Source organism: Somniosus microcephalus, chromosome 1, assembly GCF_052327205.1.
Source record: "Somniosus microcephalus isolate GS21.2 chromosome 1, FLI_Smic_1.0, whole genome shotgun sequence".
Lineage (NCBI taxonomy): Eukaryota > Metazoa > Chordata > Chondrichthyes > Squaliformes > Somniosidae > Somniosus > Somniosus microcephalus.
In genome coordinates this window covers 410,028,475-410,172,653 of record NC_140987.1, presented here as the reverse complement: position 1 = coordinate 410,172,653, position 144,179 = coordinate 410,028,475, and the positions used below count along the sequence as shown (strand labels likewise).

At 43.9% G+C, this 144,179-nt stretch overlaps 1 protein-coding gene across 2 annotated transcripts; it reads left to right on the top strand.

Moving 5' to 3' along the window:
- Positions 1–52,498: 52,498 nt before the first annotated feature.
- msna (moesin a) lies at positions 52,499–141,809 on the top strand. Of its 2 annotated transcripts, none has more exons than XM_085998892.1 (13): positions 52,499–52,826; positions 93,287–93,370; positions 110,799–110,894; positions 113,348–113,622; positions 118,383–118,466; positions 121,525–121,671; positions 123,138–123,234; positions 124,059–124,222; positions 124,979–125,109; positions 127,783–127,943; positions 130,485–130,577; positions 133,878–134,135; positions 139,749–141,809. In XM_085998892.1, exons 1-13 carry the CDS (start codon positions 52,815–52,817, stop codon positions 139,911–139,913), a joined length of 1,767 nt encoding a protein of 588 aa, XP_085855018.1. In that variant the 5' UTR covers positions 52,499–52,814; the 3' UTR covers positions 139,914–141,809. The 2 variants fall into 2 exon arrangements, with proteins under 2 accessions (XP_085855018.1, XP_085855026.1); XM_085998900.1 differs by lacking the exon at positions 52,499–52,826 and adding an exon at positions 53,228–53,331.
- Positions 141,810–144,179: the final 2,370 nt, after the last annotated feature.

Here is a 144,179-nt window from a genome sequence, read left to right as displayed (position 1 = left end):
AAATTGTGGACCGTTGTCACTTATGAGTTGTTCTGGTGAGCCATAACGGCTGAACATCTCACCAAATTTCTCAATTGTTTTCTCTGCCGTGGTAGACCTCATCACAGCGACCTCCGGCCACTTGCTACGAGCGTCCACAACCACCATAAACATCTTCTCTTTGAAAGGACCGGCGAAGTCCACATGTATTCGCTGCCACACTTCTTCAGGCCAATCCCAGGGGTGTAGGGTTGCCAGCTGTGGAACATTCCAGACCCTTTGACATGGGGAACATGTTTTGGCTTTCTCCTCAATATTTCCATCGAGACCTGGCCACCAGAAGTAGCTTCTTGCCATTTCCTTCATCCGAACCATCCCACTGTGGCCTGTATGAAATTGTTGCAGTATAGGTTCCCTCAGCGGTGGCGGAATGATGACACGGCGTCCCCAAAGAAGACAACCTGCCTGGACGGAGAGCTCATTTCTTTTCGAAACGTAAGGTTTCAAACTAGGAGAATCTCCAATAGCTCTCTCTCGAATGACATCGTCCATTACCTCAGACAGGACTGGATCGTTGCGGGTATACCTTCGCACCTGAACTGCAGTGACAGGTGCTCCCTCCACTTGTCTAAAGTAGATGATGTCTATCTGACGAGGCTCTGGGGGAGTAACAGGCAAGGGCAGCCTCGAGAGACCGTCTGCGTTGCCGTGCAAGTCTGATTTGCGATATTTGATGTCGTATGTGTGTTCTGACAACAGTAAAGCCCACCTTTGCATCCTGCTTGCAGCAAGAGACGGAATTCCGGTGTGGGGCCCGAAGATTGAAGTCAATGGATGGTGGCTGTCAGGAGTGTGAACCTTCTCCCAAACAGGTACTGATAAAATTTTCGAATTCCAAAAACGATTCCCAAGGCCTCGCGCTCAATCTGCGCATAGTTACTCTCGGCCTTGTTCAAGGTGCATGATGCGAAGGCGATAGGTTTCTCTTCCCCAGAAGGCATGATGTGGGATATGACTGCACCCACACCATATGGTGATGCATCACATGCTAGCTGCACGGGTAGCTTTGGGTCGAAGTGTGTCAGGACCTCCGACTTCAGCAATACTTTCTTTGCTTGGGTGAAAGCTTCGTTGCACAGTTCAGTCCATTTCCATGTTTTGCCTTGACATAGCAACTGATGTAACGGCTTCAGCAATGTTGCTAAGTCTGGAATAAACTTCCCATAGTAGTTAAGTAGCCCCAGAAATGAACGTAACTGGCTCACATTCTGGGGTGCTGGGGCCTCCACGATTGCCTTGACCTTTGACGGCACCTTATGCAGGCCAGTAGCGTCAATCACATGCCCCAGGTACTCAACTGAAGACTGAAAGAATTCACATTTGTCCTTACGAACTCTGAGTCCGTACTCTTTCAGTCGCTGTAGTGTCGCATCCAAGTTCAGAAGATGATCCTCCTCATTTGTCCCAGTGACAAGGATGTCGTCCAGGTAGCACTGGACTCCTGGCAGTCCACTCAAAATCTGATCCATTGCCCTTTGGAATAGAGCAGGGGCCGACGTAATTCCAAATGGAAGGCGGCAGTACCTGTATAGCCCTTTGTGTGTCACAATTGTCAGCAGCTCCTTTGATTTGTCATTGACATGCATTTGTAGATAAGCCTGGCATAAGTCTATTTTGCTGAACTTTTGCCCTCCGCCCAGGCCCGTAAAAAGATCACCAATGAGGGGAAGAGGGTACTGTTCCGCAGACAGCACCGGGTTAATAGTCACTTTAAAATCCCCGCAGATTCGAACAGATCCATCCTTTTTCAGGACAGGAACAATGGGTGTGGCCCATTTGCTCACGCTCACAGCCTCCAGGACTCCATTCTCGACTAAGGCCTCCAAGTTAGCCTCAACTTTTGGCCTAATTGCATAGGGTACAGGTCGGGCTTTGTGAAACTTCAGCTTGCTGTCAGGTTTAAAGTCCAGTCTCACGCTGATCTTTTTCATGCTCCCAAGTTCACCATTGAAGAGTTCTGCATGTTTATTTAAAACTGCAGTCAGACTTGACTCCCCTTTTGAGATCATGCGGACTGCAGGCCAGTCCAGCGTGATTTTCTCTAGCCACGCACGTCCCAGTAGAGATGGGTAATTTCCCTTTACCACATATAGTGGCAGTTTCGCAGTCTGTCCATTCAATTTAACTGTAACCTCAATGGCGCCTCTCATGGCTACAGGTTCGCCGGTATACGTCTTTAGCACAATGTTTGTTGGCTGAAGGGTAAGATGCTTTAGCATTTTGTTGTAGACAGTGTCTGAAACAAGGGACACAGCCACGCCTGTGTCCACCTCCATTCGCACTGATTGTCCCTCCACCAGTGGCGACACCCAGTAGCCATTTGGACCACCTGCAACCGTCAGTATGTGCACCTCTTCCTCCTCAGAGGTGTCGCTCCCCTCTGTTTTGCTTGTTCCATCATACTGCACTGAATGAACACTCTTTTTCTTCTCTTGTCCAAATACAGACATTTTGCTTTCATGCTTCCCAGCTCTGTCTGTTCTTTTTTTACCTCTACAGGCACGTTCAATGTGACCATTTTTGCCACAATTTTGGCATTCCAGCTCCGTACACCAGCAGTCATTAACGTGATGGCCCGTTTTCCCACAACGGTAACATGTGCCATTCCGCGCACCTTTAGGCTCAGATGATACCTTGTGAACACTCCCTGTTGAACTCAACTGGTGGGCCTCCTTTTCCGCCATCTCCATGGAGACACTAACTTCAATGGCCTTTTCAAGAGTAAGGTTGTCCTCAGTAAGAAGGCGCTTCTGTGTGGCTGCACTTTGCAGACCACACACAAGTCTGTCTCTAATGGTGTCATTCAGCACCTCCTTGAACTCGCAGTGTTCTGACAACCTTTTTAAAGCAGCAATAAACATCGCCACTGATTCCCCCTCCTCTTGATTCCATTTGTGAAATCTAAATCTCTCAGCAATAACCAGAGGTTTTGGTGAAAAATGTGCTCCAAGAATTTCCACTAGTTGTTTATATGTTTTAGTTCCTGGCTTATCTGGCTGTACAAGGCTGCGAAGTAAGTTGAATGTCTTTGCTCCCAGTATACTCAAAAAGGTAGGCACAACCTTATCGTTTGCCACCACATTCGCCAAAACAAAATAGTCAAAACGTTCCATATAAGCGCTCCATTGCTCAACAGTTTCATCAAAATCACCGATGTTTCCGAATATAGTAGCCATCTCACGTTTCAAATTTTAATTTCTGTTACTCACTGCACCCGTAACGTTAATGTAATGTTGCAATCTCTGTTCCGAGTGTTTTGTAGTCAAAAACAAGAAAGTTCCCACAACGCAGATTCATCCGATCCTCGTCGCCACTTTGTTGTGTCTGTACCTTTCTACCTAGACACAATTTAGAACTCAGAACTCAGAGATTCAAACATGAAGTGCTTTATTCAAAAAGAAGGTTCTGGAGAGAACCGAACAAAGAGAGCTATAACTTAACGAAGAGAACAACCCCAACCATTTATCTGCTGTGACAGCGCCACCGCAGGTGGGAGGAGAACACACAATACTTAACAGGGGGAGGCCGATTTTAATATGATAAGTTGGGATCTGGCCAAAGTGGACTGGGATCAGCTACTTGTAGGAAAATCCACATCAGAGCAGTGGGACTCTTTCAGAAAGGAAATAGAGAGAGTACAATGCCAACATGTTCCCGTAAAGGTCAAGGGTGGGACCAACAAGCTCAGGGAACCCTGGATGTCAAGGGATATACAACAATGGATTAGGAAAAAAAGGGAGACTTTTGGCAGATACAAAGGACTAAAAACAGCAGCTCTAGAGGAGTATAGAAAGTTCAGGGGGGTACTTAAAAAATAAATTAGGAGAGCGAAGAGGGGGCATGAAAAAACACTGGCGGGCAAAATAAAGGAAACTCCCAAGGTGTTTTATAAGTATATTAAGGGCAAGAGGATAACCAGAGAAAGAGTTGGGCCCATTAGGGACCAAAGTGGCAATCTTTGTGTAGAGCCGGATAGGTGAGGTTTTAAATAAATATTTTGCATCTGTGTTCACTATGGAGAAGGACGATGTAGGCATAGAAATCAGGCAGGGGGATTGTGATATACTTGAACAAATTAGTATTGAGAGGGAGGAGGTACTAGTGGTTTTAGCGGGCTTAAAAGTGAATAAATCCCCAAGCCCAGATGAGATGTATCCCAGGCTGCTGTGTGAGGCAAGGGAGGAGATTGCAGGGGGCTCTGACACAAATTTTCAGAACCTCTCTGGCTACAGGGGAGGTGCCAGAAGACTGGAGAACAGCTAACGTAGTACCATTGTTCAAGAAGGGTAGTAGGGATAAACCAGGAAATTACAGGCCAGTGAGCCTAACATCAGTGGTAGGGAAATTATTGGAAAAAATTCTGAGGGACAGAATTAGTCTCCACTTGGAGAGGCAAGGATTAATCAAGGATACTGTAGTTAGCATGATTTTGTCAGGGGGAGATCATGTCTAACCAATTTGATTGAATTTTTCGAGGGGGTGACAAGGTGCGTGGATGAGGGTAGTGCAGTTGATGTAGTCTACATGGACTTCAGTAAGGCTTTTGACAAAGACCTGCATGGGAGACTGGTCACGAAGGTAAGAGCCCATGGGATCCAGGGCAATTTGGCACATTGGATCCAAAATTGGCTCAGTTGCAGGAGGCAGAGGGTGATGGTCGAATGTTGTTTTTGTGACTGGAAGCCTGTGTCCAGTGGTGTACCGCAGGGATCGGTGCTGGGTCCTTTGCTGTTTGTAGTGTACATTAATGATTTAGATATGAATGTAGGAGGTATGATCAGTAAGCTCGCAGATGACACGAAAATTGGTGGAGTGGTAAATAGCGAGGAGGGAAGCCTCAGGCTACAGGATGATATAGACGAGTTGGTTAGATGGGCAGAACAGTGGCAAATGGAATTTAACCCTGAAAAGTGTGAGGTGATGCATTTTGGGAGGACTAACAAGGCAAGGGAATACACAATGAATGGTAGGACCCTAGGAAGGACAGAGGATCAGAGGGACCTTGGTGTGCATGTACATAGATCCCTGAAGGCAGCAGGACAGGTAGATAAGGTGGTTAAAAAGGCATATGGGATACTTGCCTTCATTAGCCGAGGCATAGAATATAAGAGCAGGGAGGTTATGATGGAGCTGTACAAAACGCTAATAAGGCCACAGCTGGAATACTGTGTGCAGTTCTGGCCGCCACACTATAGGAAGGATGTGATTGCATTGGAGAGGGTGCAGAGGAGATTCACAAGGATGTTACCTGGGCTGGAGCGCTTCAGCTATGAAGAGAGACTGGACAGGCTGGGGTTGTTTTTCTTGGAGCAGAGAAGGCTGAGGGGGGACCTGATTGAGGTGTACAAAATTATGAGGGGCGTGGATAGGGTAGATAGAAAGGAACTTTTCTCCTTAGTAGAGGGGTCAATAACCAGGGGGCATAGTTTCAAGGTAAGGGACAGGAGGTTTAGAGGGGATTTGAGGAAAAACTTTTTCACCCAGAGGGTGGTTGGAATCTGGAACTCACTGCCTGAAAGGGTGGTAGAGGCAGGAACCCTCACAACATTCAAGAAGTATTTAGACGGGCACTTGAAACACCATAGCATACAACGCTATGGAGCAAGTGCTGGAAAATGGGATTAGAATAGACAGGGCTTGATGGCTGGCGCAGACACGATGGGCCGAAAGGCCTCTTTCTGTGCTGTATAACTCTATGGGGTCAATTTTCATTGAACCGTGGAGTCGGGATTGGAGGCGTGCGGGGGGTTAAAGTCCCGAATTCGGGGGTCCCGACACCATCCCGCCCCCAACCCGCCTCCATGTAAGTTTCAAAGGAGGCGGGTACCCGCCCGGCACTGGGACCCGCCTACCCGAGTCGGGAAGGGATTAGTGCCAATTAACTGCCTGTTAACAGGTAGTTAACAGGCAGTTTTTAGCCTAATCACTATTTTTAAGCTTGAACTGTGGGATTCCCGACGGCTCCAAACCACGCCAAGTTAGAGGAGTCAGGCCGTCGGGTTGAAGGACTTGGAGGGGTCGAGATGTCGGTGTTCAGGTGAGTGATGGGTGCATGAGTGCAAAGGTAAATGTGTTTGGTGTGTCTAAAGTGTGTAAAGAAGTTTAAATTACCTGTACTTACCTTTACAGCCTTCCTTCCTTTAGGTTTCGGGAGTCCATCATCTAACCGGCACAGAAAGCAGAATGGCTGCGATCTGTCAAAAGTGACGGCCTGCAGCTTTCTGTGCCGGTGAGATTTCTAACTGAGTCTGTGTAGAAGAACTCAGATTAGAAGTAGGACTGTCAGTGTTTGACAGCTTCAAACAGCTGTGAAACGCTGATATTTCATCTGTCAAAACGTCTTAACAGATGAAATTTCAGTTTGTGATGTCACCTGTTGCCGGGCGGCCCTTAATTGGCCTGCTGAGCCCGCTGGGCGGGCTCAACAAGGTCAATCAAGTTAAAATCGTGTGGATTGGCCGCATCTCGATGGAGGCAGGACTACAACCCTGAAAGTTGTAGTCCTGCCTCCTTCCCGACTTCTGAATGAAAATCACCCCCTATGACTCTAATTAGGTGTTCATTCCAGATTTGTCATGCTTTTGAAAATGGAGCAAAAATTCAAGTTCCTCCACAACCACTTCAACATTCCAATAGATTTTTTTTGCTTATTGGATATTGGTTCCAATCCTCACTGCAATCTTCAGTGACATAACTTGACTGACAGGCAGATGGGTGAACAGCCTGAAAAAAAGTGATTGCTTTAAATTCAGTTCTACAAATACCTCAAAACTGAATGCATTTAAATCATTTTTTTTGACAGAGCTCAGCCCTCAGATATGGGATTTATTTCCAGTGGAGATCAATTTATCTATTTTGGAGTGGATCAGTAGCATGACACCAGGCTAACCCAGTGCCACTGGAGATCAATTTATTCCACATTAGTTAGATACTGTTCTATCTTTTCACCCATTTTCAGTGACAGATATTATTTTTGTGGGAGAAAGCTATTTGGGTATACAAAACATACAGGGCGCAAAATTTGGTAGCGCCCCGTTTGCGCTAACTGTTAACTTTTTGAAAAGTTGGCACCCGGCGAAATCCATTGAAAAATGTTGCAAAATTGGGCATTTTTGCCCCAGGAGTGAAACAGGCGGTAAATGAGGCGCTAATGGTCTCAGTGGAGCGCTGCAGGGACGCTATTGCCAGAGCGCTACCCAATTTCAGCGGACTTGCGTTCAGCAATCAGTCTTCAAGCCTTGACTCTCACTTATTCCAGCTTTTAAAGGGGAGGTCATTTTAAGCTGCAGCTGCTCATTATCAGCTGCACTTGAGTGTGACCTCTCAGCTACTGAGACAGCTTTGTGCCATGGCTGCTGCAAGGGAGAGGGAGAGGGCTACTCGATTCAGCGATGTGGAATTGGAGACATTGGTGAGGGCAGTGGAGAGAAGGAGGGAATCGCTGTTCCCTTCATCGCCACAGATATTCAGGGCCATCTGGCGAGAAGTGGCCAAGGAGGTGTCGGCCAGCACTGTCATACACCGAACCCTTACACAGTGCCGGAAGAAATTCAACAACCTCAGTCGGGTGGTGGAGGTGTAAACAGCCTTGTAGACCTCCTACATACCAGCCTCTGAACCTCTGTCTGTGCACACTGTGCAAACCACCACTTCCCCACCACTCAACCACCGAGCATCTGCATCTACTCAAACTCACATCCTCATCTCACACCTTGCCTACATTCAAAGCTATTCAACCACAGCAGGCATATCTTCCACAGACATAGCTGGCCTGTCACTCACACAAGTTCCTTTCTTTTGCAGGCCAAGATGGCACATAATACGAGGGAGCAACAGTGGACTGGAGGGGCGAACCTCAACTGCGAGATCTCTCTGACTTTGAGGAGCAGGTGCTGAGGCTCTTTGGCCTGCAGGTGGTGGGCGCTGTGGCCGGTGGAGATGTCGACCCAGCTGGGGACAACAACGGTACCTTTATACCATCTCCTTTTCTCATCCCACTTCCCCGTCAAAGTAGAAGCATTTATCACTTTCCACCTCCTGGTACTATCTGCCTTCCTTGCTCCATACCTGCCCCCCTGCCCTCACCTTAACGCTAGTCTTGTACCATTTATGCTTTCTGATAATCTCCCAGGAGATGTGGAGCCTGTACCTGAGCCCCCGCAACACACTCAGGAGCGAAAGGAAGAGGAGGAGGAGGAGGAGGAGGTGGAGGAGGAGCCAAGCACTGCGTCACTGCATTTCTCAGTCGCAGGCACCAGCTCAGAGACTGGCACTACGCGTTCCTTATAGGTTAGCTTAGCACAGGGGGCTGCACTGGGTGATGCACCGGGGCTGAGTGGGCTGCAGCAAGGTCAAGGGGAAAGGGAACCCCGGGAGCCATCTCCCCGGAGGGAGAGTTTGCGCAAGTTCTGCTGCACAGAACTCAGGTGAGGACCTCGATGCGGTGGCTTTTAGAAGAATGGTGATGGACATGCACTCTGAGATGATAGGTGCAATGACAGTGCCCGAGAGCCTCTCGGCAGTGGTAAGGAGCGTGGAGGCGTCCACTTCCAATATTGCACAGAGCTCTGTGCACACTATGAAGCCCATCATTGCCAGTCTGCAGACGATGGTGGACTCCCAGAGAGACCATGCGGATCTAGACCTCACGATACGTGTCATGGGCAATGTGGCAGCTTCCATTGCAGCACTGGCGGAAGCGACACAACGTCTTAGTGCTGTGATGCAGACATTGGTTGGTGACATCGAAGCTCAGACTGCTCTCATCCAGTCTCGGCTGCATGCCACACAACGTCTTGGTGTTGTCATGCAGTCTCAGCTGGATGCCACGCGTGCTCTGACTGTTTCGATTGCCGCTGGGTCCACCACAGTCCACCGGGGATCTCACGGTGTCCCAGCAGCCCACCAATCTGTGCTGCAGTAGATTGGTAGGGATGCTGAGGTGCCGCCCCGGGGCAGTGTCAGTAGGTCAGTGGAGCAGGAACCTGCTGTCCTCTCTCAGGATAACAACATTCCTGACCCCACCACTGCCACTCCACCATTGCACTTGTCGCTGCCTGTCACCCAGCCAGCCCAGACTGCCGCCGCCCAGCCTGAGGTGGTGCAGTCTACAGCCGGGCCTTCCAGACTCAGAGCTGGTCGAGGGTGCCCTGCAAGGCCATCTGAAGTCTCTAGCCCTTCTCCAGCTGTGCTGCAGCCACAGGGGACACACAGCGGAGGAGCACTAGAACAGTTAAGCCAAAGAGGGGACATAAGGAAATACACAAGGGTGATTCTTAAATACATTTTTTGTTTATTACACAATCAAATGTTATAACATAAATTTAAATTGGAAAGCTAAATGTTTACTGTTGTGTTTCATGTAAATTATGGGGCTTGGTTATGGAAGGCCTTATTGATGTAGTCTTGGGGAAGTCCAGAGGAACTTGGTAGTGGGATGGCATTCAGTTGAACCGAGCCGCTATGAGACGGTCGCGGACTGCCCTTGCAGAATCCCTATTGACTGGATGCCTCCTCCGTCGCTGCTGTTGCTGCTGCTGCTGCTCCTTGTCCTACTCCACGTTCTCCTCCTGTTCTTGCTCTTCCTCCTCCTCCTCTTCCTCCACATCTTCCTCCTCCTACTGAGGTGGTGCGTCTATGCCTGGTGGCAATGGCTGTGCCCTCATAATAGCGAGGCTGTGCAGCATGCAGCAGACGACAACAAATAGGGAGACCCGATGAGGAGAATACTGGAGGATTCCTCCTGAGCGGTCAAGGCATCGGGACCGTTGTTTCAGCACTCCTATCGCCTGCTCAATCACGCTCCTGGTGGTGGCATGTAGGAGTGCTGGGCAGGAGCATTTGGGTTGCATAGGGGAGTCATCAGCCAGGTGGAGAGCGGATAGCCCTTGTCATCGAGCAGCCACCCACGAGCTTGATGAGGTGGCTGGAAAAGATCTGGCACATCTGACTGGCGTAGGATAAAAGCATCGTGGCTACTGTAATGTAAATACCTTTAAGGGAGGAACTACTTTTTACAGCTCATGTATACTGTAGTACCGGCAGTGACCACACCTGTATATAGCACTGAGTAGTAATCTGTACAGGCAGTTCCACTGTGAGCCACGTTGAGTAAACACCTGTTGTATCGTTTCTCCTGCAGTCTGTGTCTTATTATACACAGACACTACATTGGCGACGAGGCAAGTTCGAACCTACCTGCAACTCTGCATCACCTCCCGGGGATTCGTTCCTGGAGATCAGTGGATTGGAGGTCAAGGCCAGAGACTCGGGCGTCGACCACGGGCAACCGCCCAGTCATCCAGCAGAGACTCGAGAATTGCGGGGGAGGCTGTCGAGAGCCAGGCTTGGCTTTCCAGTCGAGGTGGTCCAGTGAAACGGGCTGGCAACGGGTAGTACGCAGACCCTTCCCGGACAGCGGCGGGCTAGAGCCCGACCGAGCGGCACAGCAAAGGGCCGAGCAGCGTCGACGGGGGAGAGAGAGAGAGGGCAGAGCGCACAGCGCGCAGCCGGTGTTCAGGGGCCGAGCAGTGTCGAAGAGAGGGAGAGAGAGACGCGCAGAAACCCGCGAGGCACCGCCATTGCCACGAGGACCGCCGAGAGTGGCGTTGGCAGCAGCGGGGGAGGAAGGAAAGCGCGGGAGATGCCATTTTAAGCCATTGGGAGACGCCATTTTAAATCACACCCAAAATGCCGAAGAGTGGCAGTATCACCGCATTTGACAATGAAGTCAAAGATTGGACTACATATGTCGAACGACTAGAGGTGTACTGCAAGGCAAATGAGGTGTCAGATGACAAGAAAGCATCGGTATTGTTAAATTTCATGGGTGCAAAGACGTATGGTTTATTACGAAATCTAGTAACCCCAACAAAGCCAATGGAAAAAAGTTTTGAAGGCATAGTAACGATACTACAGGAACATTTAAACCCCACACCGCTGCTGATAGCAGAAAGATTCAAGTTTCACAAATGGAACCAGCATAAGGATGAAAGCAATGCTGATTATTTAACAGAACTGCGCAAACTATCGAAACATTGCCAGTTTGGAGCGGGACTGGCAGATACCTTAAGGGACAAGTTTGTGTGTGGGCTTCAAAGTGAAGGAACCCAGAAACGGCTTTTATCTGAAAAGGACCTTACGTTGGAAAAGGCTTTCAGCATTGCGGTATCACATGAAGCAGCAGCATGGGGCGCTGCAGAGATACAACAGAGACTGCAAGAATATGGCACAAACGAAATGTCATGTGGAACAGAGAGGTGCTATCGCTGCGGCAGAACAACACACGACCAGAATGATTGCTGTTTCAAAGACAAAGGCCTAGAAATTCAGCTGTTTGCGCCAGCCGTTAGCGCCAGATTTCCGGCGCTAGCAACTTAGCGCCCGGGCACCGCCGGATCTGCGCCTACGTCGAAATTCAGCTGGGATTTAGCGCCGGCGCAAAGTGTTAGCGCCCGCTCAGCTGCGCGCGCATCTTATGACGTCATTTCGTCGTGCAACGCCGTTTGTGCGCCCCAAACCGGAAATTCAGTGGCGCCCGGCCGATGTGGGCATGGCGCTGCTAAGAACTGTGAAATGGAACTCAACAGAGGCCCTGTGGGATTCGGGGAGCGCTAATTAAAGGGCACATCCACTCACCCATAAAAGCCAGCCATTTCGCTGCAATGACTTTACTGCTTTGGATTTCTGCACAGAGAGCAAGGCACAGAGATTACTGATTTCGGACACCATAGGAGAGGTATTTTTGGCTTCTAGCCAGTGCTTTGACATTTGCATCCTTGTGATTTTGCTGTTTGGAACTTTGTAATGGGGGCTGCATGGGGGGCCAACCCTCAGTTGCTACATTTTGTGCGAAGGGCTCGCAGACGCTTTGAGAGAGGGCCAGGCATGCCTAGACGCAGAGGGGCCATTAGGCGTCGCCAACGTAGGCCTTACCCAGTCAGGCAACACCGGGAGCAGGTCTCATATCTCACCATGACTGCGGCGCATTGTGTTAAGAGGCTGCGCTTCAGAAGGGAGGTGGTTGGAGAGATCTGCCAGCTGCTTCACGCAGATTTGCAGCCACAGCTCATGTCCAGAACGTCTCTCTCGGTGGAAGTGAAGGTCACGGTGGCTCTCAGCTTTTATGCAAGCGGCTCCTTCCAAGCCGCTGCTGGGGACATTGCGAACATCTCCCAGTTCGCCGCACATCGCTGCATCTGACAGGTCACCGAAGCACTTTTCGCGAGGAGGCACCAATTCATCTCCTTCCCCATGACCCAACACAAGCAGGAGCAGCGTGCAGTCGGATTTGCCAGGATCGCGGCCTTCCCCATGGTGCAGGGCGCCATTGACTGCACGCATGTGGCTATGCGGGCACCTATCCACAATGCCGAGCAATACCGCAACCGGAAGGGCTACCATTCCCTAAATGTGCAGCTGGTGTGTGACCACAGGCAGCGCATCCTAGCTGTCAATGCCCGCTTCCCAGGAAGCAGCCACGATGCCTTTATCCTGCACCAGACTACTGTGGCTGACATGTTCCAGGCACAGCCTCCACCAAGGGGATGGCTTATCGGGGACAAGGGCTACCCTTTGTGCACATGGCTCATGACCCCGCTCCGCGCGCCCAGGACCCCAGCGGAGCTGGCATACAACGAAAGCCATCAAGCCACAAGGAACCTAATAGAGCAAACGATAGGCGTCCTCAAGCAACGGTTCCGTTGCCTGGATCGTTCGGGCGGGTCTCTTCAGTATTCGCCGGATGGAGTCTCCCAGTTCGTCGTGGTGTGCTGCATGCTCCACAACCTGGCTATCCGCAGGACTCAGGCACTGCCACCTGACATTGCCCCACCACCTCAGGAGGACGAGCAGGAGGACCCTGAGGAGGAGGAGCACCAGGCCAGGAGGGAGCGACAAGGTCCAAGGGCCGTCCGCCGGGGGCTTATTGCTCGACACTTCTAGGCCCCCTGTCAGGGAATGGCCTGGGCCACTGAACGCAGCTGAAGGCAGCCACTCCGCAAGCCCTCAGCCGGTTAACCCAACAACCACTTGAAACATGACACCTGCACATGGTGAATAAATAAACATCTTTATTTCAAAAACTCAGGGCCCTTCCCACATGGAAGAGCAAAACAGAGAAGACCCCCAAAAAACAGTCACAAACTTCTGTCACTCCCAAAACCTGGGGAGGACTAACAAAACATCAACATCCAAATGGCCTTCCTCACTGGCCTAACAAAAACAAGCCCCCCCCACAACACAAACACCCCCATAAAACCAAACAACATAATGCCCCCCAGAACAGAAGCCCCCGCATCACCCAAACCCTCGCTCACCACACTCTATTCGGTGTGGCGAGAGGGCGAGTCCGTCGACAGCCGTCTTTTGCCCCGGCCCATCCTGCTGCTGCGCCTCAAGCTGGGCCGTGAGGCTGTGGCGAGGCTGGGGGAAGGATCTTCAGGGCGACAAGGCGTCTCGCCAGATGCCCTTGGGGGTCGGCCTACACGAGGGCGGGCCCGGGAGGGGCCGGCTGGTGGCTGCTGCAGCTGTGGGTGGCCCTCTTCACTGCCTGCAGCAGCTCCTTGCACCCTGGCTGGGGGAGTGGCAGGCTCGCCTGCACCAATGGGGACAAGGTGGGTGATGCCAGGCGCGCGCTGCTCGCCAGACACACGTGCACTTGGGCGGCCTGGCCGGGGAGCAAGCGCGCCAAACTGTTGGTCGCCAGACCGGTGTGTGGCAGCAGGGCGGCGGCTGGCCTGGCGACGCCTCCGCGCCAGTGCGAGGGTGGCAGAAGTCAGTGCCCCAACTGCGCCGGCATGTGCCCGCATCTGCAGTGCCATTGTCTGCCCAGCACCTCTCAGCTGGCGACTGGCGTGCTGCGCTGCCTCGAGTTGTTGCACCCCCCTCTCATGCGCTGCCACAAGGAGCTCCACCCCCCTGGCGTGCGCTGCTGCGATTTGCTCCAGCCCCCTGGCCTGGGATTGGCCGAAAGCCACCACACTTTGTGCGAGGCTTTCGATGGCGTGAGGCATCTGTGCCACCACCTCCATGAATTCGACGTGCCGCCGCTCCGACGCCGCCGACATCTCGTCCAGGAGGCGCACCTCCTGGGCGACGTCCGAGTCCGGACTGGAGGGCGCCTCCCCCCTCTGGGCAGAAGGCTGGCGTGCCGCTGGAGCCTTGCCGCTTGCGTCCATGCCACTGGGACCAGGTTCGGGGCTCCCCTCCCCCGCCTCCCCCTGGCTCTCCGGCACGCCAGACGTCTCCCCTTCATTGCCATCTCCTGGAGCGGAGGAGGGTTCCCCCAAGGTGGCGCCTTCCTGCTGCTCCTCGACGTCCTCCTTCTCCGAGGGCCTGGCTGTGTGGGCTTCAGGGAGCACCTCCTCCTCACCAGCTGAAAGCAGGAAGGCACAAGTGTAGCTTTAGAGTGAGGACAGGCCGACAGCGAGGGAGGCCGCACTGGTGCATTATGCGCATTTTTCGGCCAGTGGGGAAGGATGTAGATCTGAGGCGCGAGGGCAAGGAGAGAGGTGCACCCGGTCCTGTCCTTACCAGTGGGTTCCAGTATAGGGTCTGCGTCGCCGAGCGCCACAGGCCCAGTCACCGGGTGACGCAGGAGTCGGGCCACCCTCTCTTCCAGAACCGTTAGCTCCTGGTAATCACGAGGGCCTCCACCAGTGACACGCAGGCTCCTGGCGTTCCTCGCCAGCTTGGCCTGCAAGAGAAAGGAGGGCGTCTAAGTACAGTGTGGTGCCCCGTTGGTGTGTGTGAGTCCTCCCATGGTAGAATAGCTTGGACAGTGCGGTGCCCTGTTGCTGTGTGTGAGTCCTTCCATGGTGGAATAGCTTGGACAGTGCGGTGCCCTGTTGCTGTGTGTGAGGCCTCCCATGGTGGAATAGCTTGGACAGTGTGGTGCCCTGTTGCTGTGTGTGAGGCCTCCCATGGTGGAATAGCTTGGACAGTGTGGTGCCCTGTTGCTGTGTGTGAGGCCTCCCATGGTGGAATAGCTTGGACAGTGTGATAAGTGCAGAAAGAGCTATTGATTAACATGCAAGTGCCATTGCAGCGGGAGGAGGGCTGGGCATTAGACCTTTGATGTCCATTTGGCCCTAATGGGAGGTGCACATGCAAGGATGAGGGGGACACTGGAAAGGGTACTCACCTTGACCAGCCGACATAGGTCATTGTATTTCTTGCGGCACTGGTCCGCACTCCTGGGAACATCGGAGTTGGAGGAGACCCTCCGGGCAATTTTGGTCCAGGCCTCCCTGAACTTGCTCCTGGGAGCCTTCCTGCCACTAGCCGGGCACACGACCCGTCTTCTCTTGCGTACCCCATGAAGGAGCACACCCAGCGCATGGTCAGAGAACCGCTGGGCTCTTTCATGGGCCCTCTCCATTACCTCCAGGCGTTGATTTGGAACACAACCAGTCCTGAGGCCTAGTTGCAGGGCTACAGCATGCAGGGTGTGGCTGCAGTCAAAGTTAACCCTTCCCCCTTTAAGAGCTGGCCGGCGTCAGGGCGTCTGCTGACACTCACCACATGATCGCACCTGCGCTGCGCCCGGAATCGGCGTTATCAGGCCGCATCGCCGGATTAGCGCCTGAACACAGGGTTCCAATGCCTATTGCAGCGCTCGGCCAAAAAGTTGGCCAAATCTACTGAATTTCGGCGAGGTCGCCTGCACTTTCCGGCGGCCGCTAAATTTGCCGAGCGCCCGACTTTAGCGCCGCAATAGCGTCCGAACTGAATTTCTAGGCCAAAGTGTGCAGACAGTGTGGAAAAGTAGGACACATAGCACGAGTCTGCAGGTCGGGAAAGAAAACCAGCAATAAGAAACCTACCAAAGAAAAGTACAAGAAGGTACATAAGATGACAGAGAATAGTTCAGACGAACAAAAGAGTGATAACGACTCCGAAAGCAGGGAACTGAGTTGTCTGAAACTACACAATGTGATCACAACGGAGGATCACCGAACCATTTGGGTCACTCTCAAGATAGCAGGAGTCCAGGTAAAGATGGAATTGGACACAGGATCAGCCCTAACAGTCATAAACCGACGGGACTACGAGCAGCTATTCTCACACATACCCTTGAGAGACACAAAAATTATTTTGAAGACGAACACGGGGCAAAAAGTCTACCCCAAAGGAAAAATAAGGGTGACCATTATATATAACGGTAAGGAAACACCAAAACTAGACCTGTATGTATTGCAAGATGGAGGACCACCATTACTGGGACGTGAATGGATCCGGAAAATACAACTGGATTGGCATTCCATACAGGCACTGACTGTGGCTGACAAAAAGGATGATGACGTCACACCTGGGCGACTGTCAAAGATCCTAACTGACGCGAAAGAAGTGTTCCAACAAGGACTCGAACACTAAAAGGCATGACAGCGACTATTAAAATTGAAGAAAACGCAAGCCCAAAAAGTTTTACGGCCAGACCGGTACCTTATGCGATCCGCCCAGCCGTCGAAGCAGAGCTGGAGAGTCTGGAACGTTCAGGTGTACTGTCCAAGGTAGACTGGAGCGAGTGGGCTACACCCATCGTCCCTGTGATGAAAAAGTCGTTGAGCAGCACGCCTGGGGAACCAAGGAAGGTTCGCATCTGTGGGGACTTTAAGGTAACAGTGAACCCAGTCCTTCACACCGTACAATATCCACTTCCGTGGATTGAAGATATTTTTGCCTCGCTATCTGGAGGGAAACTCTTCACTAAGATTGATCTGGCCCAGGCGTATCTGCAAATGGAGGTAGAAGAAGCATCAAAAAAATACCTCACAATCAACACCCATAAAGGTCTCTACCAATACAACCGGCTGGTATTCGGGGTAGCATCAGCTCCGACTATTTGGCAGAGGGCAATGGAACAAGTCCTGCAAGGGATCCCAGGGACCCAGTGTTATTTGGACGACATCCTGGTCTCGGGCGAAAATGACAGTGATCACCTTGCCAACCTGGAGCAGGTGCTCACTAGATTGCAGGAATATGGGCTCCGAGCTAACCACCCCAAATGCGAGTTTTTTGGAAAACAGATCTCGTATTGTGGCCACGTTATCGATAAAGTGGGGTTACATAAGTCCCCAGAGAAGATTGAGGCAGTAGTCAAGGCTCCAGCACCGGAAAATGTTTCACAACTGAGGTCGTTCCTCGGGCTGGTAAACTACTGCCATAAGTTCTTGCCAAATTTGTCTACAATACTACACCCACTGAACACCCTACTGCAAACTGGGGTGCCATGGAAGTGGAGTGACGAATGTAGACGAGCTTTCCAGAAGAGCAAAACACTAATCACATCGAAAGAGGTATTGGCCCATTACAACCCGGCATTACCAATTCGGTTGGCATGTGATGCGTCACCCTACGGCATTGGAGCGGTGCTGTTGCACAAATTCTCGGACGGCTCAGAGAGGCCAATAGCCTTTGCGTCACGATCACTAACCTCAGCCGAGCGTAACTACGCCCAGATTGACAGGGAGACCCTCAGCCTAGTGTGGGGAGTGAAAAAGTTCAATCACTATCTGCACGGGCAGAAATTCACCTTGCTGACTGATCACCAGCCTCTTGTCTCCATTTTTAATCCGAAGAAGGGCGTTCCGGTGATGACTGCGCAATGACTACAAAGATGGTCACTTTTTCTAGGGGCGCACCACTATGAGATTGAATATAAGGGCACGAAACAGCATGGAAATGCTGATGGGCTATCACGCCTGCCACTGCCTACTGCGGAGGAAGCACCAGCAGTGGATCCTGTCAAAATATTCCATTCGACTGTAGTTGAATACCTACCGGTAACTAATGCTTGTATTGAAAAGGAAACCCGAAATGACCCGACACTGTCTCGGGTATATGATTTGACGGTGAAGGGATGGCCAGCACATGGCGACTCACTGTTGCCAGCATTCTCGACAAGGAGAGAACAGCTGTCAGTGTGCCGGGGGACCTTGATGTGTGGATCCCGAGTGGTAATTCCACCCATGTTAAGGGATAGAGTGCTCAATGAGCTTCATGAGGGTCATCTGGGAGGGGTAAAAATGAAAAGCCTAGCCAGGGCTTATGTGTGGTGGCCCGGAATCAATAAACAAATTGAGGACCTGACCAAGAGCTGCTCAGGATGCCAGAGAGTCCAAAATGCACCACCACAGGCCCCTCTACACCCATGGGAGTGGCCCTCATCTCCATGGCAACGGGTGCATATTGGCCCAGTAATTCCTGTCACAACGCGTGAGTACGGACAGGGTACTCACGCCTGTGCCAGGAGGAATTGCCGGTTTTCAGCATGCACAGCGCATGCGCTGAAAACTGGCATTTCCTGTCCTCTCACCCAAGGGGTTAAGAGGCTGAACGCATGCGCGGTATTGGGCAGCGCGTGCGACTTGGATTTCCTGTATTTTTACAGATTTGCGCATGTGTAAAGGGCTCCGGTTTTTACGCATTGAAAAACCACACGTAAGTACTTAGTTTTACAGGTAAGTGGTCTTTTAGTACAATTTAGAATTTTTTTTTCCACAGGTTTATTATTTTTAAAGAATCTACAGTAAGGTAAGTTTAGTTTTAGACCCTATTTTTTACAGCTCATGTATACTGTAGTACCGGCAGTGACCACACCTGTATATAGCACTGAGTAGTAATCTGTACAGGCAGTTCCACTGTGAGCCACGTTGAGTAAACACCTGTTGTATCGTTTCTCCTGCAGTCTGTGTCTTATTATACACAGACACCACAGCTACTTCCAGGATGTCGGGCATTGACAGTTAGGAATCTGCGTGTGTGGTCGACACCAATTGAACATTCAGCGAGTGGTAGCCTTTTCGGTTGCGGAATATCTCCGGATTGTTCTGAGGTACCCGCAAGGCGACATGGGTGCAGTCAATGCCGCCCTGCACCATTGGGAAGCTTGCTATCCTGACAAATCTGCATGCATGCTCGTACTGCTTCTCTCTGGTCATAGGGAAGGAAATGTACTCCCTTCTCCTTCGATACAGTGCATCCATGACAACTCGGATAGAGCAATGCATGGCATCCTGGGAGACATTGGAGATGTCTCCTGTTGCACATTGGAATGAACCGTTGGCATAGAAGTTGAGCGCGATGGTCACCTTCGCTGCCCCTGAGAGAGCCGTCCTCACCCTGGTCTGAGGCGCGAGGTCTGGCTGGAGGAGGTGGCAGGGCTCTGTTACCACCTCCTTGCTGAAGCACAGCCTTCATAGCGATTAGGCCAATTTGTAACTTATCACTAATCTTCCAAATAGTCAGGATCAACTGCAAACCAATATGGTGGGTATATTGTGTTTAATCAGAGTTTAAGACAGAATATAACATGCTAGTTATACAGCAAAAACGTACAACCGTGACAAACAGCTGGTACCGGACCCGATCGGACAGACGACTGGCGTGGATGAACAGTTCTCTGGCTTGCGGCCTCTCTTCCTCTCGTCTAGAACCTCCAAGTTGGTGAGCAAAAGATCACTCTTGAAAGAGCGTTCGACCAGCCCAACGTCTGCTTGGCTCTTCCCTCCACTGTCTGCGTGGGCAAGCCCTCAGGGTGTTACTTTTATTCTCTTTTTAGGGGTGGGCCTGAGGCCAAATTATTGACAAGATCATTTAACCTATAGAGGCTCCCCATAAACCTCAGTACCCAATGGGGCGTTGAGTTCTTTGTCTCAATTTTTGGATGAAAGCCCTCCCCTAAAGGGGTCTCATGATCTCAGCCAATTTGTCTTATTGTTTAACCTTTCTGAAGGTTCTTCCTTTGGAATTTGTGTCTTATCTCCCTGGTCTCTATCCTCCCTGGTACAGTTGGTACTAGGCCTGGCCTTGTCCCCTTTTAATTATGAGACCCAAGCCACAGCTGTCCCACTTCAGCCAGTCGCCATCTCACTTTCATATATCAAACTGCTCCATCCTGAGATAGATACCTTAACTCCCCATAATTCCTTTTATTCTATGTCTTTCTATACTAATTAACTTTTAATTATCTTCACAAGCAGTTTTGTTAAGCTAACTCCAATTCCTACCTTAGCACTATATCATGGTTATTAGCAATAATAGAAGAAACATAGGTATTGAGCCTTAGTTGATCCAATTAGAGATACATAAACAAACTTGAAAGTAGCAAATGTAAAAAGTCACACAACACCAGGTTATAGTCCAACAGCTTTATTTGAAATCACAAGCTTTCGGAGCGCTGCTCCTTCTTCAGGTGAAGTGGAGAAATGCATAAAGACACAGCTTATATAGTCAGAGAATCATGTCAGATGTTTACAGGTAACCTTTCCAACTGCCATTAATCACACCTCGGCAGAGAGATAATCACAGCAGTCAAAGGTGTGAATGGTGTCCAAACAGGTCAGTCAGGGAAACATTACATCAAAGAACAATGAGGTGGGGTCACAAGGGGTCAAATATTGCAGATGCTGGGATCTGTATGAAAAACAAAAAAACAGACAAAAAACATTTTTTTTTTTTTTTTTTTTTTTTTTTTGGCTGGAAATCACAGCAGGCCCGGCCGCATCCGTGTAGAGAGAACATGTCACGCTACATGTAACCCCACCTGATGCAGGGTCATCCAGACTCGAGTCGACATTGGCTTGTTCTCTCTACACGGATGCGGCCGGACCTGCTGTGATTTCCAGCCAAAAAAAAAAAAAAAAAAAATGTTTTTTGTCTGTTTTTTTGTTTTTCATACAGATCCCAGCATCTGCAATATTTGACCCCTTGTGACCCCACCTCATTGTTCTTTGATGTAATGTTTCCCTGACTGACCTGTTTGGACACCATTCACACCTTTGACTGCTGTGATTATCTCTCTGCCGAGGTGTGATTAATGGCAGTTGGAAAGGTTACCTGTAAACATCTGACATGATTCTCTGACTATATAAGCTGTGTCTTTATGCATTTCTCCACTTCACCTGAAGAAGGAGCAGCGCTCCGAAAGCTTGTGATTTCAAATAAAGCTGTTGGACTATAACCTGGTGTTGTGTGACTTTTTACATTTGTCCACCCCAGTCCAACTCCGGCATCTCCACACCTTGAAAGTAGCAGATAGCTTGGAAATAAAATTATATATGACTGTCACACTGCAGAATGCTATAACATCCGCAGGGAACCAAAACACAAGCAGATTCTAAACATCTATCCAGTTATTCTAATATTCGTCTGACGAGACTTTTTGTCTCCAGTTCTAATACCATCATGTAAACACAGCACTACTTGTATCACAATTTTGTTCGCATAACCATATACATTTTGTACACCCCTGATTTCTAACACTGCTTCTCAGTGAAATGGAGGTACAAGAACTGCTGCCGCAATACCCTCGGAGGGTAAGGTCTCCTGTTGCCAGCTCTGTTGCGCCTTCTCCCTCTGGCCACATGTTGCTGTTTTTCTCCATGCCTCTTGTGATGAAATAACTCTGTGTTCTGGCATTTGTATTGTCTGTTGTTGTTGTACTTGCTAATGTCTGGAATGTTCTACAGATGTAACCACTAATGCTCCTCCCTAGCCCCGCCCCTCTGGATCCTCCGGATTGGTGTGAGTCTTACTCATAAGGGCTGGGTCGGTGATGAATGATGGCTGCCTTGTGTTAACTCGATGCCATGTTCTTACTTAATAAAAGCCTTTAGTTTTAAGCTTTAACCTCTTGGATGCAGGCAGTTATTTGGCACATCACCTCTCTCCCTGCATATCTCCAGGCCTTTGTCCCTGCATATCTCCAGGTCTTTGTTGTGCATATCTCCAGGCCTTTGTCCCTATATATCTCCAGGTCTTTGTCCCTGCATATCTCCAGGTCTTTGTTGTGCATATCTCCAGGCCTTTTTCGCTGCATATCTCCAGGCCTTTGTCCCTGCATATCTCCAGGTCTTTGTTGTGCATATCTCCAGGCCTTTGTCCCTATATATCTCCAGGTCTTTGTCCCTGCATATCTCCAGGTCTTTGTCACTGCATATCTCCAGGCCTTTTTCCCTGCATACCTCCAGGTCTTTATTGTGCTTATCTCCAGGCCTTTGTCCCTGCATATCTCCAGGTCTTTGTTGTGCATATCTCCAGGCCTTTGTCCCTGCATATCTCCAGGCCTTTGTCCCTGCATATCTCCAGGTCTTTGTCCCTGCATATCTCCAGGTCTTTGTCCCTGCAGTGCTCTCCTCCTAAGAAGCCGCCGACGTTCACGATGGAGCAGGTAGTCGACTGCCAACAGAGCCCCCATTAAAGTGTATAAATTGTTTTCATAAATATTCACTGAGTTAACTACAACAATTGTTAACACTCACGACAACCCTTGGAGCTAAAATCGCAACGATATGTTCAGCAGCTTGTCTGACAATGTCTCAGCAGAGTTATGGCCGAGATGCACGCGCGGAGCTGAATCCCGACTGCAACTCGACAGCCGATGTTGTTAGCGCCAGGCTGTTAGCAGTGAGGGGGCGCGGCTGAATCTTGCATCTGGGGCACTAATGGGGCGCTGCCCATGGCAATGACGTGATCATCGCCGGGCATGGCCGAGCGGGGCGGTACCTACAGAAGCGGGGCTAGCGCCACCGCAAAAACCCGGCCCAATTTGGCGCGGGGTGCTAATATCGCCGTGCCCAGGCGAAATCCCATTTGCGCCCCGTTAGAGCCCCATGGAGGTGCTAACGGCAGGTGCAAAGCAGTTGAATTTCATGCCCATAATGAGTAGTAAAGGCTTGATAATGACACGCCCAGTCTATTTTGGATCATCGGTTCATCCAGTAATTGCCATTTCCATTTACACTACCATGTTTATATGGTGGAAATAGGTGTAAAGCTCAGCTGTTAATTAATGTGTTCAGTTCCACTTTTCCCATGTAACCTTTTTTGTCTTCTAGGATGGATATTTCTCTGATGGTTCAATTGTTAATCACAATGCTCAGTGTAGTACTAAGCTGTACAAACCAGGAAAGTTCCATGTTCGAGAGACAGTCTGTGCTGAGTTAAGGCTCAGCACCCCTGGACTAACATAAGAAAATATCAGCAAGGGCTCCCATTCCTGATCGCTAACCAGTGCTTTTTGCTGGCAACATGTGTGGACATTGGGTGAGGACAGGATCGGACCGGGCTTGGCTGTTATGCCCTCAATGGTCAAACTGCCTACTGACACTTAGGCCTGGATTTTCCTTATAAAAAAAAGCCACCTGTTGTACAGGCTATCTGACAAGTAAAATAGGATGAAGGGACTGTTAGCCGAAACACCGCCCCTATTAATAGCCGCTATGATTTCCCTCCCATGACCCCGTTGTAACCCTTATCCAGCTTCTGAAATCAGGCCCTGCCACATTTCGGCCAACTTATTGTTTCTGAAAATCACGGCCATCGTAAAGGTGGCCGTACTGAGCTGTGTGGTGGCCCATGGACGAGAAGCGAGCAGGAAGATGAAAGGTACACAAGGAGTTGCTGGGAGTCATTTCCACTATTTTGAAGCTATAGGTTCTGAGCATTTAAATGTATTTTGTGAAACTTGCTGAGAATTTAAAGGGACCTCTGCATGGTGAAAAAATGGATTTCTCTCTGGACATTCCACTGTTACTGTGCTTTAAGGAGGAGGTTGATGAGGACATGGAGAAGAGCGCAACATCACGCATGTAGGCAACACCTGAATCACAAGCATCCACACCACTGAGTCTACAGGCCATGAAGGACCTATCTTATAGGCAGTGTCCAAAGACTCTGCATTCATCCCCAACACCATCACAGACATATATCAGCTGTCAGAACCTGACTTGCAGCCTCTTTCCACCAGAGGCACTGTCTGGTCTGTGGCTATGAACATCACAACAGCACTTAACTTTTATGCAATCAGATGCTTCTGGCCAGGTTCTGGTGAGATGAGTCAGATCAGTCAGTCAGCAGTTCATTGCTACATTAGACGGGTCATGGATGCCATGTTTGGGTGTGCCTGAGTTCATTCAGTTTCACATGGACCCAGCAAAGTGGAGAGAAAAAGATAGAGAGACATTAGAGTAAAAATTGGGTTGCTTTGCGTCTCCCGTTAGCACCCCGGGGGCGGTATTGGGGCACAAAACGCCTAGCGCTGGTGCGCGGCACCGCTAATGCCTCCTGCGAAATTCAGCGGGAGGTTAATAGCGGTGGTAACTGGTGGCGCCCCGCACACTGCGCCGCTGGCGATGACGTCATCGCCATGCACAGCGCCCCGCTCACGCCTCAGCCGCAAACTTCGGTCGTGCCCCCTGACCTACAGCTGGACGATATGTCCGACAGGGTCAGGGTGGTGTTTTTGCGGCCGTGGCGGCGCAAATTAAAGGGCAGGTGCCGGGCGGCCATTTTTTTTTGCCCACCTGCCAGCACATGCCCCCTTCCGCTTTTTTATGCGGGGTGCTGGCCGCAATCGGTCAGCCCGGCACTACTCTTGAGTGCCGGGCTGTTTTCCCGGCACCCCGCTCCCTGGTGGTCTAGTAGGGCCCTGGTGTGAGCAGCGCTAGGCCCCTCCCCTTTAATCAGGGGAGGGAGGCCTGCAATACCGTGGCGCTACGGTCGACGCGTGTGGCGCTGTTGCACGTAGCACCGTGATATTCAATGGTAGCACCCCAGGAAGGAGGGGGAGCACTTCCAGTAGCACCCCACCTCCTGCTTGGGGCGCTACCACTGAATTTACAGTGCTGGGGCGCTAACTTTTTCGGGGTGCTAAAAGTAATGCCCCGGCGAATTAGCGCTCCAAAGGGGGCACCACCGAATTTTTCCCCCATTAACTTCTTCTGAGTGTCTGAATTTCTACAAGTGCAGGGTGTCATCCTTGTGGCTATAAAGGTCTTGTCTCAAATTCCCATCAACTTCATGAACTGGAAAGGATTTCATTCCCTTAATACACCTACTGTATATGTGCATTGAGGGAATTAGTGATGCTAGTCACACCATTATGCATGTTGGCTGATAGGAGACCAAGGCTACCTGCCTCAGCCTTGGCTGATGACATCTTTTCAGAATCCAAGGACAGAGAGTTAAAACAAGTTCAATGAGGCCTTGGGCATTGCCAAGATCATTGTGGAACAAACCATCTCAAGTCCTGTTTCCGGTTCCTGGGCAGGTCAGAGGGAGCCCTGCAGTATAGTCCAGTAAGGATTTCCAGAATTTAGCCATTACCAAGGACTGGGCTTTCCAAGCACAGAAAGTGAAAAAGAAGAGGTGCTGGAGATCAATCCCAAGAGAGAGAGGAGTTGGGCCCAGAGTTGTCGCTGCCAGCAGCATGCCAACCATCTTGCAGTCAGAATCAGGGGAATTTATAATGGGGAACAAAGAAATGGCGGACTAATTAAATACATACTTTGGTTCTGTCTTCACAAAGGACGACACAAATAACCTCGCAAAGATGTCGGGGAACATAGGGCCTAATGAAAGGGAGGAACTGATAGAAATCAGTATTTGTAGGGAAATGGTGTTAGGGAAATTGATGGGATTGAAGGCCGATAAATCCCCAGGGCCTGATAATCTACATCCTAGGGTACTTAAGGAAGTGGCCCTAGAAATAGTACATGCATTGCTGGTCATCTTCCAAAAGTCGATAGACTCTGGAACAGACATGGATTGGCGGGTAGCTAATGTTATCCCACTGTTCAAAAAAGGTGGTAGAGAGAAAACGGGGAATTACAGACCGGTAAGCCTGACATCGGTAGTGGGGAAAATGCTAGAGTCCATTATAAAGGATGTAATAGCAGAGCACTTGGAAAAAAGTGACCGGATCGGACAAAGTCAACATGGATTTACAAAAGGTAAATCGTGCTTGACTAATCTACTGGAATTTTTTGAGGATGTAACTGGTAAAATAGATAAGGGAGAACCAGTGGATGTGGTGTATTTGGATTTTCAAAAGGCTTTCGATAAGGTCCCGCATAAGAGATTAGCATGTAAAGTTAAGGAACATGGGATTGGGGGCAAGGTATTGACTTGGATAGAGAACTAGTTGGCAGACAGAAAGCAAAGAGTTGGAATAAATGGCTCTTTTTCCGAGTGGCAGGCAGTGACTAGTGGGCTACCGCAGGGATCGGTCCTTGGACCCCAGCTATTCACAATATATATTAATGATCTGGACGAGGGAACTAGATGTAATATCTCCAAGTTTGCAGACGACACAAAGCTGGGTGGGCGTGTGTGCTGTGAGGAGGATGCCGAGAAACTCCAGTATGATTTGGACAGGTTGGGTGATTGGACAGAAGCATGGCAGATGCAATATAACATGGATAAATGCGAGGTTATCCACTTTGGTGTCAAAAACAGGAAGGCAGGTTATTATCTGAATGGCAATAGATTGGGAGAAGGGGATGTGCAACGAGACCTGGGTGTCCTTGTGCACCAGTCGCTGAAGGTAAGCATGCAGGTGCAGCAGGCGGTTAAGAAGGCAAATGGTATGTTGGCCTTTGTAGCGAGAGGCTTTGAGTACAGGAACAAGGATGCCTTGCTGCAATTGTACAGGGCCTTGGTGAGACCACATCTTGAGTATTGTGTGCAGTTTTGGTCACCTTATCTGAGGAAGGATGTTCTTGCCATGGAAGGAGTGCAGCGAAGATTCACCAGGCTGATACCTGGGATGGCAGGAATGACGTATGAGGAGAGATTGGGTCAATTGGGCTTGTACTCGCTGGAGTTTAGAAGAATGAGAGGGTATCTCATTGAAACTTATAAAATTCTAACAGGACTAGACAGACTAGATGCTGGAAGGATGTTCCCGATGGTCGGGGAGTCCAGAACCAGGGGTCACAGTCTAAGGATAAGGGGTAGGCCATTTAGGACAGAGATGAGGAGGAATTTTTTCACCCAGAGAGTGGTGAACCTGTGGAATTCTCTACCACAGAAGGCAGTAGAGGCCAATTCATTAAATGTATTCAAGAAGGAGTTAGATATATTTCTTAAGGCTAAAGGGATCAAGGGATATGGGGAGAAGGCAGGGACAGGATACTGAATTTGGATGATCAGCCATGATCTCATTGAATGGCGGAGCAGGCTCGAGGGGCCGAATGGCCTACTCCTGCTCCTATCTTCTATGTTTCTATGTTTCTATGTGCCATTAGGCAGAAGATTGCCACCAGCTTCTTACAATAAAGAGGGTACCCTTCATGATCTTTTCTTTTGCTCCCAGGCAACCATTCAGCTAATCTGTAATACGTTTAATATCTTCTCTGGAATAGGACAGTTACAAACATTAATTACCACGTAAGAACCATAAGAGGAGGCCTCCTATACAACAATGCTGAATTGTCAGAAATATACATATTTGCTACCATGTTGTCCCTGCATTGTGACCTACTATTTATTCCTACCACTTATCACCATGAGTACCCCTTGTCAATAAAACTCTTTCCACATGTGATCCTAATCTCTAACTCCTAAATGATGCTAACATAGTGTCAGGAGGTACAGTACTAATGGAGTCCTTGAGGATTTGAGGTGTCAATCATCACGATGAAGCCGCTATCCTTGAAGGACCTGCTTCCAGTGTCATGCCACTTGCACGTCCAATGCCTACTGAGTCCAGACCAGAACCTCCCTCCTGTCCTGGTTTGGAGGGGCTGCATTAATGCAGCTGCATTATTACCACCCTGAAAAGCAGCCTTATCACCACCCACTCATTGCTGCCCACAAGTGCTGGGCATGGGCTCAGTTGGGCTAATGGCCTGCGTGAAAGCAAGTCAAATATGAGAACGGTAGCATAGTGGTTATGTTACTGGACTAGCAACCCAGAGGCCTGGACTAATTAAATAAATCTGGAATAAAAATCAGTAATGGTGACCATGAAACTACCGGATTGTCGGAAAAACCCATCTGGTTCACTAATGTCCTTTACGAAAGAAAATCTGCCGTCTTTACCTGGTCTGGCCTATATGTGACTCCAGACCCACAGCAATGTGGCTGACTCTTAACTGCCCTCTGAAATGACCTAGCAAGCCACTCAGTTGTACAAACTGCTACAAGAAACAATAATAATAAGAATAAACCTGGACGGACCACCCAGCTTCGGACTCGATGGTGGCACAGTGGTATACAGTCAGAAGGGAGTGGCCCTGGAAGTCCTCAATATTGACTCCGGACCCCATGAAGTCTCATGGCATTAGGTGAAACATGGGCATGGAAACCTCCTGCTGATAGATTCAGAACAGATCTAGCAGCTCAAAACTGGGTATCCATGAGGCACTGTGGGCCATCAGCAGCAGCAGAATTGTATTCCACCACAATCTGTAACCTCATGGCCCGGCATATCCCTCACTCTACCATTACCATCAAGCCAGGTGACCAATCCTGGTTCAACAAGGAGTGTAGAAGAGCATGCCAGGAGCAGCACCAGGCATACCTAAAAATGAGGTGCCAACCTGGGAAAGCTGCAACTCAGTACTACATGCATGCTAAACAACGGAAGCAGCATGCTATAGACAGAGCTCAGCAATCCCACAACTAACAGATCAGATCAAAGATCTGCTGTCCTGCCACAGCCAGTCATGAATAGTAGTGGACCATTAAACAACTGACAGGAGGAGGAGGCTCCCTGAATATCCCCATCCTCAATGATGGCAGAGCCTAGCACACAAGTGCAAAACCAAGGCTGAAGCGTTTGCAACCATCTTCAGCCAGAAGTGCTGAGTGGATGATTCATCTTGGCCTCCTCCTCCCACCATCACAGAAGCCAGTCTTCAGCCAATTTGATTCACTCCACGTGATATCAAGAAACCTCTGCGCACTGGATACAGCAAAGGCTATGGGCCCGACAACATCCCGGCTGTAGTGCTGAAGACTTGTGCTCCAGAAATAGCTGCGCCTCTAGCTAAGCTGTTTCAGTACAGCTACAAGACTGGCATCTACCCAACAATGTGAAAAACTGCCTAAGTATGTCCTGTCCCCAAAAAACAGGACACATCAAATCCGGCCAATCATCAGTCTACTCTCAATCATCAGCAAAGTGATGGAAGGTGTTGTCGACAGTGCTATCAAGCGGCACTTACTCACCAATAACCTGCTCACCGATGCTCAGTTTGGGTTCTGCCAGGACCACTTGGCTCCAGACCTCATTACAGCCTTGGTCCAAACTTGGGACAAAAATGCTGAATTCCAGAGGCGATGTGAGAGTGACTGCCCTTGACATCAAGACAGCATTTGACCAAGTGTGAGCCCTAGTAAAATTGAAATCAATGGGAATCAGAGAAAACTCTCCACTGGCTGGAGTCATGCCTAGCACAAAGGAAGATGGTTGTGGTGGTTGGAGGCCAATCATCACAGTCCCAGGACATCGCTGCACGAGTTCCTCAGGGCAGTGTCCTAGGCCCAACCATCTTCAGCTGCTTCATCAATGACATTCCCTCCATCATAAGGTCAGAAGTGGGGATGTTCGCTGATGACTGCACAGTGTTCAGTTCCATGCACAACTCCTCAGATAATGGAGCAATCCATGCCTGTGTACAGCAAGACCTGGATGACATTCAGGCATGGGCTGATAATTGGGAAGTAACATTCACGCCACACAAGTGCCAGGCAATGACCATCTCCAACAAGAGAAAGTCTAACCACCGCCCCTTGACATTCAACGGCATTACCATTGCCGAATCCCCCAACATCAACATCCTGGGTCTCACCATTGACCAGAAACTTAACTAGACCAGCCACATAAATACTGTGGCTACAAGAGCAGGTCAGAGGCTGGGTATTCTGTGGCAAGTAACTCAACTTCTGACTCCCCAAAGCCTTTCCACCATCTACAAGGCACAAGTCAGGAGTGTGATGGAATACTCTCCACTTGCCTGGATGAGTGCAGCTCCAACAACACTCAAGAAGCTCGACACCATCCATGACAAAGCAGCCCACTTAATTGACACCCCATCCTCCACATAAACATTCACTCCCTCCACCACCGGCGTACCGTGTCTGCAGTGTGTACCATCTACAAGATGCACTGCAGCAACTCGCCAAGGCTTCTTCGACAGCACCTCCCAAACCCATGACCTCTACCAGCTAGAAGGACAAGGGCAGCAGGCGCATGGGAGCACCCCCACCTCCAAGTCACACACCATCCTGACTTGGAAATATATCACTGTTCCTTCATAGTTGCTAGGTTAAAATCACAATGCTCCCTCCCTAACAGCACTGTGGGAGTACCTTCACCACACGGACTGCAGCAGTTTAAGAAGGCTGCTCACCACCACCTTCTCAAGGGCAATTAGGGATGGGCAATAAATGCTGGCCTTGCCAGCAATGCCCACATCCCAGGAAAAAATAAAAAAAAATCCCATTTAGCCATGATCTAGGCTGCTCTTCAGGACAAGTATGAAAGTAATCATTGCTCCCCATAGAGTATCTTCCTGATGTCTTGAGGCTGCATTAATTTCCTGGGCTGCCACAATCAAGTATTCATCACATCATTCCATATCTCCTGCATTGTATTGCAGATATGGGTTGTGGATTTCTCCAACTTTTCTACCATCTGCACCACTTCAGAGCGGACTGTTTCCACTGCCTGCATATGAGATTTATGTTCCTGAATTAGAGATCTTTTAAAGGCTGAGCCCCTGAAATCTTGGTCATTGCAACCAATAAGGTAAGATTTTAAAATATACTCACCTGAATGTGGAGCCTGGAGGAGCGGGAGTGCTCCTCTTGACCCTATATTTGAGCTGCTGCTGGCCCTCTGCCCAATCACCACCGCTACCTCCTCGCTATTGCCACCAGTACCCTCCCTCACAGCCACTGCTATCCTCCCTCACGGCTAATGCAACCCTCCCAACCTGATCGCCTATCCTCCAGATCCGATTGCCCCACCTGAAGGGATAATTACTAGTCCTAGCCCTTTTTGGGCTACCCCGGATCAGGCGTATTCCCCAGACGTTCACCTTCAACTAAAGTTAGAGATAGCCAAATCCTATAAGATGCTTAATTGGATCCAAAGGTCCAGACTATCTTTCCCTAAAGGAAAGGAACGACTTGAAGATGTTACTGTCCTCCAGATAGCACTTTTAATAAGTTTAACTAGACTGTAACCTTCTGGATATTATGAGGGTCTGGAAAACTCCCCCAGAATTCTGCAACTCCTTACCAAAGAGTGTACAGAGATTGAGTTTGTGAGTTTGATACAGAAGTACTATGTGAGACAATTCTAAAAATATATAGATTTATTAAAGGACCGACATGTAATTACAGCTGGTGATTCAATCACAACTTTAACAGTTCAAAATACAAATAGCTTACAATTCTTATTCTCAGAGATCCTTATTCTCAAATCTTAACTTCATTACATTTTTACATTTCTAAGTCTTATTCCAGGATATCCACCAAAATCAAGTACCTTTGATTACCCGAGACTCAAAGGGTTGTAGGCTTTCAGAGCCTGTCTCTGAAGCTGAGAATCGCTTTGCCCCTTCCAGCGAATTCTGTCTTCCTATTTGAAAGTTCTATATTTTATACCCTTTTTTCAGTGGTATATCCTTTGAAGTTTTCTGCTGATGTTAAGCTAATTATCTCTAGTCATCTTTCTGTTGACTCCTGCTATTCTTACAGTCAGTTCAGCTGGTAGCTTGCAGAATTCTGTCTGCTGTGTAGGTGTTCAAAACTTATCATAAAAACAATGTGACAGCAGTGGTTCTATTTGATGCCATTTTTACGAAGGCCTTCCATTCAATTCTTAAGTCACCTTAGCTGGTTGTAAGCAGACTTCGTATCTCCTATGTGTTCCAAGTTCAATACAAAAACAATGTGACAGCTTGGTGCATCTATTGATGTCATATTTACAAAGTCTTCTGTTTGTATCTTTTAAAACATGTAAATTAAAAACACTTCAACCGAGTACACGATTGTCTTCCTAGCTACCTCAGTTGGTTGTTTTACAGACTTCGTGTCTCCTTGTTTCATTTGATGTCATATTTATGAAGGCATATATTTCTTTAATGTTCTGTGTTTCTGTTTCCCGAAGTGTTGGTTTATGACACCTTAACATTATACCATTGTGCTCTTTCATGTGCCTGTTTACAAAGTGTTGGTTTAAAACAATTTAACCGGGTATATCTTATTGTGTTCTTTCCAAAGCTCAGGCCTTGTGGAAGCTCCAACCCTTTGCTTCAATAGGGCTACTGTTTCAGTGTCAACAACTGATTCTTATCTCAAAAGCCTGTATGGTGTTTACAGCTTTGTGTTAACAACTCATCTTATCTCAAAAGCCTCTATTCTGTTTACAGCTTTGTGTCGTTGAGGCTTTAAAATTTTTAAACCCAGTTTGTCATGTTTTAATAAAGTCAGAATTCTGTTCATAGGATGGTGTATTTTTCTGAATAGGTATGGCTCATTCCTTCACACACCTTCCCAGTTGCACCGCTCCCGATCGCCCCACCTTCCCAGTTGCCCTCCTTCCCAGTACCCTTTAGCCACTTACCGGAGGGGTGCTGCTGGCATTGCAGCAGCCTGATCTTCCATTCCTCTTCACCAGCGAACTGCCTGGGGACGTCTTTTCGGCTCACTAGCTGAATGATAATAAGACCCAAGGCCAAATATTGGGTGCAACATAGGCCTATTCATTGAGAGGCAGGGATTTAAACTTGTGCACCCAAGCATGGGCATGCTTGAATTTCTAGGCCTTTGTCTTCAGGCTTTTATCTCTGCTGGTATTATCTCCACCACAGCTTCTGAGATTCTCAGTGTCCTGGTCATTACAGAAGACCCCCCACGCACCCCCCCCTCCCCCCACCCCAACACAATCATGCTCCTCTTTCTGTTATTATATCTTACTGTTCAAATGCAGCTCCAGCTCTCTGAGGGACCTGCTGTGCTTGTGGCTATTTCAGCTGCAGACACCTTGTAACTGCTGGAAAATGTGATCAGCTGCCAAAGGCTCCACCCTGCAATTTTACCGATGATGTCAAGAAAGGGTTTCAAGCTCACACATGGAGAATGGTCACTACGGCTAGGTAGCAGAAAGTACAGTATCCCAGCAAAAGTCAGCACTTTAAGAAAGAGACAGAGACGACTGCTTTTAATTATTTTCTGAGCTGTCCATTGAGTGAGAACACTTAAAGCAAGTGGGGCTTGTTGCTAACAAGAAAAGATGTCAACAGTGAATCAGGGTGCACTTTCTAATTTACTTTGTTTTAGCCCATGGTTATATACTTCAGTGGGAAAAAGAGCAGGCTTGCACGCAGGAGAAGAGAGGCAGGGAAAGTCCATCAAGCCTGCCCCACACCATGGTGGCTGGAGAATCATCACTAAACACTTCGTAACCACCCCTGACCTCTCCCCGCAGCCATTAAATCTCCTGGGAGAGGCAATGTATTCCACAGGCCTCCTACTCTCTGGGAAAAGAAGAGCTGCCTAACATCCAACCTATTCCGACTCTTAAATCCTCCCACTTTAAGAAAAATATGTAAAAGTTTGCCTTGTGAAAAATTCTGTTAATACGTCCCTCCCTCGTCCATAATAAACATCATTAAAGCTATGCATAATCCCACTTGACATCATCTAATTCAAATGGGATTCTTTGCCACTGCTTATATTCTGCCACTAGATGACTGGGATCATGACATAGGATGCACTAAACTGGCTCCATAGGTTTAATGGGGGAGAATTGGAGTTGGTTAATCGCATGGCAACTCACAAAACCCATGAAAAAGTGGCTACCAGAACAAAGTAGCTCATTTGTGAATGTGGCAGGTGACAGAAAAGCCAACATTTTCCATTGACTGTACTCTAGCAACCTAAAAGCATCACATAGCCACAGGTATTATATGGTTCAGCCAACTAAAGGAAAAAATAACCTGATCTGTGTACGCATCAGGGCTGTTTACCCAAAATATTTGCCAAATTTATATGCTTTAATTACAGGTAAGCCCTTGTTTAAGCTTCAAATTAGAGCTGACCTCTTATCTCTCAACAGTAACAATAACTGAGTTTGTTGGGCAAGTCAAAGGTTATCATTATTTGATTAGCGATAAATTGGAAAGTGGTTCTTTTTTCAACCAGTTGTAGTCCGCTTTTCTTCCCTCCTCTCCAGACAGCACTGACTCTGCTGGGATTTGGTTTCTTAACATATATATGCAAATCCATGTTTTGCAATTTATATGGTGATCTCAAAATGTATGAATGCTGTGATAAATTATAAAATAAAGTAAATACTTATAAATCACAGAATCCCCACAGTGCAGATAGAGGCCATTTCGGCCTATCAAGCCTGCACCGACACATATCCCACCCGATCCCTGTAACCCCTACACCAACACATATCCCACCCTATCCCCGTGTATTTAATCCCCCTAACACTAAGGGTCAATTTATCATAGCCAATCAACCTAACCCGCACATCTTTGGACTGTGGGAGGCAACCGGAGCACCCGGAGGAAACCCACGCAAACACGGGGAGAATGTGCAAACTCCACACAGACAGTCGCCCGAGGCCGGATTCGAACCCGGGTCCCTGGCGCTGTGAGGCAACAGTGCTAACCACTATGCCACCGTGCTGGGTGAGTCTGAATGGGGTGGGTCTGTTTTACTTTGAATCCCATGGCAAACAATAGAAGATTCACCCCTGCCAATAGATAATCCACCGCAGGTGAGGTTTGTAATTTTCCCCCTCAATTTTCTATCCTTTTTCCTCTCTTCTCCTGAAGACATAGAGGTTGAAATAGGACCTTGTTGCGCCTGTTTTATGGAGTTGCTGACTATGGAGGCTTGGCCAAACTATTGAAATGATTCCCAATTTGCGGCTGGTCTCTGGCATGCCGGTTGGGGCGTGTGCTGCTTGTGCAGCACCGATTCTGGGCCTGAAGGTAAGCCCAGACAAATTTTTACCCACAGACTCTTGTTCAGGCACAGATCCATGGTACCATCATTGGGTACTTAGCCTAAAACTAAAAAGTAAAGGCTTGTATTTATTTGCACCGTATCACATTATCAAAACATCGTAAAGCACTTTACGAAAAAGCAACACACCTTTGAAGTGTATTGACTTTTGTTATGTAGGCCCAAGTGTCCTCTCTTCCATTGTGAGCCTAGATATGCTATTCAACTATGAGTAGCATGATAGATGAGCCCGTCCATTTCTCATTCAATGTCCATACAGATGCACTTTCCAGCAGGGGTCATAGATAATGAATATCAATGGGAACCGTAGATGATTTGTCCATTCCCTAGCCCTTGAACAGTAAGGCCAATTGTCGCACCTGAATTTCTGCCTAGCTGGGAACTGCTAATTCAGCACAAATCAGGAGTTGAATCTGGGACATTCTGTTCTTTATGGCTAGGAACTACAGTGGGCATTGTCTTTATCCACAGGGCCATCAACTAAGCTCTAACTGTATGTATTCTTAAGGTATAATCTAATATAAACTGTGTGTGCAATACTTGCACACAGACATGCAAACATTAAATGGAAGGACTGTGTATAAGCACAAACTCTACTGTAATTCCAGCAGAGATTAGCTGGTTATAGAAATCATTGCACCCAATAGTTACACTAAAAATGATCGAAGAAGCATTTGACCAAGGAAACAAAATGGTTGGGAGAAATGCTAAACAGAAAATTATCTCACAGAAGGAGTTCTAGAGAGTTACTACAATAGAGAAGAATGAAAATGTTCAGATATCAAGATATAAAGGGCTAGGTTTTTGCTGTTGATGTAGATGTTGGGTGTGGACCAGTTTGCAAATTATCTTGTAAGTGTTTCCATCTGCAGTGTAATGGGGAGTTGAACTGGGTGAAGTTGAAAAGGGAATTGAAAGGTATGCCCTTTTTCTCATTGCGTGTTCTCTTTCCGATGAATGTTGTTTAATTTCAGTGGGCCTTCTGACTGAATGGATCATTCATGCATTGTACTGATTTACACAGGTGAAATACTCAGTTTAAAGATTAATATATATATCCTAAATCTTAATTACAGATCAACACTCCCTACTGAGTCTTTTAATGGCCAAGTAGGTAAATCCATGACTCTGCCCAGTAGGAGAGAAGGCAATCGGGAGAAATTTGGAAAATGTACGTTTCCCATTTCATTACTATTAACTTTTCAATTTCCCTCATCAACTACCCTTCTAGTAATTTCTGCTCAACTTCAAAACTAGGCACAGGATTATGTGCAAGGGAAGTGAGAGGTGGTAATTTTCCAAGTAGGCACTGCGAACAGGGTATCTCGCCCTGAGGTAGCACATGTAATTTTCTGATAAGTGCTGATGGCAGGCAAATTTCCTTATTGCCAACGCGTACCAAATGAGCTGAACTTTCACAGTTATGCTGGAAAATTGAATGGAATCTCAGTCAAATATTATCTGGTAATTGGACTTTGGACCTTTCCAACACTGCATGTTCCAAAAAGAATACATAACATTTTTCTAGAGGAACTTGTTTCTGCTGAACGTCGAAAAATACAAATTGTCTTGAAATGTTCTATAAGTCCAGTTTGATGCAATAGTCACATATTGAAATGCAGAAAGGAGAGGCTCTTCCGATGGCTCAGCTGCTTCTGAAAGTCAGTCGCTGAGTCAGCCAGGGCTGTTCCAGTTCCTGTGTCGCTGAGTTAACAGATCACAGCCGAGAGGCAATAAGGGTCAGGGAAGGGATAATTGGCCAGGGACCCTCTCCTGATCATTATTCAGAGACCCCTGCTGGAAAATGCATGTGCGTAGATGAGATTGAACTGGATCAGGCTTGACTGTGATATTTCCCACGGTTGTACAACCTGCTGGCTCACTGTCGACGGTCAAAATGTACATTTCCCATTTCATTAATATGAACTTTTCAATTTCCCTCCTGAACTAGCCTTCTGCTACTTTCTGCTCAACTTGAAAGCTAGGCACAGGATTATGTGCAAGGGAGGTGAGAGGTGGTAATTTTCCAAGTAGGCACTGCCAACAGGTCATCTCACCCTGAGGTAGCACATGCAATTTTCTGATAAGTGCTGGTGGCAGGCAAATTTCCTCATTGCCAACGTGTACCCACAAGAAGAATGGCTACTTGGGTGAGGTAGTGGAGTGTGTCAAGTATTTGTGGAACTGTACCCCAGTAAGGAATCAACACCTTTCGTAAAGGAAGGGGGGAGAAAATTGGCAGAAAGAGGGAAAACAAAAGAAAAACAAATGTGAGAAAAAAATCATAGCAATAATGGCGTGGGTATGTGGTCTTTGTAGTTTGATGGAATGCTCAACCCAGATATACACGACCATCTTCTGAATCAGCGATGAGAGGGTGGGGTATCCTAGTGTTTCTAGTACTGGATTAGTAAGCCAGAGGCCTTAAGTTCAAATCTCATCGTGGTAAATTGTGAAACTGAATTCAATAAGCCTGGTCATTTGTGGAGTAGATTCAGAAAATAAACTTTACAGTTGCTAGAGTGTTGTAGAACCCCAAATGATTCACTAATGCCCTTCAGGGAAGGAAACTACAACCCCCTCACCTGGTCTTCTAACATATGACTCTCATAATGAGTCAGTAGCTGAGTTACATAGAGTTACATAGCTGACTCTTAATGTCCTCAGGGCAACTAGGGATGGGCAATAAATACTTGCTCAGGAAAACCAAGTCTATGTGCGACCTAACAGGTGGTCCTTAAAAGGACTGTTGCAGGCTGTAACCAGCAAGGTAAGATTTTAAAATATACTTACCTGAATGTGGAACCAGAAGTAGCAGGAGTGTACCTCCCGACCCCACATTCAAAGAACGTGGACCGCTGCAGACCGCTGCCGACCACCAGTCCTCCAATTGCTGCCGCTACCTCCCCGTCCCGATACGCTGCCACTACCTTCACCCTGATATCCACTGCTACCTCTCCCTCAGGCACCACTTCCTTTCCACCCCCTTCCCGTGTGTACCCCTCCGACCCGAACATCTCCCCCCGCCCCCCCAAGTCATCCCTCTTCCCGATTGTTCCCCCTTCCCGGACGCCTCCCTTCAACACTTACCTGAGGGCCACTGCAGGCATTGCAGTGACACAATCTTCAATGCCGCTTTGCCAGCGAGCTGCCTGTTACTGTCCGCAGCTTGCTGGCTCAATTGTAAAGAGGCCTGAGGCCCAATATTGGGTGCGTCTCGGGCCTCACCATTCAGGCATGGCAAAGGAGGCCTAAGGTTTCTTTGTGGGGCCCAATGGAGCACAAGGAAAGTTAAAAAAAATGTAACAACTTACCTTTTTCGGCCTTTTCTGGCCCCGAAACGCTTCGCCACTGGATTGGCTGGCAGGAAACTCACTGCTGTTTCCCACTCAGGCTGCCAAGTTAACAATGCGGTTAGATTCCGATAGCATCCCGGGAACCCGGCATGCATATGTTAAAATGGACCCCACTAGTTTTGGGCGGGGGTCCTTGCTGCCTGCTCCTAACGGCTCCAGGCCAAATAAGTAACTTAGGCCCGGCTTCCACCGAGTGGGTAGGGTTAAAGTCGCCCCCTTACTGTCAGTGTCAAATGCTGATGGTTGTCGTGCATAAGTCTGGGTTTTTAAAATCTTAAGATTGTAGGAGGAAAAAAAACTGAAGGAGATGAGGAGCTCCATAGTATCTTGGGATGAATGAATTACAGCAGGAGAATATTTGATGAGTTTTGATTTTAGCATTGTGAGGATTTGGAAGAATGTGTAGGATGATATGCTTAGAGCTTTGGAGGAACACTGTAAGTAATGTGCTTTAATTTAAACCACTGTAAGAGTGAATAAAAATTAATAGACCATTTAAGTAAACACAGCGCCATATCCTTAATTCCTTTGGGAGTGACTTAAAAGAGATTGTCCTTAAAGTGAAGAAACACCAACATTTAGGAAGCAGATTACAGAGGAGTTAATACATCAATATAGGGTATGGGTTATATCAGTTGGGATTCTCCTTTGCATGAAACGTTTGTGCTATTAAAAGTTAGGAAAATCTCTAATTAGACAGTGCATGTCTGTCAAAATTAGCAGAAAAACCCTTCTAATTGAAGGTCTAAACAGCATGGCTACTAAATTTAGCAGCTCAAATAGACTGAAACCCACAATTTCTACTTACAAAATAAATCAGTACACCACTTCAAAATGAATTTAATGCAGGAACATATGTTTCAAATAGAGATTTTAAATATAACATTTATGGTGCATCTTACTGGAACTCGCAACTGATGCACAAGTTGTGCTTCAAATGCAACACCACTATGTCTTCTAATTTAAAAAGGAAATGTTTTGTTTGTGATAAGGTCCATGTCTGGATTTGTAGTTTAAAAGCTGGAAATGATATGTTGGCACCTTTTAAAATGACAATAACAGGAAATGTTCTGTTTAAAAATGGTAGTGCCTTTAGGATGATGGAGGAGCATTTACAAGGGCTGGAGAGATGACGGTGGTTCAGACTTTTCTGCCTTCCTGGCTGGAGCAGGATGCATGGCAGTGAGCAGTCTGCAAGGCCAAAACAATTTTTTTTAAAGTAACTTCATACTTAGATCCCAAAGGTGTCTGCAAATAACTTTTATTTAAATTGAGGAAGCTAGATCAAAGGTTATAGGCCATAGTGTGTGATATTACCAAGATTGAGAAGAATTAAAGAAGACAAGATAAATCAGTGATTAGACGAGGCTAAGTTTGGGTTTGTAGGAGGAAGGAAAGATTGAAGGAGGTGAAGAGTTCCACAGTTTTGAGGACCTGGCAAAGAATGAGTTGCTGTCGGGTGCAGTGCAGTGTGTCACAATATTAATACAGTAAGGTTGCAGGGAAGAGGAGGATTATTTGGATTTACACCGAACAAGAAAGGAAAGGTCAGAAGAGCACTGACTGTGGTAGTAATGATAAAACAGAGAGAAGCGAGTTAATTCCGCCCACATTATTTTTAGCACACCAGTTAATGCGTCATTTTAAACAGATTGATGACATTGCTAAAATTGCAAGAACAAGAATTTAACACATATGTGTTAATCAGTGTGCTAAAAGTAGTGCACAAACTCAAGAGGGAGATTACAGACTACAGGGTAGATTTTAACTCTTGTGTGGCCATTAGGTAAAGTGTTCTGGCCAGTCACCCGATCCTGAAAGTGGAAGGCCCAGTCCATTTTGAGGGCAACGCCACATTACCATGCTGTCAGTGAGGTTCACGCCCGCTGCAGCTTGACAGCTCTGTGCCGGCATAATATCTGGCAGTCCAGAAGCTGACCCGGCCGGCAGGAAGGCAGGTCCAGGAGGACAACCGCTGGTGAAGTAGGGAGCCCGGGGCAGCAGAGGTCCACTTTATTCTTATGAAGCCTGGAAGAGCGCTCCTGCTCATCTTGGCCACAGGAAAATAATGTTTGACTTACCTTTTTGGACCATTGTCCTCTTCACCACCTGGTACAATTGGGCAGAGAGTACATTACACACATTCTGCCTAGCTGTCCCTCAAAATTACATCAGAACTCTATATAACAACAGCAGTGTGCAGCTCCAACAACACTCAAGAAGCTCGACACAATCCAATACAAAGCAACCTGCTTGATTGGCACCCCATCCACCACCTTAAACATTCACTCCCTCCACCACCGGCGTACCGTGGCTGCCGTGTGTACCATCTACAAGGTGCACTGCAGCAACTCGCCAAGGCTTCTTCAGCAGCACCTCCCAAACCCACGGCCTCTACCACCTAGAAGGACAAGGGCAGCAGGCGCATGGGAGCACCACCACCTCCAAGTTCTCCTCCAAGTCACACACCATCCTGACTTGGAAGTATATCGCCGATCCTTCATCATCGCTGGGTCAAAATCCTGGAACTCCCTCGTCCCTCCCTAACAGCACTGTGGGAATACCTTCACCACACAGACTGCAGCGGTTCAAGAAGGCGGCTCACCACCACCTTCTCAAGGGCAACTAGGGATGGGCAATAAATGCTGGCTTTGCCAGCGACGCCCACATCCCATGAACAAATTAAAAAATATATAGCACCCTTAACATAGTAAAACATCTCAAGACACTTCACAGGAGCGTTATCAAACAAATTTGACACCGAGCCACATATATAGCCAAGAAATATTAGGTTGATCAAAGAGGTAGGTTTTAAAGAGCGTCTTAAAGGAGGAGAGAGAGGTAGCGAGGTGGAGAGGTTTAGGGAGGGAATTTTAAAACTTCAGGCCCAGGCAGCTGAAGGCACGGCCATCAATGGTGGGGTGCTGGAAATCGGGGATGCACTCAAGTCCAGAATTGGAGGAACACAGATACATCATAGGACCCCGATTTACATAGAGTGAGAATGCTCCTGCCAAGCCCCAGAAAATATGGCGGCGGAACAGGAACAGGGAGCTAAGTTCACCACAGCTATTTTAAATCCAATACCTGAGAGAAGAATTGCCTATCAGATGAAAAGCTTTTTCTTGTACTCTGTCCAAAACTACAACAACAAAACAAACACTTTTTTGTCTTCTTCAGTTGTTCATGGAAATGACTTTGTGACGGTAAAATTAAAGTCCAGTTTATAATCTTGGTGCTTTAGAGATTACACTTAGCTCTGGTCACAATAACCCTAACTGAATGTGATTCTCTACGGTCTATATGGAAGGTTCACATGCCAGGAGGAATTAAATCACCAGTCTGGCACAGACACTGGGTCCAGCTAAAATCAGCAAGTGATTCACATGAAGGCCTTTATACTATGGTACCATGAATTTCATGTTTCAAAGACACCGACAATGCTGAGATCAATGGTGGAATAGTTTTGGCTCAGAGTAAATAACTACCTGATTTATTCTGCAGTAAATTAACAACAAATGTGAAAATGTAAATTTTCTCATTTCCTCTCCTTGAAAGGATATTTACTAGTCCTAGCCTCTTTGGGGCTATCCCGGATCAGGCATATTTCTCAGATGTTCACTTTCAACTAAAGTTTGAGGTAGCCGAATCCTAAAGATGCTTAACTGGGTCTAAAGGTCCGGGCTATCTCTCCCTAAAGGAAAGGAGCAACCCGAGAATGTTACTGTCCTCCAGATAGCACTCTTAATAAGTTTAGCCAGACTGTAACATCCCAGATATTATGAGGGTCCGGAGATCTCCTTCCGAAATGTACCTCTCCACCAAAGAGTGTACAGAGATTGGGTTTGCGAGTTATTGATACAGAAAACTTATGTGAGACAATTCTAAAAATAGAGATTTATTAAAAGAACCAACATGCAATTTACAGTTGGTGAATCAGTCAATCGCAATGCTAACAGTTCTAAAAAGAGAAAAACTACGATCTTATTTTTAACAGTGAATCTTACTTTTAAATCTTAACTTCGCTACAGTATTACAGTTCTTAAAATTTTCTATACAGGATATCCATCAATATCAAATTACCTTCAATCCCCGAGGTACAAAGAGTGAAAGACCACAGAGCTGCCTCTGTAGTTGAGAATCACTTTGCCCGATTAAAACGAGTCTGATATCCCATTTGAAACTTCAATATTTATACCCTTTTTCAGTTGTATCCCATAAGGTTTCTGCTGATCCAAGTTAGTTATCACTATTCATCTTTCTGCCTACGCCTGCAATTCTTACTGCTACATCGGCAATAGTTATTGGGAGTTTTTACCATATAGGTGTGAAGGCAGATGTCCCTTATTTCCTGTGTCATCTTTACGAGGGCAGATGTTCCTTATCTTATGTGCCATCTTTAAGAGGTTTGATTTAAATCACTTATCCAGGGTTGACCATTGTTCTGTTCCCAAAAGGCCAGCCACTCGGAGCCACCCATTCTTCTGTTTCAATAAGGTTATTTATTCAGGGTCAACAACTTGTCTTGTTTCAATAGCCAGAATTCTTTCATAGCTATTTCATAGTTAGGTTCCTAAATTTCCAAACCCAGTTTGTTATGTGTTAAAGAATTTATAAGGTAGAGTTCCTTATAAGGTACTCTTCAGGGTCAACCACTGTCTTATCTCAACAAGGCCAGAATTCTTTCATAAGATAGTGTATTTTTCTAAAAAGTCTATATAGTATATTCCTTCACACCCTTTCGCCCTCTTGTAAAGAAGGAAGAAAGAACTTGCATTTATATAGTGCCTTTCACGTCCTCAGAATGTCCCAAAGCGCTTTGTGGCCAATTAAATACTTTAGAAGTGAAGCTACTGTTGCAGCGTAGACAAACACGGCAGCCAATTTGCACACAGTAATTTCCCACAAATAGCAATGCGATAAATGACTAGATAATCTATTTTGTAGTATTGTTGGTTGAGGGACAAATGTTAGCCAGAATACTGGGAGAACAACCCTGCTCTTTTTCAAACAGTGTTATGGGAATGTTTTTTGATCACCTGAGAGAGCAGACAAGGTCTCAGTTTAATGTCTCAACCGAAAGACAGCACCTCCAACAGTGTAGCACTCCCACAGTGCTGCACTGGAGTGTCAGCCTAGATTATATGCTCGGGTCTTTCGAATGTGCCTTTAAACCACAACTTTCTAATTCAGACGCGGGAGTGCTACCACTGAGCCAAGGCTGATATTTAAAGGCTTGGATCTTGCTGGGATACAGTTCCACGGGTACTGTTCAGTTTCCAATACCTCGTCCAAGAGCCAATTCTTCATCTGTGAGCCTAGGCAGTGAGTCCCAGCAAGCAACCGTGGAAAGCATCACAGCGAAACCTGATCCTATCCTCACCAGACAGCCACACACGTGTACTTTCCAGTATGAGTCACTGGATAGGAATCAGGAGTGGAAACCCTGGCTGATTTTCCCCTCCCTAGGCCAGGGACATTCAAGCCAATTATAGTGAACCAACTCCAAAATGAATTATACAAAATATGTAAGTGGCCACAACAATGGCAGATAAAATTTAAGGGTAAATTCCCCCATCTGTACTCCAAGGAGTGAACCACAGCTGAAGGGCATCAGCACTGTTGCCCAAAGCTTCCAATCTATGCTCCCTTAAAGGATTGCTGGGAGCATAGAATTGATAAATTTTGTATTTAGTACTAAATGTAAAACGGGTGACATAAGTACTTCATGAATGTTATTGAAATAGATAAAGATGAAACTAAAAGATATCCTGGGGTGTTAGTAGACTCAATCCCCTATAGGTCCAATCACTGTGGACCAACATTCAACAAAGCAAGTAGAATACAGAACTATACAGTAGTGTACAAGTTGGAGGAATTCAGATCAGTCCTTGGCTTAGTGCTGCACTGGGTCGTACTTTTATTCACTAGGCCAATGAAAGAACTGTTAATGTGCAACTCTGATGCAAGTTGACCCCCTTTACAATACTCCAGATCTGCATTTGTTGGAAATTTTTGTCAAGATCACACAGACTGCTCACCATAAACCATATAGTCACTTACCTAAATCTGATTTTGAAATGAAAACTTCCACTGCTTGGTGTTAGTGCTATTTTTCAGAGTCAATTCTTGCATGTGTACTGAATTAGAGGAATCCTTTCTATCATACAAATTTATGGCGCAGAAGGAGGCCATTTGGCCCATCTTGTCCGTGCCGGCCGACAAAGAGCTATCCACCCTAATCCCACTTTCCAGCACTTGGTCCGTAGCCTTGTAGGTTACGCCACTTGAAGTGCATATCCAAGTACTTTTTAAATGTGATGAGTGTCTCTGCCTCTACCAACTTTTCAGGCAGTGAGTTCCAGACCCCCACCCCGCTCTGGGTGAAAATATTTCTCCTCAAATCCCCTCTAAACCTCCGGCCAATTACTTTAAATCTATGCCTCCTGGTTATTGACCCTTCTGCTAAGGGAAATAGGTCCTTCCTATTCACTCTATCTAGGCCCCTCATAATTTTATATACCTCAATTAGGTCTCCCCTCAGCCTCCCCTGTTCCAAAGAAAACAACCCCAGCCTATCCAATCTTTCCTCATAGCTAAAATTCCGCAGCCCTGGCAACATGCTCATAAATCTCCTCTGCACTCCCTCTAGTGCAATCACATCCTTCCTGTAATGTTTATATTAACCCAAGGAATATCAACAACAACAACAACAACTTGTATTTATATAGTGCCTTTAACATAGTAAAACGTCACAAGCATATTATAAGTCAAAAAAATTGACACCGAGCCACATAAGGAGAAATTAGGGCAGGTGACCAAAAACTTGGTCAAAGAGGTAGGTTTTAAGGAGCGACTTAAAGGAGGAAAGAGAGGTAGAGAGGCAGGTAGTTTAGGCAGGGAATTCCAGAGCTTAGGGCCTAGGCAACAGAAGGCACAGCCACCAATGGTTGAGCAATTATAATCAGGGATGCTCAAGAGGTCAGAATTAGAGGAGTGCAGATATTTCGGGGGGTTGTGGGGCTGAAGGAGATTACAGAGATAGGGAGGGGCGAGGCCATGGAGGGATTTGAAAACAAGGATGAGAATTTTGAAATCGAGGTGTTGCTTAACTGGGAGCCAATGTAGGCCAGCAAGCACAGGGGTGATGGGCGAACGGGACTTGGTGCAAGTTAGGGCACGGGCAGCCGAGTTTTGGATGACCTCAAGTTTATGTAGGGTAGAATGTGGGCGGCCAGCCAGGAGTGCGTTAGAATAGTCAAGTCTAGAGGTAACAAAGGCATGGATGAGGGTTTCAGCAGCAGATGAGCTGAGGCAACGGCGGAGACGGGCGATGTTACGGAGGTGGAAATTGGCGGTCTTAGTTCTGCTGCGGATATGTGGTCGGAAGCTCATTTCAGGGTCAACTATGACACCAAGGTTATGAACAGTTTAGTTGAGATTATTTAGTTGAGAAATCCTAGCCCTTGAAACAGTAAAGAGTCTTCCCCCAAAAAGATATAGATGAGTGGAGCTGCATAACAATTAGAGACAATGACATAGAAATTTGTCTCGGGTGGTAGAGCAAAACGGGTGGTATCGGATCGGCCGCCCCTTATATGCAGCACCTGATATTCAGTTCCACTGACTGCAATATCAGGCGCTCCGTGTAACGGGCGGCTGGTCTGATTCTGCCTGTTTTGCGCCATCGCCCAAGACGAATTTCAAGACCAATGTTTTCAATGTCAATACTGTAATGATCAGTAACATGTCATTCTAGAATGGTATACTAGGTGGAGCTGTATGTTTAGTAGGGGCTACCCACAAGGCAGTAGTCAAGATGGATGCCTGTACACTAGTCCACATGGCTGAATAAATGACTAGCTCAAGCTAGCTGTTCATAATGAAAACGTCTATTTATTTATGAACATAACATGGTACCAGGATTGGTAATATCTGCTGAATATTGTGAAATGTGACATGGAGAATTTGAAGCCACCGGTGGGTTTGAAACTCACCGGGAATGTCGACTGCAGTTGGTGGACTTTCAAACAACAATTCGAACTCTACATTGCTGCCATCGGGTTTGTTACGAAGCCAGACGCAAGGAAAATAGCGTTACGGCTCATGGTTGCAGGCCCGCAGGCAATAGAGGTATTTAATACGTTTGTATTTGATCAAGAGGAGGACAGAGAAAAAATGGACGATGTGCTAAAGAAGTTTGATACACATTGTTCTCCCAAAAAGAATGAGACCTATGAGAGGTACGTGTTCCATTCACGGACACAGCAGCAAAATGAGACTTTTGATAGCTTTGTGACCGATCTGAAACTGAAAGCACAGACATGAAATTTCTCTGAGCTGAAATCATCCATGATTCGTGACCAGATTGTGTTTGGTATTCATGATAAGAAAGTCAGGGAACGTCTGTTGAGAGAAACCGAACTAACATTGGAGGATGCTGTGAAAATATGCCATGCCAGTGAGCTAGCTCAACAGCACGCAAAGACTTTCAGTGAAATTAATAATAATGCGACGGTAATGAGTGACTGTGCTGCTGTCGGTGCTGTGTCCTACAAGGGGAAGAAACAGGGGCAGAACAGAAATGCAAAGCAATCGGAGGATGGCACTTTCAATTGTAAACGCTGTGGTTACCAGCACCAGCCAAGACAATGGCCAGCGTTTCGAAAAATGTGCACAAAATGTAATGGAAAGAATCACTTTGCCAACCAATGCTTTTCAAAAGTAAAAGCAAAGAAAGGGCAACAAGTCAATGTGATTGAGGACACTGATTTAAGTGAGACATGTTTTGTAGGAATGGTGTCATGTGACAATATCGAAAAGGATACAGAAAATGTGCAGCCCTCAGGAATGGACAATGCTGAACATAAAGTTAATGCAGTAAAAGAGGACAAATGGATGATGCCACTGCAGGTAAATGGAGCATTAGTTACATTGAAACTAAACACTGGGGCAAAAGCAAACTTAATCAGTATGAGTGACATTAAAAATATGAAAGAAAAGCCCAAAATACAGAAAAAGTCAGTACTACTGAAGAACTATAATGGACAGAAAATAGATAGCTTAGGTGTATGCAGACTTAAAGTGACAGTCAAAGACAAAGTGCATCATCTCATGTTTTCTGTTGTGGCTGAAGGACTTGATTCACCACTAGGTGACAAAGCTTGTGAGGACTTAGAACTGGTCAAGAGAGTCTACCGTATAAACTGTGCCATAAGCAGACCAGATGACTCGGTGGATACTGTAGTGAGTAATTTCCAGGATGTGTTCAAAGGATTTGGAGTTCTACCATTCACTTACAAGATCCAGCTAAAGGAGGATGCTCAGCCAGTGGTACATGCTCTACGGAGAGTTCCAGCACCCCTGCGTGACCGGCTCAAGAAAGAACTGGACAGAATGACCACACTAGGAGTCATCAGGAAAGTCGAAGAGCCAACAGACTGGGTTAACTCCATGGTATGTGTAAAGAAAAAGAACAATGAACAAAGAGTATGCATGGATCCAAAGGACTTAAATGCAAACATAAAACGTGAACACTACCAGATTCCCAAGCGAGAAGAAATCACCAGTGAAATGTCAGGTGCCAGATACTTCACAAAGCTCGATGCCTCACAAGGATTTTGGCAACTAAAACTGGATGAAGAGAGCACCAAATACTGTACCTTCAACACACCATTTGGCAGGTATTGTTTCCTCAGAATGCCTTTCGGGATAATATCTGCATCTGAAATCTTTCATAAAGCGATGGAACACATAATTGAAGGTCTGGAAGGAGTTTGGGTCTATGTTGATGACATCATCATCTGGGGCTCCACACTGAAAGAACACAATGAGAGACTGACTAAAGTGCTACAGAGCATACGCCGGAATGGACTGAAGCTCAACAAAGCCAAGTGTCAGTTTGGCGTCCAGGAAGTCACTTTCCTAGGAGATAATCTATCTGGTAAAGGAATAGAGCCAGATATGGAAAAAGTAAACGCCATACTCAAAATGCCCCGACCCACTGACAAAAAAGGAGTGCTACGCATCATGGGGGTGATAAACTTCATTGGAAAGTTCATTCCTAACTTGTCAGCCAAGACAGCCTGTCTGCGAGACCTGCTACATAAAACAAATGAGTTCGCATGGACAGAAAGACATGAACAAGAGTGGATGAACCTCAAAACAGTGCTGACAACCACACCTGTACTCACCTTCTTTGACCCAACAAAGAGAATCAAAGTGTCAACAGATGCATCAAAAGATGGCCTAGGCGCGGTCTTGCTACAAGCAGAGGGTGAAGATTGGAAGCCTGTTGCCTATGCCTCCAGGTCTATGACTGATTCTGAGTGTAGATATGCCCAGATTAAAAAGGAATGTCTAGGCTTGGTAGTTGGATTAGAAAAGTTCCATGGCTACATATATGGACTTCCCACCTTCACAGTTGAGACAGACCACTGCCCACTGGTTGCCATCATAAAAAAAAACCTGAATGAGATGTCTCCAAGGATTCAACGACTCATGATGAAGCTGCAAAGATATGGCTTTGAACTGATCTACACACCAGGCAAACACATAGTGTTAGCAGATGCACTATCCCGAGCACCCACAATGAGTCATGTGAGCTCTATTGAGGAAGACGTGGATGTTCATGTGAGTATGGTCACTGCTGCGCTGCCTGTGTCAGACACAAAATCAAAGCAAATAGCAGAAGAAACAGTAAAAGATACAGTGTTACAAACAGTAATAGAGAACATTCATCATGGTTGGCCAGAAGGTTCCTGTCCAAAGTACTATCACATCAGGTCAGAGTTAAGTGTTGCAAGTGGACTATTACTAAAACAGAACAGAATAGTCATTCCACAGGCTCTACATCAAGAAATGCTCAAAAGGATTCATGAGGGACACCTCGGAATTGAAAAATGCAAAAGGAGAGCAAGAGACACTGTTTATTGGCCTGGCATAAATAAGGACATTGAGAACATGATAGGCATATGTGAGACATGTCAGAAACACCAAAACAAACAAGCAAAGGAACCAATGATAGTAGCTGACTTACCAACAGCACCATGGCAAAAGGTTGGTATGGACCTCTTTCATTTGAATGGTAAAGACTATCTAATAGTGATTTACTACTATTCTAACTATCCTGAGATGGCACTGCTCTCAAGCACATCAGCAAACAGTGTCATAATGCATGTCAAATCCATCTTCGCCAGACATGGAATTCCCAGGATTGCCATTAGCGACAATGGTCCATGCTTCAACTGTAAGGAGTGGCAACAGTTTGCAGCACATTATGACTTTCAACACATCACATCCAGTCCTCTGTATGCTCAGTCGAATGGTAAGGCAGAGAAAGGTGTTCAAGTTCTCAAACAGCTACTGAAGAAGGCAACAGAAAGCAAGTCTGATCCTTATCTCACCCTGCTGAGCTACCGAGCCTCCCCTTTGGACTCTGGTTCTTCACCTGCTGAACTCCTAATGGGTCGCAAGTTGTGCACCACGCTACCCTGCTGTGCAAAAGAAAAGCAGAGTAAGAAACTGAGACAGAGACTTCAACTGTTAAAGCTGAAACAGAAATCACACTATGACAAGTCATCCAAAACTCTGAAACCATTGACAAGGGATGATGTTGTCAGGATTGAGGATCCAGATGCATGGAACAGGAAAGCTACAGTTCTTGAGGAAGTAGGACCAAGGTCATACACTGTTAGAACTGAGGAAGGACAGATTCTCAGGAGGAACCGCCGTTCCCTCCTGAAAACACAAGAAACTATCCAAGAGCAAATCGATGACGATGCCGCAACTGAATCTTGTCACTCACCACCAGAACAATCTAACACAAATACACATACAGGCTCTCATGAAAACACATCAGACTTACCTGTGCTGAGAAGATCCACACGTGAAGTAAAAAAGCCTGATAGACTTAATCTTTGAGTACAAAGAAAACTATAATAAAAGAATGAAAAGCTTAGAGTTCATAAAGTAAAGCTTTGAAAATGTGTTGACTGTTGTGAAGATGTTTATGTCGTTATGATTGATTGATATTGATTGATATTGATTTTGTTTAACCTCTAAGGAAGGGGGATGTAATGATCAGTAACATGTCATTTTAGAATGGCACACTAGGTGGAGCTGTATGTTTAGTAGGGGCTACCCACAAGATGGATGCCTGTACACTAGTCCACATGGCTGAATAAATGACTAGCTCAAGCTAGCTGTTCATAATGAAAACGTCTATTTATTTATGAACATAACAAATACCAACAGGGGAGAGGGGGTAACCTTATCCCATACTCCTTCTGAGTACAGTTGGGATGATAAAAAGTGCCACTTGAAGCAACAGTTATGGAGCCTTGTTAAATATCAAACTTCTACAGTGAGTATAGCAAGTATTTCTACTTAACGTAATTAAATATTTTGGCCCTGACTTTACACAGATGGTGTAACTTTAGCAGGAGACTGGTGGAACCCTCAAGGATATGGAGAAGACCGAGTATTGTCGAATCTCTGTCATTTCTGGCAGCTTACGCATTCCCTTGTAATGGGTGAAACTTCCTTCCATCGCTTACAAGGCAAAGGATCATCCGGGGTGGGGCCAAGGGAAGAATTCAGAGTTCCTGCTGCTGAGCCTCAGATGGGGCCTGGTGTTTCAGTGGTGGCTTGCATGCAAGAGAGATGAGGTGCACTGCCCTCCACATGTGAGGCCCACTGTGGACTGTCAAGGGGACTGGACCCCCTAAGAACGCATAAAAAGTAATACTTCCTGGATTGGTCGTCTCACTCAGGAGCTCATCAAAGCCATCACGGGGGTCAGAGGTGGGGCTGGGCAAGACCCTACCCCTCACTGGTGGCCACTACAGTTTCCTGGCCTATGGGGCAAGTGGGCACCAAGGAAGTGCGGGAAGTGGCACTTCCATCTGCCGGCCCCATGCAAATAAAATTCCCTTGCACTGACCTCACAACCTCTGTGTTGAAGGGCACGGGTGGGAGGGCGGCGGGGGCGGGCAATCCCAGGGTTTGACATTTATGTACAATGAAGAGTTGACAGGATACAGATTTTTGATGAGTGCCAATTGTGCAACAATTTACTGTCTTTGTTTTTTTTATCTAACAATGATAAAAACCATTGAATATTATTTTCAAGGGTTTCATAGAGTGGTTTCAGATTCTGCTAAATCCAGATTCAAATCCTTGCAGTTATCAATTTGAGTTTATTTGTCTCCTATCCAGAAGGAGCTGGCACTGGCTTGGGTACACTACCTCTGGTACCTCATCCAAGTGGCCAGTCTTCATGTTTGAACCTAAACAATGACCTTAAAACTACACTGCATTATACTAGTGTATGAACACAATGTATTTGTCTGAAATTCCCCTTTCCACTATTTTAGCAGAGAAACGAAACAGATTAGCTTTACAGCAACTGTGTATATGAGAATTCTGTGCACATGCATTTAGTATAAAAATCGCTTTTGACTTTGCCAGTCTGGCATAATATTTCTTTGATGTCAAGGAAAGGTCTGGACAGGCCATCTATGGAGACCACACATTACTAGCCTAGATGGGTGTGTTCAAAGATCAGATCCAAGATGATGGGCCCTGAAGCAAATGCACATTCAACCATCAGATGCACCCTAAGAGACTTCTGCCAAAGATTAGGTAATTGGTCATCTCCAACGGCACTGATACTAGGGTCTTTCACTTTACAGAGTTGCTACTGACATTGTTGTTATCAGTTGGAAATAATAAGGCAGTTAATAAGGTATCAGTTTTAAAATACTCTCAGCCAGCAATGTAAATTTTAATCAAAGGTTAAAGTACGCTGTGGTAGAAGTGGTTGGTGATAAAATGGCATATCACTGTGCCAACATTCACATGGCTGTTCCCCAAATTTTGTTTTTAAATCTGATAAAGTGTCTTGGAAAAAGATTGCAAGCATACATGAAGGTCCACAGAGAGAAAATGCCATTTGTCCCATTTAGCCTGCTCCACCCAACTGGTTATGCCCAACTTTAGGGAACATTAAGTTCCTTCTCCCAACTCGAAAAAAGTGTTATTGATACTTCTAAGAACTTGCATTCCACTCCTCAAAACATGTCAATCAGTTCCCCTTTAAATGTGTTAATTGATCCAGAATCAAACATGTTTTCTCATCACTCTTTAACACCACTGCTTGCTAAAAGAAAATATAAATTGTTCGAAAATAATTCATGCATGTGTTAAATATACTTTGTCTGCAAAAAAATTGCCCTAACCCAGAAAATTAGATTCGCCACCAGCCGTGTCTATTACAACGTTGTGAGGCGGGGTCTGTTTCCTCATCGCTTAAAATGTGAACGTTTTCCTGGGTGTGGTGTCACAGTCAGGCATTCAAGTTCCGTTAGCAGGAAGTTGGGGCTGTGCTTCATGCTAAATACAAGTAGAGACAATTCGCAGCGTGCAGATAACATAGCTCAAGGCTTCTTTTCATAGCTATCTGCTTACAAGAGCCGTGTAATTGAACCGTTTGTACTGATTTCCATTCTGAATCGTAGCAGAGCGGCGAGAAGCCGATGGGCAGAAGGAACGTCTAGTTTTGAAACCTAAAGCGGCGATTTGTAGAAAAGGTGGAAAAACGTTTCAGTTGGAAGTTGAGGGAATTTGCAAGAAAACAAAATGCCCAAAACGGTAAGCAGACGACTAACAAATCTGTATTTGCATAAACGTGATGTGTCCTGTCTCCCGCCTCTTGTATAATTTAACGTTTCTTACTTAAAAAGTCAAGTTTATATCCGAAATATGGAGTAATAGTTTTTGGGTTTAAAAAAAAAAGTAAGTGGTGCATGCTCTTTATAATTTGTGAGCGTTTAATGGTTTTATTGCCAGTTTCTTCTCTCGTCTTCCTCCCCCTCTCTCTCTCTCTCTGAAACTTCAATTTCCGCTCAAGCTACTCCTCTTGCCTGTTAACATGGTTTAAGTTGGTTGGGCAGTGCTGGCCGGCCGGGTGCCAGCCCTGGCCCGCTCTCTGCTCTGAGTGGGAATCGGTAGGGTGCACCGTGAATGGCTGGGCTGGCTGCCAATCGCAGGCTGCCTTTCAAATGGAGTGAGGCGGCAGAGAGCACGGTTACTTTTGTAACGGGTTTTTACACTCGCTCAACTCTTGACAGTTTTGGAAACGAAATTGGCTCCATTGGTAACGGTTATTAATTTGCATTGGGTCCAGCTCAGTGTTATTCATTTTAAAATCTTGTCTTTCGTAATTAGTCAAACGTTTTTAAGACAACCGGCTTGCATTTTTTTGGTTGTAAATGTGCTTCTCGCTATTGGGGAGTGGTTAAATATATTTTTAAAGTTCTTAATTACTTTTATATTTGGCTGTTGTCCAATTTTTAACGGAACTAAAATGACTCAAAGCTTCCTGCAATGCGTCATGTATGGGATTCTTTCCTAACAGTAGTCTGGTGGGTAATGGAAGAGCCTTATTTGGCAGTTTAGTTACTCTTGAGCAGTAAGGCCGCAGCTTTAGGACAATGGCCCTGTTTTTATCTGAATTTAACTCCGTTTAATCATTCTTCCCCACCCTCGGCGGCAAGTTAGTTTAGTCAAGTCTCGCTTCATTGCAACGGGATAATTTCTCATGAACCACCCACTCAGAATTCAGTGGGGTTTTTTTTGTCTAGTTAAAACTGCCAACGTGGTGTGCGTTTTGTGAACTTTGAGTTTCCTACTTAAATAAAGTCAAGTATGAAAAGCTAATTTGAAGTAATGCAAGCTAATAATCTGGCGTCCTTTGTAATTATATAGGTACATATACAATCACCATGATTTCATTGGCAATAAAAGGCCAATGAAAACTCTTGTGGATATTCATAGGTATCTCAAAAGAAAATGAAAAGCAGCAACTTTAAATTATAAAAAAAAAAAAAAAAATTGGAAGTGACTTTTTTTCTTTACGGTGTAGGCTTTTAATTTTTTTTTAAACTTCTGGGTGGTGGTAAGAAATGTGGGTCATTGCATTCTTGGGAGTTGGCATATCTAATTTGTGTTGGCCACATTTTTACTTCAATTATACATTGAAGTAATGTGTGGGGAAATATATTTTCCCCTGACAATCCTGTACTGGCAACAAAGTTGTAGTACAGTGACTTTTTTTAAAGAGCTGGTTAGTGTGAGCCTTCAGCTCTCATGCTCCTACACTTGAATTTGTTATCTCCATCACTGCATACTGCTCTGCTGACGTCATGGATTGCTGCTATAACCCCACATTGTGTTAAGGTCCTTTTTTTTTTAAGTTGATGTGTCTTTTACTGGAAGAGGGTGTTCTTGTTTCCTCAAGGTGCTGACTCATGTTAGATGCAGTTCTATAGATGATGTCTGGTGCCTCACCCAAGGGGCCATTCTTGTGTGTGCCTTGGTGTCGAGTGTCAGCAGGCACTGCCACTGGCTAAAATTAGCTAATGCAGCACAAATAAGGATTGAAACTGGCCCAGTACTAGGCCAGGTAGTGCATTTACTCGATGAGCCTTCAGAGAAACAAAGTGTATTAATCAAAGTACTCTTGTGAAAATGTTGACTATTGTGAATAGCCCTCACCATGTGTAATTTTAATTCAAGTTCACTTCAATTAGAGATTGACTGACTTTAACATTTTTTTTAAAAGTAATTTCTGAAGGAAAGTCTAGGACTTTTATATAAACAGTCTTGCACTTGCAGCTTTTTAAGACTTGAGCAACACTGCGTTGAGGAGTCCCAATTCCCTTTTATCGAATCCCTAAGTGTAGTGTGGCGATGGGCTGAGAAGATAACTGTTTTTCTCCTGTGTGGGGAAGAGGAGGTAGAGGGGAAAATATTCAAATCGGGCTCTTGGTTGCTTAATTGTTTCATCGTAATTATGGGGGAAAGAGGGTTTGTATCAATTACCCCCTTCACTTCCACCAGTATCTATATATCTATCTTTTTTCCTTCCCCCCCCCCCCCCCCCCACCACCAAACAACTTGTGGGGTGGATTCCATATTTAGCATCTAAGTGCTGAGTTCTTTAACTTCTGTGACACACCCAACTGCACAAACTGAGAAGTTGCTGACTTTTTTTAAAAGATGGTTTGGAAGTTACCCATTTTAAACTGCTGAGCAACCCATTTAAGAGGGTTTTGTTTCTCCACAATAATTTGTTCCTGAAGAAAGTGTTGGTTCCTTTGGTTGCTTTTCCAGAGGTGCTAGATGCTACTCCATGTTTAAGCCTAGACACTTGGTGTCAGCAGGCTTTTCAACCATGGGAGGGAGGAGGAGTCAGTAACCAAATCCTGCTTTGGCCTGATTTCTGTATTGTATGCACTTTCTAGCAGGTGTTTCTGGGTGATCATTGAGTGGGAACCCAACTATCTTTTCCTTCTCTGGCTCTGGGGTGCTGAGGCCAATTTAGTGCTTTTGCTGACAGATCAGCCGATTCAACACAGACTGGCGATCAAGCCTGAGCTTTCTGGTTCAATTACATACTGCTTTTGCCACCCAAGTTAGCTATTGGGGAAAGTTGTGGAGGTACTTTCTAATGTTTCAGAATTCTGAAACAATTCATGAATATTTAATTGGTACTAGAGGATATCCCATGGCATTGCTCACCACAAGATGGAAGCTATGCTGATTTATAAAGACACGAGTTTTATATCCTGTAATACACATTTTGTACTTTCAGGCAGACAAGTCAAACTGTGAAGTGAACAAAAGTTCTAATTGCTTAGTTTATTTAACTTTGTTTGTCAGGGAACTTTGTACTGTAGATTGTAAAATGTCTATCACCCAGCTTTTTAATGTTTTGCACCTGTAATGTAGTGTGCATCATATTCTAGATACATGTGTTTGACATTTTAAATATCACATTTGTGGTGCTGGCAGTGGAGGAAATATTTTCCACATATTCCACAGAAGCCATATTAAAATTGCTTGCTGATATCCCCAGTGGCTTTCCTCACTCTGATTTGCCTTCTGTTTTTAATAAGGGTTGTATGGGTGATGCTGTGCTTTGCTGTGAAAGAGCTTTGTTTCAAAAATGATTCTGATGTGTCAGCCTGCCAGTATTGATCATGAAGATGAAGTATTTTTGCAGGAGGAATAGAATATCTCTATCTCGAGTAGATTTTTGTCACCACTTGCCTTGTTTGACTTCTAATGGGATGCACATTTGATGGTTCCTTGCCCTCATTTTCCTTCCTCCACCCTAGTGAATCTTGAGGGTAAATGTCTATTTGCTGGTGGGTGTTGTAACTGGCCCTGATCTTTCATAAAACCAACACCCACGCTTGCCCAGTAGGAGTCACAAGGTAGTAATCGAGCAGGAACACTGACCTCCACTCCCCTGACCGATGATCAGAAAGTCTATTGGCCAAACTGCTACACTGGCTGACATCAACTAAGTCAGTGCAGAGCAGGAATCCACTCTTGAGGCCATCTGGTTTGTATGGTTCAGTGCTATACCAGGGGATTTGATAGAATGCTGGTCTAACTGTATTATAATTTATTTCTTTGAGCACCAATGGTAGTTATGAGTGATTTAAAGTTTCTATGTTGCTTACTCACTTTTATAGTGGGGCTCGGTTGGAAACCAATGCATTTCAGATGCCAGATGAAGGTCTGGAGTTTGCTAAAGTGGCTCTGAATAATATAGTATTACAAGTAAACCAATTGTTGCAAGGACAAATGAAATTGCTGGCAGTCTTGGACAGCATGCACGTACTAGAGTATCTGTGGTCAGGGTACACAATTCAGTCACTGAGGATAGTTTTGGGAATTGTACTATCCTTTTAGTTTTAACCTAACCACACTGGTACAGATTTCTGGTCACATTCCCATACCTTTCCTGGGTAGCCATTCAATGTGTAAACCATGATATACTATGGGGAGCCCATCCCAATGAAGTCCAACTTTTATTCTCAACTGATATCCAAACAATGGTTTACTTTACAGCAGCAACCAAGTCACTGGATAGCAATTGGGAGTGGGGACTCTAGTTGTTTGCTTTTTTTCTTCTCTTCCCACCCCCATGACCTGTGTCTGAGATGATGTGATATAACTTCCTATGCTGGCCTTCCTAAGTGACACATCAGGAGAACTGAAGATAGAATGGTACTGTTGAATTGTTGGCCATTAACTTATTTTTTTTTTTTCTTCCCACCACCCCGTCACCATTCTTCCTTCTGCATCGCTCCTGAAAATTGGTTTACAACATTACACGTCCAGTCACTGGCACACCTTGTGTTGCCACTCCAAAGCATATTTAGTGTGGGAAGGTATTTTCTTCAGTAGGCTTGACCAGGACTAGCAAACCACACCTGCTGTGGACAGCATCGTTTAGTTCCCAGTTGCAGTTCTGGCCTCTTCTCTGTCCTATATACTGAGAACAAACCACATCAACCAAGGCTGTGGTATATTGTTAGGCTTTTCTTGCTTTGGTGCCCAATTACACTTGAACTACACAACCACTGCTAGAAAAAGCACTTCTGTTTGTGGAATTTGCTGTTCTTTAAGAACAAAAAGGGAGAATCTTTCATAACATTCTCCATTTTGCCTTGTGGTCTATCAAACTTATTACATGTGATTTATAGTGGATAATTTACCAGAGAACTGCCAGCACCCATAGAACTCTATCCCAGCAAAGGGTTCTTCAGAGCTGTGGAGAAAAAATTCCTTTTTGTTAGTAGAAACAAAGATTATATGCAAAGGGTTCAAAAATTCAGATGTTAAATAACTCCTTCCATTTGGGTTAATCCTGGAAGATTACAATTTTTATCAAAGCATTTTCAAACTGGTCTTTAAAAGTTCTTTGCTTCAGTCTATTTCTCCAAGTTGCTATTACTAGTTTATTACTTTATTGAGCCTTTTTCTTGCAGTCTTTTTCATGTTTGCCCATATGGGTTTAAAAGATTAAGTCAATTAATTGAGCTACTTGGTATGAAACTTCCAAAACCTAAAGTCATTAACTTTCAGTCTGTTGACAGGCTCTTTGATTTAAATTGGCACAGAGCATGAAATTACATCTGCTGCAGACATGGTTTTTTTTAAGCTGCTTTTATATGGAGTTTAGTTGGGTGCTAGGGCAGCTGACTTCAAGTCTTGTGTGGCTGGTGGTACCCCAAAGTAAACTTTCATTTACTGAGGCTAGTACCTGGGGAAACAAAGTAAAAATGTTTGTCTTTATTGGGTGGTCTTGGTGGATGACTTTGCTGACTCAAGTAAATTTTAATTTAGGAGTTCCACCAGCTGAGACTTGCATATCAGGAGCCAGTAGTCCTTGTGCCCCACTAACTGCAAACAAAAATAGCTTTTAAATTTCACTCTACTAGTAGAATGGATAACATTGAGAATCTTGATTTTTATTTTCTCTTGCTTTCCTTCCCTTCCCCACCCCCCTCCAAAAAAAAACCCACCCAGGGTTACTGAGGCTAATTGTAATGTCTGTACCATCCCACCTGCTGAGATAATCCATGATGTGCAAGGTTAGTTTAAGTATGGGACCTTCCTCGTCAGCAAGGTTCAACTACTGAGTAGATCAACTTGCTGAGCCATCTAGAAAGCTTGCCCTCTGCATTAATGGAAAACAAATCTTTTTTTCATTGTGTAAATTCAGCTTTGTGTTGGCTCAAACAAACTGTTTCTCTTGAATGGCATGCTTAATGGAACTCAAAATAAGATGGGTTTCTATCGTGGATTTGTAGGGGTTGCAGAGACTTAAGTGACCAAAGTTTGTTGGTATGCTGGGATTCTTGGTACTGAGAAAATTAATAAATAGTTAAAAAGCTTTGCCAACTTGATGAAGAAAACCGTGGGTGGCAATGAGTTCTTAACCAGCTAAAATTCTGAAGTATAGTAGCCTCCTAGAGGCAAAAAGGCTACTACTTTGAAACTTGTGGTTTGGCAACAACTTCTAGTAAAAGTATCTGTCAATGGTGAATGCAAATGATAGATTACACCTTTATATTTAAAAAAAAAAAAAAAATCATTATGGGTATGTAATTGCTAACTTCAATTGTGCTGATAATTTGACCTTTAACAAATGAGGCACACTTGATGGGATTAAAGCAGTGGATGTGTTTACTCTGCATCCAATGATGCTATATCTTGCTTCAGTTCCTGATGTGATTAAGTGTTCTAAATAAGTGTCTCATTCCACTGCACAAATCTTCTCAAATCAAACCTCCCATTTAAGGAAGATCAAACAGTAAGAATGTGACATTCATCCAGCTCCTGACCACTTGTATGCCTTGCAGCTTTCAAAATATGAAACTCTGGGAGATCAGCAAACTGCTTCAGGATGATGTCATGAAGTTGCAGCATATTTGTCAAAGACTCTCCATTTATTCCACACTAAGTCTTCTGATCTATCTCTCTGGGATAGTTCCTGCTATTTTCTCTTTTTTCAACAAGGTATTGATTTTTTTTAAAAGCTTGGATTTAATTAATCTGCACTCATGGTGACCATATGGGGAAAAAAGATGCACGGAGGCAGAGACTGCCAGCAAATTCAAGATGGAGCTAGTAGGTTGTTGGAGGTTTGAAGCGGCTCAGAAGAGCCATGAGACTGAACCCTGTCAGGGACTGAATTATGAGGAAAGACTCCAGCTGAGCAGTGTTGGAATATCCCAAATCTGCATAGAACCAATGAATTATTTTTGAAATTTGGTCATTATGTAGACAAATGTGGCAGCCAATTTGCATACAGCAAGGTCCCAAAAGTACTAATGAGACAAATGACCAGTTAATCTGTTTTATTGTTAGTTGCAGGATAAATTTTGGTTTGGACAATACTGCCCCTGCTATCTTTTAAAATGTACCATGGAATCTTTTATCCATCTGAACAGGTGGATAGGGCCTTGGTTTAATGTCTCATCTGAAAGGCAGTGCTGTATTCCCTCACTTGTGCATTGAAGTTGGTCTAGATTTTTGTGCTTGAGGCCTGGAGTGGGGCTTGAACCCATTCCCTCCTAACTGAGAGGAGTGCTACTGCTGAAACAAGATGACACTAGTGACCTTGAAAGATTGTGAAGTGTATCTTTTTATATTTAAAAAAAAAGGCTAATCCAGAAGATTAAACTAAGTCTTTTTGTAGTAAAAAGCAGAGCAAATTGGGGACTGGGATTGGACTAGGTGAAGAAAAACACTGGTGCAGACTTGAGAGACTGGATAACATAATTGAATTGCATAAAAATTACAAGAGGGAAATGGGTATTTTGGACCAACCAGTTAATAATGTTCATCCTCCACACAAGCAGTAGTCCTAGTCTCGTGTCTGCACGTTCTTTTTCCTTCAGTCACCTATTTAAATGTTGATTTTTGTTTCTGCTTCATCACTAACTCTAGTGCATTCCACAGCCTCAAAGCCCTTTTTTAAAAAAAAAAATAAAAAAAAAAAATAATTTTCTCCTGTTTGTCCTAAATCTCATTTAATCTTGTATCTATGTTCCCTTATTTGAATTGGTAACTAGGTGGGCTTGTATGTGACCTCTGCTTTGCTGTCCATGTATTTGATGATGGTAGGGCAGAAATTATATTTGCAAACCAGGCAGCTTTTTTATTTTGTTGCAAAAATGTATGTGTTGCTTGGTTCAGCAAGCTTGCCTACAATGTAAGCAGTGGGTGCTGATGTATTGAATATTTTATCAGGATCTGTTATTTGGATAATTTCACTTGTTGGTCATTCAAGCTTCTACCAAAATTTTTTGGTCCTTTCTCTGAATCTATTTCTGCGAAAGGTGGAAGTGCCAATGCCCATGATGTAGGACACCACTAAGCTTGGGGAAAAAAAGAAGATAATGTAAATCAGAAATTAGTGATTTGATTACTGCAAATTAGTTTGTAGATTGTGCAAGGGAGGGAAAGAATTCTGTAATTGAGTCCCATGGAAAAAATGAATTCAAGTAGGAAAATTGTGCAGTGAGTATTTTTAAAAATGACTGTTGGGTGAAAGATTTTTTTAAGCTTTTTTTGGAGGTGGGAGAGATCAAGATGAGGAATTCTATGTCTCCATTCTAACCAGTTACAATGCTAAATGTAACTTTTATTGCATAATAGTGCAGATTTTCACCAGTGATACATTGTAAAAATGTATATTCAGGTCCAGTAATGAGAATTTCAAAATTGCTGTTCCACTTGACTGACAGAAGTAAAATCTTGGCTGCTTTTAATGGGGCACATGCAAATGCTGACACAATTCTTGGGCAGGAGGAGGGGAAAATAACATCCTAACTTCCAAAAGATGGTGTCAGCTGCTTAAAGGAAAACAATGCTATTGTTGCAGAAAACATTTGGTTATACCAAGAATAACCTCTCTGTAATAGAATATATTTAGAACTCTGCCGCAAGAGTTCAGGGACCCTCTGTAACCAATACTGTGACAAGTAACCTGTTTTGCACTGAGTGAGTCCCAGATAGTTAGTTAATTGTAGATTAACACTTAATTTACTTGTTGCAAGATTTTGGCAATTACCTTTGTTCAGCATCTCCAATATACATTACTAATTCCTATTACTAAGTTGCAATATATGAAGCATTTTTAATAGTTTGGTTTGGGGGCAGATTCTTGACAATGGTGTAGATTTTCTTGATAAGTGATGTCATCTTAGAACCACAATTGCTACAGAATGTTTGGTGACATGTAACACTGACCTTTCTGTGCTGCCTCTGAGCAAGTTCAAGCCCTTTTGAAACAAGCTTTACCACCACTTTCCCCTCCCTCTAAACTACAGCAATGGTGGGCTGTAACTGCAGAATAACAACTTCCATTTATATAACACCTTTTTAAATGTGAAATGTTCCAAGGTGCTTAATTAAAATACTTGGTTTAAATCTGCTGCAAACAGTATTAGATGAGCTGGCAACATTGTTTAGTCCAATTTAAGGTCTGAGGTTTTAAAGCTTTGTACAAAATCTATCTCTAGCACTGAATGGAAGTGATTACTAATTAACTTGCTTTCTCTCATTGGTGTCCTTCATAGTTCTTAAGAGCTAAGGATTTTGTTAACTAAAAATACATTCCTTTTCAGTTTAAACATTGTTCTTGTCTAGTTTTCTCAGCTAATGTTGTAGAATTGGCATGGGGGGCCAAAAGCTGATGCTAGAAAATTAGTTTGTTTTAAAAAGAATACATTTTAATAGAACTGTTTGCAACCTCCTGTTTTATTGGAGCCAGTGCTGAGCTACCGACCTCGTATATCCTCCATCACAAAAGCCACTTGCTTCCACCTCCACGTTGTCTGACTCTGCCTCAGCCCATCTGCTGCCGAAACCTTCATCTGTGCCTTTGTCAGCTTCAAACTCAATATTCCCAATGCTCTCGTGGCCAGCTTCCTGTCCTCCATAAACCTCAGTTTGTCCAAAACTCTACCTGTATTCTATCCCACACCAAGTCCAGTTCACCCCATCACTACACTCTTAGAATGGTAGTGGTGCAGAGTTGGTGTATTTGAAGTTGCTTTTCTGCTAAGTAAGGTCACTGCTATTTGCTTTTTAGTGTGGCACTGTAAAACCTGTACCACAGGCTGCAATCCAAAGGTAAATTTACTGGGATTTGCAAAGACACTTTCCTTTTTTATATAAAGAAAGAAACCTGGCCTTGGAAAATGCAGAGTATGTTGGCCTTCAGATCACAACTGACCATGTGCGATCTGTGTTGGGAACCAGCAGTATTCGTATTGGTCTTGTAGCTTTAGCTGCAAAGTAGTGGTAATGGGTGCTGTTGAGCCTCCACTGTCCACCAAAATGGAGGGGATTCCCAGTGAGATGGTCTTCTGTGATACAGCAATACTGTATCCAGATATTTTGTATCTGCCTCCATTTGAAGGTTAAAGAGCAGTTTCTAAAGCACAATTTTTTAAATCTTGGTTTCTTCCCCCGCCACCCCACTTCCCAATTGCACATCTTTGTAGTAAATAATTCATTTATGCATAAAATCTAATGGCAGTACAGAACAGAGTTTCAATCTTGCTTGTGGATGCTGAAGGTGAACAAGAGAATTGTGGTGCTGAAGAAAATCTGCATTGTTTCATCTGTTCTGGAAAAGTGCAAATCTTAGCTGCAGGTTGTCATGTTTTCTCCCCAGTTACTAATAGAAGAAATGACTGAGTCCCTTCACAATTATCCTGTTCCAAAATAGTTGAATTATGAGCATGCACATGTATTGATGTCCTTGCTCTCTTTCTATCCTGCTCTGCCCATGTTTTTGTAATTTTATTTTAAAAATAATTCTTTGGAAATGGCCTGTACTGTGTGCATACATCCTGAACATTACTTACTCCTTCCTATTGAATTAACTGACTACTTTCACTACAACTTGATGCTGCAAAACTATGGGACCAGCACAAGTTTATTGCATGTTGAGATGAGGTCAATACAGTATTTGCTAATGAGATTAGAAGTATGTTGGTCCTTGGCAATTCAGACACAATGGGGGTTTATTTTTACTGAAGGGAGTGGGTGCAGTGCAAACCAGAGAAGTGCAGTAATTCTGAAACGCTTGTGTTCTGTCCATGCTATTATTTAAATTGGGTGGGAGGGGGGAAACCAGCCAGTCAGTCTGAAACTTGTGTATATAATAAATCTTGTGCTTGTTGGCGTGTACCCCATAAGGAACTACATTTCCAAACACACTGTACAATGAATTAATTTGAAGTGCAGGTAAAATACCATCAAGTTTGCAGATGACACCACAGTAGTAGGCCAGATCACCAACAACGATGAGTCAGCCTACAGGGAGGAGGTGCAGCATCTTGTGGTGGTGCACTGGTAACAACCTGGCCCTTAACACCAAGAAAACAAAATAAATCATTGTGGACTTCAGGAAGTCCAACGGCAGGAGTCACACCCCCATCCATATCAATGGGGCTGTGGTGGAAAGGGTGGACAGCTTTAAGTTCCTCGGAGTCCGCATCACAGAAGACCTCTCCTGGTCCCTCAACACCTCCCCTCTGGTGAAGGCCCAGCAGTGCCTATATTTCTTAAGGAGGCTGAAAGGATGTAATCTGTCACCCCTGATCCTCTAACTTTTACCACTGCACTATAGAGAGCATCCTGACAAACTGTATCACAGTATGGTATGGCAGCTGTAGCTACTATGACTGGAAAGCCCTGCAGCGGGTAGTCAAAACTGCCCAACGCATTACCGGCTACCGACCATAGAGCACATATACCAGAAACGCTGTCTACGGAGGTCACGGTCCATCATCAAAGACCCTACCCACCCCAGCCACAGTCTGGGAGACGCTACAGATGCATTCGCACCTGTACGACCAGATTTAGGAACAGCCTTCCCAGGGCTGTCATCCTACTGAACTCAAGCCTGCACATCTGCCAATGCACTTTATTATGGTCATATTTATGTTAATATACTACAAGCCAAATGTATGTTGAATGTTTAAATGTCTTAATCCAAATGTACACGCAGGAGCTGCAAGCCTACATTTTGTTGTACTGCACTTGTGCACTAACAATGACAATAAAAGTTGATTTGATTTGGAATAATTTTAGGTAAAAATTAAAATACTTGGAATTTAAAAGCTGCTTTGATGCTAGGAATAGTATGATCTTGGGTGTGTGGCTTTTTTCATGCCCACTTGAATTATGAAACACACCCAGCAAAATGTACTAAATATCATTCCAAATCTGGGCTGTGCCTAGAAGGAGCATTTTTGCACTGTTTAAATGTAGGGCAAAGTAATGATGGCTACAAATCTACCACTGGTGGTGGGAACAATTTGATAGAATGAATTGGGATTATTGCATAAATGTTGCACAACATTCAAAAATTATTGAGCACCCAAAAGTAAGAGGCAAGGCCAGCAGTGTAGGTCCAAGGTTGAAAAGTGAGAATGCAAGGTAAATCAAACTAGTGATTTTAAATCTCAAGCTTGTAGATTGAAGGATGGCAAGAGCTCTGCTGATATGGGTTAAGTTTTCTTCCTTGTGTGAAATAAGTGACCACATTGCTGCCTGCTTGAGATTTTTTTCAATCTAACAATAATTACCTTTCAACTAACAAAAGTAGTATTATTGTGTACAGCATGTGATTTTTTTGCTCTATTTATTCCTCTCTGGGTATCTACTCCTGCTGGGAGGCAGATTTTTGGGTGCCAGTCACCAACTGGTACTGTTCCCAAGTGGCCAAACAAGTGTGATCCTCAATGGTGGGCATCAGCAGGCTATTTAACTGCAAGAGCATTACATTTGAGCCCAAACCTGTTATCTGGTTTCCAGCAGAGGCAACACATGGGGGGAAAAAAAAATACAAGATAAACCAAATTAGCAACTTGCATGCTTACTGGATCAGGAGTGGGTATTCTAATTAACTTCCCTCCCCCTCTATTCCAGGGGCACTGAAGCCACTTGTAGTACACTGAGGCATTTGACTTAATTATTTAAAAAAAAGTGTATTAAATGTAAACAGTTTGGTTAGGTTTTTAAAATTTGCATGTTACTAAATCAATCTGGATTGATTAATTCACTATATAGTGACGCATTCAAATATCAGCACATCAATTTTAAACATTAGGAAGTTAGTAAGCGTGAGGAACACTTGCTCAAACGGTCAATAGTTAGTGACAAGGGAAGACCATAAATGCAATTTCTGGAGACACTGAAGGATTGAAGGTGAGCTGGTTGGGTTTTTTGTATGACCATGAATGGAGTTGCTGGGTCTAATAGTCTTTGTTCCTTCATATTTAGAGCTCTTAGCTCGGCTTGTCACCTGTCTGGGTCTAATAGTCTTTGTTCCTTCATATTTAGAGCTCTTACCTCGGCTTGTCACCTGTCTGGGTCAATAGTCTTTGTTCCTTCATATTTAGAGCTCTTACCTCGGCTTGCCACCTGTCTGGTATTGGGCTGACAGTTCAGTTTTTCAATCCATTCTGGAAATTGCTAAAACATAAACTAGATGCCAAAAGTAGTCTCAGTACAAATAATTCCTGTCACCCCCCCCCCCCCCCCCCCCCCCAATAGCGTAAGACCTGTGATTTTTATGGTTTTTTTAAACTTTTCAATTGCAAGACATCAGAACTTATGAACCCACCTCCTTCAGCCGTCTGATTTTTGGACTTGGCAAAAGTTGGCAACCCTCAAAAACTAATGTGAAAATCTTTCCATGTCTTACTACAGTACAATTTTAAAACCCCATTGAGTGCAAACCTGATGCTTTCTCACAATAACCGGGTCAACCAGTGATGGGATCATGGTCATCTTGTTCTTGGAAGTATTAGACTGTCCTGTAACCAACAACATGTTGCCAATCACAATAATTCAGCTTTCCATAGTAATTGAAGTTTAGCTCAAATTGAAATTTTGTTTTGCGAGTCTACACCAACAGCTTGGTGTAGGGGTACATATGGCAGCATCATTTTAATTTGGTTGATTGCTACACTCTTTAAATGAAGCTGAATTTGATGTAGTAGTAGATGTTGCAGCCATAAACACCACAACAACATCTCATACTACTACATCTTTTAATGTAGACATTATCCCATGGTGCTTTACAAGGTAGGGACGGAGGGGCTGGTGAAGAATGAAGGAGTGGATACCACATCCAAATTGTGGGCTCAGGAAGCTGTGTTGCCACTAGAGTTAGTGAAATTGGAAATTATACACCCAGCATTATAATTTTAGTTACAATCTTTCCAAAATGTTTGCCTGGACAACATCTTGAGCTATACTACACTTGGATAAAATAATGGTTGTTACATGGCTGTTGCTGATGATCATGGCAGCCATAAGAATTAAGTGGCACACACTTAGTGTTGTCATGTGATTCCTTATTGCCCCATAACCTAATACCAATATGCTAATTATCTCATGCCCCAGTGTTTCTTAAACTCCTTGCTAAATTGATGAGATTGAAGCTTTACAACCTGTGGGGGTTTTGGCACACCAAGCCTATAAATTACTTTCATAAATTGATTGATTCAATTCAGCAGTGCTGCTGAAATGACTGGCATTCTCTAGCATATTTCCTGCTGGATTTTAATAGTAGGAAATGAAGTTCAGAAATAGAATGAGCACAAAGACCATTATACAGGCTGTATTCTTTAAAAAAATGGGGGGGAATTTTGGGAATCATTTCATTATTGTTTTTGGAAGCTCACTCAAAAGGCTGGTGTTCTTTGGCATAGACAAGACATTTCAAAATGTGAAGTGTTTAAATTAACTTCTTCACCTTTTTCAAAAGACATTGGAACGTACAGAGCTCTGTTCCATTCCTATCTATCCAGTCATAGCCAGAGAATCACCTGCAATGGTTTCTTTTCCTGCTCCCTCACCGTTGCCTGTGGGATCTTTGGGCCCTTCCTATTTCTCCTACATGCTGCCCCTCTGCATCATCCAAAAACATGATGTCCGGTTCCACATGTATGCTGATAAAACCCAGCTCTAGCTCATCACATCTCTTTTGACCCCTCCACTGCCTCTAATTTGTCAAGCTGCTTGTTAGACATCCAGTATTGGATGAGCAGAAATTTCCTCCAATTAAACCTTAAGACTGAAGCCATTGTCTTTGGTCCCCGCCACAAAACTCTGTTCCTTAGCCACTGATTCCATCACTGTCCCTGGCCACTGAGGTTGAACCAGACTGTTTGCAACCTTGGCATCCTATATGACCCTTAGCTGAGCTTCTGACCCCCATGCCCTCCATCACCAAGAACACCTACTTCCATCTCTCTAACATCACCTGTCTTCGTCCCTGCCTCCACTCATCTGCTGCTGGAACCCTCATCCATGCCTTTGTTACTTACATACTCAACTATTCCCATACTCCTGGCTAGCCTCCCACCTTGTGTACACTATATAAACTTGAGCTCCTCTAACTCGGCTGCTGGTATCCTAACTCACCCCAAGTCTCGTTCACCCATTGCTCCTCCCTGCCCTACTGCATTGTCTCCTGTCTGACAATGCTTTGGCTTTTTTTACCCATCCTTTGTTTTCAAATCCCTCCATGGCCTTGCCCATCCCTCTCTAACCTCCTACAGCCCTCGGATCTCTGGGTCCCTCTAATTCTGGCCTCTTGTGCATCCCAGATACTAATTGCTCCACCATTGCTGGTTGTGCTTTCAGCTGCCAAGGCCCTAAGCTCTAGAATTTCCCCTATGTGCCTCTACCCCTCTCCTCCCTTTAAGGCAAACCTACCTCAATTTGACCAAGCTTTTGGTAACCTGACCTAATCTCCTTATGTGGCTTGGTGTCAAATTTGTTCGATCACATTCCTGTGACGTGCTTTGGGACATGTTGGTATGTTAAAGGTGCTGTATAAATTCAAGTTCTTATTTCAATTTAGTAGGTTGAAATGAGTTGACTAGGATTGGTTCTAACTTGTACATCTTTGAACATCTTTGACAATGTTGTTCTATTTGTATGTGAGGCTTACACAGCTCACTGACTATTATTTGCAACTTGCCAGTGGAAGGTTTAGCCTCCTTCCATGATGTGATAACCATTCGACTTTCCAGTCAGTTGAGGAAATCCTTGAGTAAGTTGGCGGAGGGTGGGGGGAAGGAGAGAGGTAAAGTGAAATTATCGGCATTAAATTCTGCAAATGTGACTTTCCTCCAAGGGGTTCTGGAAATTTAAACATACATCAAAAGTTAGGCTCCCTGTTTTTAGATTTGTCTTTTCTGTGCCAAAATCAGAGTGGCTGCCTGATGGTTGTTGGCCAATAGAGTAATCCCCATTGAGTTTAGAGAATAGTTAGGTCTGTGTAATTGGTACCAAGTGGAAATGGATTGGTTGTTACTAGTTAGCCTATGATATTGTGAACTGCACAAACTGTGCAGTAATGAAAACCATAGTTTGAAGCACCTGGACCTGTGATGTGGCAGTGTTTCATTAGATGTGGTTTAGAAGTGTCCAGACTAATTAATACAGTACATTGTAGGTTATCTAATTGCTCTGACTAATTATATAAATGAGTTTTAAATTGTAATGTTTGCTTTATTTCTCCCCCCCCCCCCCGGGCTGTGGGGAGGGAGAGATGGGTGACTCTCGCCCCTACTGCTGCTCTGGCTAACTCAGAACATCACCAAGTTGTACTTTTTGGACCACCTTTATCTGTGGGGCATGGGATTTGGTAGCATGCTACAAAGCTCTGATCTCTTCCCCTCCCATCTCTCTCTTCCTCTCCTATCTTACATTGGATAATGTCATCAATGGAACAGAATACATGTATTGAGAGCCAGCCTATAGATCAGTGGAATACTTCATCAGAAGCAGGGAAAAAATTCTATAACTACTGAAACCATGTATCCTCGGTTTCTAGATCATCACAAATGTTCTCAAGAGGTTCAATTGTTCCACTTGAACATATGCAGTTTGATTTGCCATCTGGCAGAGGCAGCTGTTCTGCCATCCAGTAGCACATATTTTGCAACTTCCCTTCCTTTTAAAATGACTGTTGAGCTTCTATTTAGAAATATAGGTTTTTTCTTTCCACTTGCTTATCCTTTTTAGGATATATAACTTGACCCTTTTTTATTCTACTGTTATTTTGTGATCGTCACCCTTCATCTGCTTCTTGAATTTGCTAGTTTCTGTACAGCCTGACATGTACTTTCTTCTTTCTGTATGAGCCAAAAGTTTGGGTCTACTGCAAGTAACAGCAAAAATGAAGAGAATTTTGTTGGCACAAAGAAATGCTCTGAAAATCCCAACAGATCAGGCCTGTAGTATTACTAACTGAAAGCCGCATAGTGATGGTCTGCATAGCTGTAATCAGTTGAACTTAAATGAAGTATTTTGTCTGACTTTTTTAGCATACCAGAATTACTGCTTCTGGTAGGCTGTTGCCTAGCAAGTTTGAGAAGGCCATAGAAGCTCCCTAGGAGCTGATATCTGCAAGCTCCACTAGCTGGGCCTCCAATGTTGTAATTGCTCTTGGTAGTATTATTTACAACCTTTCATTATGTTGAACTTGATGATGATTAAGTGGCTTAATGCTCTGCACCAATGGGTAATGTCCTGTACACTGGGTATCTAAGTTTCAAACAAAATGATCACATTTCTTTCATATAAACTTAAAATAAAACTCCATGGGTATTCAAGCATTTGAGAGCCTGTTTTTAAAAAAAAGTGGTTGATCTATGAATGGACTTAACATTACACTGGGTTAAAATATAACTTTAAAAAGCTAGAAGTTGCAATCCTGCATGAAGCTTCTATAGTTGGGATTTAAGAAGGTCTTGTGTATAATTGGTACTGTGCAATAATTCTAAATGTATACTGTCAACAATTCATTCTACTGTATCTTCCTACCCAGTTATTTCCTTTTTTAAACAAAAGTACAATGTGATAAAACAAATGAAGGAGGGGGGGAAAAAGCAATAACTTACCAATACATGCAGCACTGTCTTGCACAGGATTTGCTTGCAATCCAAATTACATAATAGTGGGTTGCTGTTGTTTTCAACCACTTAAGAATGGGGCTTTTTGTGATCTGTTCAGTGGCCAAAGTGTGCAATGGTGAAGATGGCAATGGACTAGGCTATGGTTCCTAGATTTGATTCCTTGTCTGGGTGGAGTTTGCAGATCTTGTCCTTCAGGAGAAATGGGGAAAGGAGTGAATTAGCAGAAAAAAGTTAACCTATTTATTTTTCTTCCATCAACTTCTGTTGGGATTTGGCCTCAAAGCAGATACCAATCTTAGTGGGAGTTGGGCTTTGGCTACAGTTAAAGCTTAAAAAGACATTCTGTGGCATTACAATAAACTAAGCGTAAGGTTTTTTAGTTTTCTACATTTTAAAGGAACTATATGAAAGCAGGTTAAAACCCACCTAGTACAAGTGGCTCCTCCTATGACCCTCTGGGCAGGTGCAGCTTCACTTGCTTCTGTACCTTCATGATCTGCTATGAAGAGAGACTGGACAGGCTGGGTTTGTTTTCCTTAGAGCAGAGAAGGCTGAGGGAGGGGGGGACCTGATTTGAGGGGTAGATAGAAAGGAGCTTTTCCCCTTAGTAGAGGGGTCAATAACCAGGGGGCATAGTTTCAAGGTAAGGGGCAGGAGGTTTAGTGGGGATTTGAGGAAAAAACTTTTTCACCCAGAGGGTGGTTGGAATCTGGAACTCACTGCCTGAAAGGGTGGTAGAGGCAGGAACCCTCCACATTCAAGATTAACACTTGAAACACCGTAGCATATAAGGCTACAGACTAAGTGCTGGCAAATGGGATTAGAATAGACAGGGCTTGATGGCCGGCGTGGACACGATGGGCCAAAGGGCCTCTTTCTGTGCTGTATAACTCTGCCTAGTTGTGAGATGTTGCTTTGAGTGAGGAATTCATGCTGTTGCTGGAGAATAAATGAAGGGGGTACTTTTGGGAGGAAGGGATGACCCAGTTTCTATACATCAAGTTTTAAAGGACCCTCTTGATACAACTATTCTCTGGTTTTTCATCAGACCACCCCCCCCCCCCCCCCCCCCCCCCCCAACCTTTTTGGTTACAGGGAAATGTGTAACCTCCACCTGGTAACCATGACTGTAGGATGATTTGAAATCTGATGCTCATCATTGAGAAATCTTGGGCTCTGACTGTCTCTCAGTATTTTGTGATGCAGCATTTGAGCATGACCCTTGTTATTGGTTAGGCTTGTGTCCTTCAACAGTGAATAACACTGAACTATAGTCAGGATTGCTGTTCTTAATCATTATTCTGTGATCCTTGGAAAGTGAGGATGGATAAGGCCCTGCTGTAATACCCTGCATAGCTGATTTATTTTGTGAACACTCAGTCTAAGCTTCACTTCTGAAGGTGAGATGCTTTGAAAGAGAATTGCATTTATAGTGCCTTTCATGGGATGCCTTTCATGACATCCCCAAGTGCTCTACGGCCAATGAAGTACTTTTGAAGTGTAGTCACTTTGTAATGTAGGAAACACGGCAGCCAATTTGCACACAGCAAGCTCCTCCAAACAGCAGTGTGATTGACCAGATTTTTTTAGTGATGTTGATTGAGGGATAAATATTGGCCAGGACACTGGGGATAACTCCCCTGCGCTTCTTTGAAATAGTGCCATGGTATCTCTTATGCCCACCTGAGGGCAGATGGGGCCTCTGTTTAATGTCTCATCCAAAAGGCAGTACTGCATTGGAGTGCCAGCCTAGATTTTTGTACTAGTCTCCAGTGTGACTTGAACCCACAACCTTCTGACTGAGGTGAGGGGGCTACCAACTGCGCTCCAGCAAGAGTCAAATCTCATGGGGAAGAGGGCAAGAAAATGACATTGAAGACCAATCTTTGGGAGGGACAGATGAGGGTCACCCATTTATGCATTGGTCATGTGTTTGATTTAAACTTGGTGTTCTCAATAAATCCTTGCATTTATATAGTACCCTTTGCAGGAGATCCCACTGTGCTTCACAGCCAGTGAATTGCTTCTGGAGTGTGGTAATTTGTGCACAGTGAGGTCTCAAACAGTAAGGTAAATGATCATTTGATCTGTTTTTGGAGGTGTTTTTGAGGGATAAATGTTGGCCAAGACACAGATTTTCTGCTCTTGCCATAGGATTTATGTCCACCTAAATGAGTAGCTAGGGCTTCAGATTAACCAAAGCATGGCATTTTTGACAATGCAGTACTGTGCTTCATCAATTTGGTAATGTGCTCAAGTCCCTAAATTGTTGTGGCTTGAACCCACAAACCTTCAGATGGAGTGCTACCATTGGGCCAAGCTGACCCTTTCAGAATAACTTTTTTGTTGTTTTAAAATCGTATCCGCATTTCAAATCTGCATTCTCTCTGAATTTTGTTCCCCCTGCCTCCCTTGCTGACTTCACTAATCGTTTGCAATGGTCAAAATTATTTTGGGATTTCCCATGACTTTAGTGTAGTGTGGTGCCCCACCCAAAGCAGCATTTTTAAATGTGGTGAAGTCAGTTCTGCTTTCCTGTAACTAGACATATTTTATTATACTGGTCAGGTGGCCTAGTGACCTTGCTGGATATCTATTCGGATGTAATTTTAAAATCGCTCTGTCTCTGCAGGATGTGACTCAGACAATGATCTAGTGATTTCAAAGGAGTGGGCTCACTGCCTCTGATTCTGCCACTAAATTACAGTGCTGTTCATGTTTTTAAAATCTAGTTTTCTTGTTGAAACAAATGTTTCACACTTCAAACAGTGTTTAATGTAAGATATTTATTCTTGCTAGGGCACAGTTTGATGTATACTGGCAGCCATGCCCAAGTCTTTGTGATCCTAAGCATTTGATGTAACCAATGCATTAAAGATCTTCGATCAGCTCGCTGCAATATGGATGGTGTATTTACCCACAAGACCATGGTGGGAACCTGTTTTTAATGGCCTGCATCATAAATTGCCCCAAGACTCTTCACAACTAGCTGCTAGAAGGTGTAAAAAGAAAGGAAGACTTGCATTTATATAGTGCCTTTCACAACCACCGGACATGTCAAAGCGCTTTACAGCCAATGAAGTCTTTTTCTGTCCCTCGGAACCGAGGATGACTTGCTTCCACATTAATAATGAGCTTGCAGGTGACTGTCCAATGCAGGACCTACAGTCTCTGTCACAGGTGGGGCAGACAGTGGTTGAAGGGGCGGGTGGGTGGGGTGCCTGCGCTTTGCTTCCGCTTGCTCCTGGCAAAAAGACTCTGTTTGGTGCCTTCCTGGATGCTTCTCCTCCACTTTGTGGTCTTTGGCCAGGGATTCCCAGGTGTCGGTGGGGGAGGCTTTGAGGGTGTCCTTTGAAATGTTTCCTCTGCCCACCTGGGGCTCTGCTGCCGTGCCAGAGCTCAAGTAGAGCTTGTTTTGGGAGTTTTGTATCGGGCATGCAAACAAACAATGTGACTTGTCCATCGGAGCTGATTGAGCGTGGTCAAAGCTTTGATGCTGGGGATGTTGGCCTGAGCAAGAACACTGACGTTGGTGCACCTATCCTGCCAATGGATTTGCAGGATCTTGCGGAGGCAGCGTTTGGTGGTATCTCCAGTGCTTTGAGGTGCCTGCTGTACATGGTCCATGTCTGAGGTGGGTATCACTGCTGCTCTGTAGACCATGAGCTTAGTGCTGGGTTTGAGGTCCTGGTCTTCAAACACTCTCTCCCTCAGGCGACCGAAGGCTGCACTGGCACACTGAAGGCGGTGTTGGACTTCGTCAACATCTGCCATTGTTGACAGTAGGCTCCCAAGGTATGGAAAGTGGTCCGTGTTGTTCAAGGCCTTGTTGTGGATTTTGATAACCAAGGGGGCAGCGCTGTGTGGCAGGGGCAGGTTGGTAGAGGACCTTTGTCTTACAGATGTTTAGTGTAAGGCCCATGCGCTCGTATGCTTCAGTGAAGGTGTTTATGATGGTTTGGAGTTCGACCTCCGAATGAGCGCAGACGCAAGCATTGTCTGCATACTGTAATTTGACGACACCGGATGGGATGACCTTGGACTGGAGGCGACGGAGGTTGAACAGTTTCCCGTTCTGTAAATTAGCTCCACTCCAGTGGGGAGCTTACGGAGGGTGAGGTGGAGCATTGCAGCAAGGATGATTGAGAAGAGCATTGGTGTGATGACACGGCCTTGCTTGACCCCAGTTCGTACGTGAATTGGGTCTGTGGTGGAACCGTGAAGCAGGTGGAGGATTGTGACAAACTTTGAAGGCAGCCGAATTTGAGGAGGACACTCCATAATCCCTCATGTTGACGGTGTCAAAGGCCTTTGAGATCAAAGGCTGTGTACAGTGGTTGGTGCTGTTCCCTGCATATTTCTCGTAATTGACGTGCGGTGAAGATCATATCCATTGTGCCCCTTAGTGGGTGGAATCCGCATTGCGACTTGGAGGAGCTCTTCAGCCACTGGGAGAAGGCGATTGAGGAGGATTCTTGCGATGACTTTCCCTGTGGCAGATAGCGGGGAAACTCCTCTGTAATTACCACAATCGGATTTGTCACCTTTCTTGAAGATGGTCACAATTGCGGCATCTGAGATCCCCTGGCATGCTCTCCTTCCAGATAAGAGAAATTAGTTCATGAATTTGCGCCAGTAGAGCTTCTCCGTCATGCTTTAGTGCCTCAGCGGGGATTCCATCTGCTCCTGAGGCCTTGTTGTTGTTCAGTTGTCGGATGGCCTTTTCAACCTCATGCTGGGCTGGGGTTGTGCCGAGATGGTGGCGGGTAGCATGCTGTGGGATGGAGTTGAGGACACTCGTGTCGAAGAAAGTCGTGGTTAAGGAGCTCTTCGAAGTGCTCCTTCCAGCAGGCACTGACTGCTTCCCTGTCCCTGATGAGTACCTCTCCGTTCTTGGCCTGCAGTGGGGAAGGGCCTTGGGTGCTTAGCGCAGTCAAGACCGTAGATGGTCTTCGAAGCCACACAAGTCATGGTTGTCGGCGTGCTCTTGGAAGTGTAATCACTGTTTGTAATGTAGGAAACTCACAGCAAGCTCCCACAAATGGCAGTGATAATCAAGATAATCTGTTTTAGTGACGTGTACCATGATGTAGTCACTTCATATAAAAATAATTGTTTGCGTTCCATTTGCCAGAGGTGCTGTGGGATCTGAGGAGGCAGCTGATTTACAGAATGAGCTAGCTAAAATATGCAAATTAGCAGAAATGGCAGATGCAATTTAGCAGATGTGTAAAGTACTGTGCATCAGAAGCAAAAAAAAGTGACCCACATACTCCATGAATAGCAAAGAAACAGAGGGACCTAGACTCTACTCAACATGGCCAACCGACACAGCGAAGCAGTCAACCAAGCCAATAGAATGAACATCAAAATAGTACAATACCTGCCAGAGGAAGCTGCAGTCAAACTGTAGTGCTCTGATCAGAGTGCACATTGAGTACTGCATCTAGTTTTTGTTGCTGAGGATAATGTTGCAGTGCTGGCTTAAGTGCAGTGAGAAGCCATGAGGCTGATCCCTAAACATAACAAATGGCAGAGCAGGCGTAGGCCACTCGAGCCTGCTCTGCCATTCAATAAGATCATGTCTGATCTGATTACTCCACATTCCCACCTACCCCCTGAGAACTTACTCCACATTCCCACCTACCCCTGAACCTTTCACCCCCTTGCTTATCAAGAATCTATCTACCTCTGCCTTAAATATTCAAAGACTCGGCTTCCAGCCTGAAGAACATTCCAAAGACTCATGACCCTTGGCAAAAAAATTCTCCTGTTTTAAATGGGTGACCCCTATTTCTAGGTTCTCCCACAAGAGGAAACCTCCTCCACATCCACCCTGTCCAGGCCCCTCGAATCAAGTCACCTCTTGCTCTTCTAAACTCCAGCAGATATTGGCCTAGCCTGTCCAACCTTTCCTCATAAGACAACGTGCCCATTCCAGGCATCAGTCTAGTAAACCTTCTCTGAACTTCCAATGCATTTACATCCTTTTAAATGTGACCAATACTGTACACAGTACTCCAGATGTGGTCTCACCAATGCTCTGTATAACTGAAGCAAAACCTCCCTACTTTTGTATTCAATTCCCTATGTTTCAAAATGAATGAGTTGAGGGTAGACTGGGGAACTCTAGACTTTTCAGCCTGGAAAGAGGGTATCTGAGAGCTAATCTCATAAAGCTGTGACTGCTATGGGAATGGATAAAGTAAATCTGGAATATTTTATTTGCAAGGGTAGGACAAGGACAAATTTGAAATTTTAGGGACTGATGCCAAGAAATTCTCTTATTATTTCATTCATTGATCGAAGTGTAAACTCTGGAATCTTTCGAGACCATTGGATGCTGAAATGGGGGACCAGTACGATCACTCTAGTTATATGAACTGTGGTCCTTCTCAAATGTAATCTTGTTTGCTTTGGAGTATCTTTATGGTTTGGGACATTCCTTTCCTGCAGTGGCTGTTCTGTAGAATGTGTTGAAATAAAAGCTTACTATTTAAATTGCCTTTAAATCAGGCCCTTCCACATCCCAGCCAGAAAAGACCTGGTGCTTAATGCATATATTCAGAATGTTCCAGATTCAGTTGGTGGTCTGTGCTGTATGAACAGATCTGTTAGGACAGTAGTTGGGTTGTTACAAATGGCCTCTGAGATTTCTGCTTCTAATGGTGGTTTATTGGCTCTTAAAGAGAGAAGTAAGTTTTTGTTTGTGAATGGTGTGGGTACTATTGACATTTCATTGTACAATACCCCCTAATTACTTTGTACAATAATTTGCAGTATTCACCGCAGAAGAGGATGTACAACTCTCAGGCTATAGCAGGATGTTAGCACACTGCATTTGCTCAGTTGAATGACTTTCTAGCTTGTACTTTTGTTAGGCTAAAGCCAATGCATCTTATTGAGGACTGTAGAACTATACCCAAGCAAGAGTCCATGCCTTCAAGAGAACCAGAAAAGGGAGGACTGAAAATAAGGTCCCTTTTTTTTTTTAAATGGAAGGAGGGGGGAAATAGAAGGACAAACTGATGAATGCCTAATCCTGCTTTGCTGCTACAGGTACCACCACTTGAGATGGTGTCTACTGGTATGCTTGAAGTCTTGGACACCAACTGCATTATTGGTCATAAACAACATTCTGATCTGGTTACACTTTTATTTTGGCTTGGCCCTTGTGTTAGTGGTTGCTGGGGGGGGGGGGGGGGGGTGGTACTTGCCAGTTTTTTGTCTACTGGTATTGGGAAGACACCATTTGTCATTCTGGTCCTGTTAAAATAGACCAACACCTGAGTATTGATTGTGGCAGTGGGCCAAAAATAATTAAATCAAATGTTAAGTAATATAGCCAAACAATTTTTGTGACCATCAATCTTTTTTTTTGTATCTCTGGTTTTGGTGGGTGGGTGTCTACCTATCATTATTGATTTATAATTGTTGAGCAAGTGACTTTAATGCAGAAAAACATGCAGGGGACATTTTTCTTTCAGGTGTCCCAATTAATGTTTCCCTTCAGTTGAAACAATGGTGCAGATTAAATTTGAACCGCTGATGTCTCTCTTCACCCATTCAAACATTGAAGGAAATTTCCAGCTGGTGACTAACAACTGATCTCGCTCAGCTCCAACTCTGTTTCTTGGCACTGCTATTCAGATTCTTAAGTTTTAAAAGTTGCCAGTGAGCAGAGCTGATGTTGTAAGACCAGTTGTTCTCATTACCAGTTAGAAACAAACTTTCTTCACTGTTAGGTGGTGAGAGGTACTTGAAAACATTGTTGATTTTGAAGTGCCATTGAGGGGCAGTCATAATCTCAAGTGAGAATCATTTTATCCTCTTCACCTAATCATTACCTCCTGATATCTTTTTTATATTAACTCTTAACTTGGTATTCCCTGTGGCTCTTGATCCTCCACCTGGACTTTGAGTTTTAATAATCTTGTAGGGGGCAGAGAGGAAAGGCACATTCCAGAGTTTGTTCTATGTAGCCTCAACCAGTTTCCAACAGCTGTGATGGGCCACCATCCAACAAGGTTTGTATCTAGCAGAATCCTCCTGTTGGTTTGGATTTGTAGGTGTGAATGGTGTGTTTTTTAATCAAAGCCAAAATGGGGCATGGCTTTAATTAAATATAATCCTCTCAAAAATTGCAAGCCCTTTCATGTGACTTAATTTGAGACCTGAGCCAGGCTGCAAGCTAGTATTCTTTTCTGGGGATAAGCGACCAAAGATCCTAAGTTTTGGCAACATGTGGTTTAAAAAAATTTCTTGACACATTTATGCTTGCTAGAAGAAATTTGCAGGAAAGAAGTGGAATATTTTGCTTAATTCAGCATTGCCTGCTTCTGTTTAAAAATAACACTGGGAAAATAAGTCAAGCATGTTACAAATATATAATGAAAAGAGAATGTTAAAAGCAAGGTGGGTCCCTAGAGAGGTGAGGATTATCATTTTGTATATAATCAAAAAAATGCCATAAGTACTTATCCTTTTCTTCAGTAAAGACCAATGCTATCTGAGGTGTGAATTCTGAAATGGTTGAGAGCAGGATGAGTGATTTATATATTGATGGATAAAGGGAACATTTTACATTAGTTGAATGAGGAAGACCAAGCACCAGGGCCTAATGTGATGGATCCTGAGGGAGGAATTTGCTGAGTCCCTAGGTATTGGTTTTCAGGGCTCTTGAATGTGGGTGTGTGCCAGAGGAGAGTGGCAAATGTACCCCTTTAAAAAGACCAAGTGAATCCAGATAACTACAAAAAAGTTAGATATCTATGTTGGGGGGGAAAATCTTCATCTGAGGATGAAATTGCAGGTATCAAGATGGAGAAAATAGTTAAAAATGGCTAATAAGGATTTTGAGTGGTTGTGCTCAACAAACCTCATCAAATTGTTTGAGAAGGTAACAGACATGGTAGATGAGAGCAATGCAGTGGCCTTTGAAGATTGTGGTATGGAATTTGGGAGAGGATTGAAAACTGCATTAAATACTGGTTCGAAGGGTTTGGGTGGGGGTGGAAACAATAGTCAGTAGTTGGAAGTGGGTAGTTCCCCCCCCCCCCCCCCCCCAGAAGGTTCAGTTCTGGGGCTGCAACTGCTCAATTTTCTATCAATATTGAGATATAGGCCTAAACAGTGGTACTGAAATTTGCTGATTCCAAAATGAGGCATATTTAATTCTTTAGAAGCCCAAAGGAAGCTGCAAAGGGATATTGATAAGCTGGGGGAGAAATGGGCTAAAGCGGCAGATAGAATGCCATCAGTAAATGTGGGATGGTACATTTTGATAAAATAACAGCAGTAATTTATACTCTGAATGGAAGTAGACTTAGTGCTGTGGAAGAGAAGCGATTGGTGTACAAGTTCACAGGATATTTAAAGGCAATACTTCGGGTTAATAAGGCCATAAAAATAACTAGATTTCTAGGTTTTATCACAAGGTACAGAATATAAAAGTCAAAAGCTAATAAGCCTGTGTAAAACCTTGGAAGGACCTTGAGTATTATGTGTATCATTGTGCTCCACACTATAGGAAGGCTATTGAGGCTTTAGAGAAGGTTTAACACATTCACGGGGTGCTGCCTGCTATTGGGAAATGGATGTGGAAAAATTGATTTTTAAATTATAACAGTACAGCTTACATGTTGATAAAATTGAGTGGATGGGACAGTAGATAGAAGTGGACTGTTTTGTTTCTCCTGAGTTGGGGTCTAAAACAAGGGGGCCATAGGTACAAGATTAACTGAGCTCTAGAACAAGGGGCAGGAGAAACTTTAGAGTGAAGCAGAAACTGTCAACATCTTGGATTGGGTAGGTAGATGAAAGAAGAGGTGAAGGTATGAGAATAGGGTTGTGCATATCTTTTCCTCTTGAAAGGGAGAAATGTATTCCTTTTAAAGAAAGGACTTGTTAGTCCTGTTACTGAGTTGCTTTAATGTTGGTTGCAGGTTAGGCAGCCAGATGGCCCTTGTAGTTGATTATTACACTATGATTTCAGAAGGTGTACTTGCCTTCCATTGACAAGTGTAGGGAATACCCTCGATGGGCAACTTTTAGATTTGTTTTCACTAGGTGCAGCACTTTGTGGTGGATGTGGTGGTGCTGCTGTGTGTATCTTGAGCTGCAGCTGTGAAATTTGACAATAGATAAAGGGCAGACTAACTTTCAAGTGAATACAGTGGAACCTCTGAGTTCAAGTTATTGACCAGAATTTTCATGGGTCAAAGCCTCGGTTATCTTCACCACCTATAATTCAGCACTGCGCACTTTTTTTTTTTATAGCTTAACAATTTCTTTGTTGGGGGCGACTTGTGTAAAATGTCTTTGGTGAGATGGGGAAAGAAAAAGGAAAAAGCTACCAGTTGTTGCTAGGATTTTGGTGGGTCTTTTATTAAAAAATCATACAATGTCTATTTGAATTGAAAATGTCAGAATTCTGTTCTCTAAACTCTCTGGTTATGCCTAGAGAGAACATTTTTTCTTAGCACACTGTTACAGCTTGCCATAAACAGAGGGACAACCACTAAATCTAAAGAGTATATACAAATTATATGAATGTATATTTATATATACACAGATATATTTGTTTATACACTATGGATAGACCTGCGTTTGTGTTCAACCATAAATGTTTTTCGATGCTTTGGCAATGTAAGATGTACCTTGTCATGCCAATAAAGCGATTTGAATTAATATCATTAGGGTGAAGTACTAGTGATTACAGATCTGGTACTAATTGGAGCAATTTAAGGTCATGAATGACGGACAGGCACAGATACAATGTGTATTGTACAAATATTTAAAGTGTATGGGCTTAAATGTAGTTTCTTTATCCGATTTAGGAGTACACCCACTGGCAGTACTCTAGTTGTATACATAAGAATTAGGAGCAGGAGTAGGCCATATGGTCCTTCGAGCCTGCTCCCTTACATAATTGGTAGGTGAATTTTTGCAGTGTGGGAGCAGCAAATGCAATGGCTGCTGTTGGAGTCCTATAATGTCTGTTCTCTGCCTGATTTGAGAGGTGTTGGTATATGTGCATATCTCCATTTCCTTGTAACGAGTCCAATAATTTAGATGAACCAAGTTCTTTCAAAAGTTAATGTATTTAAATTTTAGTCGAGACAGGAATTTATCTACCTGACCGATTTTAGCAAAAATCTGCTGTCTGGTAGATGTGTGCTAGGCCATAGAGCAGTTGTGGTGATGCTTGAAGACTTGTGGTCCAGGGCTATCTGCTCCAAATAAAGGAGTGTTTTGAGGCTGTACTGGGGACCTGAGGAATACAAGATGTCATTAAAAGGTTTTTGGAGTATTGGCTAGCTGTTTCATTTAAAAGTTTCACTGGCTATGCTGGCATTTTAATTTTCAAACCTAATGGAGAGGTGGTTGCTTGGTTAACTTCCCCCCCCCCCCCCCCCCCCAATTGATCTGATAGCTGTAACTGAGTAGGTGGGTATCAGTCCCGGATATTAATTTTCTTCCCCCCCCCCCCCCCCCCCCCACTTTTTTTTGCTGGGAGGTAAGTTTTTCCTCAGCTTCCTTGCTTGTGGGTGACCATTTCAACTGGAGCTGTCATCATCTCATGTTCAAGTACTGCTGACTTTTTTGTTTTTAATCTTGTTTTACTGAAAAGCATCCATCATACTTTTGCTTTAGGCCCAGTCATGTGTACAGTGTGCTGTTTTTTTTGCGCTCATCTCTTTTTGAAGAACTTTCAATGGTGGGTGGACATCATCTGTTATACTATGGGCTGCAATAAGCACAAGGAACGGTTTTATTTTTAATCCCCCTTCCTCTATGTAGCAAGGGTGAGTGTCTGTTTTATGGTTCCACAGGTACCACTGCCTTGTCCAAGTGGCAGCTTTTGAAATGGCAGTGATGGTGTCCTGCATTGTCAAATAATCCAATCAGAGCTTTGTCTTGTCTTTTACCATCCATCTGTGTGCTCTTTAGGATTGGTCACTAGATAGCAATAAGAAGCAAGAGCCTTGGATGATATAAAAAAAAAAAAAAAAAAAAAAAAAAAAAATTGCCTGGCATTCTAAATGTATAGAACTCTTCATTTCCTAATGGTTCAAATTCCAGCCATCTCCCCTCTCCATACCAAAAGCATTCAGTAGTTATTTCTGAATTAAAATACAACATTGGAAATGCACAGCAGTCCCATCCACATCCAAAAGAGAAAATAGTTGCCATTTCGGGTCTAACCCTTTTTCAAAACCCTTTTTTGAAAAAGGGGTTCGACCCAAAATGTCGACTTTTTTTTTTTTTTTTTTTTTTTTTTCTCTCCATGGATGCTGCCTGGCCTGCTGAGTTTTTCCAGCATTTTCTGTTTTTGGATTTCCAGCATCTGCAGTATTTTGCTATCGTCCAAAAGAGAAAAGATGGTTTAATCTGTAGATCCTTCATTAGGACTTTTTCTTTTCCCCTCCCACCACGCCACCCCCCCCCCCCCCCCAAACCCCCCCCCCCCCCCCCCCCCCCCCAAAACCCCCCCCCCCAACAAACTGGTAAACCACTGTTTGTATTCCACTGTGTACATGCCTCAGCTGACTCCTCCCACAAGTCCTAGTATAAAGGTGACTGCTCCCCAGCCCTTTTTATTTCTGGACTGGTCGACCACTCGAGGCAGACCTTCATTCTTTTGTTAATAAAAGCCTTTAGTTACACTCTTAACTCTGTCTTTTATGAGTAATTGATAGCGCATCAATTTTATTAACAATTTTTATAATGGAGAAGATCCTCACACCAGCATGCCTGGACTTAGATCATCGGGAGGCGGACTCATCCACCAAGTTTACTCACTGGCTTAAGTGTTCCGAAAAATTCCTGACCGCCTCCGCAGCAATCAAATCGGACGAGGACAAACTGGATGTCCTGACCTCCAAAGTGAACCACCGAGTGTACTCGGTCATCCAAGACGCGACCTCGTACGCGGACGCTATCAAGCTCCTCAAGGACCAGTACACGCGCCCAGTGAACAAAGTGTACGCCAGGCACCTTCTGGGGAGTCGTAAACAACAACCTGGGGAATCGACCGTGGAATACCTTCAGGCACTGTCTGTGCTTGGCCGGGCCTGTGGTTGTAAGGATGTAAAGGCCGCCGCGTACACAGAGGAACTTATCCGGGACGCTTTTGTAGCGGGCCACAGATCCAATTACACCCGACAGCGACTGTTGGAGCAGAGTGACCTCGACCTCAACAAGGCCTCTGAACTCGCACTATCATTGGATGCAGCCTACCGGGGCATGGATGCCTACTCCTCTGCACCGTGGACGCCGCGGGGAATGACAGCCTGGGATACGGTAGGACCGCCTCATGGGCCGTTGCTGGGGTGGCACGGCGCTAACTACCGCAGCAGTGTCCCAAGGCCAGAAATGCTACTTCTGTGGCCAGGCAAAACACCCCAGAGCGCGCTGCCCGGCGAAAAAGCGATCTGCTCGGGCTGCGGGAAGAAGGGACATTACGCTAACGTCTGCAGGGCCAAAGCCACCCCGAACCCCAGCAGCGCCGCGTGTGGGCCGCCATCTTGGGCCTCCCCGGCCATGTGCGAACCACCGGTACAGCAGCCATTTTGGACACCTCCAGCCACATGGGGATCATTGACGCCGCCATCTTGGACGACAGCCGGAACACAGCAGGCCCCCAACACCGCCTCATCTGATACCCGCAGCGACACACCGACCCCTACGCTGGCATCTGTTACACTGGACCAAGCGAGACCGCACCAGCTGGCCAGTTCCACAATGGACATTAAGGTAAATGGTCACGATACAATCTGCCTTTTTGACTCTGAGCATGGAGAGCTTCATCCACCCTGACACGGTGCGGCGTTGCTCTCTCCCAGTCCTGCCTGCGCACCAGCGGATTTCTATGGCCTCCGAGTCCCAGTCGGCGGACATCGGCGGCTACTGCGTGGTGACACTCGTAGTAGACTGGACTGTGTACGATCATTTTAAACTTCTTCTGGTCCTGCCTGACCTCTGCGCTGCCGTCCTGCTGGGGTTAGATTTTCAGTGCCACCTTAAGTGTTACGATGGCGTACGGTGGACCCCTACCCCCACTCTGTCCGCAGCCAGCAGCTTCCAAATTGCCCGCCGTGCACCAGGTGCAACCTCTCGACACTCAGTCACACCCCCCCCCCCCCCCCCCCCCCAACTGTTTGCTAACCTCACCCCCGACTGTAAGCCCATCGCCACAGAGCAGGCGATACAGTGCCGGGGACAGGGTTTTCATTAAAACCGAAGTGGAGCGGCTCCTGAAGGAAGGGATTATTGAGGGCAGCACCAGCCCCTGGCGAGCCCAGGTTGTGGTCGTTAAGACCGGCGAGAAGCAGCGCCTGGTCATCGACTACAGCCAGACAATAAATCGCTACACCCTGCTGGACGCCTACCCACTCCCCCGTATAGCTGATATGGTCAACCAGATCGCGCAGTACCGCGTCTTCTCGACCATTGACCTGAAATCAGCGTACCACCAGCTCCCTATCCGCCCTGAGGACCGCCAGTATACCGCCTTTGAGGCAAACGGCTGCCTAAATCACTTCCTTAGGGTTCCCTTTGGCGTCACCAACGGGGTCTCCGTCTTCCAAAGGGAGATGGACCGGATGGTAGATCAAAATGCGTTGCAGGCCACTTTCCCATATCTGGATAATGTGACCATCTGCGGCCGTGACTTGCAGGACCATGACGCAAACCTCAATTCCTCCACACCGCCCAACTCCTGAACCTGACATATAACAAGTGCATATTCCGCACAAACCGCCTCGCCATCCTTGGCTGTCACAAAATCACAGAAACCCCACAGTGCAGAGAGGCCATTTCGGCCCATCGAGCCTGCACCGACACATATCCCACCCGATCCCCGTAACCCCACGTATTTAATCCCCCTAACACTATGGCTATGATAAAATTGACCATCAACCTAACCCGCACATCTTTGGACTGTGGGAGGAAACCGGAGCACCCGGAGGAAACCCACGCAAACACGGGGAGAATGTGCAAACTCCACAGTCACCCGAGGCCGGATTCGAACCCGGGTCCCTGGTGCTGTGAGGCAACAGTGCTAACCACTGCCACCGTGCCGCCATGTGTTGTGGAACACTGAGTCATCGGCCCCGACCGGATGCGTCCCCTTATGGAACTCCCACTGCCTCAAGGCCCTGAAGCGGTGCCTAGGGTTTTTCTCCTATTACGCCCAGTGGGTCCCCTACTATGCGGACAAGGCCCGTCCGCTGATCAAGTCCACCTCTTTTCCCTTGACGGCAGAGGCCCGCTTAGCCTTCCACCGTATCAAGGAGGACATTGCCAAAGCCACCATACACGCAGTGGACGAATCCATCCCCTTCCAGGTGGAAAGCGACGCGTCCGACTTTGCCCTGGCCGCTACCCTCAATCAGGCGGGGAGACCCGTGGCTGCCTTTTCACGAACCCTCCAAGGCTCGGAGACCAGACACTCCGCTGTTGAGAAGGAGGCCCAGGCGATTGTGGAGGCTGTGCGTCATTGGAGGCACTACCTGGCCGGAAAACGATTTACCCTGCTCACTGACCAGCGTTCAGTTGCTTTTATGTTTAACAACAAGCAGAGGGGCAAAATCAAAAATGACAAGATCTTGAGGTGGAGAATCGAACTTTCCACCTACAACTACGAGATCTTGTACCGGCCCGGGAAGCTCAATGAACCCCCCGGATGCGCTATCGCGTGGCACCTGCGCCAGCGCGCCGATCGATAGACTGCGGGCCCTCCACAATGACCTTTGCCACCCGGGGGTCACCAGGTTCTTCCACTTCAAGGCCCGCAACCTGCCTTACTCTATTGAGGAGGTCAGGACCATGACCAGGAACTGCCAAGTCTGCGCTGAGTGCAAACCGCACTTTTATAGACCAGACAGGGCCCACCTGATAAAAGCCTAGAGCGCCTGAGCGTTGATTTTAAAGGGCCTCTCCCCTCCTCCGACCGCAATGTGTACTTCCTCAATATTATTGATGAGTACTCCCGTTTCCCGTTCGCCTTCCCCTGCCCGGACATGACCAGTGCCACGGTCATTAAATGTCTGAACGACCTCCACCCTGTTCGGTTTCCCCAGCTATATCCATAGCGACTGGGGCTCATCGTTTATGAGCGACGAACTCCGTCAGTACCTGCTAACTAGGGGTATTGCCACAAGCAGGACCACCAGTTACAACCCCTGGGGGAACGGACAGGTGGAAAGAGAATGCTACAGTTTGGAAGGTCGCCCTGCTAGCCTTAAAGTCTAGGGACCTTCCGACCTCCCGCTGGCAGGATGTGCTCCCCGATGCGCTCCACTCTATTCGGTCACTGCTCTGCACTGCCACTAACGCCACCCCTCATGAGAAAATGTTTGTCTTCCCAAGGAAGTCCACATCGGGGACATCGCTACCGCCATGGCTGACGTCCCCAGGGCCGGTCCTACTGAGGACACGTGAGGACCCATAAAACGGACCCCCTGGTCGAGAGGGTCGACCTCCTCCACGCCAACCCCCAGTATGCTTACATTGCATACCCGGACGGGCGGGAGGACACAGTCTCCATAAGAGACCTTGCACCCTCGGGGGCTGCAGTAACTCACTACCACCACCACCCCCCCCCCCCCCCCACAATCCGATATCCAGCCCCAGCAGACGGCAGGCCTGGGCCCCGCGACCCGCTCGACATCTACGAGGACGACACGCCTGTGCCACAGCCTACACAGGACTCGACACCGGAAGCTCCACTACCCCTGCCGTCGCCACGCCGATCACAGCGGCAGACAAGACTGCCGGAGAGACTCCAATACACTAACTTTTAATACACTTCACCCTGCCGGACTCAATTTTAAACAAGGTGAATGTGGTAAACCACTGTGTACATGCCTCGGCTGACTCCTCCCACAAGTCCTAGTATAAAGGTGACTGCTCCCCAGCCCTTTGTATTTCTGGACCGGTCGACCACTCGAGGCAGACCTTCATGCTTTTGTTAATAAAAGCCTTTAGTTACTCTCTTAACTCTGTCTTTTATGAGTAATTGATAGCGCATCACTATCTCTCTTTATTTTTATATAAATGCTGATGGGCCTGTTGTGCTGTTTCTGTTCCAGTGAGTTTTTCTTTGCTGGCCTGTTGAGTTGGATTTGCTTCTGTTAATGACATGAAATGGTCTGCTGTCAATACATCACAGGAACAACAAAGCAGAAGTTCTGTTTCTGGTGCCTACACACCCTAAAGTCATTGGCTCATCAATTCCCTGATGCGTGAAGCAACATTTTATTGGGGGGGTGGAGGGACATGAGTGAAGAGTAAAACTCCAAATTTCTAAGACGTGCAGATTTTAGAAATGCTGGAAGAGTTTACGAAAGTGCTGACCCTTGTCAACAACGTGTGTGTGTATATAGCACCTTTAACGTAGTAAAACGTCCCAAGCCGCTGCACAGGAGTATTTTTAAGACTTAAAAAAAAAAAAAAATCATGTGTGGTTGAGCATGACCCCTTGCCTGGCAGGTTGCTAATTCAATTCCTTGGCATGCACTCCATAAAGCTCTTCCATTGACCACTTTCTAATCATTAAAACTTTCTTGCATTGAGGGGAGACACTTGCCTTGAATTACTTTTGCATGTGTAGCCAAACCTAAAGAATTGGTTGGTTCTTGACTAAAGTTTTATATTATAACCATTGCTAAATGTGTTTTGTGAAATTCAGTAGCTTCATGCTAGAGCTTAGTTATTAAAACATTCTTATTTTGAGGACAATATTTGAGCTTGCAAAAGAATATACAGAAACAAGAGACCATTTTGGTCTGCCTGCCTGTTGCTGATAACCAGCCCACAAAGTCCATTCATTTACTGAAATGAAGTGGAACAATAATTCACTTGTTTCGATTGGAAGCTGCCTGGAAAAAAAATTAGAATGCTAAAAACACTTACTAATTTATTCCCTCAAAATTGTGTAAATGTTGCATTTTGTTTCTCATGGGTTTTTTAATAGTATTTACAAAAATTGCTAGTGCTACTTGGTCATATTACCTTACGGATTATGAAGTTGTTTACTTTATGCTGTAGTTGGCTGTGGGTTGCATTTGGCATGGAGGAATGGGAGCCTTAGTACCCTGTAGAATTTTTAGGGGGGGTGGTGGTGAAATAAGTTTTTCATACATTAAATCAAATTGTACTTCAAAATATTGAAGCTCCCTGAAGAGTCTCCTACCTCATGACAGAATTTGCAGTATTGAAGTTCTACACATTTCCTTCCTTTCCCATTACCCCTGAAAATACTGATCAGAACAGACTGAGGAGCTGTTATCCAGTACTTTGCCCCAGTGGTGACAGTTTTTTGTGTTCGCAGACTATTTAACCATGAAATGCATTGCATTCTCTCTCCATCTGGGTCAGAGGCCAGGGTCAGTTCAACTAACTCACCATAGACTGGGAATAAGTGGTTTTGCATTGCTTAGTTAAATGATGAAATACTATTGTGTATCAGGCAAGAAAAAGGAATTTTGCAGTTATTTTAGCAGATTAATAGAGTTGAAATATTGGCTTAAGTGAATTTCTGAACTCTGACCCACACTAGTGTGCAATCTTAATCAATGTCCTGATCTGTAGATGGGTGCAGGGATTTTGCTGTACTGTCCACATTGCTTCTAATACCCTGTAGACAATTACCTGCAATGGAGGTTTTTTCTATCATCTACCTTTTTCTGCAGTTTGAGGACTAACTGCAGAAATGGAGGTTTGTGTTTCATTTCCTGTTTAAACATGAAGCCTACAAAGTGACTTCCTCATGAAGCTAAATCGGCCTTAAAAAAAAAGTAAAAGGAAACTGTCGAGCTGAGAATGCAAAAGAAAACTTGGCAGCATTTTGGGGTGGAGGAAAAGTCCCCTTTCTGTGACCTCTTGCAGGTGTCTGCAGTGTGAAATTTACTGATTTGAGGACTGATATCCAGCCTGTGTGTGGGGTAGGGTTTTATTTCTCTATTTTTCTCCTTTTCACACCCACCATCCAACAATATTATTGCAAATTCTGAGTCCAGTTTTGTAGGAACTGACAGCTGCTTGATCTGTTTATAAAAAGCGGATTCAGCCAGTGGTCCAACTTCACTTTGAACTTTTTTTGGTTATTTAGTTCAAAATCAAAGTTGGATCAAGTTTTTCATCCAATAAATGTAGTATTCTCTCTTGTAGTCGGGTGGCTGCTCAGTGCCGTCTTGGCAATGTCACTTCTCTTGGTAAATGGTACTCGATTCCCAGCATGCTTTCCAGTAGGCCACTGAAGATTGGTTTAAGGGCATATCTGGAGCATTTTTTAGCATCCAGATGTCTGTCTTGCAGCAGACATCTTCCATGAATTTAGCACCCCTTGCTATGAAGTATAATCCCTCCCCTCACTATGAAGTATAATCCATCCTAGCATTTAAGCTTAATGAGATCTGTTTAGTCCAAGTATAAATTTCCTTTTATGGAGCAAGGCTTCATAGCTTTCAACCATGTTGACTGAAATAGTGCAGTACTCATTTTAAATACCCCCCTTATATTTAAAAAAAAAAAGGACTTGTGTTTATATAGCACCTTTCATGACCACCAGATGTTTCAAAAGCACTTTACAGCCAATGAAGCACTTTTTTGGAGTGTAGTCACTGTTGTAATGTGGGAAAAGTGGCAGCCAATTTGCACACAGCAAACTCTCTCAAACAGCAATATAATAACGACCAGATAATGTGTGTGTGATGTTGATTGAGGGATAAATATTGGCCAGGACACCGGGGATAACTCCCCTGCTCTTTGAAATAGTACCATGGATTTTTACGTCCACCTGAGACCAGATGTGGGCCTCTGTTTAACGTCTCATCTGAAAGATGGCACCTCCGACAGTGCAGCTCTCCCTCAGCACTGCACTGGAGTGTTGGCCTAGATTTTTGTGCTCCAGTCTCTTCAAACTACCAGTAAGATTTTAGTCTTTCACTAGCAATTATTTAGTGTACCTCTGGGGCTGGGCCAAAGTTGCAGTGGTTTAGTTTGGCATTGCCAATAATTTCCTCCTGATCTCCAGATGTAACTTCTGTGGGAGATCAGCAGAAACCCCAGAGAATTGGTGTCTGTTTGGTTTTTCACCAGTTACAGTGGGATTTTTGGGGAGTCACTGGGAATTCTACCCCATATTTTAAAAACCTATGGCTAGATACGCTTGGTATAGATGGACATCCTTCCAGTTCTCAAGGTGAAATGTGACTCGTTTTTGCCTCTTGTAATGGTTGGATTGTTTTGGACTGGCATTGTCCTCCTGCCCTTGAGGCCAGCAGCTGCCCATTTTCTCCTGGGTCGAGCTAACCAATATATTTCCAACTAGTAATCTGGTTTAACAGAAAACGCTGGCAAAACTCAGGACAGGCCACATCCACAGGGAGAGAGTTAATGTTTCAGGTCGAAACCCTTCTCTGGTTTAGTGGGCAAGCTAGTTGGCTATTCTGCCAAACCCACCAGAGAATGGACTTTGTCGATAGTCAATTCAGTGATGCTTTTGAATGACATCATGCTGCAGTTACCTATAATTCAATGTGATGCTGCAAGCTAGCAACTTGAATGTTACTTTTCCCATGAGACTATTGTGATTGCTTTTAAAATGTAGTTAATTTTGGACTGTCTTTATTTAAAAAAAAAAAAAAAAATTAAAAAAAATTAAATAAATTAAAAATAAAATAAAAACGTGCTGAGATGGGTGGGGGGGAAGCTTTCCAATCATCAAAAATTGGCTTTAAAATACTAGTAAAGGATACTTTATTTTTAGTTCTGCCATTTGTGCTTGGATCCATGTCTGTTAGGAGTTGCATGAGTCAAAAGATGTGGCTTTGAGCCCTATACCAGTGCTTAATCAAGGCAGACACTCCAGTGCATTGTTAATGTTGCCCTGTTGGGTGTGTAAACTGAGGTCCCATCTGTTCTGGTGGTTCATGTAGATGGTAAAAGCCCATGACACAATTTGAAGAGCAGGAAGGTGTCCTGGCCAATATTGTCCTTCTACCAATTTAACTGGCTGTTCATCACCCATTGTGGTTTGTGGGACATTGCTGACAATTTGGCTGCTGAGCTTGCTTACATTTTGTTGAATTTCAAAAATTTAATTATGTAAAGCATATGAGTATAGAATTCCAGTGTCAGTCTCTAACCCACTCTTTAAATTTGAACTGGAGATTGATTAAACTTGTGAATTGTGCCTCTGCCAGGTGATCAGAGTAGAAGTGATGGCTTGGGGGTGAATTCAGTGAGTCAAGTGAATTGAATATTTAGGAGTTGAGTCCACCCAGTTTAAAATCACTTGGCCTTTAAAGATGTGAGCCTTGACTTATATCCAGTATAAAAGGGTAGTGAGTTCCTGACCTCTGTTGTAAATGTTGCAGTTAAACTTGACTGTACAGCTTGTTGCAAAGGATTGATTATTGGCATCTTCACATGACAAATACTGGGTCATTAATAGTTGCTAAAAAGTCATTAAATTCTCAAATGTTCAGAAAGAGGCTTTATTTTCTGATCTTGGGATTTCATGAGTCTAACTAGCAAAATGTAACTAGTGTGGTTAGCTTAGATTTTTTTTTACACTTTAATTTCATCTCTCCTGAACTACCTCCTAGGAAGCTAAAATTCCTAGTTAATTGAAATGTTCAGATTTCACATTCTTGTGGAGATTTATACAAATGAAACTCTTGTAGTGCACAGTAAGTCACACCTAGGCCTACTCTAGCCTTCAAAAGGACTTGGTAGGAATGTGACCTATTAGTTTTTTGATTCAATCATTCCCACCACATGTTGAGCACTAGGATACTGTCGTGTGGATGAAATTACTGTGAAAGCAGCAGGAATAATAATCCAAGTGTGCCATTGTACTGTGTAGGGCAGCAAGATTTTAGTGTGGCTGTAATGATTGTACACCTGAGGGAAGGAGCTGAATTAGATGATGAGTGATGGCTGCCAGAGTCCTTTGCATGGTTGATTTTATTATTATTGACACAAGGCAGATGACTTTTATAAATGGTTTAGTTTCTACAGCAGAGAGAAGGCTGTTGGGAGTTTCCATTTGGAATATGTAAAATATTAAATGGCTTGGATATGGTAATTTATTTAGTGAACTGCAAACATTACTTTCTATTTAAATTCTATAAATCTGTAAACATTAAAATACAAGTCCACGTTGCAGGTTAAGGTCCATTCTATCTCTGCTTGGGGATAAATTGGCCATTTGTTCCTACTCCTGATTTGCTGTCTATTGAATTTTTTTGTTTACTCACCCCTAACCCAAATAATTGGGCTTGCTGACACTGTCTAGACTGTACTATTGTCAGTGTAGGGAACCCACTGCAACTATTAATACGCTTTTTGGGACGTTCCTATCCTAACTTTCAAAAGATCAGTGCAGAAATATGGCGATTGTAGGATCGCCTTAAGAATTACCAATGTCTGAAAGTCATAGTTTGAAAATCCACAGTCTAGCCTTGCACATGTACAATGGCCACTTGGGTAGGTTATTTGAGGCCAGGAACTATATTCCAGCAAGTCCGTGCCTTGGGGGAGAAGATGAAACACACGTTTTTATTCAGACCCATTTTGTAAGGTGGTTTCATCTGTGGTGTGTTGAATCTAATTCCATGCTGGAATTAACTGTTTTTAGACTATATAGAACAATAAAATATTGGCTTTATTGGGGTCTTCCAGTATGAAATGGTCTGCTCGTGTCTAGCTTCTATTTTGAAAGTTGGTAACCTTGTTCCTTCAGATCTGATGCAAGTTTCTCTTTATTTTTAACAGATCAATGTTCGGGTTACCACCATGGATGCAGAGCTGGAGTTTGCAATCCAGCCCAACACTACTGGCAAACAGCTCTTTGATCAGGTATGTTGAACCAAACTATGTCAGCAATTTGGCCTCATCTGATCAGCTGATAGCCTGTGCTGTGCCCTGGCTTTTTGCAAGAGTGCACTCATGTTCTAAATAAATACAGAAGTGCTTTCCCAACCAACACCAGTTTTAATGTACACTTTTTCAGTATACAGACACAATGATCAGAATGGTGCAGTCCAGTGCTTCACAGCATTTTATTTTTCCTTCCTTCCCCCCGCCCCCCCCCCCCCCCACACCCTCTTGCGTGCCTGCCCCCACAATCATCTGCATAGCACTCATCATGGAGGTTTTGATCCATTAAGCACACAATGCTTAATAGGGTGTACAATAGCATAAAATGGCTGCCACAGGCCTAAGTTAAATTGATTCCACATATTTCCTTTTTTATTTAAGGCAATTTTTGTATTATAGTCCAAAGTTAACTTAATAAAGTTTTAGTGTCCTCTTGTAAACCCAAAAGCATTTCTCCATGCAAAACCAGTATATTTGGTAGGCAAAGTATTGTTTTGTTGCAAAATGGTATCCAAGTAACCTCACTGCTTTAAATGTTTGGAGCATACTTCTGAGTTGTCTTTGATGTGGGAGCAGAGGTGAGGTATTTGCATAAAAGGGACTGGAGCTATGCAAGCTTACTTCATTTGGGAAATTCATTCATTGGGCTGTATTGAACCCCCAGGTCAGTGACAGCACAATTTTAATTATTTGTTCCAACAAGTTTCATGCTTTAAAGAGCTTGCCATTTTAGAGTTAAAAAAAAACAACACGTCGGAGGCCTCAAGGCACATCGGTGAGATGTATGGCTGTTGTCTAAGCTAGCAATGGGGTTTCTCTGCTGCCCTGTGCTTTAGCCAAGGGCAGGATGTGAGAACTTCCTGCGCACTTATGACTGAGCAGGGCAGCAAACTTGCTAATCCTTTATCTTGTACGAATAAGCTTACATCCTGTTCTATTACGCTTGCTTTATTTGTAGTAGGTAGTAAATATGTTGCCCAGGGTAGCAGTGACTGGATAGTGTTAGCACACTTGAGAAGCAACTGGATAGATATTGGAGAAATGTTTTGATTATGGGTTGAGATGGTGTGATGTAGCATTTAATATCACTCCCTTAATTTTTATAACGAGCCTCTTACGTGGAAACTTCTCAAACTCCTTCCAACATTCACAACACTCCCTTTATACACTTTTTGATTTTCTTCAAATTTAAACATGACTGCATGCTGACTGTCCCTGATTAGCCTTCCTTTCCTATTGTCTTTCACTATTCTCCAGTGCCTACCATAGTTTTTTTTCTATTTTACTTTGTGCTGTTTCCTTTTCTAAATATTTATCTCCAGTAGTGGCTCTTCTGTCTCTTCTTCTGGTGCTCCTACAGGACCACATTCACCTCTACTTAAAAACTTAGCTGAAATTGTTAGGTCTGTCATCCCTCACTCAAGTACAAGATGGCCTTTGGCCTCACCCCCTTCTCAACCTCCCTGTTTACTTATCTATTGTATATTAAATCTGGTACATGGGGTGTACATTTCATTGAAAACTCAAGTACTTGCCTGCTATTTTAGTGAGGATATAATTGCCTTGTGATTAGACAGTCTGCCACCTGGTTCCCAAAAATCACTTTTCTGCCATTTTTGTTTTTCCTGTCACAGAAATTTCTAATGTACCAAAAGAGCTTAAAGAAAATCACTTTTGCAGTAGCAGTGTTCCTAATTCCACAGGATGCATCTGTCAATCACTTGTGTTGACTGCTCCAAAATGCACCTTTATCAATTTTGCCATTGCTTGCTAGTTATTAATGGGTGGTGGTTATTGAAATTGGATAATCCCATGCTGTCTCCTCTTAGTCATAACAAGGTAAAGGGTACTGTCTAATGACAGCTGATCTCTGGAGCTGCATTAGTGGCTAGCTTAGCATCTCTTGATTGTGTAGTTTAAGACCCAGCCTACTATACCACTGAACCCCATAGCAGAGACTTGAATTGAACTTTCTGTTCTGAGTTAGCTGCTCTTAGCCAGGGTAGTACAGCAATTGGATGACTATAACTGGCCTCACACTCTGGTTTAGAGATTGGATATTTATACAATGCCCATTTGAACCATGTCAACCAAGAGGGAACATTTTGGTGGTGGGGGCAACTTGGAGGGTCCTTGAGGATTGATTTAAGAGTCATGTAAACTTAGTGCACAGCATTAAACTGTTTTATCAAATCTATGGCATTGGCAGCTATGCATTAAGCCTAGTATCAACACATCTACTTGTTGGAGATGCTTGTGCCAATTTATATGCTGATCAGTTAACAAACTGGCAGCAAAACTTGACCTGAATCTCCACTGTATGCTGGTTGACTTGTATTTGAATTTTACACTAGCTTGGGCATGCTATGTTTAACATAGTTGGCAAGTGTTCATAGTTTTTTAAACCAGTGCTGCTATCAGCATGAAAAGGACAGCTTTGCCACATTGTTACCTGGGTGTTGAATTGTTGAAGTTGGGTAAAGTTGCCAGGTCTCCAGATCAACACACAAGTGATGTGTACATAACTGAGAATATTTGGGGCATTGCAAAATGCTTGAGTAAATGTATCTACCTTTACATCTCATGTCTAGCCAACTGTTAACCAAGAAGTACCTCTTTTGCACAGCAGCCAACCATTTCCTGCCTTCATGCTCAGTGTCCTGCAAGCTCAAAAGATCTGTGTGGCCATATATGGCCTTGTACTTGTTGACTACCTCAGCCAAGAATATTAGTAATGTACTGCCAAAGTGACCACAGACATTCCAGTCTCTTGTGTTATGTCTGAGTGAGATGATGGGCTTGTGTAGATAATTAGATTGCTGTGGAACATGAATGAATGACTGACTGACTGACTGACTGACTGACTGACTGACTGACTGACTGACTGACTTGAGAACATTCAAAGCACAGCTCAGTAACCCCTTCCCAAGCCTATTGTAAAAAGGGCAGGCTCTTGGATCAATACTAAGTACCGGTTACCTTTTTAACTTTCTGTAGTTTGTTCAATTATTCACACTGCTACATTTCCACAGGTACCTGTAGCCCTCTGCTGCCTTTTTTCAATGAGTCTAGCCAGTGAATGTAGGTAGACTGTTCAACTATCAGTGTTGCAGAGGTGGGGAAAGCATAATGAGCTGTCTGGTCTGAGATCAGCTGACTGATGTAAAATGCAACATTCAAGAAGATTCTTTATTAATCAGCTTCATTTGGCTGAATTTTAGGGATGAGTATTTAAATTATTTGATGTTTGAATCTAGGTGAGTGGAATCTGATGTCTGAATCATAAGATAAAAATAAATCAGTGAGCATTTCCTTTTAGGCTGATGAGAAATTGCAGCACACTCTTCCTTGTCCTGCCCCCTTCCCCCTCCCCTCATTCAATTGGCCTCTAATATTACAACTGCAAACCTATAGATTTAAAAAACCCTCTCTTTAAGCTATCTACTATTCACTGTCCGAGAGGAAGAAAAGGAGACTTCCAAAAGCCCATGGTTGTGCCTATGCAGCAGTCCATTGAGTCTCTAGACTGCTCTGTGATGAATAGATGGTTAGGACCTGCTGGAGTCGTACTGCCAGACTTGGGCCCTGACAATAAATCCCCAAAAAACCAAAGTCCTTGTGTTCCAGCAAAGATCCAAACAACATGGACCCACAATAAATTTCACAGTAGGAACAACCAAAATTGAACAAACCACTCACTACACATACTTGGGCTTAAAAATCAGTTCTACGGGAAACTTCAAACTGGCTGTGAATGAACTGAAAGAGAAAGCAAGAAGGGCTTTCTATGCCATCAAAAAATCAATCCAAATAGAAATCCCAATTAGCATTTGGCTCAAAATTTTCAAATCAGTAATTGAACCAATTGCACTCTATGGCAGTGAGGTCTGGGGACCACTAACACAACAAGATTTTGCAAAATGGGACAAACACCCAATTGAGATCCTACATGCGGAATTCTGTAAAAGTATCCTCCGGACTCAAAGGAAAACAGTAAACAACGCATGCAGGGCGGAACTAGGCCAATACCCATTAATAATCACTATCCAAAAAAGAGCCACCAAATTTTGGAATCACCTACAAATGAGCAACCCCCAATGCTATCACTACGACGCCCTGAAATGCCAAGAGCTGACCATAAAGAAGAATACCCTCAGTCAACTAGTCCTGGGACTCAATAAAGTAACTAATAACAATACTAACAATAACCAGCCCCAGGACAGTGACAGGGTAACACAAAGAATTCGACCCAACACAATCGTCGCTAAGCAAAAGGAAAAATATCTGTCATATTGGGCAGAAACAACAAAAACCCAAAGCAAACTCAATTGCTACTTGGCCCTAAACAGACAATACAACATAGCTGATTACCTGACCATGGTAAAGGATAACAAACTGAGAAGAACCTTGACAAGGTACAGACTTAGCGAACATAGCCTAGCGATCGAAAAAGGCAGACACAGGCAGACCAGGCTGCCAAGAGAAGACAGGATATGCTCTCACTGCAGTCAGGGAGTAGTTGAGACAGAGATGCACTTCCTCACAGCCTGTGGAAAATATCAGGGCATCAGAGAGAATTTCTATCAAAAATTCTCACATATGCCCTGAATTCAGAAATCTGACTGACAACCAAAAACTCCCATTCCTACTGGGGGAGGAGAGAAGCTGTGTAACACTGGCGGCACACTATGTTACAGCTTGCCATGAACAGAGGGACAACCAGTAAACTAAGACAAGAGTATATATAAACAAGGCGAAAATATATTTATAAACTCAGGGATATACCTGTTTATACACTGTATGAATGGAACCGCGTTTATGTGTTCAACCATAAATGTATTTTGATGCTTTGGCAACATAAGATGTACCTTATCATGCCAATAAAGCGATTTGTATTGTATTGTAGTAAGCAGAAAAGTGGGCAAATAGACCAATCAAACATCAAAACCAAAGCTCCTTATGGTTGCAGCCACTGATGGTCTATGATTCTTCTGACTGGACCAGTAACGCAGACTGCACCAAAATAGACCAGGAGACTCTGTTGCCAGATCAGGAACAGGTTCAGGTTCCTGTTTACCATCTTGCTCCAATCAGACCTGCTAGCCACTCGCATTACTGAAGAACAAATCAGAATAGGTCTCATTCAGTACCTGCCCCAAGGAGTCTGACTGAGAAAGAGATTGATCAGAAAAGAATGCACATGAAATTGCATGGGTTAGGTGGGCCCATCAACAAAAAAAGTAAGGCTTACTGCCTTAAAGCAGCTGACCAACATCCACAAAACCTGACCACCATCCACAAAACCTAACAAAGTGCAGTGATGTCACTTTCATGAAGTGTATTTATGGCTTGAACAATTGTTTCAAAGGTTAGAGAGATATGGGAGTTGGATTAAAATTGAAGTCCTTTGCTGTTCTGACAGCTATGTAACCCTAAATTAATTTTAGAGCTGACCATAACTGGAAATGCTAGGTAAAGACAGAACCAAAACATTGAATATGAAGCACAAGTGGAACAGTGCATTTTCAAATTCAGTTTAGCAGTGCTCTTTAATTTTTTTCCAAGCAATGGTGCTTTGTAAATAGTTCTACTGTGAACCTCTTATTCTTATCTGATTTCCAAGGAAGCATAATGAAAATAAAATTAGTGAAAGCACTAGCTTTACATTTTAAGTTGAGCTTGTGAACTGTGTACCCAATACAAACTGGCTTTCATACTGTAATGGTGTCTTTTTCTGGCTCTGCTCTTGCTTAGCAATTATTTACACTACATTAAATATTTCAGATTTTTTAGCCCTTTTTTCATCTTAAACATCAGTCATTTATTCCCCTCAAACTTATTCCCCTAAAATTCCTCCCTCCCCCTCCTACAATCAAATATAAAGTGAAGAACTGCTACACAACTTTGGTTTGTACAATGCTGCCAAGAGCATTGGTGACATACACCGAGCGTACAGCACAGAAATAGGCCGTTCAGCCCAACTGGTTTATGCTCTACAAATGCTCCACACAAGCCTCCTCCCATCCTACTTCATCTAACCCTATCAGAATATCCTTCTGTACCTTTCTCCCTCATGCTTATCTAGCATCCCCTTAAATTACATTACACAGGGTTACATGGGATAAAAGGCACCGAATTTGGCCCAACCAGTCTGTGCCGGCGTCTATGCTCCACTCGAGCCTCCTCCCGTCTTTCCTCATCTAATTCTATCAACGTAACCCTCTATTCCCTTCTCCCTCATGCTTGTCTAGCCTCCTGTTAAATGCATCTATACTATTTGCTTCAACCACTCCATGTGGTAGCAAGTTCCACATTCTCACCACTCTTTGGGTAAAGATGTTTCTTCTGAATTTCCTATTGGATTTCTTGGTGACTATCTTATATTGATGGCCTCTAGTTATGCTCTTCCCCACAAGTGGAAACATTCTCTCCACTCTATCAAAACCTTTCATAATTTTAAAGACCTCCTATTAGGTCACATCTCAGCCTTTTTTTGAAGAGACCCAGCCTGTTCATCCTTTCCTGATGGGTATATCCTCACATTTCTGGTAGTATCTTTGTAAATCTTCTCTGCACCCTCTCCAGTGCCTCTACATCCTTTTTATAATATGGCGACCAGAATTGCAGTGTGGTCTAACCAAGGTTTGATAGTTTTAGCATAACTTCCCTACTTTCCAATTCTATCCCTCTAGAAATGAACCCAAGTGCTTGGTTTGCTTTTTTTTATGGCTTGTTAACCTGCATCACAACTTTGTGATTTGTGTATTTGTATTCTGAGATCCCTTGTTCCTCTACCCCCACCTAGACTCTCGACCTCTTCTTCCTACCAAAATGTAATGCCTCACATTTTGCTGTGTTGAACTTCATTTGCCAATTAGGAACTGAAAGAAATCAGTATTTGTAGGGAAATGGTGTTGGGGAAATTGACTGGATTGAAGGCTGATAAAGCCCCAGGGCCTGATAATCTACCTCCTAGGGTACTTAAGGAAGTGTCCCTAGAAATAGTAGATGCATTGCTGGTCATCTTCCAAAATTCAATAGACTCTAACAGTACCCATGGATTGGAGGGTAGCTAATGTTAACCCCACTATTCAAAAAAAGGTGGTTGTGAAAACTGGGAATTATAGACTGGAAAGCCTGACCTTGGTAGTGGGGAAAATGCTAGAGTCCATTTATAAAAGATGTAATAGCAGAACACTTGGAAAGCAGTGACAGGATCGGACAAAGTCAACATGGATTTACAAAAAGTAAATCGTGCTTGACTAATCTACTGGAATTTTGAGGATGTAACTAGTAGACTAGATAAGGGAGAACCAGTGGATGTGGTGTATTTGGACTTTCAGAAGGCTTTCAATAAGGTCCTGCATAAGAGATTAGCGTGCAAAGTTAAGGCACATGGGATTGGGGGCAAGGTACTGACTTGGATAGGGAACTGGTTGGCAGACAGGAAGCAGAGTTGGAATAAACGGGTCTTTTGTGGCAGGCAGTGACTAGTGGGGTACCACAGGGATCGGTCCTGGGACCCCAGCTATTCACAATATATAAATGATCTAGACGAGGGAACTAGATGTAATAGCTCCAAGTTTGCAGATGAGACAAAGCTGGGTGGGCGTGTGCTGTGAGGAGGATGCTGAGAAACTCCAGTATGATTTGGACAAGTTGAGTGAGCATTAGCATGGCAGATGCTGTATAATGTGGATAAATGTGAGGTTATCCACTTTGGTGGCAAAAACAGGAAGGCAGATTATTATCTGAAGGGCAATAGATTGGGAGAAGGGGATGTGCAACAAGACCTGGGTGTCCTTGTGCACCAGTCACTGAAGGTAAGCATGCAGGTGCAGCAGGTGGTTAAGAAGGCAAATGGCATGTTGGCCTTTGTAGCAAGAGGGTTTGAGTACAATTGTACAGGGCCTTGGTGAGACCACACCTTTAGTACTGTGTGCAGTTTTGGTCACCTTATCTGAGGAAGGATGTTCTTGCCATGGAGGGAGTGCAGTGAAGAGTCACCAGACTGATACCTGGGATGGCAGGAATGACGTATAAGGAGATTGGGTCGATTGGGCTTATACTCACTGGAGTTTAGAAGAATGAGGGGATCTCATTGAAACTAACAGGAGTAGACAGACTAGATGCAGGAAGGATGTTCCCCATGGTCGGGGAGTCCAGAACCAGGGGTCACAGCCTAAGGATAAAGGGTAAGCCCTTTAGGACAGATGAGGAATTTCTTCACCGAGTGGTGAGCCTGTGGAATTCTCTGCCACAGAGGGCAGTGGAGGCCAGTTCATTAAATATATTCAAGAGTTGGATATATTAAGGTTAAAGGGATATGGGGAGAAGGCAGGGACAGGGTACTGAATTTGGATGATCAGCCATGATCTCATTGAATGGCGGAGCAGGCTCGAGGGGCTGAATGGCCTACTCCTGCTCCTATCTTCTATGTTTCTATATGCCCATTCTGCAAGTTTATTAACATCCTGTAATTTGTCTCGATCCTCCTCCAGTATTGACTATCTTCTCCCCACCCCCCAAAATTTGGTGGCATCTGCAAATTTAAATTATTTTTGATTCCCAAATCTGAATTGTGAACTGCAGTGGTCCCAGCACTGATCCTTGTGGAACACTACCCAACTTCTGCCACTGAATAGCTACCCTTTACTCCCACTTTCTGTTTTGAAGCCAGCTAGCAAGCCATTCTGCTACTTGTCCCTTGACTCTGCATTCTCTGACCTTATTCATTTTAGTCTATTATGGGGTACCTTATTGAAGGCCTGTTGAAAATCTAGATAAATTACATCTACTGTATTACCATTGTCTACTGTTACCTCCTTCAAAAAATTCAATAAGGTTGGTCAAGCAAGACTTTCCCTTTTGAAATGCATGCTGACTATTCATTATTATACTTTTCATTTCTAGGTTTTTTGCACCATTTTAGTAGGGATTCCATTTTTCCTACCACCAATGTTAAGCTGTGGTCTAATTCCCTGGACATGTTCTATCCCCCTTTAAATATAGGTACAGGAAACTTTCAATTTACCAGCACCTAAATAACTGGAAATGTCGGTTAACCGGCAAAATTCAGGAGTAGGTTTTGCTTCATATTTATTTGCCGCCTTCCATCTGTGCTGTGCAAGGGTGTGGCTGCAGCTGTTGCTAAGCTAGAGACGCTTGAAACTGAGGCCGTTGTTCTACAGTTGTTGGGTTTGTTGCTTTATACGAAGCTGTCGGCTCTCCCTATCTTTTACTACAGCGTTTGGTTATCCAGAATTTTTTCATGAACCGGCACCACGTCAGTCCCGTCTGTGCCGGATAAAAGTTTCCTGTATTACGTTAGCTATCCACTAGTCCTCTGGCATTACACCTTTTTCTAATGCATTGAATGTGCAGTAATGCCTCTTATCTCTTCCCTAGATTCTTTTAAAATGCATGGATTCAATCCATCCAGACCAGGGGTTTTATTCTGACTTTGATTAGTTTATTTAATATCCTTTTTTTAATTTTAAATGCACTTATCTCATTACTCATATCATCCAATGTCCTGTCCACCTGTTCTATCTCCCTGGTAAATACTGAAGCAAAATAATTTAATATTTCTGCCATCACTCTATCATTACCTGTGGTATATCCTGTCTATCCCTTAATGGTCCTATTCCCATCCCAACCTTTTTAATGCGCCTGTAAAATATTTTACTATTATGATCCTTGATAATTTAATTTCATAGTTCCTCTTTGCCTTCCTAATTTGTTTTTGACTTCTCTCCTAATCCCTTTGTATTCTCTCATCATGCACTCTTCTGCTGTCTGTGCATTTAATGTATGCCTCTTTCCTTGCACTCAACTGTTTCCTTATGTCTTTATTCATCCATGGAGTCTCATTAGTGTTTTTCTTTTAATTTGCAACATTAAATAAATTTAAAACTGAGATACAGTTTCCTAGCAGAGAAGGGAATTGGGGGGTTACGGGGAGAGGGCAGGGAAGTGGATGTGAGTCTAGATTCGGATCAGCCATGATCCTATTGAATGGCGGAGCAGGCCCGAGGGGCCGTATGGCCTACTCCTGCTCCTAGTTATGTTTTAGCGGAATATATTCCTGCACGCAACACCATTTAAAATGTTTCCCATTGTTGTTTGCCAATATTGTTGACCATTTTTATCTTCCCAAGTTCTATTCTCAGCCCCTCAATCAGCTTTTCTCCAATCTATTAACCTGGTTTTTGTCATACTTCTGTCCTTCTCATCATAAAGCATGTTATTATGGTCACTACCTATATGTTCCCCTACTTTTACTTTTTTTATTTGCTCTGGCTCATTCCCCATAACTAGATCCAATAGCAAATCCTCCCTTGGGCTTTCTACATATTAGGTTAGAATGCATCTATGCTATTTGTCTCGACTACTCCTTGTGGTAGCGTGTCCCACATTCTTGCTATTCTTTTGGTGAAGTTTCACCTGAATTCCCTCTTGGCTTTATTGGTGATTATCTTATGGGGGGGGGGGGGGGGGTTTAAATATATGTGGAAACATTTTATCTACAGCTACCCTATCGAACCATTTCATTGGCCCAGATTTTGCGGTCAGCGGCAAAGGAATGGCACTTGCCGTTCATTACTTTAGCTGCCCACCTGCTTTTGTGAGCTTTTGCGTGGCAAGTTATGATTCCTGGAGATCGCTTTCATTGGTGTCCTCTTCAGGGTATCTGTAGTGGGCAAGCATCAGTGTGTCTCTTCAACCGGTCAGATTGAAGAATCCTCACTGACTGACGGTCTAAACTAGGAAGTATAAATTAGAATGTTTAATTCATTGTAAAATCATGTACAGAAAGTGAAAGAGAAGGAAAGAAAGATGCGATTTTTAAGAGAAGAGTCAAAGTTTTAAAAAAAATAATAATTAAAATCTCTCAAATTCTGAAGGAATGAGATTCCACACTTGTAAAATTCAATTTTCCAGGCCAGAGAGATTGTTTGGCAGTAATTAAGACTTATCACATTTAAAAATTCACTTACACCTGAATAGGGTTGCAAAATTCTGGGAATTTTTAAGAGGAAACTTTCCATGGGAATTTTTGGGAATTTAGAGTTTTTTTGCACATTGATGGTTTTTGTCTCTGACCCTTATATTATCTTTGTTGTCAAAATAGACATACTGTTCCATACAAATAAAAACAGGCTTTCAAAACTTTATTTAGGTTATAATTTTGAACTTTATTGAACCCCCACAAAAAAGACCCATCTAAAATAAAAGAGCATCAGCTTATTTAGCCTGTAGTTTGTCCTTATTTTGTCCCTGAGTCTTCTCATTGCTCCTCCTGATTCTCCTGGCTCTGACGTGTCCATTTCCTCCTCTGTCTAGCTGTGTGGTGGACACTTCTGTATCTGGCTCAATAAGTTGTAGGTTCGTCCGGATAGCCACCAGTTTCTCCACTCTTGTTAGTCAGCCTGTTGCGCACCTTTGTATGCGTATTCCCAAAAAGTGACCAGTTTCGTTCAGAGGCCGCTGATGAAGGTGGGATTTGGAGTATCACCGATGCAATAGGTGACAGGGCCTCGGATGCACAAAGTCCCTTCCACCAGGTATGTGCACTGATATGCTTGCATGATTCCCATCCCCATTCCAAAGACCTTGCTTGGTTGAGAACTTTGCCCACATCCAGATTGAGAGGGTAGAAATCGCACTAAGCGCTGTTGATCTGTTCTCCAGAAAGTATTGGTCTCCCAACATGCTTTGGGTCCAGCATGTATGCTGCAGCATGAATCGGCTTAACACAAAATTCTTGACGCGTCTATGAATTGAACAATTGCCTTCTCTGAGCAGCAGGGATGTGGGTAGGGCAATGCTGATTTGTTCTTTTAAATCAGTAAAAAGCCTGAACATCTGACGAGACAGTGTCATCTCTTTCAATCTGAGCAATTGCAGATGCTACTGGTGAGAGTAGTTTAAGGCTGCTAACCACTCTCTCCCAAAACACATCATCCAGCAGTATTTTCTTGATGGTGGTTTCCATATCCCCAGACTGGGATATTGCCATTTCTTGCAGCGACTCCTTACCCTCCAGAAGGCTGTTGTACATTATGACAACACCACCCCATCTAGTGTTGTTGGGCAGCTTCAGTGTGGTGTTCTTGTTCTTTGTCATTTGCTTGGAGTTGTAGGTTGCTGCAACTACCTGTTTTCCCCTGACATACTTAACAACTTGCTTGGCTCTCTTGTACAGTGCTTCCATGGTTCTCAAACCCATGATGTCCTTGAGGAGCAGGTTAAGCCCATGAGCTGCGCACCCAATAGACGTAATATGAGGGTAGGCCTCCTCCACTTGAGCCCAAGCAGCCTTCATATTCGCAGCATTGTCAGTAACTACTGCAAAGACCTTTTGTGATCCAAGATCGTTGATGACCGCTTTCAGCTCATCAGCAATGTATGTGTCTGTTGTCCTTCGTGTCTGTGCTCTTGAACACTGGGAGAGGAGTGGAGACGATGTAGTTTATGATGCCCTCCCCCCTCGTACATTTGACCACCCATCTGAGATAACTGCAACACAGTCTGCCATCGCTATCGTTTCTTTGAGCTTTCCTTGGACTCTGTTATACTCAGCCTCCAGCAAATAAGTAGACAAAGCATGTCTGGTGGGAGGACAGTATGCAGGGCGAATAACTTTGAAAAATCTCTTCCAGTACACATTGGCTGTGAGCATGAGGGGTGAGCCTGTTGCATATACAGCTCGAGCAAGGCACTCATCTGCATTCTTCTGGCTATGGTTATCCATTGTATCAAAGAACCTTCCAAGTGGGCCAGGAGTTGCTGATAAGGAGCCTGATGCTGAATGAGAACCATCATCTTCTTGAATGGAAGCAGAGGAACTCTGGGCTGACTGCTGTGAGCTTTGAGTGAAGTTGTTGCATTTGGATAAATGCTGCTGCATCTTTGTGGCATTCTTTACATATGGCTTTCTACAGTGTTTGCACATGTACACAGTCTTTCCATCTTTAATGCCTGGGGTAAAATGCTTCCACACATCCGACGGTAAACGTGGCATTGTCCTATGCAGAGAAATAAAGGGCATTCATCTGTCGAACTGCGGTCGATCAGCACGATTGCAACAGGGTGAGTACATTTTTGCTGATGCTCCATGTGATGGAAGCATGACCTGTACACACACGACACTACATCACCAATAGTGTATTATTTTGTATATTTTAAATTGAAGGACAACAGAGTTCAACAAGTAACTGGTTTATTTGGTATAAAGTCTGATTTACTTACTACATCAGCAGAAAACAAAATGACTTCCCTCAGGACCCCTAACCTGGATCTTAAAAAAAACTATAGCAGTCTTGCAGATGCCTGCAGGCCAATCTCAATTCAATATGCAAATATTACAAAGAGGGAGCTAATTGCTCATCCACTCATCAGGACACATTTGTTCACAGTCACACACTAAACTTGTAATTATTAAAACAAGCCAAGTAAGAAGATAAACATATACTGATTAAGAAATTCCTTAATAATTAAGATTACATCTCTGTTAGTAATTTTAAGAGGACCTGTGGGGGGCGGGGGGGGGGGGAAGAAAGAAATACAAAAAAAACTTATGCTAGCATGTGCTTTTTTGGGCAAAATTCCCAAGCTAAACTTCCTGTGGAAAATTTCCAGAAACTTTCCACCCCTTTGCAACCCTACACCTGAATACACCAGCCCTAACCTTTTCTGGCATGTTTCATGGGTAACTAGTGGGCAAGTACAGCGACTTCACTCCCTTGCATGGATTTCAATACTGAGTCTTTCAGCAAGTTACTGGTGTAGTGAAGCTTTGAGGAGCAGGGCAATTTGGACTGCAACTTCCTGATTTCCACATTTAACTCTGCATGTGTGGACTGGGAGTTGCTGTCCGATTTACTTCATCATAATAATGGAGCGTTGATCGACTCACTGATTTATATTGCAAAATCCCAGGCATTATCTTAAGACTGCCTATCTGGTCACCCCTCAGCCTTTTCTTTGTTGCAGCACCTCAGCCTTTCTGGATAAGTATAGCCCCTCAGATCTTGTATCATCCATGAAAATCTTTTTTTGAACCCTCCAGTGCCTCTACATCCTTTTTATAATATGGAGACCAGAACTGTTCATAGTACTCCAAATGTGGTCTAATCAAGGTTCTGTACAAGTTTAACATGATTTCCCTACTTTTCAGCTCGATCCCTCTAGAAATGAACCCCAGTGCATGGTTTGCCTTTTTTATGGCCTTCTTAACCTGCATCGCTACTTTGTGATTTGTGTATGTGTACCCTGATTGCTTTGCTCCGCTACCCCATTCAGACTCTTATTATCCAAGTAGTATGTGGCCTCTTTATTCTTCCCAAAATGGACCACCTCACATTTATCTATATTTAAATCCATTTGCCAATTTCAACCCATTCTACAAGCTTATTAATGTCTTCCTGTATTTTGTCACATTCTTCCTTTTGTTAACTACGCCGCCCAATTTGGCGTCGTCTGGAAAATTTTGAAATACACAATTGGATAATGTGTTATTTACTAAGATCTCAGTAAAATGTAATGGGTGTACACTGTTCATGATTTGAACAGTGAATCTTTGAACAATTGCACAGTGGAAAAGCCCACCGCAGTATAATAGATTTTCACCCTTCCAAGTCTTTTGGGCTGTGTCTACAGTGTTTTCTAAGCTGTATAACAAGGGTAAAATTCTTATGATTTATAGCTGTCACTGAGTGGGAACAATTGGAGATGATGAAATGCACCATATGACCCAGCAAGCATATAATGCAACTATATATTGGTGCTTTTATTATGCTAGCAATGCACTAAAGTTCAGTGTACTGATGCAGGACATTTTCTGAGTAGTTTAGACTTAATTTCCTAACACCAATTGAGTTCAACTGAATTTTTTTGTGGTACTTCTATTTGTAGGTGGCGTTGAGTATGCTCCTTGCATTTCTTTTACAGCATTCAATCAGAAAATTGGTAATTTAGATGAAATGAAGAATTTGGCTAACTCTGATTTTTGTCATTTTTTAATTGGATATGAAATTTACTAAGTTGTGTTCCGCAATATTGCAAGACCGGTCGTTGGCACTAATGTAAATCAACATTGGAGAGCTTCTGTAGGCACTCAGTAAATGAACACCTGCTGGAAGAAAGTTACCTTGTTGGGTTAATTGTGGATTAAAGTTGGATGCTAACCACATTCTCATCGCATTAGACGATTGGAAATATTGCAGTCATACACTTCATGCAGGCTGAACTACTGTTCTGGATTTATTTGCAAATTAAGCAGAAAGATGTGTGCAAGATACTAAATTGTATAATTATCAAATTTGTGCTTCATGCAAACTGGGTTGACTTTTTTAAAGCTTTTTGCAATTCTTCCAGCTTCCCTTGGCAAACAAATGTACATGTGTATGATTCTGCTTTTGTGTACTAGCTTGTGAATTTAAAAAAACCTGAAGTGTGGCTTCATGGCCTGACATTTCATGTAGATTGGACCTGGTTGATGTGATACTGTATAGAAGAGCAGATTTGTGTGTTTGGTTTGTTCCTCAAAGCCGCTTTAGAATAACATTTTTATTTACAAATAAAATTTTATTCTGTGTTGGTTTAAATCAAATGGTATTTGAAATGGTTGTTGTGCATCTGTACATTACTCTTGGTGGCTCTAGTGAGCTGTTCTTTGAAGTTTTTCAGGTTAAGTTGGACAGTTCTCTGCAATAACTTTGTCCAATGATGTGGTTTCAGGTTCTTCTACTTTAACCTTTTTGTTAGACATCTGGGGAATGGAATATCCTCCATGGGTGCAACTCAAGTTTGACCCAAAAATGCACCTATTCCCTCGCCCATTCCAATTCTGTGTCAATTTACATTCAAATGAACTTCATTAGAATATGTTTGTAATGTTAAATCAGCTAAAACAACGGGACCCAAACAAAGCAACAAACCCACACCATATATCTAAGGACAAAAATTAAAGTTTCAACTCCTTCAACCATGACAATAGGCACATGTTTAAGAACCTGCAATTGGGGAAACCTTTTCAATTTTTAATGTGACTTATACTTGTGCCATAAAAATGCATTATAAGGAACAAAATGCCAAGCAGGTCTAGGAGGATACATAAAAAAAAAACCTTTGGACAGGCCAGTTTTATGGGTGGAGGGATCACTAGAGGACTGATTAAAAATAAAAATAGGAGATTTGCATGTATACTTGCATGTGTAACTCGCTTACACCCAAAATTCCACAATCTTTTAGGCGGTGTAAATTATTTGCACCCTGGTAATGTTTGGGTGCAAATGCAGGGGAAATTAAAGGCCCTGGTACCTCCTGCAGCTAGCATGCTTTCACTTGTAACAAGTTAACCATGTTCTGCTAGTAGTAGTCTGCAACTTTTACTACATCCTTGTGCAGGACTAAGAGCGTTGGTGCTAACTTGCCTTTTTTTTTTCTATAAACACTTTATAAGCATCAAAGTAAATTACATAATGTAAATATCAGTTTTAGTACTTGATCCAAAATCTAGCAGCCGCTTAACATTTTTGAAAATATCTTGAGTCGTATTAATGACTTGGCAGACGTACAAATCACTGATTTTAGTACTCCATAATAGCCAAAACGGTTTGAGACTTCCTGGAAAAAATGTATTTAAATCAGCTGGGTGTCACCTGAGTCAAAGGAATGTTACCATCCTGAACTGGCTGTGAATGATGACCTGCACCGGCTGATGCAGATTGCAAATGATTTCCACTATAGAAACATAGATAGGAGCAGGAGTAGGCCATTCGGCCCCTTGAGCCTGCTCCACCATTCAATGCGATCATGGCTGATCATCCAAATTCAGTACCTGGTCCCTGCTTTCTCCCCATACCCCTTGATCCCCTTAGGCTTAAGAACTATATCTAACTCCTTCTTGAATATATTTAATTAATTGGCTTGTACTGCCTTCTGTGGTAGAGAATTCCACAAGTTCACCACTCTGGGTGAAGAAATTCCTCCTCATTTCTGTCCTAAAATGGCTTGCCCCTTATCCTTGGACTGTGACCCCTGGTTCTGGACTCCCCGACCATCGGGAACATCCGGACTGAATCTTGTTGGCAAGGCAGCCTTGAACAAGACAGAACACTGAATTCTTTAATCGTCTATTCAAGTCAGTAATGTGACTATAAAATAGGCTTGAGTGACTTTCTTCCCCTCTGCACCTGCACCCCCCCCCCCCCCCCCCCCCCCAAAAAAAACCCAGGACTGCAACAAGTTCAATACAGCAGCCTTTAATATCTGCTGTAACATGTTTCCCTTTTCTGTGGTTATGTAAAGTTGAGTTTTTTCTTGTGACTTCTGTCCAAGGTAGGCAGCCAGCTCTCTTTCTCCCCCCTCTTAATCCTCATTCTGTTTGTTTTCTCACTAGGTTGTGAAGACCATTGGACTTCGTGAGGTCTGGTTCTTTGGGCTCCAGTACCAAGATACAAAGGGCTTCTCCACCTGGCTGAAACTCAACAAAAAGGTCTTAAGAAATATGCTTGCAAGTGCCACATATTAGAATTGCCATTGCTTGCCTGTGTTCAGGGGGTAAATTTAGTAAATCCTTAGCTGTAAAGAAGGCTGCAGCTGACTTTTTTTTTGTGTGCAGTGTTTGGGACTATATAGCAGCTTTGTAAATAAATTTTAAAAAAAAATAAAAAAAAAACATTCCAAAGCAATTAAGGTGTAAAAGAACATGAATGTTGAGCCAATGGATTTAGCAATGACGTTCCAAATAGTGTCGAAGTCTCTTTCTATTGATTTTTGATCTATATTTTCTGAAATGCACATGAGGTAGTTCATTGTTAGAATGGACAGAGCTACTCCAGCACCATCAGTTGAGAAGGAATCCAAAAGATGGATTTTTGGGGCAGAGCACATTGTACAGACTGGATGCACTGGTAAAAGTCTGTCCTTCAAGTGATTTCCGAGTCAAGTTATTGCTAGGATAACTTGATCCACTGAAGATAACACCAGCCCACCAGTGGATTACATTCAGATTGGCTAGTTAACCCTTCCAGCAAGTGTCTCCCTGTACCCTGTTGAAATCAAGACACACATTTGTGCTTTCTTCCAACAAATTTTTAGAAATTCTAAAATCCAAACTTGACATCACCCATGCACTTTTTTTTACCTGGTTGTCTTGGTCTTTTTAACATTGGTGGTATCCTGAACTATTGTGGCACTTCACCTGGGTTTCTTGAGACCTGCTCTGCTGGCCAGGGCATCTGATCCTGGGTGTGTCTGGTTGTGTAGATGAAGTGCTTAACCCATTTTTTGTGGGCCTCTGGTTTTGATAGTTTATAAAACTGAGACTGTTCAAAGTCAACACAAGACCATGCAGGTAGAAATTTTTCCATGATTCATTTATCACACGGATATGTCTGACTGCCTGTGGGGTAAATGGGACAGATGGCAGAATGTCTAGCTATTTAAATATCATAGAGTACATTCTAATTGGGATGATCCTCACTATCAAGCAGGTAATGCCCCTAAACTGCAACTTAGCCAGTTTCTGGAGCATGTCTTCTGTGTGCATTTTTCTCGTGGGTTTTTATGTTCTGTATAAACGCAGCAAATTCCAATCTTGTTTGCCAAGACCTATTAAATTAAATCCCATAATGCCTTGGTATAGATGGAAATTGCACAGTGCAGTGGCAATATGCCATGACTAGCAGTGTAATGTTTTGGATGACAGTCAAAAGAGCAGTTGGTGTCTTGTAATCAGGACCAGCAAGTCAAATTAGTATGGAACATAAAAGATCTTGCCTCTGCTATTTAAAGCATGTAGTATTCCTTTTTCTGACTCATGTTTATGTATGGTGTTCAGAGCTGGGTGGTGGTATTGGGCAAAGCTAAATAATTCAGTGCATTTATAAAATCTGGTCAGTGAAGTTTTTAAGTTTATAATTCAGTGAGTGCTGCTTTGTCAGATGTGCCATCCTTTGGGTGAGATACCAAGGGTCCTGCCTGTCTGTTCAGGTGGATGTAAAGATTCCATGATGTCATTCAAAGAAAAGCAGGAAGTACTCCGGTTGTCTTGGCCAATATTCCTTCATCGCATTACTATTTTTGGTGTATTACACTCATGGAATGGCTGCCATATTTGCTGAAATTCAGTCAAAGGGATTCATTTTTGTGAACTGTTTTGAAACATTGCACTGATGTGGTGATGTGCTATAAAACATTTTTTTCCCACTTTTTTTTTGTTCGTCATTTGAGTGGGCAAGCAACCTGTTGCTAGACCTCTGCCATGTTTTCTTTTGAAACCTACTACTGGGAGATATGAGAACATTGAAACATTCCCGGTTTTTCCTTTTCTTCCCTATGAGCATCACCTGGCTTCTTTCTTGAGGGCATGAAAGGCACAATATAAAGTTTTTTTTTTTTTTTTTTTTTTAAAGTTGGAGCTCTCAATCTAAAATGCACAGGAACTTCATGGGCTGTGTACCTGGTGCTGTTTTTTGCTGGTTTCTAGTTTTGGTGATGCTCGCAGCCCACGTTCCTGTTAAGCTACGCAGCAGTCTGGAGGTCCCGCGCAGGCCGCTCACTGGCTTTACAATGGTATTAACCACACATGCGTGAAAAATTGAATGGGCTGCCCAGCCAGTTAAAGGGCCCGTGTATCAGAAAATAATTACAGGGAACATTGCTCGCAGCCTTCCCGTAACTTGTCAAAGTAGCAAATCGTTATATGCAGTTCTATTTAGTAAACATTTGGGGATATTTTACCAGAAGCAACATCATGGCAGAGTTCAATCCTGTTGTCCTCAAGAGTTGGGTTTTTGACTTCAGTCCTTTTGGTTCAATTGCACATGGGAGCTATTAAATGAAATTATTCAAATAATAACTTGTTTTTGATCATCTAAATTTCTGCACAGACTTGAGATGCTTGAAGTTGTAATTTTTTAAAAATCAACTGTTCTGTGCTTTTAGGTGACTCAGCAGGATGTCCGTAAGGAAAGCCCACTGCTTTTCAAGTTTAGAGCAAAATTCTTTCCAGAAGATGTATCTGAGGAGCTGATTCAGGAGATCACCCAACGCCTCTTCTTCCTGCAAGTGAAAGAGGGTATTCTGAATGATGACATCTACTGCCCCCCAGAGACTGCAGTGCTGCTGGCTTCCTATGCCGTCCAGGTCAAATACGGGGATTTCAATAAAGATGCCCACAAATCGGGCTACCTGTCAAATGACCGTCTACTTCCACAGCGGCAAGTGTCTTTTTCAATAATGGCCATTGTTTGAAATTAATTCACTTTGATATGAACAGCCTAGTGTCCATTCTGTGAATTGTCAGTGGATAAGTGAAGTTAAATAGGCAGACCAAAATTACTATAAATTATAACCCATTTAAGGCAAAAAGTATTTTCTACAATGCCAAAATGTGATCAAATGGTGAAGGGAACCACAGTTCAGGTGTTTTGTGCAGGGAATAAAATTGAGAATTTTGCACTTGAAATTAAGTTAAGTAGTTGCTTTGTTAGTAATTTAGCTAACAATCACCTTGCAGTCTGGTTAGTATGCAGACTATTGAATAAGATGAGATTTTTATTTTTATAAAGTCAGTGTGGTAGTGAGTCATGCAGACTACAAGGTCCTGAGTTTTATTTGGAGGTGATATCAAATTAGTTAATCTCTGCCAGGGCAGCAGTTAAGGATTGGTTGAGGTGGAGAAGATTAGTGACTGCTCTGGCTCCTGATCGCTATCTAGAGACCAATGCTAAAATGCATACATGTATGGATGTTTGGTGGGAATGTGATTGGTCTCTGGGATGTCCTTTACTGAATAAACTGACACACATGGCAAGAAGTAAATGAAGCTACTATGCTGGTGCCAAGAGAACTCTGTTACCTTGTGGAGGGTGGGGTGGAGAGAAAGAGGAGGGAAAATGAGTTAGCTAGAAAAGTGAACAGCAGTTAGAAGTTTTGATGCCTGAGATTCAAATGGATTTTGATTTGTAAAAAGTTTAATTGGACAGTTTTGTGCAACTAAATTTTGTTAAAGTTGAATTATTTTGATGTTGGTCTGTCTCGTGTGCCCTTTGGCATAGTGAACATTTTCCCTCTTTTTCAGTTTTGTATTTTTACTCTTGACTCCCTTTTATATAAATCACTGCTATTTACTCTTGATGTCTATTTTATACACTTGCATTTTTTTTGCTCAGTCAAACCATCCATGCTTGTATTGGTTGCCTGTTTTAGCTGGTCCAATTTGATTTTTGTTCTGTGTAGTAATCACATTGCCTTGCTTATACAGATGAGTCTGAAACTGAAATGCATATTTTTTTTTTGGCCATGTCCAAGAATGTTCTCAGCCATTTCATGGTCAAGTGCCCAGCTGGTTGGATACAATTCAAGTTCTGTTGCCTATTTCTGTGTGACTAGTTTCTAGCTCTTAAGTCCTGTGTAGTAATTGTTAAAATGGTTATTTTTGAATCCAATTTTGTTTAGATTTTAATGAGTTAAATATCAACTCTTTTTCAGTGGCTGGCGACACAGGTGATTTTTAATTTTTTTTGGTATATTTTCTACTGCCTGAGGGTGCTTTTTTTGTTTGGACCCAAAAAAAAAACCCAAAACAAATTGGACTGTAAATTAACAAAAGTTCAACTAAAACTTAACAAATCAAATTAAAATGTGGTTTTCCGGTTGCGGAAATACTCGAGCGTGCCGGTGGACACCGCGTGCTCCACCTCCAGAGCCACCCGGGTGCGAACATGGCCGCGGAAGAGGCAGGCAATCTGGCCGGACGACCGCCCGCTGCCTGGACCAATTGATGGCTCTTTTAGCCAGGCCCAGGAGCAGGCCTACAAGGAGGTCCTCCAACCTGCCCGCTCCCCTCGGCACCAGGTACTGCCTGAGGGTAGTGCTGGGGATTGGAACACTTTCCCTATGTCTCCCAACTGCCAGGTCTGGTATGGTACAGCGTAAAGCTCCCTATTTAAATCCCAACCTTGGAGCACCCTCTACTGTGCCCATGTAACACCATTCCACATCAGCCATTCTATAGAATCTGAGGGAGATTGGCAGTGGGTGGTTTTGTGGTATGGATCCATGGCTACTGAAAACTGAAATCTATCCCAGGCTGTTAAGCAGAGCAAAAGAAAGAGGCCCTGACCATCATTTTCCAATCCTCTCTGGCTTCAGGTGTGGTGCTGGAGGACTGCTAATGTGGTATCCTTGCTTTAAAAAGGGAGAAAAGCATAGACCAAGTAATTACAGGCCGGTCAGCCTAATCTTGGTGGTGGGAAAATTATTGGCAAGAATTCTGAAGGACAAGATTTTTAGAAAGACACGGATTTGTTAAGGGAAGGTCATGTCTGACAAACTTGATTGAATTTTTGAGGTAACGAGGAGGGTAGATGGGGGTAGTGCGTCTGTGTATAGAAGTTAGCAAGGCTTTTGTTAAGGTTCCACATGGCAGACTGGTCACGAAGTTAAAAGCCCATGGGATCCAGGGCAAAGTGTCAAGTTGGATTCAAAACTGGCTCAGACAGGAAGCAGAGGGTAATAGTTGATGGGTGTTTTTGTGACTGGAAGGCTGTTTCCAGTGGGGTTCCGCAGGGCTCAGTACTAGGTCCCTTGCTTTTTGTGGTATATATCAATGATCTAGACTTGAATATAGGGGGTATGATTAAGAAGTTTGCAGATGATACTAAAATTGGCTGTGTGGCTGATACTGAGGAAGGAAGCTGTAGACTGCAGGAAGATATCAATAAATTGGGCAGAACAGTGGCAAATGGAATTCAATCCAGAGAAGTGTGAGGTAATGCATTTGGGGAGGTCTAACAAGGAAAGGGAATATACATTAAATGGTAGGACACTGAGTAGTGTAGAAGAACAAAGGGACCGTGGAGTGCATGTCCACAGATCCCTGAAGGTAGCAGGCCAGGTAGATAAGGTGGTTAAGAAGGCATATGAAATGCTTTCCTTTATTAGCTGTGGCATTGACTACAAGAGCAGGGGGGGTATGCTTCAGCTGTATAAAACACTAGTTAGGCCTCAGCTAGAGTACTGCTTGCAGTCCTGGACACTACATTATAGGAAAGATGTGATTGCACTAGAGGGTACAGAGGAGATTTACAAGGATATTGCCGGGAGTTGAGAATCTTAGCTATGAGGAAAGACTGGATAGGCTGGATTTGTTTTCCTTGGAATAGAGGTGGCTGAGGGGAGACTTTGAGGTGTGTAAAATTATGAGGGGCCTAGATAAAGTGGATAGAAAGGACCAATTTCCCTTAGAGGGGTCAAAAACCAGGGAGCACAGATTTAAAGTAACTGGTGGAAGATTTAGAGGGAATTTGAGGGGAAATTTCTTCAGGGGATTGGGGGGGTTCTGGAACGCATTGCCTGAAAGGGTGGTAGAGGCAGAAACCCTAACCACGTTTAAAAAGTGCTTGGGTGTGCACTTGGGATGCTGTAACCTGCAGGGCTATGGACCAAGAGCAGGGAAGTGGGATTAGGCTGGATAGCTTTGTTGGCCAGCGCAGACACGATGGGCCGAAATGGCGGCCTCCCGTGCTGTAACTTTCTATGATTCTATGGACTGAGATTGCCCAAACACTGTTGCTCAAGGTGAGGGATATTAGTCCTAGGGGAAATGGAACTCTTTCCATTTCAGTTACTCCCAGGTCATGTGTATATATAACAGGCAGAGTAAAGCTTCCTCTACTTTGCCCCAACAATGCCCCTTAGCCCCAATCTCGAGCACTCCCTACTTCAATGTTTTCCATTGCACATACCAGTCATCCAATGGCCTCTGAGCGAGTTTGCCAATTAGTGCTGAATTAAGGACAATTTTGTGCCCACTAGGAACTAAATTGAGATGCCACAAATTTAGTTCATTTGGGGACCTTACAACCAGGAGACTTTCAGTCTGAACAGGATGAGTCCAGGCTCCAGTACACCTCTCCCTTCTCCCCTTTCTCCCTCCCTGACTCACTGGGTTTAGAGTTGCTGTTTCTTCTCGCAGGCAGGATTTGTACTGATCCAACGCATAAATAGCTCTTTGTTGGAAGTCCTTCTAATTCTGGTCATCATTCCTTTAATGAGAATGGACAAATGGGCTGCTCCACATCTCTAGTACGAGGCAGTGCTCAAATAGTTCAAGATGACTGTTTTCCTCTTCACTTTCTCTTTTTTTTTTTTTACCCCCACCCTTTCATCCCCAAGAGAAAAGTGCTTTGACACAACTTGGCACCTTTTGTTTGAGAACTCTCCACAAAGGAGAAGAGGGAAGATGGGCTGCCACATGGTCTGCAGCAGTTCAAGAAGGTGGCTCACCACCAGCTTCTTGAAGGCAATTCAGGATGGGCAATAAATGCTGGCCTTGCCAGTGATGCCCACATCCCATGAATGAATTTTTTTTTTTTTTTTTTTAAAGCTGCAAATGATCTGTGTACATTCTCTTCCTTCTCAATACATTCTTGCCTGTATTGAAATCAACACATCAGTCTCCTGCTTGCTCCTGTTTCTTTTTCAAGACCTCCCATCTGTGGAACTCTATCTGCCTAGGTCTATCCTTCCTCTTGCAGGCTAAATGCTTTTAGAGCCTAAGCTTAGTATCACCTAATCACCATTTCCAGGTTTATGTAGTTGTCTTTATTCAGTTTTGGCATCTGCACCTGCACTGAGCAGATTTGGTTTATTAATTGAAAAAAGTTATTACAGTAATTGATTTGGTACATTTCAAATTCAATTGGAGGTTCAGCTGTTGATCTAAAACTATGACGGCTGCATTGATGTTGAATTCAGTGAGACAAGAATAGGAACCCACTAGATGCTTTTTCAGTTGCTAGGGATCTTGCTGATCGGAATTTGATTATTCCTGAAAGTCAGTTGGTATGTCTGTACATATAACCCAATGCAGGCTGACTAGAAACCATTCTCCATTTTAGGTGACTTTTCTGTGGGAATCTTTGTTTTATGTATATGATTTATAATGGTGCTAACTGTTCACTGCTCCCTTCAGTGTCCTGGAACAGCACAAGTTGAACAAAGAACAGTGGGAGGATCGAATCCAGATTTGGCATGAGGAACACCGAGGAATGATCAGGTAATACCAGGAGTTGCTAGTTTAACCCTTTTTGTAGAACAGTAGCAAATGTCTCTGGAGACTTGCTTTCCTGGTTAACCTTTTTTTAACCAAACTGAAATTATAATTTAATCTTAGCCAGTTGAGGTCACTCCAACTATAAGCTGATTTTCTTTCCACCCTAGATTCTAATATTGACATGAGTGGTAATTCCTTCATCAGTAAATACCTGTCTTTTGTTCAGGACTAAAACAGTAACCAAATGTATTGACACCTGTGGTGTTAATGGTGCGGAGTACAAACATGGCCACCTTTGCACTGGTGTAACTAATAGTCACTTGGTGATTTGTGGGGTGAGGGTAGATAAGTGATTATACCTTTTTTTTTTATAGTATGCTGGAAGATGGCCCTGCAACTCGAGTGGGGAAATGTAGGCCTACATGCTTTAATTTCCATCTCCAGTGCCCCTCTTATTTCCCCAGTATGGTGCCCAAGTTTCTCTAGCCACTGCTTTTGAAGGAAGTTGTCCGTTTTGATGGCTTTAGCTCAGTTTTACATTGGATGAGTCTCTCCAGGCTTTTGGTTTCATCTCTGCTGGATTTAGAACACCCAGGGATTTCATTGTACCACCTAAATCTTTTCTCTTTTTTTAATGATCGTTGCATGTCTGTCAGTAATGGCAGAAGCAATTTCAAGTGATTAATTAAAATGGTGTATATGCTGAAGTATGACTTTTCTTAGATTAATGGTACCAATACAAAAATAAAACTAGTGGTGATGCCAAATTAACACCATAAATCCCAAGGTTCACTTATTTTAGTGTGCTGCAATTAGGCCTCCTTGTGGCTGCTGTGCTCCAAGTAATATGATTCTAAACAAACAAGGTGGATAAATTTCTTCTGCATTTGTTATGGTACAAGTGTATTGTGTACTTATTTTTATGGGTTGATGGTTTTGTTAATTGAAGCTCTGGATCTGTTTTGGAGTATAAGGGCCAGTGGAAATAAGTAGGGGTTCTGCTTTGTATATTTCCCATTCTTTGGTTTAATTTGGGCAAATTAATACTTTGCTCAATGCAGAACTAATGAGGTTATTAGTGTCAATTATTGCAAATGTTTTTTAAATATTTATTTGTTCGCTGGATGTGGGTGTCACTGGTGAGGCTGGCATTTATTGCCCATTCCTATTTGCCTTTGAAGGTGGTGGTGAGCTGCTGCCTTGAAATGCTGCAGTCCGTATGGTGAAGTTACTCCTACAGTGCTGAGTGGCTTGCTAGGCCACTTCAGAGGGCATTTGAGTCAACCACATTGCTGTGGGTCTGGCGTTGCATATAGGCCAGACTGGGTAAGGATGGCAGGTTTCCTTCCCTACAGGGCATTAGTGAACCAGATGGGTTTTTATGACAATCTGGTCACCATTACTGATGTGTTTTTTTTATTCCAGATTTATTTAACAGCTGCCGTGGTGGGATTTGAACTCGTGTCTCTGGATTATTAGTCCAGTAACAACCACTATGCTACCGTACCCCCTCATTAGCTCATTGAAAAGTTGTAGGTTGAGTGCAAGGTATTTGGTACACATTTGATACAGTAAGCATTTCACCCAGCCCTATGAAGCCCACTGAACAGAACTCCAATATCTAGGAAATTGAAAAATGTCCTAGTAGCATAGGACTTTTTTTAAGTCCGCAGTGTGAGTTTCCATTATTCTCCTCCTTCCCCTGCCCCCATGTTTATTTCAAGACATTTGAGAATGTTTGTTTATAGGTGGGTTTTAGTTTAAACTGGATTACCTAATTAGGTGTTGGTGTTTCAAACTGGTTTCTATAATACACTAGCCAAATAGTAGCAAAGTATATTTCAATGGAGTAGTTTTTTTTTTGAAGCGTTTGAACTGCAGGAACAATGTTTTATCTTTCTCCTCCTTTAACATGCATGCAAAGTACATGGGATTGGGGGTAAGGTACTGACTTGGATAGAGAACTGGTTGGCAGACAGGAAGCAGTTGGAATAAACTGGTCTGTTTCCAAGTGGCAGGCAGTGACTAGTGGGCTACCGCAAGGATCGGTGCTAGACCCCAGCTATTCACTATATATTTAATCTAGACGAGGGAACTAGCTGTAATATCTCCAAGTTTGCAGATGACACAAAGGTGGGTGGGTGGGTGAGTGTGCTGTGAGGAGGATGCAGAGAAACTCCAGTATGATTTGGACAGGTTGGGTGAGATGGCAGATGCTGTATAATGTGGATAAATGTGAGGTTATCCACTTGGTGGCAAAAACAGGAAGGCAGATTATTATCTGAACGGCAATAGATTGGGAAAAGGAGGTGCAATGAGACCTGGGTGTCCTTGTGCACCAGTTGCTGAAGGTAAGCATGCAGGCGGTTAAGAAGTCAAATGGTATGTTGGCCTTCATAGTGAGCGGATTAGTGTACAGGAGCAAGGATGTCTTGCTGCAGTTGTACAGGGCCTTGGTGAGACCACACCTTGAATATCGTGTGCAGTTTTGGTCGCCTTATCTGAGGAAGGATATTCTTGCCATGGAGGGAGTGCAGCGAAGATTCACCAGACTGATACCTGGGATGGCAGGGATGATTTATGAAGAGACTGGGTCGATTAGGCTTATACTCGAGCGTTTAGAAGAATGAGGGGATCTCATAGAACAGGACTAGACTGACTAGATGCAGGAAGGATGTTACCGATGGCGGGTGTGTCCAGAACCAGGGGTCACAGGATAAGGAGTAAGCCATTAGGACAGATGAGGAATTTCTTCACCCAGAGAGTGGTGAACCTGTGGAATTCTCTCCTACAGAAGGCAGTTGAGGCCAAATCATTAAATATATTCAAGAAGGAGTTAGATATAGTTCTTAAGGCTAAAGGGATATGGGGAGAAGGCAGGGACAGGGTACTGAATTTGGATGATCAGCCATGATCTCATTGGCAGAGCAGGCTCAAGGGGGCTGAATGGCCTACTCCTATGTTTCTGTTTCCTTTGTCTCTTCTTAAACCCCCCCCCCCCCCCTAAGTTAATCTTTAAACATTTTTGGAGTTTAATATTGACACCTGCTTTCATTAACAGGGAGGATGCCATGATGGAATATCTGAAAATTGCTCAAGATCTTGAAATGTATGGAGTTAACTACTTTGACATCAAAAACAAAAAAGGTTCTGAGCTGTGGCTTGGAGTCGATGCTCTTGGATTGAACATCTATGAACATGATGATAGGTATGTGGTAAACCACTGCTAACTGTACATGTCTGTGGTAAACCACTGTTAACTCTGTACAGGTCCGGGCATGTCTCCGCCCCTGGCTCCACCCCCTAAGCCCAGGTATAAAGGTGACTCGCCACCCTTCCCCCCCAGGAGCTCTTAGGATGGATCCACTAGCACAGGCATGCTCCAGTTCTTAGTCATTAAAAGCCTACTTTGTATAAGTTCAACTCGTAGTCTTTGGTGTTGTTAGTGCATCAAGGTAATTTTCTCCATGGGGAATGCTGTCTGTAATATAGGCAAATGGATGATGAAATTTTGATCATTTGAGCTAACTTTTTGCACCCTCGCCCTCCTGCTGACCTCTGCACTGATGGCCCTTTGGTACCTTGAACCCCAGGGGTTGTAAGCCTAGATCAGTGTTGCACAACACATTGGCCACTAGCCACGTGGTTAATTGGAAATAACTATGTTGCTAATTACACTTTTAATTAGTAAGCAAGAGTAATGGACACTGTCGTTCAGCTCTGGAAACACCAACAACATTGCATGAAGACAATGGGCAAGCAGCATCCAACTGCATTCTGGCAAGTCTGGTGTGTCTCATTGTGCAAGTCAACGTTCTCAGCAAGTACAACTTGTAACTGCAGGACAAAAAGCTAGAAGCTGCACTAAGATGTGCTGGCTGACAATCAAGCCACTGTTGCAAAGTTTGGTGAAGGAGTGACTGAGAAATTTTAACACTGGTGGTAGATGTTTCTTGAGTAAATATACATGAAGTACATTTACCTGTATTGTGTGTAAGGTGTTTTCTATTAAATATATTGCATATAGTTAAGTGTTGCTGTGGCCATGCCTGTGGCTAGTCAGCAATTTCTATTAGACAACAGTGGCCTAGAGGTGAGTGGCTGGGTATTGGACAGTAAAGTGCCGCCACCACCACCACGTCAAATCCTCTCCTCACCTGCCATCTACACATGCATCTTATGGCTGGAACCCTGTCTTGGAATTTTTTCCCTCCACTTTGCCCCAAACCCCAGGGGCACTGGGGTACATTGTAGTGCTTCAGTTGTTGCTCTGGTTGAAATTGGTTAACTCTGCAAAAGCTAGAAATTGAGCCTAGAATCTTGTCTAAATGGCTTGTTACATGGAGTGAAGCTTTAACTCGAGGAATCTGCTGGCTTACTTTGGGGAGAAACTAACCACTTTTCCCATTTGTTGATCCAGAATTCAACCTTGGCCGTTGTTAACTGCTGTGGGATGGTTCACGTGCTTGTCTAGCTTGCAGAGTGCTGTTCAATCTGATTGGGAGCAGTTTGTGTTTACAATGAAGGAAATGGCTGGCAGGGCAGGCAGGAGTAGGGGGGGTGGGGGAAGTGAACATTAATTAAAATCGGTTAATGTTGGATGCAGTTTGAGGAGAGAAGTGTTGGTATCCTTTTGTGCTTGTTGAACTTGGTATCTCTACTTTTTGTTTTAAGGTTGACACCCAAGATTGGATTCCCATGGAGTGAAATCCGAAACATTTCATTTAACGACAAGAAGTTTATTATTAAACCAATTGATAAAAAAGCACCAGTAAGTACATAATGTACAGCAATCTGCAAAAATACATTTGGATGGAGAAGACCTTTGCCCCAATTGATCTTCACCTGAATACCAATCCTACCATCTTCTATTTACAGCATCTAGTCTGTACCCTGGCCTAACCACTTTGTCCAGTTGCAGCTTGACCAGAGCACTGTATAGCTTAATGTGACTTGAGGATTTGAACATTTTGATTTGGTAGTGAGACCCAGTACCTGTTACTCACAAACAAAAGAGAACTTGTATTCCAAATCAGCCAGCATGGTGATGTGCGTGTCAGTATATTTACAATGAACATGATTACACGTCAGTGGATTTGACCCTGGTCTTTACCAGGATTCAGAACTCAAGCATGCAAGCTGCTCTTAAGTCATTTAAGATGCTGGTGATTTTTAAGTTCTGGTATTCCCTGCTGCTTGTAAACTTGGCTATATTTGTGCTGAGTGTTGACGGCTCTGACGACAGACATGAATTCAGTGCAACCATCTCTTTGCTTTTTCCAACCCTTCCTGCCCACAAAGCCACTTAAAAGTGGATAATCTTAATTGGCATCTACCTAGTGTTCACCTCTGCATTGTGCCAATTTCTCCATTCTGTGCTGAATACAGTGCACTGTTAGCAACAGTTGATGTGGTGAAATCTGTTCATATGACTTTCCTAGCTGAGAGGCTGGGGGAGCAACACATGATAAAATGGAGAAAAATAACCATATTGGTTTGTTTTCTGATGATGCTATCGCCCTCTGCCAAATGGACCTGTTTAATGCATTCTTTAAATATTGAAACATGTCATGGCAAGTTCTCTCATTTTCATAGGATTTCGTCTTCTACGCACCTCGTCTCCGCATTAACAAGCGCATCCTGGCATTGTGCATGGGGAACCACGAACTGTATATGCGCAGGCGTAAGCCTGATACCATTGAAGTCCAGCAGATGAAGGCCCAGGCTAGAGAAGAGAAGCATCAGAAACAGCTGGAAAGGTCAGGAATATTTTAGGATTTGAAGCCGTAGTGAGTTTTGGTTTGTAAACTTGGTGACGTGGGATTTCAAAATTACTATTCCATTTCTGACTGCGCACACATGCCCCACCAAGGCATTTCTACAGGAGATTGGCTATACCTCCATATCCAACCGTGCAACACGACTGTTGGTGAATTTCTTGGGTGTGGTTTGGAGACTCTTGAGCAGGGTGGGAGAGAAAAAGCTTGGTTGTAATCCATACTATTCAGTGTATAGCTAATTGGTAAAGGGTTTAATTGTTCACCTTTCTATCCCAGATTACTTCACACACTGGGTCAAGTTTTAGTTCAGGGGAGCACTTTCTTTCTTGTGGGAGTGGACTTTTGAGCTGGGTTTGAGGAAGTATCTAGAACAGCTGAACTATCCCATCTTTCAAATGAAACATTACATCAAGGTCCCGCTGCCTCTTCCAGTGGATAGTAATGACCTGTCACTAATTGAAGGAGAAGTGGAGTTTTGATTGTGGCAATATTCTTCCTTCAACTGAGGGTGGTTGTTGTGGAATGTTTATGGCATGATGTGGCTACATTTACTTGTAAGTCACTGCACTCAGTAATTAATTGAGGTGGAACATATTGATGCATTTTAGTACTGTGTAAAAGTAATTTTAAGTGTGCCTTTTCCCCTCCCTTCTCCCCCACTTAATGCTGATTTTATTTCTAAGTAAGTTTCACTGTTTTGACAAATTCATTTTAAAGTGTTCTTATTGCCTCCAGAGCACAGCTAGAAACTGAGAGAAAGAAGAGAGAGCACGCAGAGAAAGAAAGGGAGAATATAGAGCGTGAGAAGGGTGAACTAATGGAAAGACTGAAGCAGATAGAAGAACAGACTCAAAAAGCCCAAAGAGGTAATATTGAGCGAAACTAACTGATCTGAGTGAGAAACATGCTTACAATGTTGTATTAAAGTTGATCCTTAAATGAAGGGGTAGAATAAAGGAAGGACTTTGAACAAAAAGTATTTCCTAGAGTCTCCTCTTCCAGTGTGTGTTTATGGGAGAGAGGGAACTATATAATTACAAATCATTGCTGAATAATATTGGACATGCTGAATATCCAATTCTGTACATGGGAATGAATGGCCTTTATGGGGATTATTACACTTTTTGAATGTATGAAAAGACTGGTTCATCAAACCTGTCCCAAGTAGTCATGATGCAACTAAGCATGAGCCCCCCACTCCCCAAATATTCCCTCACCAGCAATCATGTAATTTCCTGGGAGAGATTAAAAAAAACCCACCTTTGTCAATTCAGGACAGGGGCACAATTTAGGGGTCTGAGGAATTTCCAAATGTGACAAGTTCGCAAATCAGTGACCATGAGGTACATACTCAACACCCACCTACCTTTTCGTTCAATCATATTGGCCTCGGCAAGGAACTTTTCTAGATCTTCATTGATTATGACCAGTTGTTAAAATTCTTGGGAGGGAGAGGAGTCAGACTCGTTTATCAAATTTCTTTTTTAAATCTGATTTTAAAAAATTGTGATCAGTATTGCACTACAATATTCTTTGTAGCAGCCTTCACTAAAGGCTGTTCCATAGTGTTGCTGATGGAGCAACTTTGGTTCTGAAGCAGCTCCAAGACATGATCTGGAGCCAGCAACCCCAGTAAACTATACTATACTGAGGGTGAGTACTCTGCCATTCTTCCACTTGCACCAGCTTTCATTCTTCAGGAACCAAGGGGGGGGGGGGAGAAAGAGGATAACTGCAAGGGTCTCTTCTGGAATTGTATCTACTGATTAATAGAACCCTACTGACCAGAATGTGCCTGGTTGAATCTCTGGTGGCAGCTGAGTTAGCTGATTGTGGCTAGGGCAGTGGGAGAGGTGTTACTGTTGGCCTTCCTGTGATGGAGGGGAAAACTGGCCACGCTTCTTGCTATTCAGTAGGCCTTGCTGAAAAAATGTTTATTTCTGCTGTGAACAGGAAACTGGTTTGACTGTGGTGCCCCCTATAGATAAATAAGCTGCTGACTGTCTAAACTCATGAAGATTGAACACTTGGACAAGATACCAGACAGTAAGCAGAAATAAACATTTTGGGATAGAATGAGGAAAAATTAGACAAAACCACTGAGAAATGGTGAAATGATTTTGCTGGGGAGGGGGGGGGGGGGAAAACTTCAAAATGTTGGCCTCCTCACTTTCCCCTGCCCTGCAGCCTTCCTCCCTCGCTGTAGCAGAGTGGGGGCATTTTTTTTTTTGAAAGCAGGGCCAGGAAGAGTGTCCCATTGGGGCTGCTTTTTGAGAGTACAAAGATTAAAGACTACCGAGCCAAATATTTAAAGTTTGTTTTTCAGAAAGGGAAGTGGAACGATCAGGCTGGGGACAATGCCTTGGTTTTAGACAATTTGTGGAGATGCCGGTGTTGGACTGGGGTGGACAAATGTAAGAAGTCACACAACACCAGGTTATAGTCCAACAGTTTTATTTGAAATCAAGCTTTTGGAGTGCTGCTCCTTCACCTGACGAAGGAGCAGCGCTCCAAAAGCTTGTGATTTCAAATAAAACTGTTGGACTATAACCTGGTGTTGTGACTTCTTACATTTGGACAGGAGTGGTGGGCGGACAGGGCTTTTTTTTTTATACTGGGCCTGAAGAGGCCGCATGGCTTTGTGCTATGAATTTTTTTAAAGATTACTCTGCCTTTTTTAAACTACAGTAGCCCAGACAGCTAGGCTGAATTGTCCAGGGATTCATGGACCAGCGGTATAGTGCTATTTATTTATTTATTTATTTTTAAAAAAAGGTTAAGTAGGAAGTAAGCGACAGGGCTGCCTAGGGCGACATGGTATAAATGGACCTGAAAAACAGTGAATGAGGAAAGGTGGGACATGCAGCGGAGCCAGACTAGGATGATCTAAGCAGGGCATGGGCTGCGAGTTTTACATTTTTTTATTTTTGGTTTTGGGCATTGGGGCCTCAGCAGGAAAGGCCAAGTGGGAGTTATAGGGCTGAATTTTTTTACAAGCAGGGAGTGGGGGCAGTTTTTTTTTTGTTGAAGTTTGCAACAGTGTTGCTGTCTTAACTGGCCAGCAGGGCAGGCTGAGAAGGCAAGAGTGCCACCTAATGGCCACATGGTGGCAAGCATTTACCAAATACAGGAAACTTTGTGCTATCCGGCACCGACGGGACTGAGCTGCTGCTGTTCCCTCCAAACTGCCGTACACTCCAGAGCTAATGTGGAAACATACGGAGATTTTCATCTCCGTATGAATCAACAAACCCTGTTGCTTAGCAACAGCCTCAACAGTCGGCTAGCGTCTCTAGCTGAAGCTGTTGCTTAGCTACAGACCTTGCAGAGCTTGACTGTTCAAAAAAAGCAAAGAAACAAAATAAAAAACAGCTCCTGACTTTTGCCGGACGGTTTGCCTCTGGATAACTGTTTCCTGTATTCTGCCGTTGTAAAAAGGTGTGACAAAAGAAGCTTTTGTGGACAGGAAGTACATGCTGTACACAAGAATTATCAATACTGGGCACGTTGTAACGAGCTGCTTCCATGATATCTTCCAGAACTGGAAGAGCAAACTCTCAAAGCACTGGAGCTGGAGCAGGAGAGGAAGTGTGCCCAGGAGGAGGCTGAACGAATGGAACAAGAGCGCAAGACTGCAGAGGAGACCAAGACCGCCTTAATTGAGCAGTCCAAAAGCCAGATGAAAAATCAGGAGCAACTGGTAAATAGCGCCATTGCTGATATCAAAGGAATTTCTAATTCCTGTATTAACATGCTCATTTATGAATATTGTACAGAGGAATTCGAACCCAATAGATGAGGGGTCTGGACTCTCTGAATCCCTGCAAAGCAAAAAAAAAAAACAATTTCTGGCCCTTGCCCTGTTGCCTGCCTACTCAGATCCTACAATCTAAGGGGGTCCCAAGTAGAAGGCCAACAACTGTCAACCCCAGGCACCCTGGCTGAGCGCTCAACTGGCCAGCCACATGACAGTGAGGTGGGAGGGCTGGGAACATAATCTCCTGCCTGGTATAAAGGAGCATGTTGGCCTGGCATCTCTTGCAGTTGAAGACACTGCCCTTGAGGGAAGTCCTGGAAACCCTGACGGTATGTAAAAAGTGGGGGAAGGGGGTGGAGACCTGTGGAACCTCTTTCTCTGGACCTTTCCATTTGAAAAATAAAATTTGGAAAATTGGCCCCTATGATTGTAGCATAATTCTTCAATAAAAGAAAATCTGTGAATGCTGGAAATAATAAACGCAGACCGAAAATGCTGGAATAGACAGCCTGTGTGCTATAGGATGGGTTAATTTTCTGGGTGGGGAGTTCTGATGAAGGATCTTCCCCAAAGCTGTTTGCCTTTTTATCTTGATGGAATTGTTGAGAAATTTCCAGCATTTTCTGTTATTTTTAATGATCCTTCCTTGGGCTGTGGCTTGTTGGTTCCCTAAAAATTATTCCAGCTAATGAAGGTGTTTGATATGGAGCCCACTTCAAGAACCTGCTGACATCCAGTACTAGTGAATGCATGAGACAGTGTCCCATTATGATGCTTTGCCTTAAACTGATTCAACATTAATCCTATCTGGAGCTAGTTTGTACCCTGATAACTAACTGATATTTACTGAGGGGGCTGTACCACACAGTCTAGCTGAGGCATTATCATGTCACTTGCTGGCCTGTTAAAGCTGTATTTTCTAAGTGAAGTGGGCAACACTAAAAGCAAGTTGGTACTTTTTCAGTAAGAATTTAGTTTTATGAAGTGATTTTAGATTTCTGTATTCTATGTGGCATTAGCTCCCCATGTTTGTATTGCTAAAACATGCTCTATTGGCTCAACAGAAGTGTAGGGATGAGGGTGGTGGAAGCACCAAATGTAAAAGTGCTTCCAGATGACAATTGAGGTCTCTTCCTACATCCCATTAATGTGACAAAATTGAACTAATTGTTCAGCCAAGCCTACTTGATATGAAATATTTGGTCTTGGACTTCTATACATAACCTTAACTGCAAACTCCATTCTTGGAAATAATGTCTTTTTATTATACATAGTGTTTGCATTGATATTTTACTTCTGAAAACAATCTTTTGATGTGACTTTATTTCCAAACAAGGTGAAAGATACTACTGCTATAGAATGGAACATGCCATTTCAGGTACCCAGTGTTGGCATCAACCATTGCCAAGATAGGTATAGCATAGCGAGATGCTGAGTAATGTGCTTTCTACCTTGCCCAATACGTACCTCAGCCACTACATCCTGAAGAGCATTCTCTGGTGGATGAAATAGAAAAATGCCACACTCATTCTGTGGCCTCTTGAATGAGACTGCTGAATTAGTGTTGGTTTTGTGCTGAGAGTCTATGTCCACTAGGAATTTGTGATGTTCCCCAATCTCATTTGTCATAGCATTCCTGGAGCCAGGAAATAGATTTCTGTTGTGTTAAATATTGATGATGTAAACACAAATTAACTTAATTGTGGCCTGGAATTTCCGCTTAGTTGCACTTTCTTCAGCAAAACCAGCGCAAAAGATCACGGAATTTTAAGTCAAATTGAGTTTCCGCAATCTCTTGTGCTAGTTTTTAAAAATTGTTCTAGAAGTTGGCCATGCCCCGATTGAATTAATCATAGCGAGTTTCTGCTAATTGTGCCAGTTTGTGGGCCTTTAAGGAGGCTCTTAATTTTTAGGCACAAGGACAGTAATGGGCACCTTTTATAAAAGCTTTTGAATATTTTTTGATTTGCCAAGGAACTAACTACTGTACCCCACTATAACTAGCAAATGGTTCTGGCTAGTTTGTCATTTTTCAGTTATTTAAAATTGGGTTACTCACAGGTGGTGGACTAAACAATCTGATTAAAATTGCTTATTTTTTGTGATAAACCCATTTTCTGCTGTATTAATCAAACTGCACCGGGTTACCACTCTTTAAATATATCAAGGAATTTTTTTTTTTTTTAAATGCTGGTTCATGGCTGATTTTGTTTGGCAAAATGCAAATGAGCAGGAACTCTGGGTGGGGGTGGGAACCCTCTCCAAACTAGCGCACGGATTGCTGATTGCGTCCAAAGCAGAAACTGTACCCAGTGTTTTCCACTGCTCTCGTTCTGTTTCTGAAACAACTAGTTGAGTTGATGCAACATTACTTTACTTTATTGCTTCCTTTTGGAATGATAAACTATTTGGCTTATTAAGTTTACTCCTATTTTGAAACGGGTGATGGAAAAGTGACTCATGACCATTTACCTTTCCTTGTAGGCCTCTGAACTTTCAGAGCTCACTGCTAAAATAAATCTATTGGAGGAAACTAAGAAGATAAAGGAAGAGGAGGCCACTGAGTGGCAGCAGAAGGTAAGGCTATATGACATGTGGTATTGGAATGTCACAGACACTTGTATATTTTTTCCCCTCTCCTCCCTCTTATGCCTATCATGACTAGGTACAGCATGTGGTTTGTGAGCAATACACAAGGTTTTACATGAGCGAATACTTAAAGGCAAATTTGTTGCTATTTGTCCCTTTTTATAATACTGTGATTCTATTTATGGATTGTTTGGCTTTCCTGCTTGTCCCTGTAAATTGTGTCCACATCTGTCCCCCACCCTCAGTTGGCTACAGCAGCAGTTGCGGTACTACCTTGCATTAGAGATGCAGAAAAATGCAGTCAAGGTTCCCAATTTTGATCACAATACAGTACTCCCTGCTGGAAAATGTTATTGTGGCTGTGGTGCCCTCCATAGTCAAATAGCCTGTCAGCAACTGCATGCTCATGAAAAGCAGTTTGATTTGAGGTACCAGAGGGCTTCTGACCTACGTAGAACCACAACCTAGAACACCATTTGGCTCTGCTGCACACTCGATTTGGCTTAAACAAACTGAGTACCATATTCAGTAGTGAAATGGGTTGTTCTCTCTGCAGTAAGTGATAACTGGTGTATGCAAACTGCTCATTGAAGAGCTTCCTATATTTATGGTGTACGATGTGCATATTTAGGTCATTTGCTTTGCTTACTCTATGCTTGAACTGAAAACCATGCATGGGTAACTAATGGTGACTGGGCAGCTGCTTTTTTAAATAAAACTTCTCTTCCTAAGTAACAGTTCAGTTGAGGAAGCATGCATGCTACAGAGTAAGGAAGAAAGCTGCCCATCTGGGATTTCTACATGGAAGGTGACCTTGAAAGGGATGCCACAGATGGTGGGCTCTTGGTGGTTTTTTTCCCCCATTCTCTGTCATGCATTCCTAAAGGTACTGACTCATGCTGGAAGATGCTGCAATAAGTGTCAGCTCTTGCTTTGTCCGAGTGAGTGTTCGTCAGTGAGTTCTTAATGTTGAGTGAACTGGTACCAATGTCAAAAACCTTGTGTGGGTGTTATTGTCTGCAACATAGTGCTGGCTGAGCAACTTTGTTTGTTTTAGGCTGAAAACCATCTGCAACATTGTCCTTTGGTTTGATTCTCTTGAGGTTGTCAGCAAGTTTGTTCATCAATAGCAGCACTTATGTTTGCAATCAAATAATCCTGTCCAGATTAACTTGGTCGCATCTATGAATCAGCCATATCAATTTCTTGAATCTGGCTTTTTCATAGTCTGAGTTGTACAGCACAGAGGCCCTTCAGCCCATCGTGTCTGTGCCGGCCATCAAGCCCTGTCTATTCTAATCCCATTTTCCAGCACTTGGTCCGTAGCCTTGTGCTATGGTGTTTCAAGTGCTCATCTAAATGCTGCTCGAGTGTTGAGGGTTCCTGCCTCTACCACCCTTTCAGGCAGTGAGTTCCAGATTCCAACCACCCTCTGGGTGAGTTTTTCCTCAAATCCCCTCTAAATCTCCTGCCTCTTACCTTGAAACTATGCCCCCTGGTTATTGACCCCTCTACTAAGGGGAAAGGTTCCTTTCTATCTACCCTATCTATGCCCCTCAATTTTGTACACCTCAATCAGGTTCCCCTCCGCCTTCTCTGCTCTAAGGAAAGCAACCCCAGCCTGTCCAGTCTCTTCATAGCTGAAGTACTCCAGCCCAGGTAATATCCTGGTGAATCTCCTCTGCACCCTCTCCAATGCAATTGCATCCTTCCTATAGTGTGGCGACCAGAACTGCACACAGTATTCCAGCTGTGGCCTAACTAGCGTTTTGTACAGCTCCATCATAGCCTCCCTGCTCTTGCTTTCATTAGCAGAGGCATAGAATATAAGTATCCCATATGCCTTTTTAACCACCTTCTCTACCTGTCCTGCTGCCTTCATGATCCCTCTGATCCTCTGTCCTTCCTAGAGTCCTAACATTCATTGTGTATTCCCTTGCCTTGTTGGTCCTCCCAAAATGCATCACCTCACACTTTTCAGTTAAATTCCATTTGCCACTGTTCTGCCCATCTGACCAACCTGTCTATATTGCCCTGTAGCCTGAGGCTTCCCTCCTCCCTGTTTACCACTTCACTAGCTGGGAAGATGGCCATTTTTAAGGGAATATTTTTACAATACTACTGTAGTGGTGAAAGTGGCTTCACTGCACAAACTTAGCCAGAATCTGGGCCTGACCAGACATCGTCGTCTTACACTTTTTGACTTGGTTCAGGCCTTGGCACTTGGTTTCCACTTCAAGTTTAGTGTTGCTGCAAAGCCAAAAACATTTACACTAACACTAAACATGTGGGGGTCGATTTTCGTGGCGCCGTCAGGTGGGGTTTCAGGCGTGTGGGGGGAAATCCCAAATTCGGGGGTCCTGCCCAAAACCCCGCTCCACACAACTTTTGGAGGTGGCGGGTACCCGCCCTGCATTAGGACCTGCTGAAACCAGGTGGGAAGGGATTAGTGCCTGTTAACATAGTTAACGGGCAGTTTTTAGCCTAATCCCTATTTTGAGGGGTTTAGTGTGGGATTCCCGACCGCTCCAAACCACGCCAGGTTAGAGCAGGCGGGCCGTCGGGTTGGAGGGGTCGTGATGTCGGTGCTCAGGTGAGTGGTGCATGAGTGCAAAGGTAAGTGTGTTTGTCTAAAGTGTGTAAAGAACTTTTACCTACCTGTACTACCATCACAGCCTTTCTTCCTGTAGCCGTCGGGAGCCCATCACTCAGCCGGAACTTAAAGCTGAACGGCTGCGATCTGTCAAGTGACAACCTTCAGCTGAGTGCCAGTGTGAGTTCTAACTGAGTCTGTGCAGAAGGACTCATGTTAGAACTCAGACTGTTTCACAGCTTCAAACAGCTGTGAAACACTGATATTTCATCTGTCAAGAACTGGGCGGGCTCAAGGTCAATCAAGGGAAAATCGCACGGATTGGCCGGACGTCGAAGTAGGCGGGACTAAAACCTGACAGTTGTAGTCCCGCCTTCCCGACAGCTTCAGGAAAATCGACCCAGTGTGTCTATGCACCCTAAAACTAGTTTTCTGCCAATGTGTAAGTTTTCTTTGCCTTATTAGTGTCTCTTGATTTCAGGCAACCTCAACAAGCAAATGAAATTTTCAATAACCTCAAAGAAACATTGTTCTGATGCAACAAAAAAATCATGCATGTTCTCATTTGATCAGGAAATATATATGGGTCACAACAATTGTATTTGTGACTGACTTCAATATGGACAAAATCAAAGTTAATGGTAAAGTGGGATGTAGTTATGTGGTAGTAATTGCAATTGTGCACTTTTATGCAGGCTGCATTAGCGCAACAAGATCTGGAAAAGACTAAAGAGGAACTTAAAGTGGCCACAACAGCCCCACCCATCCAAGTGACCATCCTGCAAGCTGAGGATGAGCGTGCAGATGAGCAGGATGAGCGTGCAGATGAGCACGATGAGAATAATGCAGAGGCTAGTGCTGAGCTCAGCTCTGAGGGGACCGTTCAAGATCGCAGTGAGGAAGAGCGGCTGACTGAGGCCGAGAAAAACCAACGTGTACAGAAGCAGCTACAGGTAAGCACATTTACCAATGTGGTTAGGATTAAACCCATTGAGTTTTGAGCAGGCTGTCTGGAAATTTCTAAGTGGTAAAGCAAAAGTGTTCATCCATTTCCTCCCCCCCCCCCCCCACTAAATTTCTCCATCTGATGTGAAGGCTTTTAATTACTAGAGATCAGGTTTATAGTGCATTTTCATCAATGAAGAATCAGAACTCGCTTCTCTCATTTTGGACTTGTGGGAAGATGACCAAGCTAGATGTGGCGAGAATATCCTCCCCATTATTAGGAACATAGAATGGTTACAGCACAAGGAGGTCATTCAGCCTGTCCAGCTCGTGCAGGCTCTCCAAGAGCCCTTCAGCTAGTCTCACTCCCCTGCCCCTTTCCCTGTAGCCCTGCAATTTTTTTTCCTTCAGGTAGTTATCCAATTCCCTTTTTGAAAGCCACAATTAAGTCTGCCTCATCACCCTCGCGTTCCAGATCCTGACCGCTCAGTGTTTATATATTTTTTTTAAATGTCGTCTTGTTGCCTTTGGTTCTTCTGCCAATCAGCTTAAATTTGTGTCCTCTGGTTCTCGACCCTTCTGCCAATGGAACTGTTTCTCTCTACTCTGTCTAGACTCCTCATGATTTTGAACACCTCTATCAAATCTCCTCTTCACCTTCTCTGCTCTAAGGAGAACAACCCCACATTGCCTATCCACATAACTGGCATCCTGCATCCCTGGAATCATTCTTGTAAATCTTTTCTGCACCCTCCCAAGGCCTTCACATCCTTCCTAAAGTGTGGTGCCCAGAATTGGACACACTACTCCAGTTGAGGCCAAACCAGTGTTTTATAAAGGTTCATCATAACTTCCTTGCTTTTGTACTCTGCCTCTATTTATGAAGCCCAGGATCCCGTATGTGCTTTTAACTGCATTTTCAACCTGCCGTGCCACTTTCAACAATTTGTGCACATATATCCCCCCCCCCCCCCCCACCCCACGGTCTTGCTTCATGCACCCTCTTTAGGATTGTACCTTTACTTTTATATTGCGCCGCCTCATTCTTCCTACCAAATGTATCATGTCACACTTTTCTGTGTTTAAATTTCATCTGCCATGTGTCTGCCCATTCTACCAGCCTGTGTCTTGTCTCTGAAGTCTATCTCTATCCTCCTCACTGTTGACTATACATCCAATTTTTGTCATCTGCAAATTTTGAAATTGTACCCTGTACACCCAAGTCATTAATCTATATCAAGAAAAGCAGTGGTCCAGTACCAACCCCTAGGGAACACCTGTGTACCTTCCTCCAGCCTGGAAAAACGACCGTTCAGCACTATTGTTTCTTGTCACTGAGTCAATTTTATATCCATGCTGCCATTGTTTTTTATTCCATGGGCTCCAACTTTGCTGGCAAGCCTATTATGTGGCGCTTTTATCAATGCCTTTTTGGAAGTCCATGTCCACCACATCAACTGCATTGCCCTCATCAACCTTCTCTGTTACCTCATCAAAAAACTCAATCAAGTTAGTTAAACACTATTTGCCTTCAACAAATCCGTGCTGGCTTTCCTTAATTAATCCACACTTGTCCAAGTGACTGTCAACTTTGTCCCTGATTATCATTTCTAAAAGCTTCCCCACTACAGAGGTCACCTTACTGGCCTGTAGTTGCTAGATTTATCCTTGTACCCTTTTTGAACAAGGATGTAACATTTGCAGTTCTCCAGTTCTTTGCACCTGTATCTAAGGAGGATTGGAAGATTGTGGCCAGTATCGCCACTATTTACTCAACTTCCCTCTGCATCCTAGGATGCATCCCATCCAGTACTGGTGACTTACTACTTTAAGTACAGCCAGCCTTTCTAGTACCTCCCATAAATTTTTATCTTATCCAGTATCTCACTACCTCCTTTCACTATGACTTTGGCAGCATCTTCTTCCTTGGTGAAGACAGATGCAGAGTAGGAATTTAGTACTTCTGCCTCCATGCGTAGGTCTCCTTTTTTGGTCCTTAATTGGCCCCACTCCTCCTTGTTACCTGTTTATAATTTGTATGCCTATAGAAAACTTTTGAATTCTATTCATACTCTGCCCCTCTTATATTCTTTTTCACTTCCCCTCTGAACTTTCTATATTCAGCCTGATTCTCACTTGTATTCTCAACCTGACATCTGCTTCATCTTGCACTCTATCTTTCATCATGCAGGGAGCTCTGACTTTGGTTGCCTTACCTTAACCCCTTGTGGGAATGTACCTCGACTGTACCCGAACCATCTCTTTTAAAGGCAGCCCATTGTTCGAAAGTTTTGCCTGCCAATCTTTGATTCCAGTTTACCCAGGCCAGATCTGTTCTCAACCCACTGAAATTTGCTTTCCTCCAATTAAGTATTTTTACTCTAGATTGCTTCCCTGTTCTCTTCCATAGTTAATCTAAACCTTATGATACTATGATCACTGTTCTCTAAGTATGCCCCTACAGACACTTGCTCTACTTGACCCACCTCATTCCCCAGAACCAGATCCAGCAATGCCTCCTTTCTCGTTGGGCTGGAAATCCAGGAAGTTCTCCTGAACTCACTTCAGAAATTTTTCCCCCCCTCTGCCCTTAACACTATTACTATCCCAGTCTATTAGGATAATTAAAGTCCCCCATCAAATTTTCTCCTATATATTTCCCACTAGTTAGTGGCCTATAGAATATACCTAGTAGTGTAATGGCACCTCCTTTCTTATCGCGCTCTCCTTAAATACTGCCATCTCGCCTCCTTTCTTTCCTGAACACCTTATATCCAAGGATATTTAGTACCCAATCCTACCCTTTTTTTGAGCCAGGTCTCTGTTATCACCATGACATCATATTCCCATGTGACTATTTGCACCTGCAGCTCATCAACCTTATTTACCACACTTTGTGCATTTACACACATGCACTGTAAACCTATCTTCGACCTTGTATTCTTAGTCTGACCCCACCTTATACTGTACTATTTCTTACTCTAGTGCTATGTCTCCCAATCCTTTGTGCACTTTGTTTCTCCTTTTCTAATGCTACATCCTGGTGCCCATCCCCCTGCCAAATTAGTTTAAAACCTCCAACAGCACCAGCAAACCTACCCCCCCCCCCCCCCCGGTGAGGACATTGGTTCCAGCTCTGTTGAGCTGCAGCCTGTATAAGCCTTGCCTCCCCAGAACTGTTCCCAATGTCCCAAGAATCTGAAGCTCTCCTCCTGCACCATCTCTCCAGCCATGCATTCATCTGCTCAATTGTCCTATTTCTAGACTCATTAGCTCATGGTACCAGGAGTAATCTGGAGATTGCTACCTTTTTTGAGGTCCTGTTTTTTAATCTTCCTATCTGCCTGCAGGACCTCATCCCTCTTTCTACCTGTGTCATTGGTAGCCATATGGACCACAACCCCTGGCTGTTCACCTTCCCCTCTCAGAATATTATAAGAAGGATATAGAGGCACTGGAGAGGGTGCAGAGAAGATTTACAAGGATTATACCAGAAATACGAGTGTATACGTATTGGGAAAGGATGAACAAGCTGGGTTTTTTTTCTTGGGCTGGGGAGGGGGAGAAAAGAAGGTTGAGGGGTGACCTATGAGGTTTTGATGGTGTGGATGCAGAGAGAATGTTTCCACTTGTGGGGAAGAGCATAATTAGAGGTCATCAATATAAGATAGTCACCAAGAAATCAAATAGGGAATTCAGAAGAAACTTCTTTACCCAGAGTGGTGAGAATGTGGATCTCTCTACCATATACCATCCTGGAGTCACATCTGCGACCACAGAATCACCTGTCCCCCATACTATCGAATCCTCTACCACTTGCTTTCCTGATCTTCCTCCTTCCACTTGCACCCCCCCCCCCCCCCCCCCATAGCTGAGCCATCTGTGGTGCTGTGGCTGAACTCTCCAGAGGAACCATTGCCCTCACCAGTATTCAGTACTGAATATTGATTGGAGGGCAAGATACACTCTGGACTCCTGCACTACTTGTCACCCATTTCTTCGCCTGCACATCCTTACGCTGCAGGGTGACCACTTCCTGAAATGTGCTATCCATGTAGCTCTCCGCTTCACAGATGCATCGCAGTGACGCCAGCTGCTGCTCAAGCTCCCAAACCTGGAGCTCAAGCTCCTCCAGCTGATGACACTTCCTGCATACATGGTTGTCCAGGAAATGAAGTGTCCTGGAGTTCTCACATGGCACAAGGTGTGCATTCCATGGGACTGAGGTGCTGCCATGCCTCCACTTAATAGATTATTAACTAACATAACAAAGATTTAAGGAGCAATCGTCAGCTACACTCCAATTTGTTTTTTCTCTTCAGCTCCTTCCCTTGTGCTGACGGCACTTACCTTGCTCCCTGATGCGTGCACTCCTTCCGGGCTCTCGGGCCTACCTTTTATCTCCGGCTGCTCCTCTCTCTCGCTCCGCCTTCCCCCCCCCCCCCCCCCCCCCCCCCCCCCCCGGCTCCAAATTCCCAATTTAGCACTCTGTCTCGAAGCACTGCATTTAGGATCACCCTGTGCAGCCCACTCAAACAGGAGATGGCATTCCACTCCTCTGGGCTGCCCTGCCTTTTTAATTGCGCTTCCTGACTATTTACCGCTCAAATACTTCGTGATTTTGTATCTGGTTTTCTACTTGTTCACGTAACCCTTTTAGTGTGAAGATTCTCTTGGTTTGCTTTTAATTGGCTTCATTCAAATTTAAGATTCTGTCCTTGTTCTAGATACCCCTACTAAATGGGAAAATAAATTCTTATCTGCCATTTCAATTCCCATCATTATTTTTTAAGTACCTCAATTAGATTCTTCAAGCCCAGTATATCCTTCGTAAGGTGGGATGCCCAAAATTGAGCACTACTCTGAATGCTGTTTGACTAATACTCTAACTCTGGTAGTATTTCCTTGTGTTTTTATATGCTTGTGATGAAGCCAACATACCATTAGCCTCTTTGATTGCTTTTTGTACCTCCTGAGCAAGCTTTTAATTACTTTTATACCCTGATTGCTAAATCTTTTCAGTTGTCCTGTCCCCCCCTCTTTTCCCCCCCCCCCCCCCCCCCCCCCCCCCCCCATGGCTGGAGCAGTGGGCTGGATCCAGGTCATGGGTTAGATGTTTGCAGGTGGAAGTGGTACAGAGGAGTTTCCTCATAGTATGTATTTTTGAGCTTAAAAAGCTCGTGTCCTGACAGCAGCTATGGGATAAGTGGATTATTTGGATCCCTGCTAGACATTTCTTGGAATTCTGGTCAGCAAAGTTTAATCAAGCACACCTAAATGGGAAGGAGCATGTAGAATGGTGCTTTTTTTTTTAATGTTAAAGTGCCACTCTGCAATTTTTATTTTTTTTGGGGGGGTGGGGGCAGAAGACATAGCTTTCAAATTATAAGTAAAAATTTGGATTTGTCTTTTGTTAAAGCCAGTGATTTTTTTTTTTGAGCTGTGCAGATAGGTCAGGTGTCTCTCTATCTCCACAAGACTGTTCTGGTGGGGAGGTCAATAATCAGAAGCATCCTAGAGTGGCTCAATTAATTTTGCACTCGGGGGCCAGCTAAAAAATTCCCCTTGGGAAGCTGTGCTATCTGTTTATGGTGACTGACAAATGCTACCTTTCCCCACAGGCATTGACTTCTGAGCTGGCCCAGGCACGAGATGAGACCAAGAAAACGAAGAATGACCTGCTACACGCGGAGAACATGAAGGCAGGACGAGACAAATACAAAACCCTGAGGCAGATTCGGCAGGGCAACACCAAGCAGCGGATTGACGAATTTGAATCCATGTAAATTCCCATTTCCCATGACCTGCGTAAGCCACTACATGGGAATGAATTCGGTTTCATTAGGAGTTGCCGAGAAACCCTTTTTAAAAAAAAATATATATATAGCTTGTGCAGATCAGCAACAAAAGATGTATTAAATTGTTCCAGTTCTGAAGTGTAGCACAAAATGTAGTCTTTGGTTGTGAAGTTCAGAAAGATTGTCTTCCCCCCCCCCCCCGCCCCCCTCAATTACACCAAGTAGAATTCTCTCCAAAAGCCACACTCTCCACCACTTTTTTGTACATCATTCATTATTTTAAGCTTAAACTGAATACTTTAACACATTTTGGCCCATCTTTGAAATTAAAATCTTCTCTATCCTAAGCTATATATTAATTTAAAAACTAATTTTGTGAAGGAGATTATGCAAGTTAGTTATGATATTGGTTCAAATAGATACGTTTTTCACCACAAAGGTGGGGCTCCTGGAGTGGTCATGCCTGCGACTGATAACCATTTTGTTCATCTCCTCACTTTTTAGAGTGTGGGTTGGTTTTTCACAGTTGGAGAGCCTGTCTGGTATTCATTATCTTTAGTCAATGATTATTGCCAAGTGAATGTCAAAACACCTGATTATCTTTTGATTGTGCTAGCTTTTGCGATGGCATAACTCAAATTCATGAATGGAGAGGAACCTCCATTCTTGTGAAACTAACTTTCATTGAATATAATAGACAATATTTAGGGAATCCTGTATTTGTTTGATATAATTTACATTCAGCTTTTTTTTATGTGTGTGTGTGTATGTATATATATGTGTGTGTGTGTATATATATATATATATATATATACACACACCTCTATTAGTTGGCTGAAGTTGGAGAGGCTTTTCCTATTATTTTTTAAACTGCATACAATTCAGCTATGTAAACTTGTTCTGACTGGGGTACATTGCACTAAAATTTTAAATTCATAAGCAATTGCTAAATTTGTGCGTGGGGTTGGTGGGGGGTGATTCCCCTTTTGAAAGCCCACAGTACCTGGGAGGAGATGGTGCTACCACAAGTCACTGGGTAGTTGCAATCCCACTTTTCATGTTAATAGGAAGAGTTAATTTGGAAAAACTTTGACATTTGAAATGAAATGCAGCTCTACTAATTTCTGGGCTCTAAAGTATATGTTGGGATTTCAAATGTAATCTACTTCAACTAAAATCCTTTACAAGTTGTACATTAAGGCTTTAAGAATTTGAGGTGTTAATGCAGACTTTTTTGAGCTTCCTATTCCTAACTGAACCTCTGTTGCCAAGGGCTACCATTTGGTTGCATTTTTTTTTATATAGCAATGAAAGTGCCAAAAAAAATCCGTTTCAGTGTTACAGTGCCTGTGTTGATATATTTGCAACCAAGATCACTCCTGGTGCAGTTGGCTGCTCCTTTTTTCTAAATAGTATTATGTACTTGATGTAGTTACTTTGGACTTTAACTATGCAAAGTAGGAAGAGCAGAATTTTGTTTTTTGTAACTGGTTTGCAGACTATCATGTAACCATGCATGTATTTTGCAGGATAATTGATAATAAATGTGCAGTATTATATTAAGGAGACAGAACTGTTCATTTATAGTAGTGTTGATCTTTTGTGGTTTCTATTACAATGACTTTGTAAAATGGGCAATTCCATTCAATAATTATTAATGGGGCTCTTCAGCTCGTTGACAAAAGCTGCTTAATCTCATTCTCAGTGGTTTGGACTTCTGTAAATTAAATAGAAAATTGGCCAGTGTAAATTTCTTCTCCACTAGTGAAATCTACTCCCTATTTAACAATTAACAAATGGGATCTCGGTAACAAACTATTTGATGTTTTGGGGTTTGTATTCAATTTGGTCTTTCAGCTCTAATAAATTTTCATTATTTCTGCACTAGCTTTGGTTGCTTTTTTCTTTTAAACTTCAAGACACTTTTTTAAATAGGTTTTAAACTTGTATCCTAGGAAAGTGGTTTGCATGTGTTGTGTGGGGGAGCTCTTCCAAATATTGACACAATCTGATACCTCCCTTGACTTCCAAAAGAGCAGTATTGGCCAGCTATCCAAAGGGAAACTGTACTACTGATGCAAAAAATGCTTATCAGTCCAGCAACAGAATAAGTCAACAAATGAGAGCAATTGGACCTCTGGGACCCCTTGGATCTCCTTGCAGGTCCCAGTTTGAAAATCCATTTGCTACATAGTGGTAAAATTATTCAGGGTGAGTTTGGAATAATCAGCTGGGAGAATAATAAAGAAATGAGGGGAGGTGAATGTCCTCTTTCAGTGCATTAGCAGTGCAGGAAATGTTTTGAGCCAGGAAAATCATGTGGAAGTCTGCTGTGCTAGTCCCTACCGCTCTTTGATCCTTCCCATGATCTGCCCAGTCCCTCCTAGCCTCCCTCTCTCGGCATGGGAGCTGCATGCTTCCTGGGTGTGCACTGCAAATGAACTGAGTGCATTAGACTGAGTTGCAGCAGCTGCCAGGATCACCTCTTCCAGGTGGAAGTGACCAGTGTGAAAGCCTGGATGGTTTAAGCATTGACTTTTTTTAATGTTCATTTAAAAAAAAAATTTTTTTTTTTTTTTTTTAGATTTATCGTTACAAATGCCTGTGTTTTGCTTCTTACGGGTCATCTGACCGGACACTTTCTTCATTTTCTTCCCCCCCCCCCCCCACCTAAAATCGGGGCTTCTTGGGAGCAGGTATGGCATACCACTGTGCCATCCTCATGGAGGAAGAGGAGCAGCACAGATTGAGCTAAGGAGAGTCGGGCACCATTTTAAGGAGGATGTAGCCCACCATATATTGCCCTCCATGGACGAGCTGCGCAAAGTGTACACTTCACCCAAGAGGCGAAAGGGCATCTCTTGTGACCTGCTGCAGTTGGAGCTCAAGCCATGCTCTTCTGCCCGCACTGCTCTCTCTAGCTATGAAGGTGACCACAGCCTTCATCATCTACAGCCCACAATCATTTCAGGCAGCTACAGGGATCTCTAACATTTGCCAGGGAGCAGTACAGGCAATTGAATGAGCGTAGGTAGGTTGGGAAAACATCCATTTCAAATGAGTACAATGATTACACCCATTTGGCTTCTGTTTGTAAACTGTCTATAAACTTCCGAATGTATCAAACTGAAAGATAAACATTGTCTTTCCTCCTAATTTGAAAACCAATTGAATTGTGAAAGCTACTCTGGCAAACAAAGGCTCTTGTGTTTTGATGGTCAGAAAATATAAACATTCTAATTACTGGCACTAGATGGAAGAAGATACATCCAGCAACCAATTACAAAATGTTGAATTCAATGTTTGCAAAGATCTCTCAAATGTGCAGCCTGCAGTGCTTGCCAGCCATTTTTTAAATTAAGATTTTGGCTCCCATTCACTAACAGTGAAAATCCTCTAACACAGTAATCTATTTCTCATGTGTGCCTTTTTATTACTGTGATAAATGTTATTACAAAATGGAAACTCAAACTATTAAATGTGCACTTTAAACCCTTCAATTCTATTCTGCCTTTGTTTCCCTATCCTTCAAGGGCACGTAGGGATGGATAACGAATGCTGGCCTTGCCAGCGACACTCTCATCCCGTGAACAAATTTTAAAAAAATCCTTTCACTCCTCCGTACTTGACATATAAATGTTTATAGTATTTTTTACCGAAATACCTCATGCAATAAGTTTAGGGAGAACCAGGATCTTCAGCAGCCTGTGATCCAAAAGTGAAAAATCCAAACTCTTGAATGTATAAGGCAGGTAAATTGCAATACTAGAGACGGATAACAAGTATATCTGTTCAACAAAAAAAAATCTATTGTGTGCAAAAGTAATGCTTTAAGATACCAACTTGGTGCCTAGCAGCAGCATTCCTACTGTTTTTCCCCCCACCTCACCAAAACCTTTCCAGTACAGCAGACATGGCTATCCAGCACCTTGCATGGTTGCCCAATCAGGACAGTCCTGTGGGTGGCTGTAATAGACAGGCTGCACTGCATTCACATTTGTGATGACTGCTAATTTGCAACTACATAATAGCACAGTTCTTCTCTTTTACAAAGTCTTATAATGGAGGTTTGTTCACCAGAATCCAAATGCCAGTTAAGCTTTAACATTTAGTGGATACTACCACTTTCTGCAAGACCACATTTTTAGTTGAAAATGGCATCAAACTGTTTCAACAGCACAACTTGTTCCAGCTGTTAAACTTGAGTCAAATACTTGCTGGCTTCTGCCCTAAACTTTTCCTTCACAGGTGCAG

What these genes read in the sequence shown, in the direction of transcription:
- msna (XM_085998892.1), top strand. An exon ending in GCAAACAGCTCTTTGATCAG is followed by an intron (nt 93,371 to 110,798) that starts GTATGTTGAACC and finishes TTTTCTCACTAG; the next exon opens with GTTGTGAAGACCATTGGACT. An exon ending in GACTCAAAAAGCCCAAAGAG is followed by an intron (nt 125,110 to 127,782) that starts GTAATATTGAGC and finishes GATATCTTCCAG; the next exon opens with AACTGGAAGAGCAAACTCTC.